This window comes from Triturus cristatus, chromosome 3_1 (assembly GCF_964204655.1).
Source record: "Triturus cristatus chromosome 3_1, aTriCri1.1, whole genome shotgun sequence".
Taxonomy (NCBI): domain Eukaryota; kingdom Metazoa; phylum Chordata; class Amphibia; order Caudata; family Salamandridae; genus Triturus; species Triturus cristatus.
Genome location: NC_140583.1, coordinates 161,539,823 through 161,684,001, shown reverse-complemented (window position 1 = coordinate 161,684,001; position 144,179 = coordinate 161,539,823).

Genomic DNA, 144,179 nt, shown 5'->3' with positions numbered 1-144,179 from the left:
AGTAAGGGCATCTGAAAAGACCATTCTATCAACGGACCCATATTTAGGGTTGTGTGAAAGGATATCAGGGATTTGCTAACTCTCTGCCTCCTGTTCCTCATTTGTAACCATAAGGCTGCTCACATCAGACCTGTCATTTTAGGGTTTGAGGCAATTCACATGGATCAGCCTTTGGGGTTTCTGCATGTGCCAAGGTCAACTAAATATTTGGCCTCCCCTTTTTTCTCAAGGATAGGGTAGGGACCAGTCCATTTATTCTGGAGGGCCCTAGGTTCCATAGGCTCCAAAACCCATACCTTCTGACCAGGTTGGAACTCCGCCATGGCAGGCTTTTGGTCATACTAGAGCTTCTAGAGCTATGGGCTGGCCTCAAGACTTTTGTTGGCTTTTTTCATGTACTGAACCATCCTGGAACGTTGGCCAAGTGCATATTCCACAATATCCTGCTTAGGTTTTCTGTGGGGGCTCACCCATCCTTCCTTAACAAGACAATGTGTTCACCTTGCAGGGTGTCCAAACAAAAGTTCAAAGAGGGGAAACCCTGCTCCCTTTTTGTGGCACTTCCCTGTAAGCAAAAAGCAGGAATGATAGTAAAACATCCCATCTCCTTCTGAGTTTTTCAGGGAGACCACCAATTACGCCTTTTATGGCCTTGTTAAAAATTTCGACAAGCCCATTTGTCTGTAGATGGTATGGTGTAGTGAACCTTTAGGTCACCGCACACTCACTCCACATATGTTTCAAGTATGCAGACATAAAGCTTGTACCTCTGGCTTATACTACCTCCTTAGGAAACCCAACCCTAGTAAAAATACCAAGGAGAGCTTTTTCCACTGCAGGGTCAGTGGTTCTCCTTAGGGGAATTGCCTCAGGATACCTAGTGGCATGATCCACTAGTAGAAATCAGTTACCTGATGCTGTTTGAGGGTCAAGGGGGGTAACAATGTCAATCCTGACTCTTTCAAAGTGCATCCCAACCACTGGAAGTGGAATTAAGGGGGCTTTTGGTGTCTGTCTGTCTTGACAAATGGCTTACAGGTGGCACAATAGCTACAAAACTACTTTGCCTCCTTGGACATTCCTGGCCAGTAGAACCGGTTAACTAACCTACTGCACGTTTTTGAGTAGCCCAGATGCCAAGCTAGGGGAGTGTCATGGGCCACTGTTAGGAGAAACTCACTAAACTGCTGACACACTACCAGTCTACTAGTAGTACCAGGTTTGGGGTCTCTGGCCTTAGTGTATTGGAGTCCCTTCTCCCAATAAGTCCTGTGGGAATCACTGACACTTCCCTTTTCCTGATCAGCAGCTTGCTGTCTCAGGCTTTTAATAGTGGGAGGGGTTATCTGCCCCTGGCACAGATCTTCTCTAAAGAGTCTCCCTAGGCCCAAAGGTTCAGCTGTGTGAGTCCCAAGCTCCTTGGCCTTAGTTACCCCTGGGGCTGACAAGTCTCCTCCTTGAGGAGAGGGTACTTGATCTGTTGTCTCAATAGAAGCTTCCTTCCCATTCTTTTTAGCCTTTCTCTTGGGAGGTTGGTCCATAATTTCAGGCTCCAACCCTTTGATTTCACCCTGGGTTCTACATGGTGATATGGTTTTCACACACACACATTCAGGTCCAAGTACTGCTGCATGGGTTTTATTTTTGACCTCAGCCCGTGCTGAGTACTCCAAATCATTGCCAGGCAGACACTGTACAGGGATAGAAGACATCACTATCCTTCTGAAACAACTAACCCCTCCCCAATCTAAGGCCACCAAGGCCATTGGATACACCTTAGACTGATTGTCAGCATTGAGGAATATATATGTCTCTCTAAGCAGATATTGAACTGAGGACTTCTATTGCTCAGTCACCATGGTAAAACTGGCATCAGTGTCTCTCGGGGCTTCCCCCCTAATCCCTTTGATATTTGGCTTTTGTCTATATCCCTGCAGGAGACTTGGCCAGATAGCCAGTGAAGCTACATCCACCCCTGCCTCTGAGACTAGAGTTGCTTCAGTAAGCACCTTGACATGCTCAGGGCTCACCTATGTGATCCTCTGTGTGATCCCATCTGGAGACTCATAACTGGATTTAATGCAGGTGTGCTAGAGGCATTTGCTTTGTTTTTACAGTTAGGGTCTCTGGTTAAGCATCCAATTGTCTTGCAATCTAAACGCAAAGCCTTCCTGGAATCACAGTTCTTACCCTGGCACCCATCTTTGGACTGTATAAAGTTTCTGGGCTCACAATCCTGAGCAGGCTTTTGGGGGCCTGAAGAAGGCTTAGTTTGTTTTTTATCTTTTTGACGAACATCTTTCCCTTCGAGGTCTTTTTTTGCCTCTATCTTTTGGGCACCCTCACCAATGATAGTTTTGGTCGCCCTTGTTTTGATCCACTGATCTGCCTTCTTTACCAAATTTAGAGGAGAAAGCTGATGTAACTTTGCATTGTAACAATTACTTAAACAATGCTCTTTCACAATCAAATTGTATAGTCCTTCATAGTCATGCACATTGTTACCTGTTAACCAACCACCTAGTATTTTCACTGAAAAGTCAATGAATTCCACCCAGGACTGACTCTGGGTTTTTCGAGCCTCCCTGAATCTTATTCTGTATTATTCAGGGGTGAGTCCAAAGCCCTCAGTCAGGGTACCTTTTATGAGGTCATAGGACTCAGCATCTTTCTAATTCAATGTCAGGAGTCTATCCCTGCATTTACCTGAGAATAGAACCCACTAAAAGAGGAGCCCAATTTTTTCCTGCCTAACTTTTAGCTAGACAGGCTCTCTCGAAACCAGTGAACCATTTGGGGATGTCATCACCCTCTGAGTATCTAGGGACAATCCCTTTAGGGCCTTTTGAGTTAAAGGAATCTTCTTTCTTTCTATTTATAAAATTGCTGCAATCAGACATAGGTCCTAGGCACCATTTTTTGTGTCTTTCTATGTCCAGGAGATGAGCTTCTAAGTTTAATCTACTTGCAAACCTTTCAATCAAGGGATCCTCACCTGAGGGTTGCTCATCTGGCTCTGAGGGGATGGACTCAGCCATGTCCTCAATGTGACATTTAGTAGTCTCATCTTTATCAGACTGTGCTACCAGTTCTACGTTATCTCTTTCAAACTCCGCTACCAGCCTTCAAAGCTTTTCTTTGTTTGCATGTGTGCCAGTGTTGATACCATAACCCTTACAGAAGTCCCTGAGCCTGGCATAGGACAGGTCCTTGTTAGGGGTCAGGTCGAGCTATTGAGCCTGGTTATTCGTATCACACATTATTTTATTAAAGTTGGGACTTTCTATGAAGTTAAAAAAACTCTAACACTAAATACTTTTTAATAACTATAGTGACAGACATTTAAATTTCTAACCACTTAGTTTCAGGGACTTCGCCAAGGCCCTAGCAGTTATTATCATTATGTTTTTAAATAGACCAATTGAAAAAAATACAATTAGACTAAAGACAACTTTTAGATTTACTCATGTGGTCACTTATTGACAAAGTGGTTCCAGCAAATACAAAGCAGCATATGTAAAAGGACTGGCGATAACTACCGCTAACGCTAGTTAGCAGCAGTTTTCTTACCACCATGTACCACTGAAAACAATTGCCTTGTTAGCAACATATTTGCAAGAAATCGCTACATGGCAAAAGCTGCAGGGATCAGGGGTGAAAACTGGCAGTAACATTAGCGTGATGGCGATAGGAATTCCGGCGTTAGCGGGCAAAAACAAAAGGCCCATTAACGGCAAAAAATCACACGTTAATCAGCCCAACGTGAGTTTTTTTTGCCTTTATAGCCAAAAATAGCTTTTCAGTTGACATCCAGTAAAAATAGGCAAAAAAAACTATGGAATGAAGAATAGAGCAGCCAGGGTCAAGTGCAGCACAGATCAACAACCCCCTCTGGCCCCCCAACATCCAGGATGACCAGCCAGAGTCCCAGGGGAAGAGGAAATGCAGGGTGACATCCATGAAAAGAGGCACATTGTGGTGCAACACCAGTGATGTATCACTTCTCATTACACACTCTTCGCAACACTATGGCATCCAAAACCTTGAAATTGCGGACATTCCCTGGGGCCCAGAGGCCTTGTTGGTCCCGCATCTGGAGCCTGGATGTCTCCCTGGTCCTGTGTCTGGAGCCTGGATGCCTTGCTGGTCCTGCGTCTGGAGACTGGATGTCTCACTGGTCCTGTGTCTGGAGCCTGGATGCCTCTCTGGTCCTGCATCTGGACCCTGGATGACTCACTGGTGCTGCTTTGGGCGCCTGGAGTGGGATGCGGAGGTGCTGTGGAGTCGATCAGCGGTGAACTTAAACATTGAAGTACGGTGATCGCCCTTACCTGGTGGTGAAGTCTGGCAGGGTGCACGGAGACACGTTGCTGACCTGTGTGAGAAGACCGCCTTGAGCCTCTTGGAGCTGTGAATGGTAGAGGCGCTCCTGCGCACCAACATAGGGAGGTCTGCATCGCATACTATGATCCACCACTACACCAGGGTGCATGGATAGGATTACCAATGGTGGGCGGTGCCTCTCTGCATCACAGGCCGGATGATGCTGCACTGGCCAGATGCTGTGGAGGGTTAGGCCCCTGAGCTGCACTGAACTTGTGTGGTGGAAGCACTCCAACTTCATGCCTAAGGGGGCCCTGCTGCATCAACTGCATCAGGAGGTTCACCAGTGGACTTGTCAGTGACTGATGTAACCAGTCTTCTGAAATCACACCTGGCTGAGGCTCCTGCTGGTTGACTCACAGTTTTGGAGACATTGCAGCGGATTGAGCCACAATGTCAATGTCCAGGTAAGGAGAAGGTGGGACGCATAGCAGAGGAGAACCATGGGTCGAGTCACCCAGGCCTAGCACCTGGTGTGACGCAGCCCCAGTGTTGGATCATCCGCAATGACAGAAGAGCATCACCCAACTGCTTTCAAGCAGACTAAGGAGAGAAGGAGAAACAATGACAAGGGACCCGGCCTCGAGGTCAGATGTCTTTCATTTAAATATTTACAACACCCGCTTAAAAACACACCCACATCCCCACCCCATCCATTGTCCTTTCTGGTGTTTTCCAACTCCCAGCTGTCCAGTCAACCGCAGCACTTCACTATGGTGGATGCTGTGCGCCCATGTGCAGCAGGCGCACGACTGGTGTGCCGAAGGTATATAACACATACCATTACATTCCATTACAATGCATTCTAATACTATGCATATTGCAACAGTAGGAAAATTGCTGGATAGAGGAGATAAAAAAATTACTATTCCAACTTCAGTGAGTGCAACCGTAAAACTAACCCTTGTACCCCAAAACACACCCTGAACCATAAATATCCTATTTGACCCCCAAAACACCCCCTAGACCATGAAATTCATCTTTAACTTTCCAAAACACACCCTAAAATTCATATTTGACCCCAAAACCCACACCAAATTTCATATTTTACCCCATTATTCACACCAAATTTCATATTTGACCCCCTTATACACCCCAAATTTGATCTCTGACATTCTAAACGCATACCCACCGTAAAACTTAAAAAAACATCATTACTAACCTCAAAATGCATTCAGAAGGGATGCAATGTAAAGGCACCTGCGTTGTTGTAGGTGCATTGTAAAGGCATCATAATGTAATGCCTGCATTATAAAGGACATCTCCCGTGCCAAAGGGAAGCCATAGGCAAACACGTCTACTTCCATCTGCCCCTGGACCACGCTCAGCACCAAGGCTCCTTCCTCTCGGACACTCCACTGCTACACCCAGCATCCTCCTCACCATCAACCCTGGACACCACATCGCCTGCCAGGACCAACCTCTGCTCTGGACCGGACATCACCATCGCCATCACTGACACATCCATTCACTCACCGACACAGCCATACACACACTCACTAACCCATACCGCCACTCACACTCACTAACCGATAGAGCCACGGACTCACCCACGCAGTCATCAATACAGACAGTTACACACCCCCTCACCCACCCACACAGACATTCAGACACCCATACACAAACTCTGACAACCAATCACTCACACACACAGAAACGTGAATACCCACTCACACAACTATACAACCACTTAGACACCTACTGACACACAGATACAATCACACAAGTCACTCACCCATACTTTCACTGAGACACTTAATTATTCACTTATACAGTTACACATGCACCCACTGAATTATCTAATCAGGCACTCATAAACCCGATGATTTACCAATACACCTTGGTATATAATTTAACACTCAAACTTTTTTAAACACTCACACTCACCAGATGATGTCATCAGTGATGTCATCAGTGATGTCATTGAGCATGTCGTGAGTGATGTAATATGTGAAGTCATAATCAGTGCATTGAAGTCGCATGAGTTATAGTTAGCTCAACTAACTATAACTGCTGAATTTCTCTGGTTTTGTACAAGGGAAACTTGAGCCTAACTATAACATCTCTGTTACCTTTGTTTTTTTCAGTGAATTTCTAAGGTTTTTTTAAATGCCAATCCCTAACTATAACAGCCCTGTAACATTTGTTTTTTATTGAATATATATATATATATATATATATATACCGCTCCTTGATTTTGCCTTGGTCCCTGCACTCGCGGGTGGGTGCTTACATGCGCGCGTCAATCTTTCAGTTGCGGGGTATAAATAATACCAGCACTCGTGGGAGCAGTTCATCCTGATTTTATTACGGTGAAGGTACCTTCACCCTAATAAAATCAGGGTGAACTGCTCCCGCGAGTGCTAGTATTATTTATGTCCCACAGCTGAAAACAAATATATATATATATATATATATTACCTACTGCCCGTCGCCAGTCGATAGTTATAGTTCGGACCTTGTTTCTATTCAAAAAGCGTTTTTTCTTTTGCCAATATCTTTGGCGTCGTTTGAAGATTCGTTGCGAAATTTTCAAAACTAATGGTTCACTCGGGTCAGCTTCTGTCTTAAAAGTTTTGGGGTGATTCGTCAAGCGGGGGCTGAGAAAAAAGGGGGTCCCAAAACATGTTTTCCCCTTGTTAATTTCCATAGGAACTTTAGACTCGGCTACAGCCCGAACTGCTGAAAGTAATTACACCAAATTTGCCAAAAGGTAGCACTTAGTTCAGAAAGCGACCTTTGTTTAAATGGTGTAAATCCGTTCAGTAGTTGCTGAGAAATTCAAAATATAAAAATGTATATATCTGAGCAGCAAGGAGGAGTTGAGACTCCTTCTGAGCACGAGCTGACTTCTGATTGGTTGCCAACAATCCAAAGCAAAATGTGTGGCAGCCATCTTGTGACTCGGTAACCGAGGCACAAGAAAAAGGGGAAAAAAGTAAAAAAGGAAGAAAAGGAGGCAGGGTAGAGACACCCTGACCCCCTAAGCCTACTCAGGGGGTCCCACAAGGACCCGCAGGGCCAAAAAAAGCATTTTTACAAATAATTTTGGATGAATTTGCGCTGGGTGTGCGAATCCAAATGAGAAAAAAGAAAAACACCCGCGTTTTGTTTTCCTTAAGCCCCTGAGTGGGCCAGCTCCCGGGGGCAATGTATAGTTATATAGCAGGGGCCTACGGTGGCCCTGCAGCCCCAGGAACCACCACCTCCCCGGAGCTTTTCATTTGAAATTTATGGGGGACCTCCTTCCTCTCCCCCACGCTGCATCGGGGACCGCCACCTCTCTGGGGCATTGTTATTTTAAGTAAGGCAGGGGGGTTTGCGGGCCCCCCCAAGTCCCGGGGACCACAACCTCCCCGGGGATTCAAGATTGAAATGCAGTGGCACGTGCCCCCCCCCCCCCCTGCAGCCCAAGGATCTGCCACCTCCCTGGTGCGACTCTTAAAATCAAAGTGCCCTGGGGCCACCATCTCCCAGGGGCTTTATACAGTTGGGAGGGGGGCTGTGTGTCCCTCCTCCTGGAGCCCTAGCTGGCCATGGGGACCACCACCCCCCGAAGGCCGGCTCTTGCAATATCCCGGGGTGTCCACCCTGGGAAATTGCTGTTTGCTTTGGCAGGGTGGGAGCACGCCTCCTGCCTTGTCATAGCAGACTCTGCCATGCTTCATTGAGGCAAAGCAGAATTGCTGTTTGGCAAGGTGAGCTACATGTCAGCAGCTTCCCTTGCCCAAAAGCAATGCTGGCTCCCGCAGGAGGTGGGGTGCCAGCTGGGACCGTGGGGGATTGGGGGTCCCACCACAGTCCACAACTTGAGGGCTGGCCCCAAGGGATGGGGTCCCTGGACCAGAAGTGGCCCAGGGGAGAGGGGCCATGCGGCCACCCTCCCGAGAAAATACTTTGTTTTTTGTATACAAAAATACATAGGAAGGCCGGTCCCAGGTGATGGGGTCCCCGGGGCCAGTAGTGGCCTTAGGAGGGGGGACCACATGGCCGCCCCCTCCATATTTTTTTGGTTTTTAAAAAAATTGGCAGGCTCCAGGGGATCGGGTCCCCGGGGAGAATACCGAATAATGGAAGTAGGGTGGGTTTTTTTCTTTCTATTTTTGAGTCGCGTCTCCGACACAGCTCTCATCGCGGCCCCCTGTGTAATCACAATGGGTTTTCAACTCCACAAAAAAATAACAAAAATATGTATGTGAAGAAAATATATATATTCACTACTAGGTAATAGGGTGGCTCTAAAAAGAGCACTTTTGTTCATTATGAGCTTGTTGTAGCTACGTGTAAATGCCGATGCAGAGCTTTAGGTTGTTGAGAAAGACTCTGTTTCCTTGATCTGTGAAGTGTAGTCCATCACTTCTGTAGATGTCATCCATATCAAAACGTATATTGTCATTGCAGATGGATCCCATTCTATGACTCCTTAGGTATGCAGAAACAGCTTTATTGACATTTTTCTTAGCTTTTTCATCTGTGGACAGAATTGATTTGACCACTTCCATTTCTGTTTTTAGCATATATTAGAGTAAACAAAGACAGTTTGAGGTAAAAGCAACATCAATTGTGCAGAGGCATCCACAGTGTACAATCATGAGGTCAGGGGGTTGGACATGCAAAAAGGTTTTAATCAAAGGCATCAATTGGTGCCACTTTAATCCTCTCTGTGCAATCCATTTAATATCCACATTTTGCAAAGCTAGGTCTTTGTCAATACCTCTGCGTTCAGCATACCTTTTTGCACCAGCAAACATAGCTGTGTCCAACAATCCACACTGTAAGCATCTTGAAGTGATGTTTGAAATGAGTGAAAAGATGTCTGAAGCTGAGGTAGTTAGTTGGTACAATGAGAGATATCTAAAATGGTGGACAAGATGCTGTTAAAAAGGAGATAATTGATTGGCTGTTTATAAACACTGTATACTGAAAACTAGGGTGCATGTTACTTTCTTTAAAAGGCATGTTTCTTATTGGTTAGTAAAAAAATATTGAAAGGTACAGTAGATAGGATAATGTCATATTTTGAAAGTGTCAACCACACCTGCTGTTTGCCTTTGTAAGCTAGTGTGCTGAACTTGAAGATATGGGGAATGTGTGACCTGACAGTTCACCTCAATATTCAAGAACTTTGCTATGGAAACTGGCATTAGGCAGAAAAGGGGAAGGGTTGAATGATATCTGAGGTTTTAAAATGTGGTATGGTAATTTATATTGAAGTTTAATGTTAATATCATTTGAACTCCCATGTGGATTCACGGTTCCACCACGTTGGTGCGCTGTGGAATCGCGACTACGAAAAAAATTCCAGAATCAGTTTGGGCACTTTTAGAAGTCAGATGGTAAGGGTTAATATGTGTAACCAAAAGAAATGTGTTTTACACTTTAAAATTATGTCAGAAGCAATGTGATGTGTTTCTTACATTTATTTGTGTGGAGAAAGAGAGGGAAAGTTTGCCATTACTGGTTTTACCTTATCGAGAGAGGGGCATTACATTGATTGTGTGCATAAGAAATGTTTTTGTTACTTTCATATATTTGATACTCTACAAATCAATTTTGAAGGTGAGTTATGTATATCTGAGGTGTATTTTGTATTAGTTTTATTTTTAAACTTTAAAAATTATTGCTGAAATGTGATGTTTGAAGTATATTATTAAATGTAGTGATGTGTATTGTAGTTTGTTTTATTGTAGTTAAATGTTGTTTGAAATAGATTTTGTATAGTAATATGTGTATATTGCAAGATGGATTAGTGATTATGGTAGTTTGTTTCAGTGTGTGGATATGTACATTTGTAGTATACCGCATAATTTTAGGTGTTGCTTTAAAATTGGAGGTGGAGTCTGTCAAGTTTTAAGGTGTGCATGGACTTCTGTATCAAGTATGTCTCTACTTGTATATGTATTTTCATATTTCTTGGACATTTGAAGGGGCATGATGTATAACAAAGAGGTGTTGTTGCTTTTTATGTGGTAGGCTCAATACTGTAAGTAGTAGTGGGATGGTAAAGATGCAGCATAATAGTGTGCTTTAAAAAATGTTGAGATTGGGTATTAGTGACTATGCTATTTTTATAAATCTCTAGAGAGGTACACTTTAAAAATGCCACATACTTCTTGGTGTTTGATTTAAATTTGAAGTTTGTTCTGTGAATTTTTGAGGTGTGCATAGTGTTGTGGTAGAGATATATGCATGCATGCTTTCAGGATGTTGCCCTTTTATAGTCATTCAGGCACTATCACAGTACTACTCCAATGTCTTAGGCAGTAGCCATGCACTTATATAATCACCCAGGCAGTTTCTGTGTACTCTTGTAATCCCCCTGATATTATCCCTTAATGTATGCAAATACATAGGAATTATGTATGTACTGCTTAATCCCCAAGACATTATGTTTGCACTCATGTAATCACCAATGCATTAGCTATACAATGATTCAATCACCCAAGCACTACCCTTGCATTCTTCCAATCACTCAGGCACTTCTGCAGTACTACTTTAATCACCCAGGCCCTACACATACAGTTATAAAATAACCTAGGCACTTCCTAGGTACTCCTGTAATCTCCCAGATATTACCCCTACATTCATGGAATCATCAGGCATTACGTATGTACTTCTTTAATCCCCAGACATAACTTCTGGATTCATGTAATCACCAATGTTTTAGCTATAGACTTGGTGATTCACCTAGGCAATACCTTTGTACTCCTCCAATTATCTTTTCACGATCTATGCACTCCTCCAATCACTTAGGCAGTGCCCATGCACTTATGAAATCACCCCGGCACTACTTTTACAGTCCTACAATCGCTGAGGCAGTACCACAATAGTACTGTAATCAGCTAGGCCGTATTGATGGATTTATAATATCACCCAGGTACTTCCTATGTATTCTTACAATGTCCTAGATATTATCCCTTAAGTCATGAATCACACATAGATTACATATACACTCCTGCAATCCCTTAGACATTATCTTTGCTCTCATGCAATCACCAGTACATTAGCTATACAGTGGTTCAATCACCCAGGCACTACTCTTACATTCCTCCAATCAGCCTCTCATAATCTATACACTCTTCCAAACATGTAGCTAATACCCACGCACTTATAAAATCACCTAGGTACTATCTTTTCACTCCTCAAATCACTCAGACATTCCCTCAGTAATCCAGCAAACACCCAAGCAGTACTCACGGACTTATAAAATTAACTACTCACCTGGCATGTATTCCAATAATCCAGTAGATATTACCCCTATAGTCATGGACTCAACCAGGCACTAGTTTTGTACAACCATGCAGTCATAGAAACATGTAGAGTCTATGTATGCACTTATGTAATAACCCAGGCACTAGCTTTGCATTTGTACAATCACCCAGGCCATACTGTTGCACTTATGTGTTCACTTTTTCATTACTCCATGAGATATCTATGCTTCAGGTGCTATTTAAACACTTATCCATGCACTCAACATGTATGTGTGCACTTATGCAATTAGCCAGTCACTATCCATCTTCTCCTGCAATTACCCAGTGACTATCCTTGCACTCATAGGATCACCCAAGCACTATCCATGGACTTGTGCAATCACTGAGGCAGATGTATTACAAGTTTCAGTTGTAGATTTCACTATATTCCAGAAATATTGGTTATATATTTCTTTTAGATATGATGATGAATTGAAATGGTAGAGGTATATGTATGATTCCTTTCAACAATATGGAAATACTTATGGTTGACTCATGTAATAGACTGCTGCTGTATACTTGGCTAGGCACAACACTCATGCAGTTATAAAAAAAAACTAAGTACTACTCAGCAGTCTTTAAATGATCCAGCCACTACATATGCACTGCTGTAATAACTTAAACCTTACTGCTGCACTCATGCAATCACTAAGGTATTACCCATGCAGTCTGTGAATCATGTAGTCACTACTCATGCACTCATATAATCAGCCAGGCAGTACTGTTGAGTCCTTCTATCCCTGACACACTACCCTTGTACTTATGTAATCACTCAGCCAGTAGTCATGCTGTTATGAAGTCACCCAAGCAATACCTTTGAACTTATCTATTCACTCAGGCAGTACTTTAGTAGTCCTGTAATCGCCCAAGAAGTGCCCATGCACTTATAAAATCACCAAGTCACTTCCTATGTAGTCATGAAAATCCCCTGACATTACCGCTGTAGTCATGCAATCACCCAGGCATTACTTGTGTACTTCTTTATTCCCTGAGATGTTAACCCTGAACTCATGTAATCACTAATGGATTAGCTATATAGTGCTTTAATCATCCTGGCAGTATCCTTCTAGTCTTTCAATTATAAACACACTACTGTTGTACATATGTAATCACTCAGCTAGCACTTATGCACTTATAAAATCACCCAGCCACTACCCATGCATATATAAAATCTTCTAGACTCTACCCTTGCGCTCCTCCAATCACCCAGGCACTACCTGTGCACTTAAGTGGTTGAAGTATACCATATGTTTTTAGATCTCTATTTGAAATAAAAAGTGTAGCTTTTTCAGTGTTAAAGTGTTAAGGTGTGTATTATCTTGGGACTGCGGTATGTTTATATTTGCAGATGTATTTTTATTGGGCCAGGGTGAACTTTGTTCCATTTGCAAAGTTTACTGCACTCCACACTCCGAGGAGCTTGCAGAGTGCAGAAAACTCTGCTTTGCGATGTGCAGCAGAGTTTTTTCCTCGTTCGGGATCGGGTTCGGGATCGCGAACGGTAAGTTCGCGATCGCGAATGGTAAGTTCACGAGCGCGAGCTGCCGCTCAGGTAGAATATTTTACCCGAGCAGCAGGAATACCAGCACAAACTGCAGTTCGCACTGCACTCTGGCACTCGTGGAAATTCGTTGAGTTATTTTGTAACTTTGAGGTGTTGCTATTTGAGTATTCTTCTATTTCTTAGGATGTTGGGTGTAGTCAAATATAAAGCAGCATCATGAAAAGATTTCTCACTCCTATCACCCAGGCAGTACCAATGCACTCATAAAATCACCCAGTCACTTTATATGTATGTCTGTAGTCCTCATATATTACCTTTGAACTGAAGCCATCAGCAATAAATTCGCTTCATATTGGTTCAATCACCCAGGCAATACCCTTGCACTCCTACAATTACCTTTTCTATATCATTGCACTGGGCCTATGACTTAGGCAGTGCCCTTGCACTTATCAAATCACCCAGTCACTACTTTTACAGTCCTCTAATCACTGAGGCACTGCCACAAAAGGTGGAGAGGTGTGGCGCAGCAGCCAAATCAGCAGACTTCGGAGCACCAGGCTCATGGTTCGATCCCCGTCTCCGGTGGCAGATCAGCTCAGCACCATGTGACTCTGGGCAATAGCTCACTTAATTTCCACAATGGCCCCCAGCGCCTTGAGACCCGTAAGGGTGAGTAGTTCGTGCTTTACAAATACAGATTTATTTCGGCAGTATCGATGAACTTATAAAATCGGCCAGGTACTTCTTATGTACTCTTATAATGTCCGCTATATTATTTCTTAACTGATGATCCACCCAGGGATTATCTATGTACTCCTGCAATCTCTTAGACATTACCTCTGCACTCATGGAATCACCAGTGCATTAGCTATACAGTGGTTCAATGACCCAGGCATTATCCTTACACTCCTCCAATCAGCTTCTCAGAATCCATGCACTCGTTCAAACATTTAACTAGTTCTCATGCCTTTATAAAATCACCCAGGCAGTACCTTTACAGTCCTCTAATCACTGAGGTAGTACCACAATAGTACTATAATCACCCAGAAAATATCAATGAACTTATGAAATCACGTAGGCACTTTCTATATTCTCATGTAGTCCATCAGATATTACCTCTGAAATCATGCAATCATCAATGTATTAGCTGTATACTGGTTCTATCAATCATGTATTATCCTTGCACTCCTCCATTCACCGTGTCAGTATATATGCACACCTTCAATCACATAACCAGTACCTATATACAAATAAAATTAGTTAAGCACTACTTATGCACTTATACAATCAAACAGGCAGTTCCTTACTACATCTGTATTCACTAAGGCATTACTCTTGTTTTCATAGAATCACAGTGGCACTATATCTGCAGTCAAACATTCAATTAGATACTACTTGTACACACATGTGTAGAAAGAGATAAAAGAGGTACAGAAAGAGAGGAGAGGGGTGCAGAAAGAGGGAACATAGGTGAACAAAGTGGGAAGAAAGATGCAGCAAGAGGTAACAAGGGTACAGAAAAAAAGCAATAGAGTTGAAGAAAGATGCAAGATAAGTTGTGAAGGAAGCAACAGAGATACACAAAGTGGAAACACTGGTGCAGAAAGAAGTAACAGAGATGCAGAAAGATGGAAGAAGGGTGCAGAAAGAGGAACAGGAATATAGAAAGAGGCAACAGGGATGCAAAAAGAAGCAAAAGATGTGCACAAAGAAGAAATAGAGGTGCACAAAGAGGCAGAAGGGGTGCAAGAAGAGGAAGAATGTTGTAGAAACATATTTAAGTAGTGCAGAAACATTCAAGAGGGGTGTAGAAACAGTGAGAAAAAGTGCACATAGATAGAACAGGGGTGAAGAAAGAGACAAGAGCGGCGTAGAAAGAAAGAATAAGGATATAGAAAGGAGTAATAGTTAGGTATTGAGTATAGATAAAAACAAAATAGCAACCCTTTAGATGTCTCTGTTATAAAATTTAAAATCTTTTTGAAACCATGCTTGTATGCGTCTGTGCTTTTTGCTAGTGTACTATATATAAATAAGCATGCACATATATGTATACTTCTGATTTATATCTAAAGCATCTTCAAATGTATAACACATGTGAGAATGCATGTGCTAGTAGAGATATACCCCAATCAGAACATTATGCAGGCCTTAAAAGTTGCCAGATTGCACTTTAGATTTGATTTGGGTAGCAGTAGAGAAATTATTTAGTTGTGCTTTGTGATTTTATTGTATAGCTTTTTATTTGTTCTAATTGTAAGAATGATGTCGTGCCTGATATAGATTTAGAATGCAATTAAAAATATTTGTTTATTTATACATAAGAATATTTGTATATCATTATTTTAATAATAGTAAATTATTTAACACAACTATTTAAACTTTTCTTTTTTGTAGATATTCTCCATAATTATTAAGAAAAAATCAGTATGACAAGAAATGTGCAAAAGAAACTACAACAAAAAAAGTACTATTTAAAGGAGAGAGAAAAGCAGAAATTAGAGGAACAACAACATGTGACATTGAAGTAAAAAACATCTGGTAAGACAGCTAAAGAATTTGTTAAAAGAATGTTTAAGAATGTAAAAAACTTTCAATATGGGGAAATAAGAAAGAAAAGTTGTAAAACCAATCAGAAGAAAATGAAAAAAGGACAAATTAATGGAAAATCAGGTTATGGAAAAACAATCTATATTGAAAGAAGGATGAAAGAATATAAAGACATTAGGAAAAGAATGTATAAAAGCAGAGTAGTAAAAAATGTATTGAAAGATTGCAAAAATATAAAAGAAGATCAGCATTTTACAAGAAGAAAGAACAGATTGAAAGTGTAGTCGAAAAGGCTTTTGAATTGTAAAGAAGATTTTTTTATATTAGTATTGAAGAGAAGGAAGACATTGAATGCAGTTTATGAAGGAGAAAAGTAAAAGAAAAAGATTGGTTAATAAAACTAAATTCTGAAAAACGATTTCGAGTGAATGGAGACACACTTCTAGTACTGAAACTTTTTTTAATGAAGAAAGCTATTTTCAACAAATTACATTAGTTCATGCAGTTGATACCAAGGATTGTTGTTATGAAGTGAAAAACAGTTGTCCAATTGAAAAAGAAAAGATGGTTCCTAGAAATGCGGAACAAGTAATAGCTGAAGAAGTTCAAGGCAGACGTACACAAGCACCAGTGATCTGGATACCAGCATCTTCCATAATTTGCTTCCCACTCTTGTTCCTACTGAGAATCCGGACAAGAGTTTCCTGCACACCCTCGGAGTGGAACTGAGCTGTGTGGCGCGGCGGGCTCTTCGACTTGCAGACTCTCGGGACTGTTGCTCCCCACCCCCGTCACTCATTACCCGCAGAGGCAGCTTCAGCAGTCCCTGGACAAACGGAGCACGCAGGCGGTCCAGATTAGCAGGATTAGTGGGATTCACGGGATGGGACTGTTTCCCCCTTACAGAGGCAGATCTAACAGCCCCCAGGCCAATGGACCAACGGGGTGCTCAGGGGCAGCGCAGACTGGATTAGACTGGCAGTGGTCCTTTAGCTGTTGCCCTGCAAGCCTGAGCCATGCCTTTGCCTGCCAACAGTCAACTGTGGAGAGCTGGGGGTGACGGGAATCTGGAGCAGTGGCTTCCCAATTTCCTAATTTCACAAATCTACCTAACCTGCGAGCTTGAGCACAAGCCCGCCTCCCTGCAGAAGCGACCGGAGGCTTCAGAAAACGGCAACCGCCACCAGCGTGTGACACGGACTGCTGTGTTGGTCCAGCCACATCATTAAAGCCGTCTAATCGGGACCTGATACAGGCGCATTGCGGCCGACTCCGTGTTTTGAAGAACAGCCCATCACCAACAAGGGAGGCATAAGGTAGGTGACAGCAAGAGCGGCCGCCATTAGCGGGTGGCCTGTAAGAGAGTGCCCTCGGCGGGAGCCGCAGAGGTGACCTGACCAGGTCAGGTACGCTTTGCAGTTCCGCATTGTGAGCCCCGCTTGCCGTGTCTTGCCTTTACTCTCGGGGGGCTGAGAGAGGTAGAGTTTCTTTTTCCTTCAAATCGACCTGCGACAACTGTCCATACTTTCTATTCCTGTCAATTCCTGCATTAACTCCAGAGAGGGGAATAGAAACCAGAACTCCCCAACACCTCCTTGAACCCCATTGGACTGAGCCTGAAAAAAGCAGCAAGGGAACAGGTGGTGGGGGTGAGAGGAGGAGTAAGGAGGAACCCACAAACCAATTTATCAACTTCTTACTTGCCCTTGGTATCAACCACCTTCCCACTCGGACTGGTAGGGTAAGAAGATCCATAGTAAGGCCCTCAACTGAACCGAACAGAAAGGAAGTCGCACGAGAAGACCACGGAAATTTTGCGGCCCTAGAAAACGACATCATTAGAGAAACCAACATCAAGGACAAGGAAAGCACCAGTAAAGGTAACTCCAAAGACATTAACACCTGTCTAACCGCTGGCTTGAAAGCTAGTAAAGATAGCAGCCCACTAGGCATAAAAGAGCTAAAAAATGTAAATCAGCCAAACACAACATCTAAAAGGGACAAAAGAGACAGAATGGATGAACTTATAAATATAGAAGGACAACTTCTAAGGAAGAACTTAAGTGCCTACCAGCTAAACAGTTACACAAAATATACCTTTCTAAAAGACCCAGGCAAAGCAATTTACTCAAACAACGAATCCATTGAGGGTTTACAAACTCCACTGCAACCTGTGGGAATAGAACACTCCTTGCCCCAAACACTAGGAATGACACTAGGAACGACAATGTACAGAGCTGCAGAAATACATACGGACAAAAGTCATACGGTGAGCACCTTAAACCGCTCGAGAAGTATATCGGGGGACGGAGTTCGAGGAGGTCAAACTGATGAAACTGCTGAAGCGATTGAGGGGGTCAGCAGCCCGACAAGCAATTCGCTAAAATTCTTAGATGACCAGGAAAAAACTCATAGGGGGCCCAAGAATGAGAATGAGAGCAAGAGGGTCACAGAATTAGAAAGAACCCCAGAACATCAGGGACCCAATGCCTCGAGGGATCAGTTAACTTCCCTTCCTCACCAGAATTTACTGAATGTACAAGATGGAGGGATTATAACATCTCAGCCAAAAAACTGTTCTCCATTCATACAATTGATTGCACAAGAAGATACTCTGATAGTCGAGAAACAGCAGGGGGAAACTGACCTAGTTAAATTCCCGCTACACTTGCTACACGAGAACTTGTGCACTACAGATAACAACATGACCTTTTTGGCATCACAAGAATGGGAGGACCTAGTGGCATCATACAATGTAAAATCCACTTTAAACAGCTCTACTGAAGAACTGATTAACCTGCACAGTGAAGGGAGTAGTGGTCTCTCTGACACCTTCTGGGTAACACTACTAAACACAATCCAGCTATCCTCAACAGCACTGCAGTATCAATCAGATAAACTAGATATGCAGATAACTGCTCTCCACACTCTAGGAGAAGCCACTTCTGGGATAGAAAGGAAACTCGCGGACCTTAAAGGCCTCATAAAAAGGCAGCAAAACTTTCTCAAATAGTAAGAACTGACTGCATCTGTGCCCCAATAATTGACAAGCTATCAACACTACCGACGATGCTAGGGAACCTCTTGGTTGAACTAAAATTAAACTCAATGTCGCATCTTACAACGGAGTCTAAGTCTGGAAGTACATGCCTCAGCGAAAAACCAACAGGAGCTGGTAACAAACAACCCACAGCTATCAAAGATGGGGACTCATCTCCCAATTCCAAACACACATCAGAAGAGTCTATTTTACACAACTCAACCAATGAAATGGTCAGTGCAGAGACATCTATGAATGCGTGAGCCCGCCGCAAACAAAAAAGAAAGGGCAGGAATAGGAAAACAATAGGAGCAAGTCATACTAATGAGAACCAATCAGTGGTAGCCCCTGGGGAAAAAGAACAAACAAGGAAAACCCTGATGTATATCGAAGACAAAAAGACACCACCCTTAGAGAACAGACCAAAAATTATAAGGAACTCAAAAACAGTGGAAACTCCAAAGTTAACAGCATTAAAGGAGATAACGAGTGAACAGACAGCGCTGAAGGATATAAGCCCAGTAACAAGTACGCAGCAATGTAAAACACTTGAATTGGAAAGTGGCCCACGGAGCAGAGGAAGGAGAATGGCAGAACACTTGCCTACGGAAAACACACAAAGCGTAATGCAGGTCATACAACAGACCCCAGAGGAGTCCAACTGTATCATCATAGAAGTTATAAACCAACCCTCAAATAGTGTTGAATACCGCAAGGTAATTATGACTCAGGAAAATCAGTCGATGGTAAACGCACAAAGTACGAACAAGCAGGCCGATAAGCAGGCGAAAGAGGATGACTATGGAGTCAGTACAGTAATCTATGAAACCATAAACAATAATCAGCTCCCATACAGGGTCAAACAATGTGAGGTAGCCACACGCCAACAATCCCCGATCACTGCATCAGACAGACATCATTCTATTCATCCCAGAATATAAATCGAGAGGAAGAGTGGACACCCTAAATAGGGGTAACATAATAGGACTTGTCCACTCAATCAAAAATCTGAAACACATTAACACAATAGACTTGCTTGCAATAGAATTTCATTCTTCATTAGACCAACAAGGCCCTGAAGTAACTAAGACAATATGGAAAACAGACGACTTAGCAGGCCAAACTTTGGAGGAAATGAACTGATTCTCTCAGTGGGGGATAAAGCTGGAACCAGGAAAAAGACCAGCTTACCCCACCTCCCTCCTAGAAGAAAGTAATAAAGAATGCCCACAAACAGTTAAATCAATTTTAAATGGAGCACGTAGTCACTCTACAGGGTCCAACACTAGTCCCTCACATACAAAAAACTCAACAACGCAGCAATCTGTTTCTAGCTGGGCAAACATACGGCGAACAATAACAACAGGGGACACAAATTGACAAAGGGCATCTGGCCAGACTTCAACAAAAGCTGACTCCACAAATATCAAAATATGCATCTGGAATATTAACGGTCTGACAAGAAAACTGGAAGATCCAGAAACATCAAATTACTTAAAATCTTTCAACCTGATATTACTCCAAGAAACCTGTGAAGAGATAGAGATATCCTTACAAGGATATACAACACAAATCCACCCAGCTACCAGAGGCTCATCATTTGGTCATTGCTCAGAAGGACTGACGACATTTGCCTCAATACTAACAATAGGAACAATGGAAGAGATCAAGGTAAAAATTGCTCTCCAAGTGCCATACAGGCAATAGTTATAACAATCAAAAACAACCTGCTGGATCAATCACTACTTATAATCAACACATACATACACCGAAGCATAGTCTTAAAAGGGCTAGAGAACTGGTCAGCGTACTGGAAAGACTTATGGAAGAAAGGCAAGTGGAGAATCTAATTCTGGTGGGTGACTTCAATCTTTACCTCTTTGGAACAACACCAGAAGATGAAATAGCACAGGAACTTAATATAGTATGGGAAATACCAAACCAAGCCCCTGCATTCCCAAACAAACAAACAAGATGCTCTACTCAATTATTGAAAGATCTGGAGCAGCTAAATCTGAGGGTACTGAATGGTCGATTTAAAGAGGCTATCCCGCCAGCATTAACATATTTCTCTTCAACCACTTCTTCTTACCTCGACTTTACCCTGGCAACTCTCCCACTGTTTGATATTATAGGTTCATTCAGGATGGGAGAAAATGGTCAAAGCGACAATCTACCACAAGAAGTGAAACTAAGAGGGAACGGCATGGAAGTAAGGGAAAGCGTCAGTACAGAGTATACCTCAAATTTTAGATGGATAAGTTGCAAGACCAACAAAATAGAAGAATTTTCAACCAACACAAAGAGAATTATCCATCGAAAAAACAGCTTGATATTGAACCCACTAGAGGCTTGGGAAGGATTTGTAAAGGACCTGGGAACAACATATGCTACAGAGCCCAAAATCTGCAAAGGGAATTTATTGGGCAACCTACTAGGAAAGGCAACCACACCCGAGATAAAAAATCTAAAACAGAAAATAAACCAAACCTTAAGACAGCTCCGTAAACGATCACACAATGAAGCCCTGCAAAAGGAGTTACGGAGCTTAAAGGCATTGCAAGGAAAGAAGACCTGGGAAAAGAAAAGGCAAATGAATGAGGAACTCTGGGCGTAAATAATGCACGACTCGAAACAGAGGAACAGCACGAGGTTCTGGAAGACAATCCAGAGCCTTCAACGGCCAGGCCATAATGGAGTAAACTCACATATCAAATCCGACTGCGCACTTTATTTATCTAATCATTTCAATGATAATAACCCAGAAGGGGACTCACCCAGAGGAAAAGCACGGATAATCAAGATGAATATGCGCGATAATAATATAGAAAAATATAACCACGTAAAATGTGAAGACCTCAACCAGGTTGAGACCCAGGGCAAACATGCTAACCAGGAGGAGGAAGGAACTATCAAACAGGAAGGTAAAAAACCATGAAGTAACAGCGGCTAGGATTAAGCTACAAATATCAAAAGGGAAATCGAAAGGAGCTCCTGGCCCCAACGGAATTCCTCCAATAATGTACAAGCATGATGCTGATTTCTGGAGTGATACATTGGTAACAGTCTTCCAGGAAATTAAGGAATTAGCGATGTGCCCATCATCCTGGAGAGGATCGATAATATGCCCAATCTATAAGCAGGGCGAAAGGAGTAATCCTAGCAATCATCGACTTATCACCCTAATTGACACAGAGGCAAAGTACTATGCGGGGCTCCTCTTGGAGGAATTAACATCTTGGGCAACCCTAAAACGCATCATCCCTGCAAACCAAACAGGGTTCTGCAGAGGACAGGGTACAACAACAAACATCATGGCACTAACCCTATTGATAGATGCAGTTAAATCAGCAAAGAGCTCACTATTTCTATGTTTCATAGATTATAGCGTAGCGTTCGATCATGTAGACCGCACCAAACATACCAGGGCCTCCCCTGAAACAGCTGTTCCTACTGCATACCAATACTTGGGTCAAGCTCAAGCTGGGATTAAGGCGAATCCACACCACCAAAGGCCTAAAACAAGGGTGCGTTCTAGCTCCCATGCTGTTTAACCTTTTTCTAGCAGACCTTCCAGGGGAACTGGATAAAACCAAATCGCATCCCCCACGGTTGGGAGACATCTCGTTATCAAATCTTTTATATGCAGATAACTGAGTCCTAATAAGCCGGTCTCCAATTGGTCTCCAACACCTTCTGGACACCACGAACACATTTTCACAAAACAATGCATTAAAGATCAACTTAAACAAATCAAAAGTAATGACAGTGAATTATAACATGACAAAGACACTTTCATGGTTCCTGGAAGGGCAGAGGTTAGACTGGGTAACTAACTACAAATATCTTGGGGTACCACTAGACAGCAGAGGTTCGTTTAAACCTCAATTAGAGGCTCTGTGTCGCAAGGGCACCACATTCTACGTCTCAATGAAACCCCTGAAGAAAGTCCTCCCTGATCGAACACTGGATCCTCTTCTACAAGTGATCAGAGCACGACTGCAGCCAATGTTCACATATGGAAGAGAACCAATTCAAGGGAAAGATGCGACAGTTCTACATAAAATAATTAGTAGAACATAAAGCGCAATCTTCCAGCTGCGGAATTACGTGTCGCCTGCCCAAATACATCTTGAATTTGGTCTTCAGAGACAAACAGTGGAGAGAAAAGGCGCTTACATTAAAAAGTTGGCGTAAAACCAGAGGCGCGGAGCAAGGATCCTTAAATGCCCATCTCTGGACCGAGCTGTCTACCTGAGAAAAATAACCAGCCAAGAAGTACCTGCTGGAATCTCTGGAATATCTCGAATTGACAAACCTCTGGGAGTCACCCACAGATAATAAAAGCTTCAAAAAGGTGGTAACCAAAGTTATTAAAATGATATCAACAATATAAGATAAAGAAATTCTGGCCAAGAGTGCTCATGGATGGGCAGTGCTGAATGATTACAAAGAACTTAAGCCACAAGAATATCTGAAAACGGGACTTACACAGAAGACAAAAGAACATTTTCTAAAATTGCGCTTCAGCATTCTACCAATCCTTCCTCACTTGGCACCTTGGAAAAAGAGAGCAGAAGAACACCCCTGCCATTTTTGTTGAACAGGAGAAGAGGACTTAATACATATAATCTGTATTTGCCCAAGCTCTATGGCCTTACTCCGAGTAATATGGAATCAAAAGGGCATAAGAAGCTGTAGGCAGGCTGTGAAGCTGTGCTTTACACCTGAGGAGAGCCAACTAAAGTGCTGACTAACAAAGTACTTCGACATAGTGGCTAGAAGGCTTAAGAGCTAGTAATAGGTGCAATAAAGAACAGCAAGCAGTTACAGTATTTTAACTAAGAACAGAGACAGCCTGTCTAGTATTATGCCTCGTTATAATTGTGTCCTTTATACTGAAGCACTAGCACTTTACCACCCTTGAAATGGACTACACAGATAAAGTAACTGAGATTGATATGACATTTATTGAGTAATATAAGGCTGAATATAATTTTAAGGTTGAAAGTGTTTATATTGTGAGTTTTATTTAACTGTACAACAAATTATTATTATTATTATTATTATTATCAGTGAATAGGTGGGATTGTAATAGTATTTGTAGTATACGAGAGGAATCTATTGATATATTATGACATTTCTTATGAGATTATAGTAAAAAAAAGTGTTAAACAAAAGATTAAAATGTTGCAAGGACTAGATCCTTGTAAAGTGAGAAAATATAGTAACTTGCAGAGTCATTCTCTGGCTTGTCTTTCTAGAAAAGTGTGTAGAAGTACTTTTCATAATTTAAGAATGTTAGCAGTACATCACTCAGAAATGCGGAAGTTAGTGAGAAGATTGTACTACGTAAAAAGTCCTGCATTATCTTTAAGTAAAATAAACACAGCTCTTTTGCATGGTTCAGTATTGGATGTGAAAAATGTTTCAGATGATATAGAGTTTTGTTTCTTAGGACTTCACGAGGAGTGTAGAGAAAGTGAGAGTTTGATAAGTGTAGGTGTTGAAGAAGAGGTGGAAGATAGTACTACTGAGAAGGTTGCCGAAGAAATTACAAATGTTAAGGTAGTTTCATGTGAGAAACCAAACTATGTTTGTATTTGTTGGTGACGTACTTACTATAGAACTCAAAGTAGAAATGTTGATGTGTATTTTAAAACTGAAAAGGAAAACAATGATAAGTGGGAGCAATTTGGTGGTTGTTTGTTGGTGGAAGGTCGTTTTGAGTTGAGTAGTGATCAACGTATTTGTAAATATTGTTACAACTAATAAGAAGAGAATAAAATGCTAGCTAGAGCTGTACATAACAACCTTGAGTTGGTAGCTATTCTTCCAGAACTGGTAGATTTAAATGCTAAGGAGTCCATTCTTGTTCAATCTGTGCTATAGTTTGAATAGAGCCTAAAACAGGTAAGTTGCCTCCAACAGATTTACAAAGAGGTTTAAAAGGGAGAGTTGTGTTTTTACCTTTAGATTTTAAGAACAATATTGAAACTGTTGGTATATAGAGAGAAAGGAAACTGAACCTGTAGTTATTCTAGTTAATGGTGTATCAACAAAGAGTCGGAAAATTTAGCAAGAGTTAGTAGATGTCACCAAACTTCAAAAGTCTTCTTTATATCTTGTACAAAATAATATTTATTATAAAAATGTATATGTGGGAGAAGAAGAATTATTTAAAGAAGATGAAAGAGAAATGTCTACTGGCCAAATAGAAAAAGTGGACATCTCAAGGAGAAAAGAAATTTATTAACATTATAGTATACATCCTCTACATTCAAAAGAAGTGATAGGAAAAACTATTGAATTATTCCAAATGAAGAAAGTGAAGGGAACTCCCATGTGTGTATGGGACCATTTTTAAGAAGCTCGTTGTTTTCCACAGCTCTTCCCCTCTGGAAAAGGTGGATGATATGATGGACAACCAGTGCAGATTCCAACTTCAGAATATCGTACTACAAGATTGTACTCTGAAGATCCAAGATTTTGACAGTGTATTCCATTTTTTTTCATCTTTTGTTTGAAAGTGACTTGTCTGGACTTTCATGTGGAGTGAAACACATATTAAAAACAGGAGTTCATCTTACACCTCTTTCTGCAAAGGAATATTTGGACAAAGTTCAACAAAGAGACGATCATTTAGAATCTCTGTTAATTCATTTGAGTGTGTCAACATGGTACTAATGAATATTGGTATCGTCGTCACAGAGAACTTAAATGTATGTTAGGGAACTTGGGAACTCCTACGTGGTTTGTTATGCTTACCTGTGCTAAATACGGATGGGACGATTTACTTGGATTTCTACGAGAAGCTAATTCAAATGTTAAAAACATTGACTTGAAGACAGCTGGAGAACTCAGTTCTTTGGATCCTGTAAATGTGTGCAGTTATTTTAATCAAAGGTTTCAAGCTATGATGTCTTTTATCTGCAATAAAAATAATGCATCTTTTGGAGAAGGTATTGATTTGTTTTGGAGAAAGGAGTACCAAGCCAGAGGTGCTCCTCATATACACATGCTTTCATGGATCAAGAATGCACCTACATTTGGAACCGATTCAGATGAAACTGTTTTGTCTTTCATTGAAGACTATATTACCTGGGACATTCCAAAAAAAAGGAGAAAACAGCTTAAGACAACAAGTTTTACGATTTCAAAGTCATCGATGTGGAAAATATTGTCGACGTAAATATACATTAAAGGGAAACTTTTACACAAAATGTCGTTTTAGATTCCCACGTCCAGTAATTTCAAAAGAAAAAGTTAACAGTTTCATGTCAGCAGCAAGATATACTGTAGCACGAAAATCTCCAAAGAACACTTACAACATAAAAAGAAGTGAAAATTCAAAGTATATTAATGACTACAATCCAGTGATTTTGTCAAGGTGGTATGTAAACATGGATATCAAATATATTGCAGATAATTCAATTGCTGTTGCTCGTTATGTTACATCATATATAACCAAATCTGAAAAGACGGATTTGAAAGAAATTCACAAGAGAAGACTCTTAGTAACAAATTGCAGAGCTTTAGTTTGAAGATGCTTTCCCATCGAGACATTGGATCCTGCAAATGTTCAGATCAGTTGACCTCTGCAAGTTTATATTCAAAGTCAAGGGGAATAATTTGGGTAAGTCTAGGTCTTGCTGCAACATGAAATTGAGTTTTGAAATCTGTACAAGAAATTGAATATTTAGCATTGAATGACCAGAGAGTACAGATATTCTTAAAAAAAATATGTTGGATATGTACTATCCCAAAACGAGTCCACATCTGGAAAACATGTGTCTGTATGAAGTACTACAATATTATAGTTTTAAGAAAAATGTTACAGAAAATATAAATGAAGAAAAATATGCAGTAATTGGATGTGATGGATGTTTGGTAAAACATGCCAAAGGAAATATTATTAACCACAGAAAACTCATTTGTGAAACTCCAGCTAAAAGGGAATTTTTCTATTTAGAACTTCTGCAACTTTTCAAGCCTTGGCGTAGTGAAATGGAATTACTTGGGGATTTTGACTGCTATGAAGATTCTTTTAACGTATGTAAATATAGTATTAAATGCAGAATTTTTCCAAATTATCTACAAATGTAAATGAAAAGATTGAGCAAGAAACTACTATTGCAGCTGAAATAGCTAGAGACAGTTCTCAAGATAGTCAAAGTTCTGGTCCACTAAGTCATGATCCCTTAGGACAACCAATTCTTGAACATTAAGCAGCAATAGCTGTGAATTAAGTAGAACAAGCAGCAACAAGCACAATAGGATATAATTGAGTTGAGAAACTTGGAAGATCAACTCAATTTTGAACAAAACAAAACAAAAAGAAATATATCAGCAAATGACACAATAGATACAGCATGGATTACTTCATGAAAAAAGAGTGCAACTGCACATAATTTAAACCTATTCAAATGTATATCAGTGGTCAAGCTGGAACAGGGAAAAGTTTCTTAATTAAAGTTTTGACCCGTTATCTACTGAAAAACACTGAATCACATTTATCTTGTGTTGTAACAGCTCCAACTGTGTTAGCAGGACACAACATTAAAGGGATTATATTACATCGTTTACTCATGCTACGAGTAAAACATAAAAATAAGTTGGAATATAATAAACTATCTGGAGAAGCTTGCTATTAAGTCTGAAGAGTACTAAAGAAAATGAAACTTCTAATCATTGCTGAGGTGAACATGGTCTCAAACTTAATGCTTGCCTTTGTACATTTAAGAATGCAACACATTTTAAAAACAGATTATGTTTTATTTGGAGGAAAACATGTAATTGTATTAAGCGATCTACTACAACTGACTTCTGTGAAAGGACAACCAGTTTTTAAAACTCTTGTCCATTAAGATACTAGGAAATATTTGGGAAGTGTTGGAAATTTAAACATTTGGTCTGATTTTGAATATAAAGAATGTATTAAGAATATGCGACAAGGAAGTGATGAACACTATGGAAACATTCTTCAAGATATAAGAATTGGAGTTTTGACACAACGTAGAAAATAAGTTTTACAAAGTAGGCTAAACACATTTGTTTCCAAATGAAAACATTGCACCTGAAATAATGCACAAAAAAGTTGGGGAAGAAAGTCTATAGTTTGTCTAAAGTCAGCACTGCAAGAGGGTTCTACATTCAATCATGACATTTTTAAATTGGAAAAACAACCAATGCTGAAAATGGAAGTTATTGATAAAATGGAACATGAAGGAGTTACTATTCTTCTTTCAGAGAAATTACAGACACAATTGGATTCTTTGGAACGTCAGTGTTTAAGACTGCTGGTTTAGAAAAGACTTTAGATGTATGTAAAACTGTCGGGTAATTTTACAACGTAATTTGGATGTAGAAAAAGGTTTAGTAAATGGAGCAATGGTAAGAGGTATTCATTTTGTTAATTATCAGAATAGAGATGGAATTGAATTTTTGAAGATTAAAATTGATCAGATTGAAGCGGTAAAACATATTGGATGTTGTGCTGTTCGTTCTATGCTTGTAAAAGACTTGTATGTTCGTAGAAAAAACGTTCCTCCTTCTTTAGCATATGCAGTAACCATTCATAAATCTCAAGGTTTAAGTGTAGACAGTGCTTTGCTAAATATTGGGAGTACAGTGTTTAAAGAAGGCATGGCATACGTTGCATTGTCCCGAGTAAGTACATTATCTGGTTTGTAGTTAATTGATTTTGATGAGAAAAAGGTTAGTGCTGATGCAAATTGTGTAAGAGAGAATAATCGGTTAAGAAGACTGTATGCTCCTAACTTAGGTGAATATCCCATATGTGAAAAGTGTCTGGTGTGTGCAAAACTGAAAATATGACAAACATTCTAGTGAGGTTGAAAAAAAGAAAACAATTGAAGAGAATGATGAAGCTAGACAGAAAATGAAAATGGACACTGTTGATGATATTATAGGATACTAGTTAGAACATAGTTTAGGTATCTACTGCCATGCTAATGTAGTTGTGAATGTTGTGTTTTATCTGGAAGATCTTCATCTTCAAATTAAGAAAAATCGAGAAAAAGATTCTGTTCTTTATTACATAATGTTTTTGAAAAGTTGGTAACTGATAGAAGTAAAAACTTCTATCATTCGGCATCTTTTGGATATATGTACTGGTTCTTCACAATTTACACTCAATATACAACAAGATTCACAAGAATTCCATATGTTTATGCTTGGTGTATTGGAAGATGAAGGAATAGAAATTAAAATATGAAATGCTCCCATTGTAAATCAGAAATATTGCCAAAGTTATATACAGAAAGATTTGGAAAATATGTAATCTTAATGCTTCAACGTGGTAGAGCAAATGGAAGAAAATTGGAAGCAAAAAATGAAAGTTTTGTAGCAAGTCAAGTGTCAATTTCAGGAAGAACCTTTAAAGCAGTGGCTATTATATTCCATAATGGACCTACTACAACATCTGGAAACAATAATGTGTATTTAAAGTGCAATAAAGGATGGACACATTGCAATGATGCTCATTTGCGATTTAAATGTAGGTTGCCTTTCAAATTACCAGATTCATATCTGATTTTTTTGATGCCAACGTTTTGAAAACATCATTTGGCCTATTGGGAAGATGTAAACACAAATAAATGAGTTTATTTTGGATATTTTCAATGGACATTGATTTGGAAACATAATTTGGCCAGTTGGGAAGATGTGAAAAATTACTGTTTGGATTATTGTTTTTTGCTAATTGTTATTGCATTTTCAAAATTGTGTTTGAAAGAAATAGTTTATATATTTCATCTTTATATTATATGTGATGTATATGAAAATGTATATTTGAGAAATGTAGTTCAGAGAAAAATATGATTTATTGTACGGGTAAAATATAATTTAGAAACTGTACATAGGTCAACAGATAATTGAACTTGTTGTAAATATTTTCAATACAGATTTATTTTATTTTTACAATCTCATTCATTGTATTTTTTTCCCCACTGTTACATGATAATCTACATTGAAATCACTGTGAATTGTGAAATTCAATAGAATCCGAGAACAGAAAAAAAGGGAAACTGAATATGTTATGTAATTCTAAAATTATTTTGTGTTCTAAAACTATGATATTATAAGCAATAACAATTTTTTCTTTCGTTTTTACAGAAAGTAATACTAAAGCTTGAAAAGGTTTTAAATTCAGTTTAGAATAAAACTATTGTAAAATAGTCTCAATAAGTTTGGTATCTACTTTAATAAAGAACTTAAGATGAAATAATGTAAGAAGCATAATAATATGAAGTACTGTTTACAGTTATTTTAATTGCAGTCATCCATGTTTTTTAAACACTACCCATGCAGTTATCTAGACCATTAGGCACTATTCCCACACTCCTGCCATCACCCATGCACTATCCGTGTATTTATTAAAACACCTAGCCTGTATTCATAAAGTTATAAGATCACCCAGACGCTACATGTACTCATGCAATCAGCTACATGTGATTAGTACACTCTTCCAATCATCCAGGTAGTAGCTATACACTACTCCAATCCCCTAAACATTATCCCTGCACTGATACAATCACCTAGACACTACCCTTGCAGTCTTCCAATCATTCAGACAGTATCTATACAATGCTCTATTCATTCAGGCATTACAGATACACATTTAAAATCACCCACCTTCTATTTATATAGACATCCAATCACCCAGTAACTACTACTGTACTCCTCTAACCACCCAATCAGAATGCTTAAAGTTTTACCATCACTCAGGCACTACCTATGTACTCCTTCAATCACCCAGGCCCTACCTCTACACTCTTGCATTCAGCAAGACATTACCCCCAAACGCAGGCAATTACCAAGGTATTAACTATGCATTGCTCTAATCCCCCAGACATTACACCTGCACTCATGCAATCACTTAGGTATAATGCCACAGACATTCCTCTGCATTCATGCAATCACTTAGGCATTACATAGGCACTCTTCCAATAACACTGATATTACCCCTGCACTGATACAATCACACCGACACTACCCATGCATTCCTTCAATCACTCAGGCAGTGTCGGTGCATTTATGAAATCATCCAGGCACTAACTATGCACTTCAGCAATCATACAGCTATTAACAATGCAGTCCTCCAATCATCCAGACAGTAGTCATGCACTTAGAAAATCACATAGACACTACTTATACACTTTTCTATCCCCCACCCACTACGAGTTCAGTCAGGCAATAACACAGACCTTACTTTTGCACTCTTGCAATCAGCCATACATTTCTCATGCACTCCTTCAATTAACTACAAATTACCCTTGGACTCATACACTCACTAAGGCATAACCAATCCACTCTGTCAATGTCACAGACATTTCCACTGCACTCATTCAATCACACAGACACTATCCATTCACTCTTACAATGGGCCAGCCACTACCCATGCAGTTATAAAATCACCAAATCGCTACCTATGCACTCGTCTAATCACTCAGACTCTACTCATGCACTCCTCCATTCACCCAGACATTACCCCTCCATTCATGCAATCACCCAGGCATTACCTATGCACTCCTTCAATCTTTTTTGAAGTGCCCATGCAGTCTTCCAATTATCCAGGCACTACCCTTGCAATTATACAATCACCCAGGCACTACCCTTGCACTCCATCAGGGGTCCAGGCACTATCTGTATGAGAGTAGGATCTGCCTCTCATGGTTAGCCCCCACTTTTTGCTGCTGTAACACTGTTTTTGGACTTTAGTCTGGCTGGGGCCCTGCTATTTAGGACCCCAGCCCAGGTGCTTCCTTACTAAATTGATTTGATGTACTTTAGGTACACCACAGATTGGATTATGGGGTGCCCTTATAAGTCCCTAGTATATGGTATACTATGTAACCCTGGGCGTAGTTTGTGTAGTAGTGCTACGCGTAGCTACGCGAAGTGCACTTCGCACTACGCAAGCTACGTGTAGCTACGCGAACTGCGTAGTGCACTGTGCAAAATGCTGTTTGCACTGATTGCACAGTGCCAGATGCTTGTCTGCACTGCGCAATCATTGCAAATGGTATCTTGCACACTGCAAGCGGTCGTTTTCTGCCGCTCGAGTAGATTTGTACTTGAGAGGCAGCTTTCTCAACACGGACTGGTAGTTTCTCATCACGAGCGGTTGCGAGCATACGCGACCACTCGCAATGAGAAACTTGACCTCCCCGCGTTGAGAATCTCGCTGGAAGGTTTATTTTCCATGCTCGTGATTGGCAACTTGATGTTGCTAATCGCGAATGAGGAAAAAGTCTCGAAGGGATGTTATTTTGCTCGCTCGCGGTCGCCAACTTGACGTTGAGCACCGCGAGCAAGCAAAAAATGCCCACTACGCATTTTTCCACTGTGCCACGTGCAATTGGCGTAGCGCGTAGTTGCGCAAACTATGCAAACTACGCGAGCGTAGCGTAGTCCTACACCCAGGGTTAATACTGTGTACCCAGGGCATAGGTACCGCAGAGGCCTACCAGGGGCTGAAGCATGTATTATGCAACCCCTGGAAAGCCCACCAAAATGACACCACAAGTCTGCTACTGCAGCCTGGGTAAGGTGGTGCATGCACCCCTTACAGAGATATAGGTTCACTATATCTCACCTATCACTTCACATAGAAACCTATCAGTCACCCCTATGGCAGGCCTTATCAATCCTGAAGGCAGGGTTCTTGGTTTTGTGTGAGAGGGTGCCCATGCATGAGCTGAGCCCCTCTGCAGCCTTCAGAATCTCTTCTCTGGGGTTGTCTGTGATGCAGCCTGACCATATACTCTTAAGTGCATTATAACCCAACAGTAAACGCTAACTTTGGACTGGCTGCACGGAAACATGTCGTGTTTGGTGTCACACACCATGGAATCCTACCCCCAAACCAGTAACTGGTGTGGGAGTATGATCCCACCCTTCTAGAGGGAGAGACATGACAGCACTGGTATACCCGGTACCAACTTAAAAGAGCCCTAGAATCACAAAATGGATGCTGCAGCCACAGACATGAGTCTGGCATCCTGCTGCTGACCACAACTCCGGCAGGGGAGGCCTGGACAATAGGTTTCCTGTCACAGGGAGGTGTCACCACCTCCCAGACAGGCTTTAGTGTTTTGGGACTGGGTGGGTGTACTCTGAAAGTGCTTTGAAGTCCTGCACTGGGGGCATATTTGGTGTCCCTGTGCATAGCTCAGTTCAAACTGGTTCAAGGGTGTAGCCCCTGCTCTGGCATGAAACTGGACAAAGGAAATTAGTGTAGCCACCCCTCTTTCCAAACCCTCCCATAGGTGGGTCCCCTGAGTTAGTCCAACCCCTTCCTTAGGTATAAAGAAGGAACATCTGTACCCAGAACTTTAGATATCCCTGTATGAAACTCTGCAACTGAATCCTGGAACTTCAACGCTCTACTCAAGACTAGAGGACTGAAGAAATCTCCCTTGGAGTCAAGGAGTGAGTACTCTGCTTGGCAGGCACCAACAAAGCATTTGCAGGTCTGCCTCTCCAAAGCTCCCGACGGACTCCGAAGTATCTGCAGCCCAGGAAGAGGATTTCCATACTTCTCAGAGGCCGACCTGAGTCCCCAGCAAACCTGAGACCGGCAGCCCTCGTGAGTGATGTGGAACCAGAACCCCTGGACACATGCACATTTGCAAGTGCATAAACTTCTCGACAACTCCTGAGGAGGTGCATTGGGTTACTTGTAGCCCACACCCCGAGCAGAGAATCCACTGAAGATTGTCAGCCTAGTCACCCCGAGTGACCAGTGGGCAGCCATTTTGTGATTCCTCTCGAGGTCCCTTCGCGATCCCTGGTCTGTCAACTGGTGGGTCCCTGTGAAGGTAACTCTGAATTTCTTTGGGCTTCCCTGGTTGCTCCAGATGTGCCCTGACACTCCACTGTGTGGTGAGTACCTCAGACCTTGCTGGTCTGCACCGAAGCATCTTACTCCTTTCTGCATGGGTTGCTGTTGCCAAGGCTTGTTGTGTCCAATCTGGACACCGATGCTGCAGCACTCGACATCATTTGTGGCGCAGCTTGAATCCAGCTCCTGGTTGTCCTCGACACCTCCTGGTCCTCGTGGCTGAAGCATCAAGCTTCACCTTGTTCACCTGAAACACCCGACATCGGCGGTCATTCGTCTATCGTGCCCCTGGTCACTGGCAAGTGACCCAGACTCTATTCCCTCTGCTTTCAGGTTCTTCACATCTTTGATCCAGGCTTGGATCTCTTCGGACACTTCGCATCTTCCCGGCAGCAGCACTTCTTCTCCAGCTTCCATTGAAAATGACGACGCGACCTGACACCATTTGACATCTATGCACGCGGCTTCCCTGGGTGAGGTAATTTAATACTCCAGTGCTCCCGGGGGTGTTGACCCTAGAACTGTCTAAGTCCAAGAGGGTTTGGTCCTAGTCTATCTCTAAGTGTCCCTAATCTTTACAAATCTAACCGCGACTTTCCCCAAAGAAGCTAATGGGAGCTCGCGGCTGTGTTCTCACACTGCACACAGCCCCCGTGGGTCCCCTATGTCACTACCTTGGGTGGTTCCTTGGGGTCCCAGCGATTCTACAGGCTCTGAGCCTTGTGTCTAGTTAAGTCGTGTTTCTTATACCACTATTTCAGTATATGGTTTGGCTCGCCCCTAGTGCCTAACGTGTATTTGTGCTATTTTACTGTAATATTTGAAGTGTAGCTTATGTGTTTTGACCTCTAGCCTCATAAAGAGACTAGCAGGGTGTGTTTAGTAATAAATACATATATTTTATATATATACCTGGTGTGGTTGCCTTTCATTTAGCCATTCAAGAAATTATAGGCTGGTAAAACAAGCTACTTTACATTCCTTCAAGACATAGCCTGAAGGCTGCTCTCCATAGCTACCACTAGGATAGCTTTCAATAAAGGTTGTCTTTAACCTATCATCAATAAGGGGGTGTTTGACTGGTGCAAGGTGCCCACTATAACTAGTTGACAGCATATACCAGGCTAACTTCTCACACTATCCATGAACTCCTCCAATCGGCCAGCCACTACCCATGCACTTATAAAATCACAAAAGCACGTGTGCACTTGTCTAATCACTGAGACTCTAGCCATGCACTCCTCCATTCACCCAGATGTTAACCGTGCCCTCATGCAATCACCTATGCATTATCCATGCACTCCTTCAATCTCTCAGACAGTGTCCATGCAGTCTTCAATCATCGACGCACTACCTATACACTCATGCAATCTCCCAAGCCATACTTATGTACTCATGCATTAACCCAAGCACTACCCATGCACTCCTCCAATTACCAAGGCACTACACATGCACTGTTTTAATCACCCAGGCATTACCCATGCACTTCTTCAATCGCTCCAGCATTACTTGTGCAGTTACAAAACCACCCATGTATTACCAATCCACACCTTTTATGACTCAGGAAGTACCCATGCACTCCTGCAAACACCCAGACATTACTTCTAAACTGATGGAATCACCCAGGTATTAGCCATACAGTTCTGCAATTACCCAGGCACTACCTATGCACTCATGCAATCACCCAGACATTACTTATGCAATCCTTCAATCACTTAGGCAGTACCCATGCACTCCTCCAGTTACCTAGACATTACCCTTGCCCTCATGCAATCGCCCAGGCACTACTCATTCACTCATGCAATCATGCAAGCACTACCCATGCACACATGCAATCACCAAGGTACTACTCATGCACTCCTCCAGTCACCCAGGTACTACTTATGGACTCATGCAATCACCCAGGCACTACCTCTGCAGTCCTCAATATATCTAAACATTACCCATGCACTCTTCCAGTCACCCAAAAACTACCCCTGCACTCCTGCAATCACCTAGGTATTATCCAGGCATTTCTTTTATCACCCAGCCACTACCCATGCACTTATAAAATCACTCATGCACTACCCTTGCACTCCTCCAATCACCAAGGTACTACCTGAGCGCTCATGCAATTACCCATGCACTACCTATGCACTCATGCAACAACCCACACACTATCCATAGAGTTTCCATGCACTCCTCCAATCACCCAGACATTACTCCTGCACTCATACAATCACTCAAGCACTACTCACATACTCATGCAATCATTCTGGCAGTACCAATGCATTTATGCATGCACTCATGCACTTCTGCTGCAGTCATGCAATCATGCAAGCACTACCCAATACTTGTGGTTCCGTAAGAACCATTTTTTTTTGTTTCGAACAATTTAAATTATTTATTTTTTATTTTTCATGTTTTGGGGTGTTTTTGACTTTTTGTAAACAAAACAAAATTGAAGATTGCAAATGACCTGTTTGAGAAAAAAACAAAAAGGAAATTTGGAAGCACATTATTAAACAAAATGTACATTTATGTGCTTTGATTGCATTTGTGATAACGTCAATGCACTGCTCCCCGATGCACAGTTTTGCTTCACATTTCTTACAAAGTGTGTCCACTTCCAACAGCTCTGAAACAATGTGAGGCCTTGGTGTTGCTGTAAGTTCTTAAGAGGATGTTGCAGGGGAATTAAGGTCTTATTGTGCTGCTTCAATTTGCTCTCTCCATGTTTCTTCTCTTGCCAGATGTAATTGATGGATAGTCTCCAAATGCTTCTGAATGCTTGATGTCCCGCATGAATATTTCTTTTCAGGGCCTCTTGACAAGACTCTTTTACAGATATTACTGGTGACTTTATGTGCGTTAACCTTCTTTTCTCCCTCTGGCAGACTAAAGAAGGCCCATACCACACTTTCCTTCCTTTTCTTGACTGGCTCCACGATGTCATTATCCTCCCGTTCCAGTGGATCAATATCTCCATGACTAGATGCCATAACTTAAAATAAAAGTAAAAAAACACACACAAATTGAAAAAATAAAGAGAGGTACAAGAAGCAGGTCTTGTCAGCAAGACAGACAAATAATGAGAAGAATATAATAAGTATGGATCCTCTCTCTTACAGAATGAAAATGATTTAAACCAATCAGAAGCTTTCTTTCTGTGGTCACTTGAAGTCGCGTAGGGTGCGCACACCCGTTGCTGACATGCAGCGTGCCCATTAAATAATTCTAAAGTATAAATAGAAGTTTATACAATATTTTTTGAAGATATTAATGAAAGGGTTTATTTAAATCTGATATTTTAACTTTGTACAGTGATATTTTAAACATTGAAAATACGCCAAAGTCATCACCCCGGCGCAACCCCGGAAGTACGTGCATTTCGTATTGTTCATAGTACACACAATAAAACTGTTTATAAATTGTTTTCTAAATTATATTAGACAAAGACTTTAACCAAAACTTATATTTATAATTTCTACAATAATATTTTATACTTTTGAAACTACGCTGAAGTTTTGACTCCAGCGCGACTCCTGAAATGCACGCCAGCAGGGTTTGCGCACTTTTAATCAGCGCACCCATTGAGTAGGTGTGTGACTCCTTCGATAAAGAAAAAAAAGAAGGCATTACAATACAATAAAACAACTCTACAGTATTAAAAGAATTATTAACATAAAATATATTAGTAAATTGTACATATGAAAAAAGTTTATGCTTCAGGTTGCTATTTTATATTTTGTATGCATAACATTCTGAGCACTCAATGAATATTAAACTTTCAAGAGAAAAGTGAGATGTAAGACGTTTTGAGAGACGTTACTGATTAGGGTACTTTGTATGAGTGTATTCCTTGGTATCAATCAATCAATCAATCAAGGAATTTATATCGCGCACTACTCACCCGGAAGGGTCTCAAGGCGCTTGGGGGAGGGGGTCTGCTACTGCTCGAACAGCCAGGTCTTGAGCTGTTTCCTGAAGGCGAGGTGGTCCTGGGTCAGCCGCAGGTGGACGGGCAGGGAGTTCCATGTCTTAGCCGCCAGGTAGGAGAAGGATCTTCCTCCGGCGGTGGCTCTCTGGATGCGAGGGACGACGGCGAGGGCGAGGTACGCGGATCGTAGCTGTCGGGTGGGCGTGTAGAAGGTCAGGCGGTCGTTGAGGTACCTTGGGCCCAGGTCGTGGAGGGATTTGTGTGCGTGGGTGAGGAGTCTGAACGTGATCCTCTTGTTGACAGGGAGCCAGTGCAGGTCTCTTAGGTGGCTCGAGATGTGGCTGCGTCGGGGGGCGTCCAGGATGAGACGGGCGGAGGCGTTCTGGATACGCTGAAGTCTTTTCTGAAGCTTGGCTGTTGTACCGGCGTAGAGGGTGTTTCCGTAGTCTAGTCTGCTGGTGACGAGGGCCTGGGTGACAGTCTTCCTGGTCTCAGTCGGGATCCATCTGAAGATCTTGCGGAGCATGCGGAGGTTGTGGAAGCAAGATGAGGAGACGGCGTTGACTTGTCTGGTCATCGATAGGGAGGAGTCCAGGATGACGCCCAAGTTGCGTGCGTGGTCCGTTGGCTTGGGTGCGGTGCCCAGGGCCGGGGGCCACCAGGAGTCGTCCCATGCAGAGGGCGATGGTCCCAGGATGAGGACTTCTGTCTTGTCCGTGTTCAACTTCAGGCGGCTGGTGTTCATCCATTCGGCGACATCTTTCATCCCTTCGTGTAGGTCGGCTTTGGCGATGTCGGGGTCTCTGGTCAGGGAGAGAATCAGCTGGGTGTCATCGGCGTAGGAGATGATGTTGAGGTTGTGTTGGCGTGCGATGGCAGCGAGGGGTTTCATGTAGATGTTGAAGAGAGTGGGGCTGAGCGATGATCCTTGCGGGACGCCGCAGATGACTTTGGTGGCCTCAGAGCGGAACGGAGGGAGGCGTACTCTCTGTGTTCTGCCGGAGAGGTATGAGATGATCCATTCCAGAGCAATCCCCTGGATGCCGGTGTCGTTGAGGCGTTGGACTAGGGTGCGGTGGCAGACAGTGTCAAATGCTGCGGAGAGGTCAAGGAGGATGAGTGCCGCTGTTTCACCTTTGTCGAGCAGGGCTCGGATGTCGTCGGTGGCTGCGATGAGGGCGGTCTCTGTGCTGTGGTTGGCTCTGAATCCGGATTGCGATGGGTCGAGGGATCCGTTCGTCTCGAGGAAGGCGGCCAGCTGCTTGTTGACGACCTTCTCGATGACTTTGGCAGGGAAAGGAAGGAGCGAGATAGGGCGGAAGTTCTTGAGGTCGGTCGGGTCCGCAGTTGGTTTCTTCAGTAGTGCGCTGAGCTCGGCGTGCTTCCAGCTCTCTGGGAAGGTGGCTGTGTCGAAGGAGGCGTTGATGATGTCTCGGAGGTGGGGTGCGATGGTAGAGGCGGCCTTGTTGAAGACATGGTGGGGGCATGGGTCGGTCGGAGATCCGGAGTGGATGGTGTTCATCATGCGTGTCGTGTCTTCGAGGGTCACTTTGGTCCATGTCTGGAGGATAGCGGCGGGGTGCGTAGGTTCGGTTGATGGGTGCGGGGGTGGAGCGCCAAAACTGTTGTGGATGTCGGCGATCTTGCGGTGGAAGTACGAGGCGAGGGAGTCACAGAGGTCCTGCGAGGGAGTGATGTCGTTGTTGCTGGTGCTGGGGTTGGAGAACTCCTTGACGATGTTGAAGAGCTCCTTGCTGTCATGGGCGTTCTTGTCCAGTCGTTCCTTCAAAGATTTCTTCTTGGTGGTGCGGATGAGCTGGTGATGTCTGCGGGTGGCGAGTTTGAGGGCGGTCATGTTGTCGGTGGTCTTGTCGAGGAGCCAGGCCTTCTCGAGGGTGCGGCAGGCCTTCTTGGAGTCCTTGAGTTCGTCGGTGAACCAGGGGGCCTTCTTGCTTCTGGGCCTGGTGAGTGGGTTCTTCAGTGGGGCGAGGTCGTTGGCACAGGAGGTCAGCCATTGTGTGAGGTCGAGGGCTGCTGTGTTAGGGTCAGTTGTCCGGACCGGTGGGTTCTGGCTGAGGGAGGTGGTGAGCTGGTCGACGGTGATCTTGCTCCAGTTTCTGTGGGGAACCTGCTTCGGGTGGTGGTGGACCGTGTTCTTCTTGAAGCTGAAGTGGACGCAGCTGTGGTCAGTCCAGTGGAGTCCGGTGCAGTGGCTGAAGGTGATGTGCTTGCTGGATGAGAAGAGGGGGTCGAGCGTGTGGCCGAAGTAGTGGGTGGGGGTGTTGACCAGTTGCTGGAGTCCGAGGTTGGTGAGGTTGTCCAGCAGGGTGGTCGTGTTGCGGTCGTTGTTGTTCTCCAGGTGGAAGTTGAGGTCTCCGAGGAGGATGTAGTCGGTGGAGGGGAGGGCGTGAGGGCTGATGAAGTCCGTGATGTCTTCGCAGAACTGTGCGCGTGGTCCCGGGGGTCTGTAGATGAGGGTGCCTCTGAGGGTAGTCTTGGGGTCGGTGTGGATCTGGAAGTGCAGGTATTCGGCGGTGTTGAATGCGTCGGTGGAGTCAGTCGAGATGCGAATGGTGCTTTTGTGAACGATGGCGATGCCCCCTCCGGTCTGGTTGTTGCGATCCCTCCTGATGATCTTGTAGCCGTCCGGGATGGCTATGGCGATGTCGGGGGCTGAGGAGTCGTTCATCCAGGTTTCCGTGAGGAAGGCGACGTCTGGAGATGCGGTGTCGAGGAGGTTCCAGAGTTCCACGGCGTGTCTGTGGATGGAGCGGGTGTTGATCAGGATGCACTTGAGGTGGTTGCTGTTGTCCGTCTTGGTGGGCGTGGTGCTTGTTCGGAGGCAGGAGAAGTTGCAGGATCGGCAGTCGAAGGGTCCATGGGTGCGTCGCGGGGACGCTCGGTGGCATCCGGGGGCTCGGGCGGGTTTGAGTGCGATGAGCGTAGCGAAGTCATAGGTCCTGCGGGGGGGCTGGCGGGCGCGGGGGCCAGGGGGTCTGGCGCTGGGCGCGGTCCAGGCGCGGACGGGCGCAGACGGGCTTACCTTTGGCGCACCTTCGGCGCTCAGTCGGCGCTCCCGCTGCGCGCGTCCGCTGCGCGGTCGCTGGGGGGGCGTCATAAGTAAGGAGCCGGGAGGGAGGGTCCGCTGGGAGGCGGGAGGCTGGGTGGCCAATGGGCAGGGAGGAGAGGCGGGACTGCGGGCTCAGCGGCGGGAAACCAGGAAGGCGAGTGACCGGGGCAGCGGCGGCGGCGAGGAGGCGAGGAGAGTGGCCAGCAGCAGCAGGAGGAGAGCGGCGTGAAGCGGAGGTCAGCGCAGGTGAGGAGGGAGCGGCGTGAGCGGGGTCGGTACCAGCAGGTAGGCGACAGGCAACAGGCAGCAGCAGGCGACAGGCAGCAGCAGTGAGAGGTGAGCGACCGTCTGTGTGGGGCACAGGGGTCACACTGACCAGCCCGCCGCGGTCACCTTAAGTAAGGAGCCGGGAGGGAGGGTCCGCTGGGAGGCGGGAGGCTGGGTGGCCAATGGGCAGGGAGGAGAGGCGGGACTGCGGGCTCAGCGGCGGGAAACCAGGAAGGCGAGTGACCGGGGCAGCGGCGGCGGCGAGGAGGCGAGGAGAGTGGCCAGCAGCAGCAGGAGGAGAGCGGCGTGAAGCGGAGGTCAGCGCAGGTGAGGAGGGAGCGGCGTGAGCGGGGTCGGTACCAGCAGGTAGGCGACAGGCAACAGGCAGCAGCAGGCGACAGGCAGCAGCAGTGAGAGGTGAGCGACCGTCTGTGTGGGGCACAGGGGTCACACTGACCAGCCCGCCGCGGTCACCTTAAGGTATAGTCAAAGTAGGCCTCTTTCTACACATCTGTTGGTTCTATCTGCACATCTGTTGCTTCTTTCTGCAGCGTTCTTTCTATTTCTGAACTTCTGTTGTCTGTTTGTGCATTTCTCTTGATTCTTTCTGTACCTTTCTTTCAGTTTCTGCACATGTCCTACCTCTGTAGGCATAGTTAGTAACTAGCATTTAAAAAACCTTTGAAATTCACTGAAAAAACATAGATTTCAGGGACATTATAGTTAGAAATTAGCAGTTAAAAAACCTTTGAAATTCACTGAAAAAAACAGGTTTCAGGGGCGTTATAGTTAATTGGACATTTCACTCATATAAAACCAGTGAAATTCGGCTGTTATAAGTAGTTCAGCTAACTATAACTCGCGCTCCTGCTATGCACTGCTGCTGACATCACATATTACATCACTCATGACATGGTCAGTGACATCACTGATTACATCACTGATGGCATCTCACATGACATCACTAGCTGAACTAACTATAACGGTCGAATTTCACTGGTTTTGTATGAGTGAAATGTTCAACTAACTATAACATCCCTAAAACCTATGGCTTGTTCAGTGAATCTCAAAGGTTTTTTAACTGCTAATTCCTAAATATAACGTCCCTGAAACCTATGATTTTTGTAGTGAATTCAAAGGTTTTTGAAATGCTATTTTATTTTCTAACTATAATGTCCCTGAAACCCATGGATTTTTCAGTGAATATATATATATATATATATTGATATATATATATATATTGATATTCAGTCCTGCTGAAATACTGACACTGAAGTAACTCTTATAAATTTGTTCTGAAATTTCATTACCCTTCACTTGTCATATTATCAGGCATCTGTTGCCATGGCTTCAATAATTTTCACGAACAACATTCAGTAGGTTCTGCAGCAGACGCCTCATTTGCTGAAGTTTTGTTATTGTCAGAGTGGAAATGTTTTTCTGACATTTCTGCTTATTCATGTGTGGTTGGTGCTAGTCACAGCACACCTGTAATATTTGTCACCAGGGATTAAAGAATCAGTGACAAACAAATTAAGGGCCAGATCTACATAGGTTTAGCTTTGTGAATACCAAATTAGAACTTCTTGTGGTTTACTATTTTGATATCACAAACACTCATGCAATAATGTGTGTTTGACATTTTATGATTCTAAGTTAGTTGCAAGTAGACCTACCACATTAATATTCATGAGGTAGGCTCGGTTTTGTGGCTCATTGGAAAAAATGTAACGTTTTCGTTTAATTTTTTAAGAGTAGGCAGTGGTCGGTGGGACCACTGCCTGCCCTCAAAAAACGTTTTTACAAACATTCACAAATGGGCATGGGTCCCTTGGGGAGCCCCTCCTGTTTGTGAATGGGTTATCACCTACTTGAAGTAGATGGTAAAAATCAAATGCCTTCCGACCGCATTTGAGTCACAAAACATTCACACATACTATGGCGATTCAGTATTAGAAAGGGATGCCCTTTACGAACCCCTCCCTAATAACGAATCGCAAACCATTTTCAGATTCAGGAATAGGTTACTAAATTGCAAAACAGGGCTTTATACATAAAAGGCTTTGTACATTTGGACCAAATTGTATTAGTGACATGGCTCAAATGGTGTGGTCAAAAGAAGGTACCAATACCTGACCATAATTCCCTGATTCTGCAGACTGATACTCAAATAATGAATATGATAGTATTGAACCATGACTGAAGGTGTTAATGTTCCATTCAAAAATATAGTTAGGATAGGTACTTAAAGTGCTTACATGGTTTACATATTCCTCCTACAGCTTTTAGTTCACATCTGTTGAAACATTGCTTACCGACAACAATATTGCTTATGCAAGGCAGTGCTAAAAATACGTATGACAATGGAGCAGACCTCAGGTCTGTGAATACCTAGAATCTGTGGCATGATGAATTCTTAGAAGGAATTTTCTACATTCTTTAGAGAAAGTCTGTTAGAATATGTGTTAAATTGCGTGCTTTAAAAAGGTGCCATCAAAAGCATTTTCTCCTTGTACTTTAATAACTATGTGCTAGCAATTGAAATCTGTGGGAGTAAAGGTGTAGAAAATTCAGAAAGGGACACAAGCAATTAAGCTTTTGTTAAATACTGTTATTATATTTATGTATCCAAAGGAACTTAGAGAAAAATGCAAATACAGAATCGTTTGAACACGTTGTTTAGAACTAAGCCCAACATGATATTTCTTATTTACACATGTATAATAGTTCAACGTAAATGTAAATCCAGTACTTGTATAGCGCACAAATCACCACCGAAGGGGTATCTCGGTGCTGGGGTCCATTGGGAAGATTAAGCGAGCTATTGCCCAGAGTCGCATGGTGCTGGGGATCGAACCATGATCCCCAGCGTCCAGCGTCAGTTGCCCTGGCCGCGGCACCACACCTCTGCCTTACTTATGTTTTTCCGAAGTTATGAATAACGCAAACTTGATCCGATACTATCGGGTATCAGAGCGCTTTACACGGGCACCAGTTGCATTAGATAAGGACACATTTGTTTTTGTTAGGCACAGTGAGACTAATTTATTTCCCCAGAATCACAGGATGTTGTGCATCGTTGCCGAGACTCGAACCCTGTTCCTCATATTTGAGGTTGACCACATTAGCAATTAGGCCTCATCTTTTCCTCTCTCCCTACTTTAGCATATAAACTAGACTTTTTGTTTTACAATCCCCCTAAACACTATGTACTAACCCTTATAATAGGGACATTACTTACTACAAACTATTATCTCGAACTTTTTCTATAAAATATCCTCAAAAGCAGGTAGCGTAAGCACTCAGAAAGTAGTCATTAAGCTTTCCATTACATGATCATGCCTTTCATATTGCTGTATGATCATGGCATATAGTACGTTTGAACCACATAGTCGATACACAAACATGCTAGCATAAAGAAGGAACAGGTAAAACAAAAATTAATTTGTAATACTGCCATTTTCATAAAATCCCAGTAATGCTGTGCAGAATACATAATGTTTTATGATTCTTTAAATAATTGATTTGTTTCGTAGTTACACTAAACTGTTCATTTGTGTTTCCACGTCCAAGATATTGGTCATCCATTGGTCAGACCATTGTGATGGTTTTTTTCAGCACATCTGGGTCAGCAAATTACTGGCATTCAGTTTAATCTACTATAATGTTATGAGGGCCAGATGTACGACCATTGAATTTGCGACTCGCAAATTGTGACAAATTGCTAGTCGCAATTGGCGAGTCGGAAAATCCAATGTACAACAGTGTCTCAGACACTGTTTTAGATTCCAAATGGGGTTGCAAATTGCATGCCTCATGAATATTAATATTATGTAATTTGCGACCCCATTGGGAATGGCTAGCACTCCCAGGGATGGTGGCCAGCTGGGGTCAGCAGGCCACCATGTGTGGGACTGCTTTGTCAATAAAGCAGTTTTTTTAAAATGTTAAATGCAGCTTGTTTACCTTAAAGTAAAATGAAATGCATTTAAAAATGAAAAATGAAACTTTTAAGTTTCATTTTTTAAGGGCAGGTAGTGGTCCCTGGAACCACTGCCTGCTCTTGAAAAATATTTGTGCAGCCATTCACAAAGCGGAAGGGGTCCCCTGGGGACCCCTTCCCATTTGCAAATGGTTTACCACCTAGGTGGTAAACTTCGAGTTCTTTGCAACAGCAAATGCAGTCGCAAAGCACTCCTACATGGCATCTGCACTTGCCATTAGGAAGGGATGCCCTTGGCATGCCCCTTCCCAAATAGCGAGTCGCTAACCCTATTTTGCAAGTCACTAATACATTAGCGACTCACAAAATAAGGTTACTACATTGTACATCTGTGTTTTGCAGTTGCAAACAGGCCAAATGCCCCTGTGCGACTGCAAGAAAACAATTGTACATCTGGCACTAACTGTTTTAACTAGTATTCCCATGTGGAACACTGACTTTGCCATCTGCAACAAAGCCCTGGAATTGATCAGTTCCTTCCTCAATGCCTGAAAACAGAGTCAGACTACCCCCGTTCCTCAACAAACCCACAGAGATCAGCTGCGGTGTTCCTTAGGACTCCTCCCAGAGGCCCACTCTCTTCAACATCTACTTGGGGTCCATTTCTGCCATCGTCATTGACCACGGACTCAACATTGTCTAAAATGCTGATGACACCCAGCTGATTCCGTCCCTCACCAACGAAGCCACAGTCGTCAAGACCAACTGCCGTGATGGGACGAAGGCTGTCACCACCTGGATGAAGAGCAGCTGTCTCAAGCTAAACTCAGAGAAGACCAAAGTCCTCATCATGGGCTTCACCCCCTCCACCTGGGATGATTCCTGGTGGCCCGCACCACTTGGAACCCCACACACCCACATACCACACATGAAACCTAGGCACCATCCTGGACTGCTCGCTTACCATGTACCACCAGATCAACGCTGTCTCATCAACCTGCTTCCACATGCTACACCTGCTCCAAAAGATCTTCAAGTGAATCCCCAGAGAGTCCAGAAAGATGGTCACCCATGCATTTATTAGCAGCAGAATCGACTACGGCTATGTAATATTCTATGCCGGCATCACCCAGAAACTCCTCAAGAAACTGCAGAACACTCAGAACGCCTCTGCCAGACTCATACTCAACATACCCTGCTGCATCCACATCACTGGCCACCTGAGAGACCTCCACTGGCTCCCAGTCAACAAAAGGATCACCTTTAGGCTCCTCATGCATGCCTACAAAGCTCTATCGGGACCTGCATACCTTAACCACCCCCTCGGAGTCCACATACCCACCAGAGACATCTGCTCTGCCCAACTGGACCTGGCTATCATCCATCATATCTGCAAGACCGCAGCCAGAGGAGGGTCCTTCTCCTACCTTACAGCAAAGACCTGGAACACCCTGCCTCTCCACCTCAGCCAATCATTGTCACTTTCTCAATTCAGGAAGGGCCTTAAGACCTGGCTCTTCGTCTGACTCACCACTTCTCCTGCAGCCCAGCTGGGCCCAATCCCTTTGAGACCCTTATGGGTGAGTAGTCGTGCTTTAAAAGTAACCCAATTGATTGGTTGATTGAACACCACCCTCAGTAGATGTTCCTGGAGCAAGGGACTGGAATGTCATGTGAAGAGCAATTCTGATCCTACAACACAGGCCGGACACCTTCTAGATTCTCTCATAAAACAAAAGCCACAGAGGGCCATATTTGCGAAGGATTTGTGGCATGCTAATTCATGCAAATGCATGCAATGTGGCACAAAATCTTGCAAGGGTATTGCCAGAGCAGGTTTTGCGTCCTTTTCATTTAGGGCCACATTAAAGCATCAACGGCGTTTCTAAACAAAATTGAACTTAGAAGGTCATCATCAGGACAAAACAATAAACATAAGAGTGTCCAGGGAGTTTTCGATAAAACATCTAAAAAGGAATATGTACAAGTGTATCAGAAATATTAAAAACATCATAGCATGAAAGAACTTCTAGGAAAGAATTGTGCAAGAAATGTTTTATTAATGAGCAAAAGAGAAGGAAAATCAAAAAAGAATGAGTTGGAAAAAAGATACTCACCAAAGAAGCAAAAAATCAGTGCAGAAACTAAATGTGCAAAAAAAACTAGACCACGTGAAAAAAGATTCAATATATAGACAGAGATTGTAGTATGTCCAGAAAGAAGGAGGACAAGTCCATCACCTGAATCAGGAATCTCCAACAGAGGCAATGTACCACAAGTGTCCTAATCAGAACAGAGCACTGGTATTTACATAAATTGAGGTGCTCCCTATTGATTTCTTTGTAGGTACTGTGAAAATTATTTTCAGTCATTCTTTTTATGTGATTATCTTTGTACATTCAGTAATGTTGGTATTTTTTGACACATAATGCAAACAATTTGTGATATTATTGGATTTTCGCTTTATGTAATTGCTAAGGAATTATTGGTCTCTGTATTCATGAATTGTATACAGTGAATGATTGATTTTATATTAATTTAGCTATTTTCTTAATTTTTTCCTCTTTTATTCAACTTCTCTTGAGGGTGCACCTAAAATACTTTTTCATAATCTTTTGATTTTGCTTCTTTGCATTCCTTACATTTCTATGACTCTATTTGGCTGTTGTAAACTGTACATCCTTTACTATTTTCAGCTTCACCGTTTTTGGTAGTTTTAAAGTTCAGGTCTGATATTGCATTTAAAGTGTAAAAGTGATTAATGGACTTTTAAATCCAGTGGTATTGTTACATGATGTTAAACAATCCACACGGATATATCGTAGACTGATGAGTGAGACATTTTCAAATCATCAATAAAATGTTCTCATCACGGTGTAGTTTTCCCTGTTGCCAGTGGACACCATGAACTTCATAAATCACAGAAACATCGTGTCATTTTTATGTTAGCATTTCCAGACAGTGCAGCCCAGAGAGACTCCCTCATGACGTGGTTGAGTGATCATTAATTGGAAGACGATTGGGTTGCAAGTAAAATATGGTCAGGTCCTGTAAAGCAAAATAGTTTCCAACGCTGTAAAGATCCCTGAACTGGCTTAAAAATATTCCCATTAAAGTTGTGCTAATTAAACCAACACAAGCATACTAACTGGGGCGGATACTACTACTAAACATACAGTAAATTATAGATATTAGCATTTTCTTATTAGCTGAAATGTGAAGGTCTATGGGGCATATCAACAAGGGCTTTATCTCTACTTTTTTGGCTTTAAAAGCTAAAAAAGCAGAGATAAAACTAGCGCCCTACCAACAACAGGGTGCTCACACGCAAATTTGCATGTTAGCACCCTTTTACTCTACGCTTCCCCTTGCATCTCTAATGAGATGCAAAGGGGGCGTTCCAGAGTAAAATAATAGGAGAAATGTCGCTAAGCAACATTTCTCCTCTTATCAAGAATGTCGCTAACCCTGTTAGAGACAAAAAAAGTAGCGCTAACCGCGGTTAACGCTGCTTTTTTACGTCTGCTAATTTTCAGACTTAGCCATGATATCCTATGGAAGGAGGATATCATGGCTAAGTTTGCCTGTCCCTATCAACAAGGTAACGTGTGATTATCGCTGGGTTTCCAGCAATAATCTCACGTTAGCCTGTTAGCGTGTAGATTTTTATCGCTATTGAGATAAGCGTTGCTAATAGCACGCTATCTCAGCGATAAAAATTCACGCTAGCCGGCGATAATTATCCTCACGCTAAGAGCGCTGAGCGATAATTATCGCCGGTTGTTGTTGATATGCCCCATAGTTATTATTATTGATTTTCCTGCACTTTTGTAACCGAAGTCCTAGGAATTATATTTTCACACTGATTCACTGTGTGGTCGTAGTGCTAGAAGTAGGAAATTGGTGAGCCACCTTCATTGTCATGCGGTTAAATCAATGACCTTTTTGCAGTTCTTAATGTACTCTTTTTTGTCAAAGGCTGCAAATACAATACACATCATCTGATTTATTTTATTTATTTATTTATGGAATTTTTAATGCGCAACTAATACCCTAGGGTGTCTAGGCGCAATGAGATTCTCTAGGATACACAAAATTGAGGACAGGAACTTATTGATTAAATAGCCAAGTTTTCAGAGCCTTACGGAAGGCAATGAGTGTTGGTGCTGTTTTAATATACAAGGGGAGTGTGTTCCACAGTATGGGGGTCGCTACCAGGAAGCGTCTATCTCCCCATGTGGCCGTTCTTGTTCGGGGAACATGCAATAGGTGGCTTGCTGCTGATCTTAGATTCTTTCCAGGTATGTACACCTGAAAAGCTTCCTTTAAGAACTTTGGTCCAGTCTGATGAATGGCCTTGTAGGCGATGCAGAGAGCCTTGAATTTAATTCTGCTCTCCACTCTTAGCCAATGTAGATGGCGTATGGCTGCTGAAGTAGAGTGTCGCCAAGGAATATTAAGCAGAATTCGTGCTGCCACATTTTGCACGGACTGCAATTTGTTCAGGATGTATTTGTGAGTGCTAAGGAAGAGGGCGTTTCCATAGTCCAGCTTCGAAAACACTAAGGTGGTAATCAGTGTTTTCTCTGCCGAAGCGGGTAGGTATGGCATGAGTTTTTTTATTTTCTTCAGCACGAAGAATGCAGCAGAGACCACCTTGTTGACATGATAACCAAAAGATAGCCTGTTATCAAAAATCACTCCCAAATTCCTAACCTTGACCGCTGGAATCGGGGGGGAGCCCATCTGACTGGGCCACCAAGTTGGAGACCATTCGGGGGAGATCTTACCGAAAGTCATAACTTCGGTTTTCTCTGCATTAAGTTTCAGGCAGTTACTGTGCATCCATGATTGTACATCCAGTAACCCCTCCTGAAACTTAGCTGCTACCACTGGACCGTTCTTATGCACCGCCAGCACAAGCTGGGTGTCATCCGCGTAGGTAGTTAATCGCATCCCATGTGATTTAATAACCCTCGCCAAGTCCGCAACATAGATATTAAAAAGCGTGGGACTTAGCGAGGATCCTTGAGGGACTCCACAGGGCAGTTCAGAAGTGGGCGAGTAGTAGTTGCCCAGATTGACTGCCTGTTTGCGATTAACAAGGAAGGAGGCTATAAGGTCTTTAGCCAGATGACTAATTCCAAGGGCTGCGACACGGTCGACCAAGATGACGTGGTCGACCGTGTCAAAAGCAGCTGACAGGTCCAATAAGATGAGCACTGCAGCACCTCCCGAATCCATGATCTCTCGAATTTCATCCGAGGCCTTTATCAATGCTGTCTCAGTTCCGTGTCCCTTCCGGAACCCGAACTGAGTGTCATCTAAGAGCTTATGTTGTTCAATAAACTCAGAGAGCTGTTTATTCATTATTGCCTCCACTATTTTGGCAGGAAATGGAAGGCAGGCAATTGGCCTGTAGTTGGAAGTGATGGTAGGGTCTAAAGATGGCTTCTTAATCAGGGGTTTAACAATAGCCTTCTTCCAGGTCTGTGGATAGACACCTGTCCTAAAGATGGAGTTGCATATGTTGGTCAGCGGCTGGGTAACCACATTGTGTAGTTGGTTCATTATGGTCGGAGGACATGGGTCCAACGGAGAGCCTGATTTAATTTTGCCAACAAGTGCGTTGACCTGTTCTTCGGTAGCTGACTGAAACTGGGTAAAGGAAGGGTGCTTCAGTGCTGGTTGAATAGTTAAATCAGTGGTTCTTCCTACCGGCTCTTTAGAAAAAGTGGAGTAAATATCCATTACTTTAGTAGTAAAAAATGTGGCTAGGGCGGTACAGAATTCCTGCGAGTTCTCTATTGTGGAGCCAGCTGGAGGACTAGACAGAGAGTTCACCACCTGAAATAACATCCTAGCTGAGTTCTGGGCGTGCTCAATACGACCAGTGAAGAAAAGATTCTTTTGTGTGGTGATAGCTTTCTTATATATAGCCAGAGCACTTTTGTATTCTTGCTTAGCCAATGGACTATAGTGCTTTCTCCAGCGCCTTTCTAAATTTCTACAGAACTGACGCTGAAGTCGCAGCTCTTCTGTATACCACTGGGCAGATGGAGTGGTTCTATTGGGGCGATAAGTTTTTTCAGGAGCAACTTCGTTCGCTGCTTTTAAGATCCATTCCTGAAATTTAATGGACATAGTTTCAATATTGTCTCCGCTTTCTGGAGCAGATGACAGCAAGAGATTTGAGAGATGTGGTATGTCTGCGTTTTTCCACATCCGCGCCCCCACTGGTGCCCTATCTTTGGTCTGAGGGGGTTTGAGTGGTAGCATCCGGATCCTAAAAATAATGGCTTGGTGGTCAGACCAGATCAAAGGTAGTGTTGCTACCAACTCAATGCCATGGTCATTCGTAAACAGGCCATCCAGCGTGTGTCCGGCTTCATGCGTGGGGCCCTTCACCAGCTGCTGCAGTCCTATTGCCTGCATATCAGTAATAAGTTGGAGTGTATCTTTGTTTTCCAAGTTTTCCAAAGGAAAATTAAAATCCCCAAGAATTGTATAAGTCGGGGATTCTATTGCTGATTCCATAATTTCAATGAGTGCAGCTAGAAATTTGGTTCGAGCTCCAGGTGGCCTGTACACCAGGGTTCCTTTAAACGCCTGTTTGTGTGTAAGATTAATAGTAAATGCGAGAGCTTCGCAATTGGTACTTAGAATGGGCTCAAATTTAGCGCGATAAGTGTCCCTATGAATAATGGCTAAGCCTCCGCCTCGCCCCGAGGCTCTATCTTGTCTAGCTACACTGTAACCTTCAGGAGTAGCTTGAACAAAGTCAGGGCCAGATGCATCATCTCCCCATGATTCTGTGATAAATAAGATGTCCAGTTCATGATTAATAATGCTCTCCCTAATGTCCAGACTATGTTTGGGGAGAGAGCGTGAATTAATGAGTGCAGCTCTAGTATACTGTGTCGCTAAGCGAGGAGCGCTGGCAGTTATAAAGGGGTGGTCTATAGTATTTGTCACAGACAGGGGAGGTGGCAGAGTATAAGAGCAACCTGCACATGATATGGGTGTGGATAATGAGTGTTTTAATAACGGAGGTACTTGACAAGACATACCCAGTCCTGTGTTCCATTCCTGCAGCTGTGTGGAAGTATAGCGTAGGGTGGAAGCTGTATGTAGGATACCAGCAGGACCAGGGGGAGTGGCCCTGGGCCCGGATCTGGCTCGGACGGGCGCAGACGGGCTTGTCTTAGGCGCGTCTTCGGCGCGCGCCCGCTGCGCTCGTCCGCTGCGCATCCTAGTCGAGCGAGGACTAAATAGCTCTCTCCCGGAAGTGGAGAAGAGCTAGACCGCGTCCCGACCCTGCCCCAAGATGGCGGCTGGTGCTCGTGGTCAAGTGCCCTATTCCCTTCGCTCTGGCAGGTCAGGTAGGCACCAAAATACTGTGCAAATCACGCTAGGGTTAGTGCAATATTAAAAGCATTGTTATCACAATTAAAAAGACGTTTTTTTTAAAATTTGTTCGTTTTTCCAGAATTCATTCAGCTTCTCTCTAAAGTTCGTTTCTAACACCCTACAGGGTAACTGTGCAATTTCTAGTCTAAAATAACAGCGCTAGTGGGAGTAATCCGTTCCAGTTTCAAGAAATGTGTAAATGAGAATCAACAGAGCAGAGGGCTCGCTCGCTCTAAATAGCTCTCTCCCGGAAGTGGAGAAGAGCTAGACCGCGTCCCGACCCTGCCCCAAGATGGCGGCTGGTGCTCGTGGTCAAGTGCCCTATTCCCTTCGCTCTGGCAGGTCAGGTAGGCACCAAAATACTGTGCAAATCACGCTAGGGTTAGTGCAATATTAAAAGCATTGTTATCACAATTAAAAAGACGTTTTTTTTAAAATTTGTTCGTTTTTCCAGAATTCATTCAGCTTCTCTCTAAAGTTCGTTTCTAACACCCTACAGGGTAACTGTGCAATTTCTAGTCTAAAATAACAGCGCTAGTGGGAGTAATCCGTTCCAGTTTCAAGAAATGTGTAAATGAGAATCAACAGAGCAGAGGGCTCGCTCGCTCTAAATAGCTCTCTCCCGGAAGTGGAGAAGAGCTAGACCGCGTCCCGACCCTGCCCCAAGATGGCGGCTGGTGCTCGTGGTCAAGTGCCCTATTCCCTTCGCTCTGGCAGGTCAGGTAGGCACCAGGAAATCTGCCCGGCAACAATAGTGATAAGCTAGCAAGAGTGATGCACAACGTTGCTGCATGTAGCAAAGGCGTGCTCATGAACTGCAGAGTTGCAGTTTGACATTTAATCTACCAAAGAGTTTTTTTGAAGATTCATATTGTATAAAACAGGATACGCATGTTCAGAGGTTCAGCTTTAGCATCTGGCCATATTTCAACAGATTTTCCAAAGTATCTTAGGGTCACGCTTTATGTTTTCAATTGAGTTCCTACTTTGGACAAAATTTCTGTTTTTCTGGTTGTTGTTACATTAACGAGATAAGCTGAACTGGCGACAAACTGATGCACAGGGACAATTTCGTGGTGTGTCCGTGTCCATTGGCACCAGGAGAAACTACTGAAGGCGTTGGCCAAGCTCAATAACTCTTGGTTGTTGGGAAAGCGATCCTATAAATGAAAGCAATAGGCATTATTTAGGAGAGTGATAGCTTGTATGTCACATATGGAGCATCTTGCAAATGTTGGCCGGCTTCCAATGTACCCCCTTGTCATTGGATCAAGTGTGCTATGTATTCTGTATACTGTTTGACTCAGGTTAATTTGTATTTGTAATAATTGAGGATTGTTTTCGACAGGTGAGTCCAAGGGTTTGGGGTCTGATTTGGATCTTGTTTCTACCAGGCGTGTGGTCCCTCTGCTCCCTGGTATCTTTCTTTGGGTCTAGAGTCCGCCATGTTGTTACTGGTCAATTTTGGTTCAGGGGTGTGGATATCAGAGCGCGGGATTATTAGGATAACGCGTGGTACACTAATAGGCGAGTTGCGACTGGAAGAGGGTAAATATGATGGGCAGAATACACATTAACATTCTCAGTGGATCATCAGTTTTTAGTGCCAACTCAGTCCTTCTGGGTAAATAAGGAATAGGCTGGGTCTTTTGACGGTTCATCAGGCCGCGTAGGTAAAAGAATCCAGAGACCCCAAAAAACCCTTGTGCACAATGGTTACATCTGATTTCATATCACTGCACAATGGGTGGAAGGAAAAGGGTGAGCAGCTCAGTCCTCCTACAGCCAGTTGTGCATGCGAGTGGTTACGCAGTGAGACAGGTCCCTAAGTGTGTGGCCACTATGAATATATTCCTGCTGATTTAAGATTTAATATTGGGAGCCTACCGTAGGATCTTGCAACATCAGCACTCCACGTTTGATACAGGCAATATCCAATTAACAGTCCAATACTGGCGCTTCCAATGGGTGTCGCCATCTTACAACAGCTTTCTGAAAGTTTCGGATCTGAGAGCATCTTTTGGAGGTCAGAAAATGCATTCAGATTTGTAAGCCCAAAGCAAAGAGTAGATGATTCCTGGCGGTAATAAGGCAGGCGATTCGTAGGCGATGTGACTTTGAGCCTCTTATGGTGCGCTGGCACACAGCGGCAGATCAGCGGGCCTGTTGGGAGGTATGAGTGCGCAGAGTTGGATTCTAAAATTGGGTGGTATTCACAGTTAAGTGTAGGCAATACTGGATCAGCAACCCGACATCTGGTGGGTCCGATGAGTGGCAGTGGGTGAATCCATCTTGTTTCTTGTCTCAGAGAGTGGTGGCAGGTAGTTTCAATCCAGAAACCATCTTGCGGAGGTCCAAAAATCCCTTTGGTGTTTCTTAAGGTATACTGTAGTGGGTTTAGGCAGGAACAGCATGATTGGTCAAAGGTACCATGCTGTAAAACGGATTATCTCTCAGCAAGGTGACGGAGCTGTTAAACAATGGGGCAGATTTATGTTCCCTGGCGCATCCCTGCAAATCAGCATGGATGCGCCAGGGAAGATGCGTCACGCAAGTTTGCCCTTGCGCCACCATCGATGCGCCGCATTTACAATGCGGTGCATCGTGGCACAAGGACAAGCAGATGCGTGACGCATCTGCCGGCATAAGGTTGGCGCAGTGCTGAAGTTGTGTCGCAAGCGCGACGCAACTTCAGAACTCTTCCAACCTATCCTATCCCTAACATGGTGCGTCACGCCTTACGCCTGCTTGAAGCAGGTGTAAGAATTTGACGCACCAGCATCGGAAAAGTGACTCAGTGAAATCTCGTAGATTTCACTGCGTCACTTTTCCAAGGCTTTTTCCGACATAACGCCCACCCTGCATACATTAAACCTGACGCAGGTTCAATGTGGCTCAGGGCTTTACAACGTGACGCATCTCCCTAGATGCGTCACGTTGTAAATCTGCCGCAGCATGGCGCTGGCTTTGCGCCACCGCTGCGTCACAAAAGTGACGCAACGGCGGCGCAAAAGTGACGCACAGAGCTTATAAATCTGCCCCTAAGGGACAGATTTATGTTAACTGGCGCATCCCTGCATATCAGCAGGGATGCGCCAATTATTATGCGCCACAGCTGCGCGACCATGGATGCGCCGCATTTATAATGCGGCGCACCATGGGCATCTGTGCCGTAAAAGTGGCGCACTGCTGGAGTTGCGTCGCAAGCGCGACGCAGCTCAAGCAATGTTCTGGGGGTCCCTAGCTGTACAATGCTGCGTCAATCCTTACGCCTGCTTCAAGCAGGCGCAGGGTTTTGACGTAGTATGGGCCTAAAAGTGACTGAGTGAAATCTTGTAGATTTCACTCAGCCACTTTTAGGAGGCGTTCCTGCGCCGGAACGCCCCCACCTGCCCTGGAACGCCTACATGTGGCGCAGGGCTTTACAACGTGACGCATCTCCCAGATGCGTCACGTTGTAAATACCCCGCACCATGGCGCAGGATTTGCGCCACTGCTGCGTCACAAAAGTGACACAACGGCGACGCAAAAGTGGCGCAAGTGCAACATAAATCAGCCCCTAAGTGTCCATCTTTCCTGGGCTTAGACCACGTGACTAGAAAAAAATCCCCCCTTCGCTCATCCAATGATCAGAGAGAATAATGTATGTCTATTCTACCATAGTGTTGAAAAAGCTGAATCTCTTGTCTCTCCACAATAGCCATGGCCCTAGACACAGAATAGGCCTATGATAAGGTCTCCCGGTCTTTTTTACACACTGTCATGCATAAATTCAATCTCAGTGACACCTTTATTCAACAAGTCCTTTCTCTAAACTCACAACCATCTGCGTGCATTAGAGCAAATGGATTCTCTCAGATAAAATTAACTTAACACAAAAAACGAGAAATGGCTGTCCCTTTTCCACCCTACTTTACTTCTAGTAATCCATCCACTCTTATCTGCCATCAGTGCCAACACAACCATTGTAGGTATCCGTATTGATAATGTCACATATAAAGTGACCCTAATGCTGATGGTGTACTCATTTTCTCACAATTCCTACTCTAAAGTTTGAGGTTACTCACGAAACCTAGATAAAACAGAAGTCTTTCTCTTAATAACCTATAATTCCCATCTTTTGTGCAAAAAACTAAATTACATTTGCAAGCCTAAAAAATTAAATACTTAGGTGTGTCATTTAAAAGCAATCTACAAGACACAAAGAAAATAACTGAACAAAATGTATTCCGAAAAGTCAAAGACTTGCTTTCAGGCTGGTCACTGAAGTTCATGACATAGTGGGGCCACATAGGGAGCATCCAAATAATTATTGTTTCATAAATAAAATCGATCATGTCCATGTTACCTCTGCAACTCTCCAACAACTTCTTCAATGCTATTTACAACATAGGTGCCGATTCCGATCCGTTAAAAATATTCCCCGTATGAATCGTATCCGGATTTTTTTACGTACGAAACGTACACGTTCTGTACAAACTGGCAAGTACGATTCGTATGTTAAAAAATCCATACGAATCGCATTGGGAAAATTCCCTGACACGTCCTCGGGTCGGAAAAAGTGTCCGACACGACCCCGGACAGTTTTACGTACGAATCGGGAAACTGAAGTCCGATCCGTCCCGTCCGTCTGAATGCACAGCCGTATGGAAAAAACACCGTACGGAGCGAACTCCCATAGCAACCATGGAGACATCCAAACATGTGCCCACATACGTGCCGAACACCCCCCAAGTACACGCCGTACCCTCAGCCCCCCATGCACATGCCGTACCCCCACCCCACCCCCGTAGGCACGGAGCATACCCCCACCGCGTAGGTACGAAGCGTACCCCCACCCCGTGTAGGTACGGAGCGTACCCCCACCCCACCACCGTAGGTACGGAGCGTACCCCCACCCCACTCCGTAGGCACGGAGCATACCCCCACCCCGTAGGTATGGAGCGTAACCCCACCCCCGTAGGTATGGAGTGTACCCCCATCCCACCCCGTAGCGCTGGGGGTCCGCACCGTACCTATGTGGGTGGGGGTACGCTCCATACCTATGGGGTGGGAGTATGCACCGTCCATATGGGGGGCTGGGGGAACGGCGCGTACATACGGGGGGGGCTGGGGGTACGCTCCGTACCTACGGGGGTGAGGGTCCACACCGTACCTACGGGGGTAGTGGTAGGCTCCATACCTACGGGGTGGAGTACGCACCGTCCATACGGGGGGCTGGGGGAACGGCGCGTACATACGGGGGGGCTGGGGGTATGCTCCGTACCTACAGGGGTGAGGGTCCGCACCGTACCTACGGGGGTGGGGGTACGCTCCATACCTACGGGGTGGGAGTACGCACCGTCCATACGGGGGGGCTGGGGATACAGCACGTACATTCGGGGGGGCTGGGGGTCCGCACCGTACCTATGGGGGTGGGGGTACGCTCCATACATACGGGGTGGGGGTACACACAGTCCATACGGGGGGCTGGGGGTACGGCGCGTACATACGGGGGGCTGGGGGTATGGCGCGTACATACGGGGGGCTGGGGGTACTGCGCGTACATATGGGGGGCTGGGGGTATGTGCTGGGGGACGGTGCTTACATATGGGGGCTGGGGGTACGCACCGTCCATACGGAGGTGGGGGTACACACCGTCCATATGGGGGTGGGCGTACACGCCGTGCCCCCAGCCCCCGTATGTTCGCGCTGTACCCTCAGTTCCCGTATGTACGGCATGTACCCCCAGGCCCCTACACCCTGCCCGTGCCTGTCCGCACCCTACCCCAGGCCCCTACACCAGCACCCTCACCCAGCATTGCGCATGTACGAGTCGTACCAAGCCATAGCAAATGTGAGCACTGTACAACAACATGGCCGATGTACGCACCGTACAGACGCAAAAAACACATGTACTGAATCAGGACACTGCAAAACACCACAAGGAGAGTCAATTCGAATCGCACAACACCACAAAACACGTCCAACAAGCCCAAATACATCCAAAAAACTGACCTGCAACAGCCAAACAGGTAATCAGAGGCCCATAACACAACCACTCCTTATAACACACCCACCCAAAGTTCAAACACAGCCACACCCACAAATGGACCAATAAAAAGGGCCCACACACACAAACCATGAGCCTTTGCAACAGACCCACTGCTGTCAGACCCCACAGACAACCCACAGCACCATACTTGAACCTTGACTACACCTTACACTTGCACACCTTCACACAACCACCTTCACAAACACCCCCTCATCACATTCACACACACACCTTCACATCCACACACCCCCACAACCATCCACACCCACACCCCACACCATGCCCACAGACAAGAACCCAAAGTTCACAACAGCGGAGCTGGATATCCTTGTCAACAAAATCATCAGAGTCGAGCCACAGCTCTTTGGAACATTGGTCAGACAGACCAGCGTAGCGTTCATCAGAAGGACTGTTGCGTTCATCAGAAGGACCAGGCATGAATGCCAAGCCAGGTGGTACGATCTGCGGAGGACGGTCCGCCGCAAAATGACTGACGAATATAACTAGGGGAACATCACTGGAGGTGGCCCGCCCCGCAGACCGGTACACTACAATCCCTGGGAGGAGAAGGTGATGCGCACGCTGCCGCCGGTGGGAGTACACGGAGTAGAAGGAGTCGCCGAGCCTGGTGAGTACACAAACAACTCACCTCACATGGGGGGAACCGCATCAACAACCCAACTCCCAATAATGCACGCAACTACCCCAAAGCCATCACCGGACACAACCACACTCCAAAAACACGCACATGCCACTAGTGGCTACATGCCCCATGCACCAAGCAAGGCCATGCCAAGTCACAGGCCACACAAAACACCAACACAAGACAGGATGTCCGTGTTGCCGGGAGGGTGGGCCTCCAAAAATACTTTGTGCAACTCAGAAGCAGACACCAATGCCCTCAGCCCATATGGCCTAGGGCAGAGCTATACAAACAGTGTGTCCCGACACTGTACTGTGTCGCCTGCAAATGGTGGCCGCGTCGCAGGATGACATGGGTATGAAGGCCCAATTTGCACATAACAGCAGCTAATGAAGAGGCATCACTGTGAAAGAGTGTCAGCACACACCGCCGCAGCAGCGCAGACTCAGAGACACTCTGCCCAATGGGGACCGGGAGATTCTAAACAAAGCCACATGAACAAGCCAATGGCCTTTGAAAGACCTGCAATGTGTGTGTGCCCAGGAAGCTGGGCTGAAGTGACAGAGGGTGACAGACAGACGGAGGGAGAGGGAGAGAGAGAGGGAGGGAGACAGAGGGCGACAGAGTGTGACAGAGGGAGACAGACAGAGGGAGGAGGGTGACAGAGGGAGGGGGAGAGGGAGACAGAGGGAGACAAAATCAGCCTTGGATGGTGTGGGCATGTCCACTCGTCAGCAGGTGGACTGTGTGCATGTTGACAAGGTCTGGCAGTGTGTGAAACACCCCGTTTTCGTTTGGAAATCGCTGGGCCATGTGTCAAACTGTGCACGAGTAGATCCTTGCTGCAGGCACAAACCTAACCTTACACCCAGTATACCCACTCACTGTGTTTGTTAGAACCCAGTCACAAATGCATAAGTTACCTACCTGCATTCTCCAATAGATATGAAAAAGCACCATTTGCCCACGTACAGTGCAACACGTAAGCCGATTCTGCATCGCTCGCTACGCATGCTCGCTACACTGCTCACTGCGTTAAAAAATGATGCAACAACAAAGAGTGTGTCACACTTAGGAAACGTGTTGAAAGCTGTGGCCAAGGGACATACCCATGCACCATGCACAATGCACAGGGACTTGCCAAGTACAGACAAGGTAGATGACACTTGGCCCTGCTGTAGACAGCACTAGGCAATCCTGTGACCACTGTACACTCAAACACCAACTCCACATGCCACCTACCTACCACAGGATCTCACATTCACTGTCATGCCAGCATGCACCATGAGGGGATAGACACATCACCTGGTAGACCCAATGACAAATCACACCACACCCAACAGCATGCCCGGTCACACATAAACCCCCCTTACACAAACACACACCCCCGGGGCAGCCAACGCAAATTGGCACTCCCACAATCGATATGTGACACAACAAGACCAATCCATAGCCAAATAAGCATCCCAACACTCATTAGACAGGCCAAATAACCAGGAGTACATATCAATCTGTCCCCCGCAACATACCCATCCACAAGTGCACTGTGAGAGGAATGCTAGACATATCCAACTACCCAGAGGAACTGTGCCAACTTGAGTATGTATGAAACATGGATGTCGCATGAAACACCATTAACATTGTCTCTCTCTCACACACAGGGCAACGTCGTCGATCTCCCCCCAACACTGGGGGGGAAGAATCACAGGACCAGGCTCGGCGTGACGATGATCCCACCGGCAGCGACGACTCTCACCACACCGTGGATGACCCCGACCAACCTGGCCCTTCTGGTGCCCAAGCACCTGCAGCACCGGCGTCAGGTACAACTGTGCCAACCACCACCCCCTTTTCCTGCCACATCCCAGGATACACACAGGAGCCCTGCTCGCACACAACAACGCAGCCAGTCTGACCAGGAGGGACAAGGTACTCCGGGCACCCAGGAGGAGGCCCAGAGACCCGATGTGCCCACAACGGCAGGCCAGGCTCAAGTGGGCAGGGGTGGTGGGAGTGGAGGACGGCGGAGTTGCGAACCTGACCAGACAGCTGAGGAACCCGTTATGTCACACGTCCGCAACATCCTGGACACATACCGGCGTGACACCAGGGGCATCAGCCAGGCCGTGGAGACCCTCAATGAGATTAAGAACCTGCAGGTCGAGCAATATGCCAGTCAACAGCAACACCAAGGACGGATGGAGGCAAGACTGGCTGAGCTCGTGGCGGTGCAAACGGACATGACCCGTGCACTCCGTCAGATTGCCGAAAACATGGGCAACCCTCCCTGTGCCACCAGGCGAAGATCACCACCAGCCACAGGGAGGGATCAGGAGGAGGAGGATTCATCCGACGGAGCTTCACAGACATTGTCACGGCCTGCTTCTGAGGGTCCCCGGAGGAAGGTGGGTCGTCCACGCAAAAGACCGTGAGAGTCAGCGGACCATCACCATCTCCCAGGTCACCTGGCCTGGCACCTGGCCCTCTGGCGCAACAGCAGCACCTCATCCAATGACATTCTCTGCCACATGGACTTGCTGGTCACTGTCTGACCAATGTTGAGACTGTGGCATGGACTCTGATGACTTCCAATGGCAAGGATCCCAACTCCCCCTGTGAACTTTGGATTACAGACACCCGGCGAGCACCTCTTTACATCCCCCCAAACACGTACCCCACCACTAATAAAAATCATAGAAATCACGAGATGATGCCGTCATTTTTCATTTTTCCATAACATGTGTGTGTTGGAAAGTCAAACCATGCCTGAGTTTTGAAGTAACTCACCATGCATACCCTGGGGTCTGAGTCTGGCACAAGACACACATGGGTCACAATGTATCATCCAATACAGACATAGAGCACCATACTCACCCGTGATGGGCCCAACCAGCTGAGGGGGTGCCTGCACAACTGTGCGGACAGACCTATTTCGAAGAGCAACAGTCATGCGCAGAGGTCAGGGATCATGTGGAGTGTCCTGGGGTGGGAGTCCCAGGTATGTGTAGCCAGGTGGGAGAACTATGTCCTGCATGCTGGAGTCAGGTGGATGTGGAGAATGGTGGCCAGGCCAAGGTTGGATGCATGGAGTTGGCACAATGGGGTCTTGGATGACAGTGCCACAAGGTTGTGTTGGGATTGTGGTCGTGGGCTGCATCCTGAGTGTGGGCGTGGATTGTGAAGGTCATCCTGCAGCTGACAGTGATCCATTGCAGCTATCTCTGTTGGACGGTGATGTGGCTGGGTCGCCGGATGTTGAAGCAGAGCTGTGCAGATGCACCCTGGATGTGGACAAGTATCATGGGAGTTGTAACGTACTTCTCTGTAGAGTGCAGGGTAGGATTAGACACGGATGTTGTAGTTGACCTGGGGGATGGTCTGTCTTGCCTTGAGGTGGATCGAACTGTGGATCTTGTGCATAATGCAGAGTGTGCTGAAGCCTGAGGTACAGCATAGCACATGTGAGCAAGCAATCCATGATGCACACCAGCTCGTGTGCGTGGACACTGTGTGCCTGTGCAGGGCCCTTGCGGGTGGGACACAAGCAGTTGACCCAGCTGTAAGGGGACAATCCGCAGATGAACACCTCAGTCGTGTACAAGTCCAGCATCAGGTGGCCGACGTTCAGCCATCTGCCAATGGATACCATGCATTATTCAATATGAGAACTGGCAAGGACTGCGTCTTTGGGGAGGGTGAGGAGCACCTGGCTGTCAATGGGACACCAGATGATGATGAGATGCAGTGCGCATGTCATGGTGTAGAGGGGGATCCTGGACACATTGTAGACTGACACGCTGAGACATGATACCTGTGCCATGTGTCCCACAACGACACCATACTACATGCAGAGGCCTGGAGTACCACTCCCATGGCCTTGTTGGGGTACAGAGCCGGTGGGGAGTAGGAGGGACATGACCTGGTTGGTGTGACAGGGCCTGGAAGGCGTGCCAGTGCTGTGTAGGCAGTTGGAGTTGCACACTCATTATGCAAAGGTGTTGTATGGGCAATGAGTGCATGCCTGAGTGCATGCAACAGATGTATTGGATGGACATTGCTTGGTGGGTGGCCTCAACATCATGGTGTAGTGTGATGTGGCACATGCAAGCACATGAGGCACGTGCAATGTGCACGTAGCATGTGCAGACGGTCCAGCCTTTGCCACCGCAACTGTGTCACGCACAAGCAGATTACACCAAAATGAATGGGTGGAGGGAGGAAGGGGGGTGCGTCTTAGAGGCGTGTGTGTGAGGCCAAATATAGAAACTCTGTGTGCCCTTGCTGCAGGGCCTGCAGCAGCAGGCGCCATGTCCTGAAAACCATGCCACAAGTTGCACACAAACTCAAGCATGTCAGAAAGGACTACTGCAAAAGGTGTATGATAAGGAAGGAGTGTCTGCTTCAACATGGCACACACACAGACAATGGATGCACATGCAGCAAAGTGGCCGTTGTGGGGACTGAGATGCCAAAATACCTACACAGCCATGTACATCATGCACAATACATATCATAATCCCTGACAAACAGCTTGCATCTTGCTACTCTACACATAGACTCATATGCACAATCTGTGATAACTATGCCAGACATGCAGCATGCACAGTGGCAAGAGACCGGTATTGACAGAGATGAGGCACCTTGGAGGCTGAGGGACACCTTTATTAGTCATGTTTGCCGGAAAGCAAATGCATCTATATTAACAGATGCACATGTCAGGTGGATGAACATGTAGGACCTACACTGGCACCCCCCTTTGCACCACAGATGCAGGAAATCCATAGAACTGGCACACAAGTGACGGGTTTGAGGCAAACACCCCATGCTGCTCACGGAGAGGCTGCTATTCACCATTGAGCCTCTAATGGGGATGTCCCACACTATGTCAACCCGGTGCATCCCGTATGTTTCCGAGGGCAGTGTTACACACATTGATGGCTTCATCACAATCCACAATCACATTACAGATGACTGTCACTAAGTGTGACTATCAATTCAGGTGAATCCAGCTCCATGTCATGCGCCCTATGGTGATTCTACATGTATGCAAAGTAACCAAACATGAACAGGAGCAGTGCACACACATACCAAACAAATAGCACACCCAAAAAGCCGTGCTGCATCCCTTACCCTAAGGCGATTTTTCGACATGTCCGTGCATGTTACGCTGATTCAGCACACATTGCTGTATTCATGAGGAATAGCAGGAGCACAACAATGCCACCAGCAGACAGCATGCGCAAATACCTGGGGATGAGAGACACACAAGAAGTGAGCCAAAAGAAGCACATCTGCATGCATGGGCATGTACTCGACACGTATAAGGTTGTCAACATGCTAGGTGAAAATAGTGTCTCAGGAAAGACATTCTTTTATTACACCATCACTCGAGTGACACATCCAAACACACCTCTGACTCACTTGCCATACATGCAGATGGACCCAAACATTGCAACACATGCCACACAAGGCTCAATGCGTGCACACTCAGACACTGTAACTCACCACTAAGCAAAGAAGTTGCGTATGAGCCAACTCCAGATGTCCTCTTCCTCCTCCTCCTCAACATCACTTGCCTCATCACCAATCACCAAGCCTCTCATCCTCCACGGCACAGCTTTCTCCACTGCCATGTTGTGCAGCATGCAGCACACGAGGAAGATTTTGCAGAATGAGGAAGTGGATCTTTTCCTACCTCGCCCAGGTACGCTTACAACAAGGAAGACCAGCAGTCGGAGGTAACTGAAATATAAAAAGATTTATTGCGCTCAAGCGGGTACACCACCTCACAGCTCCATGTGGCTATGAGAGAAGTGGACAACTTACACAGTCACAGGAGGCCTTATATATGGTAGTGCTGGAACAAGAGTAGATGGGAGTAGGTAGGAAAGATTAGTTACTGCCAAGGATGATTAATGATCTCCAGACGATATGATGAACTGGTCGGGACCAGTTCCTCTGCAGATGTGTATATGTGGCATACAGAACACTGATATAAGATTGCTCACTGAATTCCATCAATCATCAGTAATTCCGTGGTCAACAGAAATAAAGCAGAACTGGGTATAACTTGTGCCAGAAATAAAACATAGACACGCCTGTGGTTACAAAGTCAGGCGCTCACTTCATTAATCATCTAATAGGAACAAAAGGTCGCATTTCTTGTGTCAACAATAATTTGTTACCATCAGCAGTCTTTTGTTAGCTATAATACATGTGATCTCAATCAGTAGGAAAGTTACACAAATGAGTCATTGACCTGATGTCAATGCCCTGCTCTACTTGCACGCTATCATTGAACAAACATGTGCTATGGGGTCATTTAATATACCAGCATTTCTTTGTGCAGACGGTGCAGATTTATATGTGCTGAGGTGGCAGGCTGAAAAAGACTAACACAAAATGGTGACTGAGAAACACAAAATGGAGGAGCTTTCGTCCATCAAAAACTGAATTTCCACAATCGACCCTTTGGACGTAAGGTCCAACATTTTTGGTGCGATGTTAACGCACATGCTCATAAATAGGCCGACTGTTACTATAGTGGGCCGCATTGCGCTCATTCACATAATCAACTGTATTGGTGCTTGATGGGGCGTTATCCGAGATGTCAATATCCATCAATTCCTGTGCTACCACATCCCTCATGATGAGAGCATTAGTTACTGTCACAGGGGGCATTGGGGGTGGTTTCAACAGGCGCCCCAAACACTGACAACACATGGGCAGGCAATTAATGAAAATACAGCACCCAACCACTATAAGGAAGATAGCTACTAGGAACATACCTATTTTCCAGCCCCAGGCAGATAAAGTGGTCCAAAAGGAACCTGCAGGATCCCATGAGCCAACATCACTATGGACCTGGGTTCTTATGTCATACAGTCTCTTAACAGCTTCCCTAACTGACGTGGAAGAGTCAGGTATATACGTGCAGCAGGAGGCTCCGATCACCCTACAGACTCCACCCCGTTCTGCCAACATCATGTCTAGAACCATCCTGTTCTGAAGCGAGACTAATGGTACGGCTTTGAGTTCCACTGTGATGTTCTCAATAATCCCTGCGGTCTCCTCTATTGTGGCTTCCAAGAGACGGGACAATCTGCGAATGTTCCTGGAATTTATGGCAGGGCCATACCATGGAACAAACGCTGCCAGCACATCACCAGCTATCTCAGACACCGTATCCCCTTGATCAACACTCCGTCTACCCCTTATAGTCTTAGAGGCTCTATTTACTTCTCGTGTACTTTTGACAGACACAGCCGGTGTAACCAGTCCTAGATGACAACAACCACCCCAATTCACTGGTAGCCAAGTATAGGCCTTAGTACCACAAATGAAATAAACGGAGTCACCGACATAAAGTGGAACAGACATTTCCTGAGAAGTCACCTCAAAAGTCATATTGCAATTTGTACTATTCCCCATATTGGCAGTACCGTTGCTTCGAATGCATATACTCCCAAGCACACCACGCTGTCTGATTTTCAAAAAGGGTATGCTCATGGTGTCTCTATCAAGTGGAGGTATACTAGCATTGTTTACCAAAAACAATGGGGTAAATATATCAGAAAAGGGGAACGTTGCATTTCCCAAAATAACTTCAGTGCAGTTCCCTGGCTGGAGGATGTCTTTTTCATAACGGTTGTACAGGGAGGTCGTTGTCGTTCTAGTTGAAGAACGGGCTGTGACCAGTTTGCTGAGGACTCCTATTAGCTCTATTTTCAGCACTACAATGTGTAATGCATAGCAGGATGCTTCAAATGGCAGGGGTACTTGTAGAAGGGGTATTCCTTCATCTACATAGGCGGGAAATTGCATGCATATCCAGCAATTATTTTTATCTATTATTTGATGGGTCTGATGAAGTAGGGTAAGAAAGGAGTTATGACGCATTTATTCCCTGTGATCCATATCTTCAGGTGCTACTGTAACTGAGGGGACAATGTCAGATGGAAGCTCAGAGGGAAGTGGGGCTGTTTGTGCTATAGGATGATAAAGCTCCAAAAGATATAGTAAGCCAATGACCAAAGACATTATACAGAATAACAGACATAATATTCCTAATCTGGTGTACCAATGGCCTTTCTTCAATTTAAGGGTGGAATATGTATCCTCCATGTCTAGCAAAGGAACGTGTCTTGTTGGTCTTCCAAATAACAATACCATTAGTAATATACAATCAGTTCAACAGTGTTCGTTATAGGCCTCACTGTTACAGGCTCTACAGGTGGTATTAGTTTTGACAAAAATTCAACCTCGCACCCTCTCCTCCTATGGGTCTTTGGGCTTGGGAGGTGTTCCTTTTTTCTTTTGTCAAATCCTTATCAGCAGTGTCCTTATTTTACTAACCTCACTGCACAAGTTAGTCCTTTAAAGATGGCACTGTTCAGTGCACGGCAGTTGGTGCTTGCTCCGTCCTAAGCACTCTTCAATTTCCTTGGGCGTAGATTGTATCCTGATACAGTTCCTTTATTGTCAATCTTTGCAGGAGTGCAGTCACCAGTCCTTCGGTCAGAATGTTCCTCTTCTGGGGACAATTGTGGCCAGAACGGTGGTGCTCTCATCACATTTGACAGATGAATCCAGTTTTTGTGTCCATCACATCGAACTGCTGTTTGTGTGACCAACAAAACTTGGGAAGGCTCCTTCCATCTGGGCTGTAGGCTGTTCTTTCTCACAAAGTTCTTGGTCAGGACCCAGTCCCCTGGCTTGATTTCATGTACTTCACCTTCCAGCGGCGGGGACCAAGTGTCTCTGACCTGTTGGCGAATGGTAGACAGGGCAGAAGTTAATTCTTTACAATTATCCAATAAGGCAGAATGTGTCAATTCCTGCAACTTCGGTGGAGAGGCAAACCCATATACATTTGCAGGTTTCCCCATAACAAGCTCATATGGAGAGAGCCTATTTTTGGACGTAACAGTTGTCCTCATAGAGAACAATGCTAAGGGTAAAGCATCCACCCAACTGAGAGTGCTTGATGCACATATTTTTTGCAGTTTATTTTTTAATGTAGCGTTGCAGCGTTCTACAAGTCCTGCCGCTTTTGGATGATAAACTGAATGAAATTTTTGTTTAAGACCTAGTCCTTGGCAGACCAGGTCCATTATTTTATTGGAAAAATGTACCCCGTTATCACTCCACAGACTTCTGGGTAAACCATAGCGGGGGAAGTACTCTTTTAACAACATCTTGGCTGTGCTTAATGCAGTGTTATCTTTCAAAGGGAAGGCCTCCACCCAATTACTAAAACTGCATATAATAACCAAAACATATCTTTTGCCATTAGAAGGGGGCATTTCAATGTAATCCATCTGAAGGCATTCAAAGGGGTATTCTGGTAATCTGAAATGACCAGGTGGTACTTGTATCCCTTTCCCCACATTATGAAGAGCACAGGTCATACAATTCTTAGAAAGTTTCACAGCTGTCTTTCTTATATTTTTGTTTTCCCATATCTTTTCAATTGTATTTGTCATTCCATCAGCCCCCAGGTGTGCCGGACCATGAACCATCTGAAGCATTGGTAGGAGGAAACTATCGGGCAAAATCCATTTTGTTCCAAGTGTATTCATCCATCCCCCAAGGTGTGTGTTAAAGTAATATCCTTCCTTTACCCATTGCTTTCTTTCATCTTCACTTGCCAACCCCTGAATCTCCTTTATCTCTTTGTAAGGATCAATTTCATTTTTCTCCTCATCTACACTGGACACTACATAGGTTAAGGTGTACTCATTTAACGCAGTATGTCTGGCTGTTTCGTCGGCAAAGGCATTTCCCTGACCTACATGGTCTGTGATTTTCTTGTGTGCACTACACTTCATAATGGCTAACTTAGTTGGCAAGGCAAGAGAATTTAGTAGTCTTGTAATCAAGGTGCCATGCTGTATTTTAGCACCGCCAGATGTAATGAACCCTCTCTCAGCCCATAATCTTCCGAAGTTGTGAGCCACCCCCCAGGCGTACTGGCTGTCGGTGTAGATGTTTACTACTAACTTTTCCGAAAGCTCACATGCTCTAGTTAGAGCAATTAGCTCGGCTGCCTGAGCAGACATCTGTTGTATTTTACATGTCTCAACCACTGTCTTGTTGGTTGTAATTGCATATGCTGCAGAGGTTGTTCCATCTGGTCTCTTTAGACAAGAGCCATCCACAAATAATGTACCATCAACTGTAGACATAGGTACATCTACCAAATCTACTCGACCTTTCGTTTCAGTTTCAGTAACAATCACGCAATCATGTTGTACTTCATCCTGCTCCGAAGGAAGAGGCATCAGAGTAGCTGGGTTTAGTGTGTTACAGCGTTGTAAGGTCACATTGGTGGCCATTAATATCAGCTCATAATGAGTTAACCTAGCATTAGTTAAATGCTGAGTTTTGGTTTTGTTTAATAATATGTCCACTGAATGAGGTACGTAAACCATAACTGGATGTCCAAGGACAATAGAATCTGCCTGTTTTACTGCAGCAGCCGCAGCAGCAATATTTTTAAGGCAGTTCGGTAGGCCTCTTGCTACCGGATCCAATGTTGAGGAAAAATAGGCACATGGTCTATTCTTCTCTCCATTTTTCTGAGTTAGTACCGCCATTGCGCACCCTTCCCTTTCATATACGAACAATGCAAAGTCTTTAGTGTAGTCTGGTGTGCCCAAAGCAGGTGCATTGCATAAAGCAGTTTTTAAAGCCATAAAGCTATCGTGATGCTCTTTCTCCCACGGGACGGGATCTTTCACATCTTTGTGAGTTACGGACAGTAATGGTTTGGCCAGATAAGAGAAGTTTGGTACACATTGCCTACAAAAGGAGACCATTCCCAGAAATGCACGCACATCTCTTTGAGTTAGAGGTCTGGGAATGTTCTGCACTGTTTGTATTCTGTCAACTGATAATCTTCTCCCTCCTTTCGACAGGAGATGACCTAAATACGTCACTTCCTGTCGACAATACTGTAGTTTAGCTGGCGAAACCTTATGTCCATGCAAAGCAAGAAATGTTAGAACAGTATGCGTAGCCTGCTTACAGATGTCCTCCGTCTCAGCTGTTAAGAGCAAGTCGTCCACATATTGTAACAATACTGTACCTGGTGGCATAACACAATGATCTAGTTGTCTTTTTAATGCTTGGCTATAGATGCTAGGACTTTCTGTATAGCCTTGGGGAGCGCGACAAAATTGGTACGATCTTCCTTGGAAACTGAAACTGAATAAATATTGGCTATCTGGATGTATTGGAATACTAAAGAAGGCATTTTTGAGGTCAATTACAGTGAACCACTGGGCCGAAGGTGGTACAGATGAAAACATTGCAGTAATGTCTGGTACAACAGGGTATTGGGGTTCCACTATTTTGTTAATGGCTCGTAAATCAACCACCATCCTATATTTGATCTCTCCTGTACCATCATTTCGTTTAATCACAGGTAAAATGGGGCTATTACATGGGCTTCTTGTGACTTCTTTTATTATTTGTCGTTGTAGCAAGTCTGATATGACAATTTTCAATCCCTCCTCACCTTCTTTTGATGTTTTATATTGGGGAATACGAGACAATCTAACATTTTCTTTTACTTTAATACGTACTGGGTCGATATCCATTTTCCTTACATCGTTCGGTCCATGTGCCCATAAATTTGAATCTATATTATGAAGTTCAGGTGGAATGTTATTTTTGTCTGTAACCACGTATTGTCGGGATAGGCATTGTTGTGTAGGGAGTGGTATTTTCTTGCAAGTGAGGTAGACACCATCCGGTGTACAGTATATAGTGGCATGCATCATTTTCAAAGCCTTCAAACCTAGTAAGTTAAGTGAACATATTTCTGTTAATACAAATGGCATACTCCCTGTTATGGGACCAATTGTGAAGTCCAGTGGTCGTGAAATGGGGCTTGTGACAACGGCATTAGAAAATCCCACCGACTTATCTAACTTTCCCGAGAGAGGAGCATGGGGGAGCAGGCGGTGGGAAATGGATGTATTAGTGGCACCAGTATCTAGAAGAAATACCCTCTCTTCACCTTCAACTACCATTTTTACATATGGTCCTGAGGGATCCACTGGTATCTGCACTCGCTCCCTGTCCTCACCTGGGCACCCCTATTGTGTCCAATCCTGGCCGTCATCATCCTGTGCGTAATCCTGTGTGAAATACGCATTATTTCGTTGATCAAAATAATTTGCCTGGTCGGCGTTGTTATAATTTCTCTGTTGTCCCCTACCTCTCCCTCTGTCAGCATGGGGTGTTGTATTCCCTCTGTAATTATTTGCATTATTTCTCATATTCTGACCCTGGCCCTGTAACAACGGGCACTCGTTCCTCCAATGACCCTCCTGATAGCAATTGGCACATGTATTGTACCCTAACCCTGCTCTCTGCTGCGCCGGAGCTGAAGCAGCTCGACCAGTCCCTCTACTACGTCCACCTCCCCTCTGAAAATTTGTACGTCCTCTTGACCTTCCTCTGTCAGGAAAAGCTTGCTGCATTAATGCCTTTGTTTTTAATTCCTTCATTTGCTTATCCTTTTTCCCCTTCTCTGCATTTCTCTTATTCTCATAATAGCAGGCCATTGTTAATAATTCAGCTGGATCTTTAGCAGTCCAGGTACTTTCGTAAGTCTTTATACTGTCTGACAGGTCATATAAGAGATTATGCACGAACTGGTTAGCAAAAATGTGCTTTCCTTGTACAGTCTGTATATCCTGTCCACTATGTCCTTTAAAAACCTCTTCTATTCTGCTAAAAAAATCAGTCACTTCTTCACCCTCCTTCTGTCGACATGCAGTTAATTTATCCCAATCCACCTTTTCCCTGGGCAATATTTCCTGCATTCGTGTTATAATAAGCCCTGGTAAGTTCCTTACTGTTGGTGGCACAGCCCCTCCCGCTGGTCTACCAGCGTCATCATTTATTATGTTTTGCCAGTTAATGGTCGCGCAATTGTGGTCCCTTACTTGACGCCATACGTCTTGAGGTACCAAAAAATCAAACAAAAAATCAATGTCTTTTAATATCATAGGTGTTAAATTAATGGCAGACTCAAGTTGTTCGTAAAAGACCTTGGGATTCTTTCTAGGATCAGGCAACTCTTTTTTCATGGCTATCAAATCAGCCCTAGTCCAGGGAGTATGAACATACTGGGGAATAGCTGGGAGATTTGCACCTCTAGGATTTGGAATTGGATGTATTTCTCTCATAGGGTAAGCTGAGCTATCATAATCATCTTCTGGGCCATAATGTTGGTGAATATTTTTGTCCGTGGCTTGCAAAACCAGGATGTTCAGCTCTTTTTGGAGATGATAACATTCATCAAAGGCATTTCTACATTGTGCAAGTGTCAATATTGAATTGTCGCTATCCTTCCATAATTTAGTCAATCTACCTGGTATGTTGAAACGAATGTTACTGTCCCCTAGTAAAATATTACAGTGTTCATACAGTCGTTCCGCCATACTATTGATGACAAAGTTTTTAGCTCGTAATTGTTGCATTCCTTTGAACGTATCCCAGGCTTCTCTTTTAGTTATTTCTCCTAGGTCCATCCATTTTTTTGTCATTCGTATTATGGTATTTTTTTCTGTGGGGCCTAGTCGGGATTGCCTGACATACTCATTTGGTGGCGAACTATCCCTAGTTGGCGACCAAGAGTGAAGGGAATCCATCCAGTCATCCTTCCTTCTGATGTTTACTACTGGGGAAGCACTTTGCGTGACACATGGTGTCATTGTACTTAAAGACACCGGTGTTGGATAACCCGCCACTCCAGAGGCACCCTGTCCATGGGACAGCGTGGTAAATGGGGTCATGAGCGAAAAAGGGGTTGTGCTGGAGGATGCTGGAGCGGATGGTAGGGCTGGGGTATTTCCTACTAAACCATGTGTACCCTCAAAATTATTAACGGGGGGAACTGTCTGTTGAGTTTGTGCACCAGGAGTGGTCTGTTGTGCCGGTACAACGGGGGGGGTTTATCTGTTGAGCTGGCTGAGCATCAACATTAACTTGTTGACCCGCAGGCCCTGGAGCAGGTATTTGAACGATATTATAAGGGGGTGGTTTGTCTAACAAATCCTCCAATACTTCATCAACCGGGGGAAATTCTCTTTTCTCTTTCGCAACAAAGCATTTTTCTGTTTTCATTCTAAATTCTCTGTCATGCTGTTCGATATTTTCATTTATCTTCATATTATTATATTCTGCTACCTTGGCCATAGGTGTTTTATTCTGCTCTCTTTCCCTATCTTTTTTCTGTTTCATATTTCGTGTTCTGGCAGATTTTTCCCATGTTTGAAATACTTCAAACATAGCAGGTCGGACCTTTCGTTCCATCATACATTGTTGTAAATACTGTAATTTAGCTAAATCAAAGGTACCATCAATAGGAAACTGTAATTCCTTGTCCTTTTTCGTGTACTCATGCCATATTTTGTTGTATAAGTTCACATTCACTCCTTTCTTTATCATCAATATCCAACCAGGACTATCTTCAACAGGAGTGGGGACGCTTTCGTCTAAACGATAACCTGAACGTATACAACAGAACGTTTTAGAAATGCATTTCTTCATTGTTCCTATTATTTTAGTTATAACTATTCCTTTACCACAGTCCTCAATGGACTTATTTAATCCTTAACTTTTAACAGAAAAACATGCAACAGAACAATCTCACCAATCTGTGGTGTTCCTTGCGGTCCTTGGATCGTCCGACTGTTGGTCTTCGGACAACACGTCTGTTTCAGAAAGGATCAGCTCGTGGACCTCTGCCGGGGAAATCCTGTGTCAAAAGGCCTGTCGGGACTTCAGATGGCAGCTGCTGCGGAGAAACGCTGTCTCCTTCGTGCAGGGGCCCCCACGATCATTCGGTCCTCGGTCGCACCTTCCAACCACGGACTCAACTAGCCGTTGGATGTCCCACGGAGAGGTCCCACCAGAGTCGCCAATTTGAGGAAGTGGATCTTTTCCTACCTCGCCCAGGTACGCTTACAACAAGGAAGACCAGCAGTCGGAGGTAACTGAAATATAAAAAGATTTATTGCGCTCAAGCGGGTACACCACCTCACAGCTCCATGTGGCTATGAGAGAAGTGGACAACTTACACAGTCACAGGAGGCCTTATATATGGTAGTGCTGGAACAAGAGTAGGTGGGAGTAGGTAGGAAAGATTAGTAACTGCCAAGGATGATTAATGATCTCCAGACGATATGATGAACTGGTCGGGACCAGTTCCTCTGCAGATGTGTATATGTGGCATACAGAACACTGATATAAGATTGCTCACTAAATTCCATCAATCATCAGTAATTCCGTGGTCAACAGAAATAAAGCAGAACTGGGTATAACTTGTGCCAGAAATAAAACATAGACACGCCTGTGGTTACAAAGTCAGGCGCTCACTTCATTAATCATCTAATAGGAACAAAAGGTCGCATTTCTTGTGTCAACAATAATTTGTTACCATCAGCAGTCTTTTGTTAGCTATAATACATGTGATCTCAATCAGTAGGAAAGTTACACAAATGAGTCATTGACCTGATGTCAATGCCCTGCTCTACTTGCACGCTATCATTGAACAAACATGTGCTATGGGGTCATTTAATATACCAGCATTTCTTTGTGCAGACGGTGCAGATTTATATGTGCTGAGGTGGCAGGCTGAAAAAGACTAACACAAAATGGTGACTGAGAAACACAAAATGGAGGAGCTTTCCACCATCAAAAACTGAATTTCCACAAGACCTTCACCGGTGCATATGGGGGTGCGCCGCCGGTCTTGTGGAGGCTCCGCAATCGGCTCTTCAGGAGGCCAAAGGTCCTCTCTATCACTCGCCTGGTCTGCCCACGGGCGTTGTTGTACCGGCGATCGGCAGCCGTTCTGGGGTTGCGGAGAGGCGTGATCAGCCATGGCATGTTGGGATAGCCAGAGTCCCCTACATGGAAACATCATGAACAGAAGTGGGTCAGGAGAAGCAGTAAGACAGAAAGAAGACGCTAAATACAGGACTAACAGAGTATACCCACCAACAAGACATGCTTGTTCGTTGCGCAGCTGCAGCATCATTTCAGGCACCCTGCTACGCCTCATGATGTAGGCATCGTGTGCTGATCCTGGAAAACGAGCACAGACATGGGAAATCACCATGTTAGCAAGACACACCACAAGGGCATTAATGGAGTGGTAATGTTTGCGATTACGAAAGGCTACCTCCTGTGCCTGTGGTGGTACCAACGCCACATGTGTTCCATCAATAGACCCAATGACATGGGGCATCCCTCCCAGGGCATAGAAGTCACGACACCTGTCAACTGCTCAGGAGTTGGGAAATGAATAAACTCATCCAGGTGAACCAACATGGCCTCTAAAAAATCATGCAGGACCCGGCTGAGCATGGTCTGGGACATGCCACCAACATGAGCTATGGTATATTGAAACGTACCCGTGGCAAAGAAATGTAGGGCTGCCAGTCAGTGCAGTAGGATACCTGTGTAGCGGTTGGAGGTGTGGTGCCAGCCTTGCAGTCAAGTTCGCAATCAACCGTTGGGTGAAGCCGTAGCAGCGTATACAGTCACGTTCCCTCAGGGCAGCCAAGTCTGGCATTGATCGGTGAGAGGCGGAGCCCTGCAGTAATTTGGAAGGGACAACGAAGAGTGAGTACAGTACAACAACGATGTCAATGTACTGAGCACATGTTAAACAGCCAATACACATATGCTACATACAGAGTCAGGTCTGTGCAATATATCCTGGACACGTATGCCAGGCAGGTGACACTCCTACCAAGAGCCAGCTACAAACGTGGATTCTCAAGCTCAACATGACATGGCATGAAACTAGCTGTGGGCAAGTGTAAGTGAACAGGCAGACACATTACAGGAGTGACAGACATCCACATATGTGCAGAAGAAGGATGTTTATCATACAGACAGGTTGCGGAACACTAGAGGCACAGGTCACATGTCCCTGAAAAAAGGACAGACCACACACCTTGCCATGAAGGGGTACATGTCAAGACTGATCACACATACATTGATACTACGCAGATATTTCCTTGTCTCGCAAGTCCATGTTCGATGCATACATACACATGATAAGTCTGATTCCACATGTGTCCTAGTGTGCACAATAGTGTGCCATGCCCATCTACACACAGGCACATGTTGGATGCAGCAACTGCAGATGCATTTGACGGAACACCAACAGCAAGCTTATGGGAACACATGACAGACACATGACATACTCACATCGTGCAATGCCGGTAGTCACATGTCAGGTGTAATTATCCGTGTACCTGGCATCAGGGGACAGTTGCGGGTGTTGGTGACTGTGCATGCCAGTGACGCATTGCTCAACAAGTCTGTACTATATGCACACATGTCAAAGGTGTGAAGGGGATGTGTGGCACATAGTGCACCATCACACATGACATGTGTACACAGCTCATCACACATCAATTGGGTTCAAACATGAGGAGATATGTGCCACATCACAGCCTGACACACCTAGGCCCGAGACATGTAGGACTGCACTGACAATGACTTGATGTCCAGCCTTGGCCAAGTATGACAGCTCAATTCCTTTCTGTGTGCCGCCTGTCACCAGTGTAAGGTGTGAAACGCACCGTACACATGCTCTGAGAGTGTGTGTATGGCCCGTATCACTATGGTTGTGTTGCAGTAGGCGTACGCCATAGGGATACGGTCCATACACGCGTGTGTAGGGTCCGTATCACTATGGTAGTGTAGCCGTACGCGTACGCCATGGTGATATGGCCCCTACACACGCGTGTACGAACCGGATCCCTATGGCGTACACGTACGGCAACACTACCATAGTGATACGGCCCTACACACGCGTGTACGGACCGGATCCCTATGGCGTACGCGTACAGCAACACTACCATAGTGATACGGCCCTACACACGCGTGTATGGACCAGATCCCTATGGCGTACGCCTACGGCAACACTACCATAGTGATACGGCCCCTACACACGCGTGTACGGACCGGATCCCTATGGCGTACGCCTACAGCAACACTGCCATAGTGATACGGACCCTACACAAGTGTGTACGGACCGTATCACTGGAGTAGTGGTGCCCTAGGGGCGTGGAACGCACCGTACCTGTGTGTGTATAGTGAAATTACATAGGGGACACATGAGGGACAAGTATAAGGGCCTAAATGCATTCTGGTTGTCATGGAGACTGAGTTTACAGTTCAAATTATTCATCAGGTGGGCAGCAAAAGTTGGTTGGAGACAATATACAATGTTGCCAAGTGGTTGTTGACTTGACATCATGCTCATTTTTTTTAACCATGCAAAGCCCCTCACTGGGGAAGGTTTAAAGGGATTGGAGGAAACGTAGGATGCAAATGAGAATGACCAATCACTCTGTACTCCTGTAAATGAAACAGGCCAGCAAGGCCAATATAAGGCAGCCAGGTCCCATGAGAGAGCACTTGCCTGCACAACCTTTCATTCCACACCACTGCTGCTGCTTGTGATTCCTCTGGCACCATGTCCCGGTCCGTGGAGAGGGCCCAGCCATTCACCCTGGAGGAGAATGTGGCATTGCTGGATGTCATCCTCCCACAGTACCCCAGGGGCCAGGGGAGCAGGTGAGTGCTGACTCCACTAGCTTAGACTGTGCCCCTTTTTTGTGACTGTCACTTCTGGCATTGTGTCCAGGTGCGACAGACATGCAATGTTCTTTAGAGTGGGTCCCAGGGGGGCGGAATGGCTCATGTCTCCCATGCAGAGCATGCTGTAGTGCATGTCTGCACTCCTCACTTGCATAGTGCTTACTGTGACAATCCCTGCATGGTGCATGCCACATTCAGCCTGGCTAATCCTCTTGGGAATGTTGTTTCTACAGTCCTGATGTGATTCTGTGTTCTCCCCAGTGTGACAGGTGACTGTACCCACAGATGTGTGTGAGTTGAGTGTACCTGTGGTGAGAGTGTCCAAATGATGTGTTCGTCCCCTGGACATTGGTGAGTGTGTAAGTCCCCTGTCATGTGGGTGAGTGTCTATGTGGAGTGTTGCAGCCCAGATGCATGAGGGATGCATATACCCTACCCATCTGATCTGAGCAGGGAGCAGTGCTGTGTGTCTGACGTGCTGGGCTAGCCCAACACCTGTGACACCCCCAGTCAAGTGGCACATGTGCAGAGTGAGGTTTGTACCCGGAGTTGCCAATGGCAGGTGATTGTCCTGTGCCTGTGTGTGTCTGTGTACTCTGCTGAGGTTGCGTCAGTGGCCTGGGGCATGTGACTGCTTTGAGGTGCTGCACATAATCCTGGTGTAGCTTGTGATGCACAGTGTGAGCCAGGATCATTGATTGTGTGGCACCCCTCATTCCACCTGTGTACTTTCAATGCCACGTAGTGCATTTGGCCTTCCCCAGAGGATAATGTCCCTATGACAAAGGTGCAATGAGTTGGCTGCATACTATGCCCTGTTCACACCAGCCAAATTGTTCAAATGTGTGTCTCTGTGACATGTAGCAGGTGTATTGATGTTGTCTCACTTTGTCTTCCTCACAGGTAGGAGCCTATGCCAAGGGGGAGATCTGGAAGGAGGCCGTCAGGGCCGTGAGGTCGGTGGAGGGACGAAAGCTGCGCCTGGCCCAGGTGAGGAAACGCTGGCAGGATATCCGGTGCTGGACCAGGAGGATGGCCCGGGTCCCGCTGGGGGACTCACCAGAAGGTCATAAGAACCGTGGGCGCCGCCGCCTCACCCACATAATGAAGCGTGTCATGGTGGTGGTCTTCCCAGAGATGGATAGGCGCTTACGGGAGAAGCAGCAGCAGGAAGGGGGTAGGTACATGTGTGTTTGTTGTGTGTCACCAGCTTTTGGAAGTGCCCAGTCGCATGGATACACAGCCAGGGTTTATATGTGCAGTGCATATCCTATTACCCCAAGTCAACCCGTGCTGTTCTTCCTCCCTTCCCCTCCTTGACATGTGTACCCTGGTCTGTGTGTAGTCACTCTTGCACAAGGTTATCTAGGCTGCCAGTTAATCCAAGTGCCCAATGCTTGCAGCATCATGTGTGGGGGTGGTGTGTGACATGTGTTGGGACCTTACCTGTGCCCTGGCCAGTTCAGTCATTGTGGGGTCCATGTTAGTTGCCACTGATGCTGAGTGCCGACATAGGAGTGTGTCTTACAAGTGTACTGCCTTACAGCATGCATGACCAATGTTGTGCCGTCAGACATGATGTGCATGAGTGGGAGATGTGCATAGTGCAGGGACGGTCACTTCTGTTGCTGTCATATCCATACAGGACCATGGAGGAGTGTGGCCACTAAAGACCCTGGGGCAACTTTTCCTAGGTATCATGTGTGTCATCCAACAATGTGGACATTCTCTGTGTCTTCAGCATAGGTTGGGCTCTGTGGCATTGTATCCTGGCCTAATTTGTATTTAGGTAAAGTGTGCTACATGTGTCCACTGTACAGGGTGACCCAATTTGACTTGTGCATACTCACAGTGGCCAGTGCCTGTGTGTCTTGGTACAACTATCTGATGATGGTTGTTTGTCAATTATATGTGTGGACAGGCTCCCGAGGGGTACTTTGTGTACACTCAGGATTTATTGAAGGGCATGTTTTTAATCCCCGAGAAGGAGGTGTAAGTACTTCCTCTGTCTCAAACACATTGTCTCAGGTAGGGGGCGGGGTTTGTGCAGGAAAGGCCTACATGTCCAAACCTTATGTCTCCTTGCCAGGTCTGGCCTGTGTGTGATGATTGTCTGAACATACACTCAACATGCAGTGACCCAGTCATGTTGTGCATGGTTTAATGTATTTGCTAAGCAGCATGTGCCTAAAGTTAGGAGACATGGTTCCTGCTCATCCCTTTTTTGGCAACGGTGTGTGGTCCAGATGCTGTGCTCGACTGTCCCCAGAGACTGGCTCCTCTGTCTAATTTGATATCAAGTTATTTGCTGTTGTGTCATGCTCTCCATTGTTTCCCAGTGGCATGGTGGGTCAACCAACTGTGTGGTGCAGGGCCTACATATGTGCATAGTATTGTAGATGTTACTCTTGTTGTTTTTCATGCTATGCACTGTGACCTATGTAGTTTTGAATCATGTGTCATATGTATACAGGTGTCTGATTTTTCCTGTCTCTTCACCTTGCCCACAGCATCGTCGGGGGAAACCGAGGGATACACTGGCACGGACCTCGAGGAGGGATCCAGCACTGGTGCCACCGGTGCTGGGGAGTCTGGCGCAGCGAGTGGCACGGAGGCCGAGGGGAGTGAGGCGGAGGACCTGTCCAGTCCCACCACCGACTATGACGCTGACGGGTCCGAGGCTGAGCTCCCAGAGGGGCTGGAGGCTGCTCCCAGAGCTGAAAGCAGCACTCCATCTCTCCCCGCCCCCTCCATTCTCATCACCGGCCACCCACTTGCTCGGGTCCCTTCCCTCCGTGCTAGGCGACAACATGTCTCCTTCGTGCCAAGCACCGCACCCCCTGCCCCTGTCTCCCCTGCTGCCGTCAATGCCGAGTCTGTGGACATTCTGCGGCAGTTGCAGGTTGGTCAGACATCACTGCTTAATGTCCTCCATGGCCACACCAGACTGCTGACACAGATGGTGTTGTACATGGAGGGCATGTCAGCAGCGATGTCTGACCAACAGATGTTGCTGAAGTCCATAGACTCGTCACTGACTGCAGCAGTGGATCTCCAGCAGCGCTCCGTCCCCCCCCACCCCTGCACCATCCACACTTCCCACTCCCATGCCTGTCCCACGCACACCCAGACGTCCCCATGCACACACCCCACCAGACACAGGCAGCACACCACCAGGGAAGGCCAAGCGCACACCTCCTGTCACGCACACACAGGGGGAAGTAGGCACACCCACTGGGTCGGGGGGCAAACTGCAGCCACGCAGCCACAGTGGGAGTCTGCATTCCTCACGACCCACTTCCTCCAAAACCACTCCCCTTATCTCTCCTGGCCAACTGTCAGATAAAGAGTCCTTCGTGGCCAGTGTGTCCCTCAGCCCCAGTGTGGCACCACCCCGCAAGCGGTGGAGGCAGTGCCCGGCCAGGGTAGCTGAGTCCCCCCCCTGTCCACACCCTCCCCCAGTAGCACTGCGACGCATCCCTCCGACCCCCCCCTCCTTGGGGCCTGTGGTCCATTCGGGTGCAGGGAAGAGCTTGCAACCGTGTGCAGCGCCCTGCTAACCACCACCTTTGGCACTGCCCCACCCCCTGTGGTGGAGTCATCCGTCCCTGCACCCACAACACCTACCCTTGCCCCTCCTGTCCCTGCGGTGCCTGGTCCTTTCCCCCCACATGATGCCCCCCTTCTGTGGATGATATGGAAGAATGAACTGTGCAGGCAAGCTAGGAGAGACGCGTCCCAAAGTGTCCCCCACCAGGACTTCGCACATGGCCTGGCCTATGGGCCCTGTATATAGTGGACATTTATTTTGCTATAATTTTTTATGCTGAATAAAGCATTTTGGTTTTCATTTGCACACAAATGCTTTTCGGCTCATGCTGTTGGTCGTGCTGCTCCACGATTTGGGGTGGTGATAATGTGTTAGGTGTCTGGGAAATGTTGTAGTGTGCTGCTCATGGGGTGGACCCTGATATCTGTGTGCCATCACAAGGTATCTGCAAATAATCTTTGGTCATGTAAGCTCTTACTGTATGGTGACATTGTCCCAAGGTGTGTTCCTTCCTCTGTGGACCCTGACATCTTCCCTGCAGGGTGTTTCCCAATTGTTATGCTGAGCTCTGTCTACATTTCCTGGGTGTGTGATGGATCCTTTCAACTTTGGCCATGCATGCTCAGCTATGTCTCCACCTGCATCATTTGTGGCATCCTTGGTGGTCACTGTACTTGTGAATGGAGTATATTGACATGACTTCATGTGGACATGTTCCCTTTAACGCACTATGCATGTGTGTACTCCCAGCCTCGCACACATGTGTTACGTGTTCTGCAGGGTCTTTGGGCACCTGTCTGACAATTGTGGGCATTGCATCTGTGGGTACTCCACCCTTTTCCTTCCATGGGAGGCAACAACTTGTTGGCTGCCCCAGCACTTGTACATTCCTATCAGTCCTGGAATGTGTGTGACAGTGTGTGTTCCCTTTGGGTCTCTTAGTTTAGTAGGGTGGCACATGACTATACAGTCTTGTTGCATGCTCTCAGTGTGTGTATTGTGCTGCCAGCGCCAGGGGTGGGTAAGCATGTGTCATTTGTCATCACACCCACATGTGGTGTGTCATGCAGTGGCGGATGGACATCCACCCTCATGGGAGTAGGACACTGCTGTCAGTGATGTGTTGGCATGCCACTCTCAATATAGTCGCACTTTGTGTATGCCTTCATGCACCCATGGAGTTTTGTTAATTGTAGGATGGTGTACACACCACCATGTCTCTGTCCACTGGTGGGAGGACTCTGCACCCACCCCTCCTGTGTCTGGGCACCGCTGGGAGGACTCTGCACCCACCCCTCCTGTGTCTGGGCACTGCTGGGAGTGATGGGCACCCACCCCTCCTGTGTCTGGGCACTGCTGGGAGGATTCTGCACCCACCCCTCCTGTGTCTGGGCACTGCTGGGAGTGTTAGGCACCCACCCCTCCTATGTATGGGCACTGCTGAGAGTGATAGGCACCCACCCCTCCTGTGTCTGGGCACTGCTGGGAGGACTCTGCACCCACCCCTCCTGTGTCTGGGCACTGCTGGGAGGACTCTGCACCCACCCCTCCTGTGTCTGGGCACTGCTGGGAGGACTCTGCACCCACCCCTCCTGTGTCTGGACACTGCTGGGAGGACTCTGAACCCACCCCTCCTATGTCTGGGCACTGCTGGGAGGACTCTGCACCCACCCCTCCTGTGTCTGGGCACTGCTGGGAGGACTCTGCACCCACCCCTCCTGTGTCTGGGCACTGCTGGGAAGACTCTGCACCCACCACTCCTGTGTCTGGGCACTGCTGGGAGGATTCTGCACCCACCCCTCCTATATCTGGGCACTGCTGGGAGGACTCTGCACCCGCCCCTCCTGTGTCTGGGCACTGCTGGGAGGACTCTGCACCCACCCCTCCTGTGTCTGGGCACTGCTGGGAGGACTCTGCACCCACACCTCCTGTGTCTGGACACTGCTGGGAGGACTCTGAACCCACCCCTCCTATGTCTGGGCACTGCTGGGAGGACTCTGCACCCACCCCTCATGTGTCTGGGCACTGCTGGGAGGACTCTGCACCCACCCCTCCTATGTCTGGGCACTGCTGGGAGGACTCTGCACCCACCCCTCCTGTGTCTGGGCACTGCTGGGAGGACTCCGCACCCACCCCTCCTGTGTCTGGGCACTGCTGGGAGGACTCTGCACCCACCCCTCCTATATCTGGGCACTGCTGGGAGGACTCTGCACCCACCCCTCCTGTGTCTGGGCATTGCTGGGAGGACTCTGCACCCACCCCTCCTGTGTCTGGGCACTGCTGGGAGGACTCTGCACCCACCCCTCCTGTGTCTCGGCACTGCTGGGAGGACTCTGCACCCACCCCTCCTGTGTCTGGGCACTGCTGGGAGGACTCTGCACCCACTCCTCCTGTGTCTGTGCACTGCTGGGAGTGTTAGGTACCCACCCCTCCTATGTCTGGGCACTGCTGGGAGTAATAGGCACCCACCCCTCCTGTGTCTGGGCACTGCTGGGAGGACTCTGCACCCACCCCTCCTGTGTCTGGGCACTGCTGGGAGGACTCTGCACCCACCCCTCCTGTGTCTGGGCACTGCTGGGAGGACTCTGCACCCACCCCTCCTATGTCTGGGCACTGCTGGGAGTGTTAGGCACCCACCCCTCCTATGTCTGGGCACTGCTGGGAGTGATAGGCACCCATCCCCTCCTGTGTCTGGGCACTGCTGGGAGGACTCTGCACCCACCCCTCCTATGTCTGGGCACTGCTGGGAGTGTTAGGCACCCACCCCTCCTGTGTCTGGGCTCTGCTGTAAGTGATAGGCACCCACCCCTCCTATGTCTGGGCACTGCTGGGAGGACTCTGCACCCACCCCTCCTATGTCTGGGCACTGCTGGGAGGACTCTGCACCCACCCCTCATATGTCTGGGCACTGCTGGAGCTGATGGCCACACACCCCTATGTGTCTGTCCACTGGCGTGGTACGACCCGTACCCACGCTCTTAATGCGTGGGTACGGGCCGTACCCCTACGGCACCCCAACAATGGCGGTACGGCCCGTACCCACGTCTCAAAGGCATGGGTACGAGCCGTACCGCCATTGTTGGGGTGATGTAGGGGTGGGCGTGGTACGATCCGTACCCATGCCTTTGGTACGTGGGTACGGGCCGTACCGCCATTGTTGGGGTGACGTAGGGGTGGGCGTGGTACGACCTGTACCCATGCCTTTGGGACGTGGGTACGGTCCGTACCGCCATTGTTGGGGTGCCGTAGGGGCACGGCCCGTACCCACGCCAACCTCACCCCAACAATGGCGGTACGGCCCGTACCCATGCCTTTGGGATGTGGGTACGGTCCGTACCGCCATTGTTGGGGTGACGTAGGGGTGGGCGTGGTATGACCCGTACCCACGCTCTTAAGGCGTGGGTACGGGCCGTACCCTTACGGCACCCCAACAATGGCGGTACGGCCCGTACCCACGTCCAAAAGGTATGGGTACGGGTCATACCACGCCCACCCCTACGTCACCCCAACAATGGCGGTACGGCCCGTACCCACGTCCCAAAGGCATGGGTACGGGCTCCGTCTGCGCGATGTCCTGATTTCCCGGCAGTTTTTGGCTGCCGTAAAATATTATCCGTGCGGAGTGACATGGGCACGGATCGTACTTGCTGGTTCGTGAAACGCTGCCTGACTCCGTCCGGACGTCACGTCCGCGGTGTCCCGGATCGGAATTGTGGGTGTGTGTTTTGTCGGTCGGTGGTTTTTGCGATTCGTACGGAAATGGTGTTTCCGTACGAATCGTACTTGCATGTTTGTAAGGTTTTTTTCCCGGGTACGAGTCAGACGGAGAAAACGCTCCGTCCGACGATTCGTACCCGTTTTTTCCAGGATCGGAATCGGCCCCATAATGTCTGAATTCCTCCGGGAAAAAATAAAAAGGCAGAATTTCCCTTAAAAAACAAAAACAAAATAACCTCAACAATTTCTATAAATATCAACTTGATTCCCTAAGCAAACAGGTCAGCGGTGGATCGATCCTCAACCACAGGACGCTCCATTATGGCTATGTATCAAAAAATCTTTAGCCAAACTATACTCACTAATATATCGCGGTATTTAGACAAAATATTGAGTTAGTAGTGTCAACTTACTAAAATATTGAGTATTAAATATCGTGACACAGAAATATCGACACCAAGAATTTGTGGTTAAGAATATCGATTTTAGGTAAGTCATTATTATAGTTTGTAAAAATATAGTTCTTTAAAAAATGTACTTCTTAATTAGCGTTATGTATATATATTTTAAATGTATGTGATGTATTTTTTTGTATAAGTATTGTTTATGTTTTTTAATATATGTGTTACATTTTTAGTAGTTTATAGTAGTTATAAATTTTATTTTAAATACATTTTGCATTTTTTAGTTCCTTAGCGGGTTGTGGGTTTATAGGGGAAAATGGTGGGAAGTAATTTGATTATAATAAATTAATTATTGTTTGTCATTTATTAATATTTATTTAATTAAGATTTTAAAGTGTTAATTGTGGGAAGTAATTCATTATTAAGTGGTTGTTAATTAATATTAATTTAGTAAATGTTAATTAACTATAGTAATTGTGTAATATTTTTAGGTGTGGGTTGTGGGATTTATAGGGGTAAACGGTGGGAAGTAATTTATTTTTCATTAGTCAATAATTAGTTGTTGATTAATATTGATGAATTAATTCATTGAAAATTAAATATGGAAATTGTGTAATCCATTTTAAGTGTGGGTTGTGGGGTTAATAGGGGTAAAGGGTGGGAAGTAATTCATTTTTAATCAATTAATAATTCATTGTTAATTAGTATTAAATAATTAATTGAAAATTAGATATAGAAATTGTGTAATTCATTTTAGGCGCAGGTTGTGGGGCTTATAGGGGTAAAGGGTGGGAAGTAACTTATGTTTAATTAATTAATAATTAGTTGTTAATTATCATTTAATAAAGTAGATAAAACACCCACAAAAAATAGAAATGTGATTCTACAGCGAAACCAGCAGTGTCGTTTTTTAAAGGAATACTTCAAGTGACTTCGCCTACTCGCAGTCAGGCTTATGCTAGGAAATCTCAATCATGGATTCAGTTATGTCATAATTTATTGATTACACTTTGGTTATATAAGTGTGGTTAGGATTAATCGTTATTCGGCCACATGTTCTGTTTTATTCCATATAAGTACTCCAATATAGGCTCAGGTAACATCGTAACCTATCACCTATACTCTCTCCTACATTACACACATAACGGTTCCTGGGAACTGACCTTTTACCTAGAATCGACACCGCACACAGAACCTAGGATTTTTCTTGGTAAAAGCCTCATACATTATGCATGAGGATTCTTGGAAACTCAGCAGGACTACCCTCTCCTGTATAATAACTATGTATAAAGTTCATTCGCGACGTCATCCTAAGTCCGACAAGTGGCACAGCAAGGTATAACCCCCGGGGAGACCTTTGGGTATAAAAATACCACATCTTGCTGGGACAAGAAGAGGAGATCAGGATTTCCCTGCCAACACACACTGACGTGAGACGCTGAGGTTCCTGCATGCAGATACTCCAGCTCGCAGTGGTCTAACAACCCTTGCAGTGTGTCCAACTCGAGACCAAGACAGGGTCCCACAGTCACCCACTTCAGGTAATGGGGTTGACTTTATCCTAGAGGGATTCTTGGCTTCACACCTACATACATGCTAGGTACACTTAAGTACATCTTGTTAGGGTAGCATTTGTATTGTCATGAATTGTATATACTTGCCTGTATTCATGGTTATAGCAAGATGGTAGAAATATACCATCCTTTGACTTTCCAAGTGCTTCTAATCATTTATATCTGTTACTGTCTAATGGTTGTTTCAGCACACCTATTTTACATTAGAATAACGACTGTTCAATAAATACTTATTGAAAAACGTCCATACCATTTATTCTGTGTATCTCTGTGAGACTAAGAGAGCACGAGTGTCTGAGCGAAAAGTAGTACATTGTTTCCATGGTCCTGAGGCATCAGGGTTGTCACGTTAAATAGTTGCCAAGAAATATTCTCCCGCTGATAAGAGGAGTTTCTAGTGGCACTGTGAGCTAGCTGGTACACAGGCCAACATACCCAGTGGGGGTGTTTAGAATAAGTCTGACACCAATCCTACAGTGTATGTTTTCTAAATGCGCAGATCCTATATAGGTTTTATAAGAACTACATGACAGTTGATAACAGATTAATGTATTAACACATTGATTAATAGATAATTAGTAATTTCATGAAGCAGTAAAAATAATGCTGCTCTACAGGCAACAATAAAAATGTTAAGATGCGATTAATGTTCCTCCTAGAGAGATAACAGTGTTTTGCTTAGTGTCACTTTTGACTCATCCTAAAGTGGTGTGGAACGTTAATATGCCTGATGCAAAGAACATGTGCTATGCGGATCACAGAACTGAATGGTATGAGGCTAGCTCAGTGGGTTACTTCTTTTGTCACAAATTTCTTTTGGTTGCTCGCAGTTCAATAGTTGCATTCCTAATATAGCACAGTGGCTTATAAACTGTCATCAAAGAGTTGTCTGCAAACTACATGTGTTAGACCTGAAAGCCTTAAGGTGGACTTCTCCCCAACATTTTGCCTTCGTCCTCCACTTTTTCTGACCTTGTGTTTACGGGCATTGGGACTCTGAGCAGTTTACCACTGCCAACCAGTGCTAAATCACATGTACTCTCTCCACAAAACATGGTAACATTGACTCATCCACAATTGGCGTATTTAATGTGTGCATAAGTGTCTAGTTGAGTGCACTATATGTGCCCAGTAAATGCTACTGGTGGGTGTGCAGCACTTATTGTGCCACCCACTTAAGCAGCCCTCTAACCATGGCTCAGGCCTGCCATTGCAGAGTCTGTGTCTGAAGCTTAAACTGTCATTTCGACCAGCAAAACAAACTTTTTGCCAGGTCCATACCTTCCCTTTTTATACATATACGAAGGGCTGGGCAGAACGCGTAGAGTTTTACTCTGCAGAATTCCACTAAGCTACATAAAAACTCAGCAAGATTCCATGGAGTTCCACCCGCTCATAAAAATTTTGTGTGCTTGCTACAATCTAATGATGCCCCAAGGATACAACAAATTGCATTGCTCTGGAGCTCCCTGGAGCATGACTCTTTTATGTGTGGCTCCCATGAAGGTGCAGTTTATTGTAAGCACATTATATCCATGCAGCATATTTCACAATGGACTGAAGCAAACGCTCATCTCCTCAGAAGTGTGCGGGACAATGCCCCGTCAGAAGGTCCCCTCATCTGCAACACGTTGCACATGCCCAGCAGGTCCTTACTGATGATACAACATCTTTTGCATCAGTCCCGTTCTTTCATTTAAGAAAGAGCATAATTTATTTCCAATCCAAAATCTGGTTATCCTAGGAGACAGACACCCTTGACAATAACTTCCTGCTCAGGTGGAGCCCTTCCTTGACCAGCATTAAGAACATTCCTCCCCACCCTATGTACTTACCGCTCGCACCGCTCATCCTCTGGCTCCTGCAACATCCACTGTACCAAACGTAGTACAGCAACGCAAGCAAGGGGGAAGACACAGTTCACTGAAACTGGGACTAGCACTGTGGACTGCATTAGCTGTCAGAGCAAAATCCGAAACTATTAGCAGCAGCGGGTTTCAGGATGGATAAAATTCTCTGTGGCACATGGACCAGTAACACAGCCTTGGAAGCGCAGGGATCGCAATGACAGAGCACATGTCCAGGCCACGGTTTCTAGAATCTGAATTTATCTTCAAAAAACAAAGACATGAGGTGTTTGGCAAACAGGAACAGTTGATTTAATTAAACACTACAGCTGGGTGTACAGCACACAGAAACGGATCTGAGGACTGACTCAAAGTATAATCATTTGGAGTGCCTTTAAATGCATTTGTTGGAACATCATAAAACAATTCATAGATCCTGTTTAGGGTGAGGAATGTGGGCCTAGTCATGGAACCATAAGTTGTTTTCACCAACAAATGCAGGCGGCTCTTGTCCTAGCATGAGCAGAATGGAGGTCAGTAGGTAACAAGTCCATATGTCACATGGGCAGCGTGTGATCACTGCATGCGCTGTGTGTGCTATGTCCTGATTGGCTTAGTGATCCTAACTACATGTGGCATCTTGTGGGTTGTGGGAATGCATGTCTCTCCAGCCGTGTATGCTGCATTGGGGACATTCTCCCCAAACAATTGTGGTGGTGTTGCCTATCTTTGGGACAAATCTGGGTTTTTCCTGTTTGAATGTTTGTTCTGCTGGTTATTTGTCAATCAGTTGCCTCAGGCCTAAGTTGCAGGGCCTGCCTTACCACATATTTCTCACTCGGGGTTGATGGAGAGGTCATATCAGGTGATTTCAACAGTGATTCGAATGCCTTGTCATGCACATGTGTATCATTTAGTACATTAACATAAATATTAACATTCCTCAGTTGAATTTTCAACTACATCATTTACCCCATACGCTGTGATAGTCACATTATTAGGGATTTTTTGTATTTCCGTTTGAACTATTGCTACTTCCCCAGTTAATTGCAATCTACCCAAATTGAGGACTGTGTTCTTACAGCAGGAAACCCCCACTTGTAAGAAAGCTCACAAAACCAGTACAAAAATGAAAATAGTGTGGTAAATAAAAATTCCTTTACCGGGACTGAATTTGATACAGAAACATTATAAAATAGCTCAGTAAAATGAGAGGCAGAATCCGTGATATTAGAGTTTCGGAATGGGCTTTATTCCAATAATCGATTATAATCGGATGCTTCAAGTTCCATCACCACGGGGGTTCAGGAAGTGAAGTACATACTTTATTGACAAGAAAGTAACTTTTATAGTACATACATTATAATGAAGTGAATACAGTAGGCGTAACAATTGATAAGGACATTGACGTTTGGTCTGCGTAACCGAAAATGGGTGTAATAATGAGTAAAAAGGAACATGATTGGTTATGATGTAATACATAGGTGGATCTATAAGATAATACTTGGCATAGATGCGCGCGCAGCAGTATGACGTGTAATTGACGTGTAACTAGGGGGTGACGGGGACTTGACATTTAGCTCTATATGTGGAGACGAGAAGTCTGGGGGGTCAAGTCAACATAATCCCAAATCATATCTAACATCCTATGTTTAAAGAACTATGTTATCCATAAAAGAGGGACTCTCGGACAGAATCTATTCTATACTGACTGTGCGTGCGTGTACAAGCGTCTAAGTGTCTACACTGAATGCGAGGGGGTAGGAATATTCCATGGTAACAGGGCTATGAATTACTTGCATGAGGACAGAGAAGATGGGCCTTTTTGCTTGGTAACTGGAAGAATGTTTACTTAAACTACTAGGCAGGAATGCATCGGCTGAGGGGGAGGCAGATAATTCGAAGGTGAAATACAGTTCTTGGCAGAGAATAGGCTGATGTCAGGCTTCGTGAGCCGCGCAGAGAATGAGACAAAGTTCATGGTCACAGATGCAGGCTCGGACTGGAGCTTTCAGAGGCAGAAGGCAAGAGGAGTTTTGATGACAGAATCAGGGCCTACTTGCCTGGACTGTAAAGTGGCATAAGTGAACCATATAAAGCCGATGGCCTTTCATATTTAGGAATGGGATATCCGGCCTATACATGGCGGATCTGTCAAAGGACATGTTGACGGTGGACGCACATGTATTTGCGTCTTCATAACTGGAACTGGAGGGAACATACATGTACTTGTGACATGCACATGGAACCGTTGGGGTCCAAGATAGGGGACATAACTGACCAGAAAAATCCATATTTCCACATTCCCTCCTTGTCCCCTACTTGCCCTTCAAGAGATATCAATCTTCATCAATCCATTGATCTGTTCATATAGCATCATTTGTTCTTCTTTCTTCTTCCGGGATCTTGAATGAAAATCTTGATGTGGAATGCACGATGTGGCACACAGACCACAAATTGCTGGTCCACATTGTAGACATAGACAGCAACTGAATAGTATGAGAAGGCCAATACCTAGGAAGGATAAAACTCTCCATCCCCAGGCTGATACCGCATTCCAAAACCAACTGGACCAAGTCCAAGTGCCTGGGTTCTGGTGTATCTGGCTTACAATCTTATGAAGGCGAGTGATGGCTTTATATACAGATGGCGAATTTTCTGGTATGAATACGCAGCAGCTTGATCCGATGACCCTACAAGCTCCGCCCCTATCAGCCAGGATGACGTCAAGGACAAGACGATTTTGAAGCACAACAATCCGCATAGCAGACTGCTCTTCCGTTAAATTGCCTAAGGCGGAAATAGTCTCATTCACTACTGCTTCAAGGGTTCTAGTTAATCTACGTATCAGCTTACTATTAGTAACAGTACCTATATAGGGAAAGATGCCTTTATTAAAATCTACATACTTGTCCCATGCCGTCTCAGTGTAATCGACAATGGGGAGATCTCTCCGTTCTCTGTTGTGTACTAAATGAATATTTCTGTAATAATCAGGAGGAGCTAGGAAAACAGGTGGCAAAAGGAATGCAATGTAGCAGGTACCATCCCAATCTAGAGGTAGACGCATATATGCAGTCTGACCACATATAAAGTAGGAGTGGCGAGAAGCTCTAAATGAGGATTTTCCTTGATCACTGAATTCTACTATAATAGTGCATTTACTATGGCCCATATGTATGGAACCAACCTTTCTTACACATAATTCACCCCTCGCTGGGAATACTGACATGGTGGGTAAGACTAGTTCAATTTCAGATACGACATTTAGAATCATGAGATTAGGTGTAAAATTACCTAATCCATATACTTCATTTTCTAGATCAGTTCCTGTTCTTTTGGGGCGACCCTCCTTGTCAGGGTAACAGACCTTGAGTAAAGCTAGGTTCAGATTTCCCCATACCCAATGATCTTGGTAAACTGCTGTGTCTGAGTCTATGGAATTAATTAAGCTAAACCATGCTCCACAGGAGCCATTATGTGTAAATGGATGTGGAAAGAAAGGCAGGACTCCTTCATAATTCTGATAGGGAGGGAGTCGGCCACACACCCAACAATTGGTGGCATTACTAGTCTGATGGGAATGATGTAACATACTAATGAAAGTGTTATTGCGCAGCGCAAGTCTATAAGACAATTCATGCGGAGGTAAGTCACTAAAAGAATGTTCAGCAGCAACATTATAAACATGTCTAGAAATAGGGTAATATATGTGCAACAACATACTTGTAATAATTATTAAAAGACTCAATAAAAACAAAATTAATAATGTCACTATGCAGTGGCTACGCAGTGATTTACAATACGCCTGTCGTTTCAACATTTTTCGGGTATTTTCTCTACTCAGGTCCAAGGGATACATGTCAGAGACAATTCAACCGCTTCACCTTGGAGAGGACTTAAACAATCAAATTGCTCGACTGGTTGGGCCTAAGCTTTAGTTTGTAATTTTCAGATTTGTTAGGTTCAACAAAAGGGAGTTTTGTATCAGTCTGTGAGGGAGTGCAGGGCACAATGTCTATATCCGAAGATAGTCCATGAAATTTCTTGATGTGGCTTGAATGAATCCAGCCCTTGCGGCCCTCGATCTTCACGGCTGTTCTTGTGGTCAACAGGACCAACTTCGGTGCTTTCCACCTGGGCTCCAGCTGAGTCTTTCGGTCGAAATTCCTCACAAAGACAAGATTACCCGGAACAACGTCATGGGGTTTCACCTCAGTGTTGTCGGGAAAGGCTGCAGCTACCTGTGAACGAGAAGATTGTAGTGCAGACATCAAGGAAGCCAAGTAATCTGTCAGCATATTACAGTCAATATCAGTTATTTTGCGTGGTATAGGCGTCCCCCACATATTCGGTGGTCTACCGAAGATCACCTCATACGGGGATAGCCCTGTTCGAGAGTGTGCTACCATTCTCATGTAAAAGAGTGCAACTGGTAACGCTACTACCCAGTCAACACCTTTCTCTCTGCATATTTTGGACATTCTAATTTTCAGTATCTGGTTATGTCTTTCTACGAGACCTGCTGCCTCGGGATGTCGGACACAGTGGAATTTCCACTGATATCCTAACAGAAGTGAAATGTGTTTTATTAATTCGGATGAGAACGGCTGGCCGTTATCTGAGTAAACAGCACGTGGTAAACCGTATCGTGGGAAGAATTCTCGAACCAACTGTTTGGCAGTAGTCGGGGCAGTGTAATCTGAAACCGGGTATGCCTCCGTCCAACGGGACAGAGCGCAAACAACTACGAGAACATATTTGAATCCTCTGCATCGTTCCATCTGGATATAATCCATCTGGAGTACTTCAAAAGGATGATTAGGGGTATGAAATCCACCCTGTTCTACGGGAACGCTTTTTCCTGGGTTGAACTGACAACAGATCATACAGGTACGGACCTTTTGTTTTGCTGCTGCTCGTAAATGTTTATTGAACCAAATGTGTTGAATGCTGTCTAGCATAGCTTTTTCTCCTAAATGTGCTGGACTATGTATAGTGTTAATTATGACTTGGACCATTGAATCAGGAAGGAACCATACAGACCTTTCCTTCATCATCCATCCTTGGTCCGTTTGGATCCCTCCTAATTCAGTCCATTTCTTTATTTCGTCTGGTGTAGCATGTGTCTGTATGTCAATTACGTCAAGAGTAGGATCTTTAACTGTCATACAATGTGTCGGTGTCGGGACTATTGTCTTTGTCATATCGGGGGTTTGAGTTTGAGCAATCAGTTTAGCTGTTCTGTCGGCTAGATCATTGCCTTGGGAAATGATATCAGTAACCTTTGTATGGGCCTTACATTTCATAATTGATATTTCAGTGGGTAGATGTATTGCATCTAATAATGCATGAATGAGGGGTCCGTGCTGAATGTGGGCACCGTGGGAAGTTAAATAACCTCTCTCTCGCCACAGCACGCCGAAGTCATGTACAACTCCGAATGCATATCGTGAGTCAGTGTATATGTTGACTTTTTTATTCATGGCTTGAATACAGGCTTGTGTCAGAGCGATAAGTTCTGCGGCTTGAGCTGACAAAGTAGTTATACGATTAGTTTCAATGACCTCAGTATCTGTTGTGACTGCGTAGGCGGCTACTAACTCTCCTGTACTTGTTCTCATGCATGAACCATCTACATACAAGGTCAGGTCTGGATCTGACAATGGGACATCGGTTAAGTCTTGTCTGGGTTTTGTTGTTATTGTAATAACTTCAATACAGTCATGGGCTAGTGGGTCTGTTCCGACTACTGGTAAAAGTGTGGCAGGATTCAATGTGTTACAGCGTCTGATTTCTATATGTGGCTGAAACAATGTAAGCTCGTATCCTGTAAGTCGCGCTACAGTCAAGTGTTGTGTTTGCGTTCTATTTACAAGAACCTCTACTGCATGTGGTACTTGAACTGTCAATGGATGTCCTAACACTATGGCATCGCTTTGTCTGATTGCTAAAGCTGTTGCTGCTACTGATTTTAGGCATGCAGGCAAAGCCTGAGCTACGGGATCTAATGTACTAGAAAAATAAGCACATGGTTTGTGTGCTCCTGCTTGTTCCTGTGTGAGTACTGACAAGGCCGTACCTTCGCGTTCTGTAACAAAGAGTGTAAACTGTTTTCTGTAACATGGCGTTGCTAAAACGGGTGCTTGACATAAAGCTTTCTTTAAGCTTTCAAAAGCTTGTGTGTGTTCCTGAGTCCAAGGGAGAACAGTCGGTGTGGCTGCCTCCTGTGTTGTCAATTGAATGAGTGGTTTTGCTAGAAATGCATACTGAGGGATCCACTGTCTACAATATGAAGTGAGGCCTATGAAAGCCCGCACCTCCTTTTGTGTCTTGGGTATTGACATGTTAGCAATTAACTGAATGCGGTCGGGTGTAAGCTGCCTTCCCTCCTTGGACAGCGAGTGACCAAGATAAACAACTCGCTGGACACAGAATTGCAGCTTAGAAGGGGACACCTTGTGCCCCTTTTCGGCTAGAAATTGTAAAACTGTCAGTGATGCTTTCTCACATTCGGGTTCGCTTCTAGCGGTGATCAGCAGATCATCGACATATTGAAGCAGGGCAGTGTTAACCGGCATGTGGATACTGTCAAGTTCTCGTTTCAGTGCTTGGCTATAGATGCTGGGGCTTTCTGTAAATCCTTGAGGTGCGCGGGTGAATTTAAAGCTACGCCCATTTAAACTAAATCCGAACAAATATTGGCTTTCCGGATCTATTGGGACGCTGAAAAAAGCATTTTTGAGATCAATTACAGTAAAGAATGTTGCTTCGGAATCAATAGCTGTCAATAATGACGAGATATCTGGGACCACAGGAAATTGTGGCACAATACATTTGTTTAACTCGCGCAGATCAATAACCAATCGATATACTGGCGGAGCTGTAGGATCTGTTCGTTTAAGAATCGGAATTATCGGTGAATTACATACATTGGAGTCTGTTTCTACAACTACTCCTTGGGCAATAAGCTCGTCAATGATTTGTAGTAAAGCCGTTACAGCATCTGGTGGTAACTTGTATTGTCGCATTCGTGGTAGCACCACTCCTGCCTTTAGTGTGACTCGATATGGTGTAATATTCATGCAACCAACATCAGTAGGGCCTTGTGCCCATAGATGTGTAGGTAAAGTCTGCAGTCGGGGATCCATGTCTCTAGATACATAGTGACCTTTAAAATCACGTAAAAACAACCTTACTCCTTCCGGAGAACAACATATTATGGCTCCTAGGGCTTTCAACGTTTTTATTCCTAGTAAGTTTTCTGGACATGATTTAGTAAGCAATAAATCTGTAGTTCGGGTCAGAGGTCCTATCGTAAGTGGAAGAGGCTGTGACACTTCATTAACAATAGGTTTTCCTGAAAAACCAAGGGAAATATTCTGTGAGCCTGAGAGGGGTGCCCCTGGGACTTCACTTCGTTTTATAGTTGTTCGACTTGCCCCTGTATCGAGTAAAATTTTTCTATCTTGACCTAATAATTCACTATGTACATAAGGTCCTTCTTGATCTACAGGAATCTCGATAAGGGTTAAGTCAACTTCCCTCTCTAGGCTAGTTCATGCGTAACGTTGATACTCCGGATATTCATACTGTGCAGTCTGATACATTTGTCGTGTTGTTGTCTGTGTGGCAGCAACAGGCAACGGTGGTGCAGCTGGCACAAACTGTATTGGCTGTTGTGCGGCTGGCATGGCCTGGGCATGCTGCGTAGCTCCTTGTTCATTCTGATCTTGTCTTAGTGGCCGTGATCTTTCTTGTGTTTTACCTATGGCGATATTATGTTTTAGCACTGGACAATCGTGTACGTAATGACCTGGCTTTTTACAATAATTGCATGTCCCTTTTACAGGTCCTGCTGAATCGGAATGTGTCATACCCTTTTTATGTCCTTCAGCTGGAACTGTCTGGGAAACTAGCATTTTCATTTTCGTGTCTTTCATGCGTCTGTGTTCATGTTCTTGTTCCTCTTTAATTCTATTGTGGTGGTACTGTAACATTTGTAACATTTGTGTTGGAGTGTTACCTTGCCAGGTACTCTCGAATTTTAATACTCTATTCTTTACTGGGGGCAGGGCATTTTCCACTAATTTTGTTACAAACAGATGCGGGTATGATTCGCTACTTGCTTTTATGCCACTATTTATACCAAAACATTTCTCGAATCGGGCATAGTAATCACTAGTGTCTTCATCTTGCTTCTGTTTACAGGCTGAAATTGTACCCCAATCTTCCTTTTTCGTAGTTAATAAACGTGGCAGTACCTGTACTAGTAGACCTGGTAGTGCTTTAGTTTTGTCCCCAAGCCCCGAACCTGGACCTCGGGCCCTTTCTTCTGCTTCTAATGCTGACCATTCTATCTTTTGATCACCTACCTCCCACTCTTTTTCCTTGAGTTTCTCATAAATGCCAGCAGGCATCAACACCTTTAATATTGTCATAATGTCGGGGTAGGTATACTCTCCCATGAGTAACATGTCTTTAATTTCTCGGTGAAAACCCGCTGGGTCCTTGTCATGACTGGGTAGTACTTTCTTCATTTCTAACAATTCTATTTTCGATATAGGCGTATATACAAATACACGTTTAAACTGATTGTCCTCGCCTTTTATTGGGTGTACTTCTCGTAAGGGATTCTGTCTATCCAGGTGATACGTCGTTCTTTCCTTGACAGGCAATGAGACATGCTCTGAGCATACAAAAAGAATATACTGCTTTCTAGATACTAGAATTTCTTTAATTAATTTGGTACCTGGACCTCTCCATTTATTCATAAGCAATTCAGTCAATATGTCAGGTAAGGGACCAGGGTCCGAATGCTGACTCTGATATAGTATAATGAGTTGTTGAATCATATAAATCCCAGCTAACCTCTGCTCATCTGGGGTGAGATTCAAAAATGTGCGTACTACTGTCTCATCACTATATTTTCCGGGACTGTCCACCCAATGAACAGCTGCCCTTGCTAAATCTTGTTCATCCATAGAATCGAGAAAATGATAACCCCTTCGTTCTCGGAGTAGTTTGTCGGCGGTTTGGAACGAATGCTCGTTAGACCTTATGTTAATTATAGGTATTTGGAAATTCCTGTCATTATCTGGACATATTGGACGTATTGGGTCAGTATGACATCTAGTCTGATTCCTATTACAAGATCTTCCTCTACCTACATAGGCTATGGTGTCTGACTGTCCGGCGGGCAGTCCTGACCCTTCTTCCTCGCTTTGCTCGAACTCGTCTGTCTCTAATCTCTCTTCGTGTAGGCGTTCTATTTCTTTACGGATCTTTCGGCACATGGCTATTATACAATTTTGCTTATCGTGTCTCCCTTCTGATATATTCTGGCTCCATTTTGTAAGAATTTTCATTGCTTCCGGATCTACCCCCGGTCGGTCTTGATTTCTGATCACACAGTTTATGAGAAAACGCAACAGTTCCCCCTGTATCTCTACTTTCTGGTATTCCATAGCTCCGTTAATACATTCTGGATCTCGCCCTGTTTGAACATAATGATATATTTTATCTAGATGCGCAGTCATTCCTGGTAGCTTCGCTAAATACCCTGCGGCTCGTCTGATACGTAATGATGCCAGGATCATTTCGTCCTCTTTACCGAGCACCGGGTCATATCTACAATCTATAAGAAGTTCCTTAAGCGTACGATCACTTACGAATTTGGGTGTACGTGAATGCGCTGACTCTTGGAAAATAAGTTTATTTATTCTAGGTGGCGTAGAAAAAATATTGGTAGCACCTCCCGTGGCCCCGTCTGGGGCGTCGGGTGTGAAAGGATTCGTCGAACGTGACACAGCAACTATAGGTGTGGACTCAGCTATAGAAGTACCTGTAGGAACAGATGCAGAAACAGATGTGCTTGCCGGAACTTGTGACTCGATTTGTTGCTGCAGGGATACGGGTGCTGGATCTTGGCGTTGGACCTCCCTGGTATGCGGTCTACGTGGGGCGGAATTAGCATACTCGGGAGCTGCGTCATCTAAATATGAGGAAAGAAAAACATCTTCTGCGGTTCTAGGATGCCCCTTAGGATGTACCTTGATTGGGAATAATGGGGGTGGCAAGTCTTTCGGTATCTCTGGAGTAGCCTTAGGTAATCCTTCGGCCAGAAGGGGATACATACCATTCATAAGGGCATTTCTTTGTCTGTCTACTTGTTCTGATTTCACTCGGATACCTTCCTCAATTAATAGATTCTCTCGAACTTTATTGGAATTCTCTTTACTCTTCTCTTCCTGTCTACGTGCTTTTTCTGTTCGTCTATGTGATTCTTTACGCCATAATTCAACGGCGTCTTTCTGTGACTGTCTGACTTTTCTTTTCCATAACTCTTCCTCGACTTTCATGATGCACTCTGCATCCCAGGTCCCCGCTGTGGGCCACCTCTGACTTTCTGGTAATCCCTTGGTATAGTCTACCCATAAATCAAGAAATAATATAGCGTCTAAGCCATGTTTGTGATACATAAAGTGCCCTGGAGTGTCCCTAGGAGGAATAGGGACGGCTTCTTCGAGAACCCCTTTTCTGGTAGTGATCTGTCTTAATTTCGAAAAGAGCGGCATATTGAGAACTGACCTTATACTTGATTTTGACCTGATACTTGAATTTGAACAGACTTAATACAATAAACACGATAATGAACAGTCATTCATACCACGATATACAGAACATACTTAAACACTTTAAACATTTAACATTAAACCTTTAACTGAAACAACAATGATGATCGTCTGCATAACTAATCACCAAGCTTAATTCTCGACACTAACTAGACAATAACTAGATACTTCGGAATACTTCGGAATACTTGATATACTGCTAAACAGTACAGATACACTGCTAAAACAGTGCAGACCGGATTTGTGTACCCAAACCCGTCTTGACCGGCACAACCTATGTGCACGTCAGAAATGCCTCCCCAGCAATGGTACTCACCGGGTAGCTTCGGAAACGGAAGGCCTCAGTAACTTGAACTTGAACCGGACTGGACTCGACTCGACTCGACTCGTCGGACACTGGGCTTGACTTCGGACTGGTGGGTCTCTGTATACCTCGGATCTTGCTCTCTCAGCTAGGCTCTGGTCGGGATACTTCGCACTTCTCACCGCCTCGTCTGGGTGTTGTTCGCAGTCTCAGTCGCCCCCGCTTGACCGGAGGGAGATACAGGAAATCCTGCTGGTACGCGTTATTGTCCGTCCAGCTGTGGCAGGAGACCGGGCCTGCAACGCACCGCCGGCGCGTGAGATGAGAAAGTGTCCCTGTTCGGGCGCCATCATGTGGTAAATAAAAATTCCTTTACCGGGACTGAATTTGATACAGAAACATTATAAAATAGCTCAGTAAAATGAGAGGCAGAATCCGTGATATTAGAGTTTCGGAATGGGCTTTATTCCAATAATCGATTATAATCGGATGCTTCAAGTTCCATCACCACGGGGGTTCAGGAAGTGAAGTACATACTTTATTGACAAGAAAGTAACTTTTATAGTACATACATTATAATGAAGTGAATACAGTAGGCGTAACAATTGATAAGGACATTGACGTTTGGTCTGCGTAACCGAAAATGGGTGTAATAATGAGTAAAAAGGAACATGATTGGTTATGATGTAATACATAGGTGGATCTATAAGATAATACTTGGCATAGATGCGCGCGCAGCAGTATGACGTGTAATTGACGTGTAACTAGGGGGTGACGGGGACTTGACATTTAGCTCTACATGTGGAGACGAGAAGTCTGGGGGGTCAAGTCAACCTAATCCCAAATCATATCTAACATCCTATGTTTAAAGAACTATGTTATCCATAAAAGAGGGACTCTCGGACAGAATCTATTCTATACTGACTGTGCGTGCGTGTACAAGCGTCTAAGTGTCTACACTGAATGCGAGGGGGTAGGAATATTCCATGGTAACAGGGCTATGAATTACTTGCATGAGGACAGAGAAGATGGGCCTTTTTGCTTGGTAACTGGAAGAATGTTTACTTAAACTACTAGGCAGGAATGCATCGGCTGAGGGGGAGGCAGATAATTCGAAGGTGAAATACAGTTCTTGGCAGAGAATAGGCTGATGTCAGGCTTCGTGAGCCGCGCAGAGAATGAGACAAAGTTCATGGTCACAGATGCAGGCTCGGACTGGAGCTTTCAGAGGCAGAAGGCAAGAGGAGTTTTGATGACAGAATCAGGGCCTACTTGCCTGGACTGTAAAGTGGCATAAGTGAACCATATAAAGCCGATGGCCTTTCATATTTAGGAATGGGATATCCGGCCTATACATGGCGGATCTGTCAAAGGACATGTTGACGGTGGACGCACATGTATTTGCGTCTTCATAACTGGAACTGGAGGGAACATACATGTACTTGTGACATGCACATGGAACCGTTGGGGTCCAAGATAGGGGACATAACTGACCAGAAAAATCCATATTTCCACAATAGGCAGCAATGATACACACAGTCCTTTCACCAATTGGGGGGCCAGATATACCAACTGATGTACCAGTACTTATGCATGTCACTTTGTAAACAATGCAGTGCTTGGATGTCAAGATCCAATGTTCATATTATTGCCAGGGATAAATGTGCACAGGGCGAATCGATCTTGGCACATTGCCATAAACCCATTATGGTCATCAGGTCCAACACATACCAATGATGCATCACCATGCGGTGGATGGCTCTTAGTTCTTCCTTGATTGCATTAAGGCTGAGCTCAGTACACATTGCAGTGTGTCAGAAAACAGTCTGAATTCTTCCAGAATGTCATTCAACCGAGCCCAGCCAAAATAATCAGCAGTTCTTTTGTCTCTAACCTGATGCAACAGAGTTGTTGGTACAACTCTGGCAGAATTTCTCCAGGAATAGACCTACTCTATGGGGTTCTACTCTGTTGGGTTGTATCTTGGCCCTAATCCTACATTGGTACATGTGGAGAAGGCATGACACTATTTTGGGAGATATCTCTTGGGACAAGTAAAGCCTGTATGTGCTTACTGCATGTGGTATCAGTAAGCAGATATAACATGACCTGGCTGATATCTGGGCACCCACATGGTCATGTGCTAATTCCACGTGTTCTGTAAGAGTGTGCTGTGTAGTGTGTGTGGAATGCTAGTGTTAGGGTCAGTTAATTATAACTAACATGGGAGAGGCTCCTATGCAAGCGCCGTGCAAATGTAGCAGTAAACTCCATTTGACTAGGAAGATCTTTGGCAACATATGGATATGGCCACATCCACAGTAAACAGAAGGTATGAAATTGTACAATAATACACAAATTGTTGAACATTTTAGGTCATGGGGATGGATCCAGGAAAAATGTCTGTTGTCAACCGATGATTTGGGGATTTCTCTACTTTGGAAAAGAATTTGATGAGAAAGTTTGTGATAAAAGTTTGAGGTATTTGACTTGGGTCTTGTTAGGATTATTGGCATGGTCCCTAAAGAGGTGGTGGGCCACAATAAGGGTGGTGCACTTTGGTGGCTTGATTGCAGACCTGTTGGATATGAGCTGTTTTATAATGGTTAAGTACAGAAAACATTTGCATCCTCACTTATCATCATCAATCATTCTTGGGGATTCCTGTGCCTGTCTTTCTTAGGGTTGTGCTGTTATATTCATACGTGTTATTTTTAGTGGGGCACCAAAAGGTGTCCCCCAATTTAGCCATCTACTTTTTTAAGACAGTAGGTGTTTATTCAAGGGTCACCTTAGTTCTTGCTTACGAGTCCACGATTTTCTCCCCTCACCATGAGAGAAAAGAATGTATCTTGTTATTGGAGGGGTATTGTGTGCCTGTGGATGGTCTTGTTATTTTTGAACTAATGATTTATGGGTGTTGCTAGGCTTCTAATATCCTACTTTCCCTAGTGAGGGAGTGTAGATATGTCTTTTGACCTACATGTGCATGGGGTGATGTGGAAAGAGGGGGCATGCCAAAATTTGGTGCAGTTGGTGATCAGAGAATGTTCTGGTGCCAGGTGTTCTGTGGCCTCTAGTCTCAGCAAGTGGTGTGCAGTTGCACTCTCCCAAACAGCACCAGGTGTCTTCACCATGCCCTTTGTCTCTAAGGTTTTTCATGAGCTAACATTGGGTTTCTTTTGCTGGGCTCTTTTCCTATATCCTCATGGGATTTGGTTATTTCAATTATTGTGTACCAGAGGAGGTCAGAGAGCTTTCCTGCGGCCCGTTTTTTTCTGATGTGGTGGAGTCCAAGATTGGACTGATTTGCTCCCCTAGACAGTATGTGTAAGGCCTTGTGCATGTCAGCTTGATCGCTAGGCCAGTTACGGTGGTGAGCCTTTTTCTGAACACCTCGCATAGAACTGTGATGCGGACTCTCTCCTACTCAGCAACCCCTCTCCCTTTGGCTACATTGTACCCAGGATCTTCGGGCCTGCTGTCCTGGCTGTGGCCAGGGACTTCCAAGCTGTGACAAGCTACCTTTGTTGTTTTGCAGGGACATGACCGGGCGATCAGACTTTGTGTGTTTGAAAAACTTTGAGGGAAAAGAAGAGGCTTAATATTTGCAACGGAGAGTCCGTTGCAATATCAGACCTCATCAAATTTCATCCGATGCGGTTAGTGGACTGGGACGACCACATGGTCTGGTAAACATTCCTTCTGACTTGGTGCCATGCAGAGCTTTTGTAATCGGTCATTTATTTCCGCAAGCGCTATGGATGTTATAGGGTCTTTATCATCCAAACTATGCAGGAAACCTGGCATCCGACAATGGACTATTGTTCGATTTGGAACTGAGAAGGGGCCTCCATTGGCCTGTAGGCTGGTGGTTGTGGTTGGGACCACATGCCATGAAGGAATTTTGGTCCCGGGACTGAGGCCGTAAGTCGGGGTCTATTTGATCTGGTCATGGGAAACAACCTTTACAACGCAGTCACTACATCGCACTACCTTTACAACGCAGTCATTGCAATGGAACATCCTTTACATCGCATGCCATTACAATGCAGCCATTACATCACATGTCACTACAACGCATGTCATTACAATGCATGTCACTACAACGCATGTCATTACAACACAATATAAGGTAAGTAATGGGGAATAGTAATTTTTACCCCTACACTATCCAACTCTTACCCTACTGTTGCCCTAAAAGTAATATACTTTGTAATGGTAAGCGTTGTAATGGTATGCATTATATTGGAATGCATTGTAAATGTAGTTTCTAAAAATGCGCTGTGATGGCTTGCGGTGTAAAATCATGCGTTGTAATGGATGTTGCAATGTAAAAACTGCGTTGTAAAGGCATGCGTTGTAAACTTTTGTGTTGTATCGTCATACATTCTTGGTCATAGATACCCATACGAACTGGACTTGGGGGCAGAGACCTGGGTTCTTGCTTTATGCACCAGATGGGGAGTCACCATGCTCCACTCGTCAGATTGCCTTCCCCCTGGGCATGGTCAGTCAACCCTGTCCAGGGGAATCAGCAGCAGAGTGCGTACTAGACCCCTGCAGGCACCTGAACGGAAGGCTTCAGTGAAGATTCCCGATCGACACAACGTACAGCAGCACTTTGTTTTTGAAAGCAGGTAAAGACTTGGGATTCAGTTATGTTAGTCTGGTTGTCCAGGGTCATGGGTATTTTTACTGGTGCTCAGCACTGAATGCTAGCTGTCAAACATTCTCTTTGTTGTGCCCCTTTTTATCACAAAAGCTGGTGCTCCTAGAGCATCCTCAATAATTATATGTCATCGGTCTTAAATAAAAGCATTTGCAATTGAGCTACAACTCAGAGGAAATTATGTGTCATGCCAAAATCCACGTGTGCAGAGAAAGGTACCCCTCCCCTTTTCTGAGAATGAATCTTGGTTCCGGCTGATATGTCAACACTGATGATTCCTCTAAATTGGGGAGTCATCACTGCGGGCAGAAGCACGGAGCGACCCTACCTGTAGGTCTTGTGTTGGGGTAATCAGCTGCTGTTGGTCTGATCAACGAGGCAGACGTTTTCCTTCCCGCTGCTGCTGCTGGAGGTGCTTGCAGCGGGCGTCAGGCGGTGGGAGGAACTACGCTTCCCAGGATTCCCGGCACTAGGACCGCCCCCAACCACCACCACTTCCTCGCCTGGAGGCGCCAAATACGAACGGCTCCCTCGGTGGAGCGGGAGTCATCACTGCGGGCAGAAGCACGGAGCGACCCTACCTGTGTGTCTTGTGTTGGGGAAATCAGCTGCTGTTGGTCTGATCACCGAGGCGGACGCTTTCCTTCCCGCTGCTGCTGCTGGAGGTGCTTGCAGCGCGCGTCAGGCGGTGGGAGGAACTACGCTACCCAGGATTCCCGGCACTAGTACCGCCCCCAACCACCACCACTTCCGCGCCTGGAGGCGCCAAATACGAACGGCTCCCTCGGTGGAGCGGGAGTCATCACTGCGGGCAGAAGCACGGAGCGACCCTACCTGTGGGTCTTGTGTTGGAGTAATCAGCTGCTGTTGGTCTGATCACCGAGGCGGACGCTTTCCTTCCCGCTGCTGCTGCTGGAGGTGCTTGCAGTGGGCGTCAGGCGGTGGGAGGAACTACGCTTCCCAGGATTCCTGGCACTAGTACCGCCCCCAACCACCACCATTTCCGCACCTGGAGGCGCCAAATACGAATGGCTCCCTCGGTGGAGCGGGAGTCATCACTGCGGGCAGAAGCACGGAGCGACCCTACCTGTGGGTCTTGTGTTGGAGTAATCAGCTGCTGTTGGTCTGATCACCGAGGCGGACGCTTTCCTTCCCGCTGCTGCTGCTGGAGGTGCTTGCAGCGGGCGTCAGGCGGTGGGAGGAACTACGCTTCCCAGGATTCCTGGCACTAGTACCGCCCCCAACCACCACCACTTCCGCACCTGGAGGCGCCAAATACGAACGGCTCCCTCGGTGGAGCGGGAGTCATCACTGCGGGCAGAAGCACGGAGCGACCCTACCTGTGGGTCTTGTGTTGGGGAAATCAGCTGCTGTTGGTCTGATCACCGAGGCGGACGCTTTCCTTCCCGCTGCTGCTGCTGGAGGTGCTTGCAGCGGGCGTCAGGCGGTGGGAGGAACTAAGCTACCCAGGATTCCCGGCACTAGTACCGCCCCCAACCACCACCACTTCCGCGCCTGGAGGCGTCAAATACGAACGGCTCCCTCGGTGGAGCGGGAGTCATCACTGCGGGCAGAAGCACGGAGCGACCCTACCTGTGGGTCTTGTGTTGGGGTAATCAGCTGCTGTTGGTCTGATCACCGAGGCGGACGCTTTCCTTCCCGCTGCTGCTGCTGGAGGTGCTTGCAGTGGGCGTCAGGCGGTGGGAGGAACTACGCTTCCCTGGATTCCCGGCACTAGTACCGCCCCCAACCATCACCACTTCTGCGCCTGGAGGCGCCAAATACGAACGGCTCCCTCCGCGTCGTGGGACGCGCGCGGGTGGCACCGGGCTAAGCCCGGGCAAAGGGCGGGCCGTCTGTGGCCGTCAGGGGCCAGAGGGGGTCAGGCCGGGCCACCCCTCTTGGTTACTACATCTGGAGACATGACAGTGAATTATGACTGTTTGACTCAGGGATTGTAAAATCATATACATATCTCTCTGTCGCGAGACTCTGCCACTTGCTACAGCATCTTGCCTGTATTGTATTGCGCGCACGCTGTGATAGGGGAGGAGGGGATAAAACTGTAGCTATTCCAGGCTGCGTGTAGTGAAGGTTAGGACTAGCGTGGGGTGAATAAGTACCATTACGATACCTTCAAGGGGAGTGATTATTTGTTGTTGGGAGCATGGCAGGCAAAACGGTTACACGCTCGACAAGAGCAAAGCTCAACACTCCCCCTGTTCCCCAGGCGCATAAAGCTGACACTAGTTCACCTTTCCCTGTAATTAAGCAGCCAACAGCTATTGACCGTATGCTTAAAAGAGCGCTAGGGGCTGTGTCCAGCGAAATCGAGCGCACAGAGCGACGTTTGTCCCTAACCCCAGTATTTGACCCACTTGTCGCTATCCAAGGTCAGGACCAGGAGGTTGTGTTAATCTCACCGCCCAGCCCTTCAGAGTTCAGCGAGCAGGATATCTCGTGTGCCCAACAGACCACCACAAGGAAAAGGGAGGATTTAGTTGCAGCCAAAAGCGTCACAATGCAAAGAAAGAAGAAAGGCTGCCTAAAGAAGCGAAGGCCCAAAAATAGCATAGTGAGCTCCTCCCACCCTGCGAGCAGGAACAATACTGGGGTAGAGCGAGCAGTACAGACATCTCATCAGGTAGATCCACCAATATGGTTGACTCAAATTATGTCAGATTTACAAGCTCACTTAGAAACATTTATTGTTAATCAGATGAAGCCGCTAGTAAGCAGGCTGGACAAAATCCTGAGTGAATTAAAAAATAGGGAAAAAAAGGCAGTCCAGTAGGGGAATGTAGTAACTCTACAAACACCCCAGACACTTTAGTGTCCCTAAGTGACAAGAACATTAGTAATACAGGGGACGCACACTCAATAACTGTACAGACTCACAAAGTCCCGGCTCCCCAGCTACATGCGGATAAGCTCACTAACCCAAATGATAGAGGATTACACACAATTAATGGTCCAGGTGTGCAACAATCGGACAACCGATCCCAACTATCTGCTGATTCCAATGCAAGAACAGAACACAATGTAGAGAGGGCTACCACAATAAACCCCACTAAGGCTCTACCTACTGTCAATTTACCATCTGAGTCATGCCCGTTGGTGGTAGTTTCTGCTGGGGTCCCGGAATTAAAACATGAGCAGAGAGAAACACACCAGGAGTTAAAAAATAAACTCATTCATTGGTTGACTCAAAATAGACCATTAGCAGATAACCAAGATGGGGAAATCCTTTTGGATAGAAGAGTGAACTGGATAGGAACCAGACCCAAAAACATCGTAGGCAATTGTATTATTGCTAACTTTAGGGATAGGGGGGTTGTCGAGCATATCCTCAGACAGGGGTCACTTAATCGTGTGAGCGGTATAAGGCCCCTGTCACTTAGTTATTTTTACCTAAGGCAGCACGAAATACAGGAGGGACCGTACAACACTTGGAGAAGTTGGGAGGGACCAAATTTGCACTCAAACAGGACCCCAGATTGCACACGAGGAACGGCAGGGATATGGGCAGGGGGACACCTATGCTGGGTAAACAGGTTAAGCCCACTAAGGCCCCTAGAGGAGACTGATTGACTAATCGCCCCACATACCCCGGAGAAGCAGGCCGAAATAGAATATAAGAATCTTGACTTGGACGCATTGATTGGGGGAGGCTCGAAAAACCGAGGGGGGACACCACCCACACACTTCTTGGTCAAAGAGGATAGACAGTCAACATTAGGGGAGCACAGGTGTAGGAGCCTAGTAAAGACTTCGGAAGCCTCTAACTCCATCGCTAAGGGACAACCGAAAGTAATCTCACGGTCAGGAGCTATAGCCCCAGCTTCAACATTGCAGGGTATGGAATCTCTGAGGCCACATGCTAGGAACCAAGATGGGCTGGTTAATATCTCTCAAGGTATAACTGGGCCAGGGAAAGATAAATTTGCGGAAGAGGGACTGAGAACTATCTCTTGGAACATAGCAGGTCTTGCAAGTAAATTTGACAATGAGGACTGGCGGCAGTACATGGCCCATTTCCACATAATTTGCTTGCAAGAAACCTGGGTAACAGACAACACCCACTTCCACATGGCTGGGTATAAATGTTTTTTTATCCCAGCACAGAAAACCACCTCAGGTAGAGCTAAGGGAGGATTGTCCATGTATGTAGATCTAAAAATACAAGGCAAATGGACCAGTGCGGACTGGTTCTCATGGAACATCCAGGCTCTGAGGTTTAGGAGTAAAGGGTTAAGGCTCCTGTTGGTTAATGTGTATAACACAGGTCTCTCCGGAGTTGATATTCCCATTCTGGGGGAATTAGATTCCAGACTGAGCCATGAGCTTGCCCCTGTTAACGGGGCTTTGGCCTCATTGATATTAGTAATGGGTGATTTGAACTGCCACTTATGCCCCCTGTTGTTTCCGATTGATGTGAATTGGTCACAATGCCCAGTGAAAAAAGGTCCTCATTTTATTCACTGTTCGAGGGGTATAGACCTGGGTAAGCTCCTTCAATCTTATGACCTGGAGCACACGGTTGACATGATGCCACTGGGGCCAGATGGCACTCTCCCCCCTGCCTTTAAAGGGAGAGGGTGCTCTTCCTACATAGATTATATTCTTGCTTCCAGGTGCCTAACGAATCGGATCACTGAAGTAGGAATTGAGTGGAGCCCCTTCAGTGACCACAATCGCTTGGTAATCGAGTTTCTGTACCTGGCGAAACAAAAGTCCAATCCAGTAGGGGGCATCATCGAGAGAGTGACGGACCAAGGTAGAAGACTTAGGTGGGCGAAATTAGACGGGGAAAGATTTTACCGGTCCTTAATGGATAAAGGTAAATCACTCTCTGTGGTAGGGGATCGATTAACAAATGCATTTGGCCAAATAACTAGCCTGGTGGAGGGGCTATTGTGGACCAAGGACCCAAAGAATTCCAACTCGAATACCCCGAGATGGTTCGATGGGGACTGTACACGAGCCTTGAGGGAGCTAAAAAAAGCCCTTAGCAGTAAACCTAGGGATACTGTGAAAGTCACAACGTGTAGACTAAAATATAGGAAGGAGCTGAAGAGAAGGAAAGTAGCACTGCAGGGGGAAGCGTGGGCGGCCTTGAGGGAGGCCTCCGAAAAAAGGGATATCACGGAATTTTGGAGACTAATAAACACCCCTTGTTTTCAAGACAACAACGCCCCCGAGATTGGCACAAACATCTTGCCGGAGCAGTGGACAGCCCACTTTGAGGGGCTGTACAACCATGGGGAGAATGACTGGACAGAGGAGATGGGGCTGGTTACCCAGGGACAGGTACTGGAGTTTACCTTAGAAGAAATCGTTATGGGCATTGAGGGTCTCACTAAAAACAAAGCCCCGGGCTCAGATGGGTCCCCACCGGACTTGTTTCTGAGTAACGTGGAGTTATGGGTCCCCATTTTAACCAGAGTTATAAATGCGGCCATTAGGGTTGGTCTGCACCGTTCCTGGTCGTTGTCTATTATAGTACCCATTTTTAAAAAGGGCAACAGAGATAACCCCCAATGTTATCGTCCAATTTCCCTGATAGATGTTACAGCTAAAATCCTAGGAAGAGCAATACTGAATCGCCTGACTGAATGGGCCGAGGATAATAACATCATCTCGGACGTCCAGTACGGTTTTAGGACAGGAAGGTCTACCAGCGACCAATGGAACCAAGCAACAACAGAATAAACTCGACCCCTATAATTGAGAGATGTACAGTGTATCATACATTTAAATACACAGAGAATGACACTCAAATTGGATTAATGTAACAGTAAATATAACGAATATATTTTCCCTTTTTTTTAAATATATATATTTTTTATTTCATTTGTTAATATCACTTTTTATAATACATAGATAGAATTTGTTAGGTTATTTTACCAAAATAATCACAATAAATAAATCATGTAATGCATTAATGCAAAAATGAAAATATTAAACACACACAATAAATGCCAGAAATTTGTACAAAAAGAAATATACCACAAAATGAAGAAAAAAACAGGTTCCCAATCAGGGGAGAAAAGAGAGGGAATGTTTTTGATCAAAACTACATACACTCAAATTCAAACAGCTCACATTCATACAGCATTACATAATTCATCCACTCAAAAGAATGGAATGGATGATCCCAAGGTATTCTGATGGTTATTCAGGATAAATGTCAAGACACTTATCTAGGGTACATAATCAATGGGAATGGAGAGGGCCTAATCAACTGTTGATTAGGCCCTCTCCATTCCCATTGATTATGTACCCTAGATAAGTGTCTCGACATTTATCCTGAATAACCATCAGAATACCTTGGGATCATCCATTCCATTCTTTTGAGTTGGGCCCACGAGTCTCTTTGGTCTTTTGTTGAATGAATTATGTAATGCTGTATGAATGTGAGCTGTTTGAATTTGAGTGTATGTAGTTTTGATCAAAAACATTCCCTCTCTTTTCTCCCCTGATTGGGAACCAGTTTTTTCCTTCATTTTGTGGTATATTTCTTTTTGTACAAATTTCTGGCATTTACTGTGTGTGTTTAATATTTTCATTTTTGCATTAATGCATTACATGATTTATTTATTGTGATTATTTTGGTAAAAGAACCTAACAAATTCTATCTATGTATTATAAAAAGTGATATTAACAAATGAAATAAAAAATATATATATTTAAAAAAAAGGGAAAATATATTTGTTATATTTACTGTTCTTTGTTTTTTTATTTTTTTATTCTTTTCTATGGTGACTTCATGTGTTTGTATGACACATTACCTTAATCCAATTTGAGTGTCATTCTCTGTGTATTTAAATGTATGATACACTGTACATCTCTCAATTATAGGGGTAGAGTTTATTCTGTTGTTGCTTGGTTCCATTGTTCCCCTGCTTCTCTACCCATATTACGCTACTAGGGGTTGCCCTTTGTTCTTTGGCTACCAGCGACCAATGCCTGAACCTCTATATGTTGGCCGCAAAGTATATTAAAACCAGCAACGAAGCCATCTATTTGGGGTTTATGGACTTGGCTGCTGCATTCGACCATGTCAATAGGAATAAGCTCTAGGCTATGATGAATCATTTGGGAATTGATCCAGGTCTAATCTGTACTCTGAGGGAACTGCAAAGAGAGACCTCCGCCAGAGTATGCTACAATAAGGAAGGGGGGTTGACTGATTCTTTTAGATGCACAAGTGGCGTGAGGCAGGGCTGCATACTTGCCCCTTTCTTATTTTCGTTATACATTAACAACTTAGAACAGTCCCTGACCAATTTAAAAACAGATTGCCCTAGGGTGGGGACATGCAACATCCCGGTGCTGCGGTACGCAGATGATGCGGTTCTCTTGGCGCGTACCCCCAAAAGCTTGCAGATTCTAATTGATGGGTTTGTCAAATTCATGGATGTGCTAGATCTGTCTGTCAATCTAAAAAAATCTTATGTAATGACGGCAGGTCACAATCCACGGACCAGCTTCCCATATAGAATTGGAAATCACACACTAGAAAGGGTGCAATCGTTCTCGTACTTAGGCTTGCTCTTTGATGAGTCACTGAAATTTGCCCCTTTGGTACAGGAAAGGTGTGGCAAATTGGTGGCCTCAACTGGTGCTATAGCGGGTTACGGGAGGAGAGTTGGCCGTTGATGTCCGGAACAAACAATGAACCTTTATGGCTCAATGTGTTGTTCCAAAGCCATGTACGGCTCAGAAGTGTGGGGTTTCATAAATCTTGATTCACTGCAAAGGGAGGAAAACAAATTTTTACGTTCAAAACTGAAAGTTCCTAATAGCACTCCAGTGGTCATAGTACACAGAGAATTAGGAAGACCTTATATTGAGGATATGATAAAGTTCAGACCAATTCTGGCCTGGCTCAAAATCTGGACAATCCCCGAAGCTGCGTTGAGTAGGCAGATCCTAAAAGATTGCCTTGGAAGAGATAAAAGCCTGAATATCCCATGGCTTAACTATGTCAAAACTAGCCTGGAAAATATGGGCTGCAAGGAGTTCTACTCAAACTCCTTAGTGATCACATCACAGGATAAGCTTAAACTCAAGAGAATTTTTCTGGATCAAAGATCGTCTGTTAGAACCTCAGTGGAAGGGGTCAAACGATCAGTGAGTGCTTATAGCAGGCTTGAAACCACTGAAGGGATGGAACCGTATCTTTGTGTTATGTATAATGCCCAAGAAAGGTTTTTAATGTCACGTTTTAGGCTCAATCTTTTATCATATTTGTTAGCTGACCCAGCTGGTTTTAGTCATTCAATTGAGCAGAAGGGTGCCTGCGGCTGCGACAATAGGTCTCCGCAAGACACCCTTCATTTTGTACTCCTATGTCCTTTTTATGCTACCCCAAGATGCAGATTTTTAAAGGAAATTTTAAAAAACGCCAAGTTTACCCGAGCCAAAGAGGCATTGACCTTCCTACAAAGGGCCAGTGACTCGTTAACACTGTGTTCTGTCATAAGTTTCTTGAAATTTGCACTAAGATTAAGGGTGACCAGAGGTTAGAACCATTGGTGAACCTGGCAGGATTCCTCACCCGCTATTTCTATTAAGCTACCAAGGTGGACTCACTCTGAATAATGAATAATTTTTATATACATAGATTCAGTCAATGTTTTCGTATGATGATTTAATACTATTTTAACTGTATATAATGTGTACTCTTTTATGATGGTTTTTAACCACCGAATAAAGAATTTACTGAACATTGAATGTTGAATGTGTTTTCAGTCAGCACATAGTGATTTGTTTTCCTCTTTTGTCATTATTGATTTTCCCCTCTATAGCCCTCCTCCACTCTTATTTTTATGGTTTTGCACCACTGAAACCATTGCTACACAAGACAGAATGGATGATTTACTTTTAGTGCTGATTAATTCTGCCGGCGGAGCAGAGTGTCGGAATTTCTTAGTAATTTTGTGTTACAAGAGTAACTCTGAATTAGGAAATTAGGAAATTCTTCCAATTCCGCTGGTGGAATTAAACGTTTCACCTACCCCTACATATAAGCCACACCTAAGGTAGATCCTAGACAACTCAGAGGGCAGGGTGAAATGTATTTCATAGGCAGGCCAAGTATGTTTAGGTTTACATGTGCTGGTAGTGAAAATTCTCTTAAATTATTTTTCACTACTTTAAGGCCTATCCTTCCTATAGGTAACATTGAGACAACATTATGGTGCCGATTCCGATCCTGGAAAAACCGCGTACGAACCGTCGGTCGGAGCGTTTTCTCCGTCCGACTCGTACCCGGGAAAAAAACATTACAAACATGCAAGTACGATTCGCACGGAAACCCCATTTCCGTACGAATGGTAAAAAAGACACACACCGACGAAAAAATACATACCAATGTGATCCGGGACATCGCCGACGTGACGTCGGGACGCATTCAGCGTACCCCCACCCATGTATGTACGGAGCGTACCCCCACCCGTGTATGTACGGTGCGGACCCCCAGTACGATTCGAACCGACAGCAGTCCGGACGGCAATATTTTTACGGCACCCAAAAAGTGCCGGAAAAGCGAAGTACGCCACGATGCGAGCGGAATTGGGGGCCCGGTACACACCGTACCCCCACCCAGCCCCCTGTATGTACGCGCCATCCCCCCCAGCCCCCCGTATGTACACACCGAACACCCCCCAGCCCCCCGTATGTACACGCCGTCCCCCCAGCCCCCGTATGTACGCGCCGTCCCCCCCCAGCTCCCCGTATGTATTCGCTGAACACCCCCCCAGGCCGCGGATGGACGCGCTGTACCCCCAGCCCCCCGGTGCATAACCCCACCCGTGTATGTACCGAGCGTACCCCCACCCGTGTATGTACGGAGCGTACCCCCACCTGTGTATGTACGGTGCGGACCCCAGGGGTACGCTCCGTACATACACGGGTGGGGGTACACTCCGTACATACACGGGTGGGGGTATGCTCCGCAAATACAGGGGTGGGGGTACGCTCCGTACATACACGGGTGGGGGTACGCTCAGTACATACACGGGGGGGCTGGGGGTACAGCGCGTCTATCCGCGGGGGGGCTGGGGGTACGGCGCGTCCATCTGTGGCCTGGGGGGTGTTCGGTGCGTACATACGGGGGGCTGGGGGGGGACGGCATGTACATACAGGGGGCTGGGGGGGACGGCGCGTACATACAGGGGGCTTGGGGGGGACGGCGCATACATACGGGGGGCTGTGGGGGGACGGCGCATATGCGGGCACATGTCTCCATGGTTGCTATTGAAGTTCGCTCCGTGCGGTGTTTTTTCCATACGGTTGTACAATCGGACGGACGGGACGGATCGGACTTCAGTTTTCCGATTCGTACGTAAAATCGTCCGGGGACGTTTCGGACACTTTTTCTGACCCGAGGACGTGTGGGGGATTTTCCCAATGCGATTCGTATGTATTTTTTCCCATGCGAATCGTACTTGCCAGTTTGTACGGTACTTGTACGATTCGTACGGAAAAAAATCCGGATACGATTCGTAAGGGGAAAATTTTTCCAGGATCGGAATCGGCCCCTATGTGTAATATAAGTATAATTCCCAATTGTGAAGAGATAGACTTTTCAAGTTTGGTGTCTCTGGAATCACAATTTAAAATCCAAACTTATGGTGAAATCGGATTTTGAATTGCAATTCTGACAATCCCACATTTACAAATTTGTCATTTTTCTTACTTTGACCATTTGATGCCTACTGCCTGTTTCTGATCACAGTTGGGCTTTGTGTACTTCCCCTAGACAGCCACACACAATGGGGCTTAGGTGTGACTTAATGGGCCATTTGTGCGCTATATCAAATTAAAATAACATAGCATAACATCCTGGCAGGATGTGAGAGAGGAGCTGGATCCAGCTTCCCTTATATCTGAATAGGGTGTCTCCTGTCTCACCACAAAGGGCTGTTATCATCATATAGAGAGTCTGAAGCCAGGGAAGGAGGGTAGTAGCTCTGTGCACTTCAAAGATATGTCTTTGAAGTCTACCCCACTTCAATGGCACAGCTGGGTATAACTACTGGGCATCTGACACCACCACTTCAGTACACGTCTGGACCTGTGAAGACTCTGCCAGGAAGAAGGACTGCTGTGCTGCTGAAAGGATTGCCACTCTGCTGGACTGCTGTTTTGCTGTACTTCTTTCTAACTGCTGGCCTCCTGATATTAAGTCCCATGGACATAAACGACTTCCAACCAACCTGCTTCTGCACCTAAGACTCTGCTATCCATCAGTCTACCCTGCCAAGTGGTGCACTCCAGTCCTGGACCCTTGGAAGTGGGTCTAAGGTGCTTCTATAGTGGAGCCGATGCATCCTCTACTGAGCGACCCATCCCAAAGTAAATCCAATGCTTCTCCTTGGCTGAGCGGCTGCACTTCCAGCAGAACTGGTGCATCGCCAGCATTAGGTTGATTTTACCCATCACAAAAGACTTTCATTGCTGCGGCCTCCCATATTTTGGATAGATGCATCACCTTCCGAACTGCCGATGAGCGATGCTTTACCTCGCACAAACTTCATGCATCCCTCGTCATCTGCAACATTGATGTTGAGGTCAGATCTGCACACCGCAGCTTCACCACTCATCGGAACCAAAGCATCACCCCTGCTGCACCTCTCATCCTCGACACCGGACTTCTCATGGCAAGACTCGTTGACAGGATCCTTGATATTGATGCATCAGGACCTCGCACTGCAACCTTGATGCACTTCCAGACCAACACATCTTCGATGCAGATCATTGCCAGTGCGCTGTAACTAGGATTAGGGTACTTTTGTTCAGCTGGCTTACTGGGTCCCTGTAGCTGGCCCGTACTACATTGCAGTCAGCCTTAACTTTTGACTTTGTCAAGTCAGGTGCAACTAGACCTCCAAATAGTGGTTTTTGCTTCTAAGTGCTAAAGTTTACAATGAACTTTAAAATTCAGTATCTCAAGTTCTACGTTTTGTTTTTTGTTGTTTTGGTCTTGTTTAATTTATAAAATCAAGCTCTATTTTTCATCTTGTATACTCTTTTTGTGTCATGGTTTCACTGTTTAAATGTTTGAATTGTTGCACAAATGCTTCACAAATTGCTTCTAAAGTTAAGCCTGACTGCTCTGTGACACTCTTCCAGAGGATGAGCACAAGTTAATTTAGAGTGTGCTCGTGCCTTACCCTAACTAGGATTGTGTTTACTTCTTGACCAGGGCTTATACCCCAGTCAACTAGAAACTCAATTTCTAACAGCATGGTATAGATTACAACATTTGTTTGCATTCTTCCATTACCCTAATGATGCTAAAAAGGGCTTTCTTGAGTAGAAATGCATTCTTATTGGTAAAGCCAACACCAACCATTGTGGTGTGTTTTAAATCCTGTGTTTCTGCTTCTCCAGACCAAACACCCTTAAAATACACTGCCTTCTAGTAGGGACGATATCATTTATTGTCTCTGTATAATGTGTGTGATGTAAAGAATTCTGACACTCTGCACTGGTATAATTAGCTAAAAAACGAATGAAATGCCTCTGAGAGAGGGGCTATCAAAATACGAGCGGCACAGTTGGAGGGTGATAGTGATGGAATACCAGAGACGTAGGTCATGAGGGGTACACCAAAAAAGATTATCACACTGAGGGCCACCAGCGCAAAAGCCAGCCCTGTATCTTCTTGAATTATTCTGTGAATTCCTCCATCTCTATTGTGTTGTATTGCCTACTCATTAAGGGCTTGGTTCAAGGACATTGGACATGAGGATTAAAATGATTAAAGGAGTTAATAATGAGAGGAATGCCCATATCTTTTCTTTCCTAGTGTATGGCTTCTAGAACGCACTGGTGTGTTGACAAGCACCCTGGTAATCAGGGTATCTATGATTTTAATAAGGTCCAAAGAATATGTGTAGTCAAGCTGTTCAATCACAAGGTAAAATCGCCTATTCCTGGATTTTCTGGGCTATTATTTGGAGCTCTAAACCCAGATAGTTTGATTAAGTTTGATTACCCAAATACGTAATAAAGAGACTTCAGACTGTGTAAAATGCGGCAGCAAGGCTTCTTCTAAAGGTTCCTGAGTATGTCTCCGCAAGAGAACCCCTCAAACAGCTGCATTGGCTCCCAATTGAGGCAAGGATTACATTTAAATCCCTCTGTATTGCTCATAGGGCCATAAGTAACAAGGGCCCGGTAAAGCTCAGAGAGTTGGTAACCATTTATGTTCCAACTAGACACCTGAGATTCTCGCATCTTCATTTCCTCAGTACAACAGGGTAAAAAGGATGAGATGGGGAGGAAGATCATTTGCACACGTAGTACCGAAGATGTAGAACGATCTTCCACCCAGTCTCAGTGTAAGAAATACTTCCAATCTTCCAGTGGATTTTCATGTAGTTTATTATAAGCAGCAAAGCAACCAGTAATCCAGTGGTCAGTACAGCAGGCCAGATGCAACTGCCCATCAAACCTTGATCACATCTTCCAGATTCCACATGGAACCAGAATGTTATTCATAAGATGCTCTGGTGCACAAGCTTAACATGGACTAAATAAACAAGCCTTACAAATGCAAATACAACACTCAGATCACTGGAAAATGAACTTTCCTTCAGGAAGAAACTTAAGACATGGCTGTTTCCCCGCTAATGTACCAGAGACCCTACTCTCAGAACAGTACTCACCAGCGCTGTGAAGCTTTGGGGTAGCCATGTGCTTTACCAAACATAAACATAAAAATACACATAAACATTAAGGATTTCATCCAAGAAAGTGAACCCATGCCGTGGAGGGCAGTTTATCATTGCGTTGCAAAAGGTGCTGAAGTGATCAGCATTGGAGTGCACTAGCCCTGCCTCACCCTCTCTCCTGGAGACCTGTTCTGTGTGTATCATTTTGAAGCAAAGTTTAGAAAAAGTTATCAAAGATTGTAATTTAGAGATGATTAAGGCACATCTCCTCATATATGAATATGCCCCATAAGTGTCATTAATGTTACTCTGTAGCTTAATTAAATACGTTGCATAAATCACTTAGGAACACTTGCATCACTCTCCAGAGCTTTTAGTGGCTTGGGCAACCAGCGGATACATTTTTAAGGTCTATTCATTAGAGAATAGAACATGCTGACCTACTGCACAGGTACCTTCGGAGGATCAAGGGAGACAATGGATTGAAAACTGATACAGAAACCTAGGTTGCAGGTAGCAGCTCGGAGCACCAGGACCTGGACCCAAAAAGGCTCATATGGGCTGGATATAAAGTCCTGCTGGAGTATGTAGGAATGCCTTTCAGGAAGGCGTGAACTAAGGCCACATTTTCACTAGACTGTGGAGCAGTTTATCAGACATCAACAAAGGCATGACAGGTTCACAGGATCATAATAATGTAAGGGTTTTTACTAGATTTCAAACCAAACTGTTCCTGTTTCCCGCAGGTGTGATATTACCAGAAGGTGTGAAGCAACACCACAGCAACATCAAAGAAAAAACATAGAGAGAAACATTCACTGTCACAGGAACTAGAGAGTAGGTGCAGAAACAGGAACACTAGGGAGATGGAGTGAAACTGGCCAGCAGATGACCCTTCAGTGAAGCAATATGAAGGGGCTGTTTGCATAAATACCTTGTGCAGAAATGTTGTCTGCTTTAAATATACATGCTAAAATAAAGTATATGGGGCTAGAAACAAACAAGTTGTCGGAAACCGAATGCTTCAAATGATGGCTACAGCCACTTGTTGATAGCAGGACACTTAGGTTAAATTTAGCTTTTGAAATGTAAGCCCATGAACAGTTTATTTTTCAGAGCGACGACGACAAATTGTGGAGGTGAAGTTTGGCTTTTTTCCATGACTCATCAGCCATTGGCTGAGCTCTCAGGGTTCGATAATGTATGAGGACTCTTACATACCTGCTTGGATGTGGAGGAATGCAAAAAGAACAATTGATGGACAGAATGCAGAACAATGGCATTCATTCACCCCAGTGCAGAGATCTGGGCCAAAATCCATTGTTTTTTTGCTCAGCATGCCATTCCAGTTTGGACCCAGCCATATGCAAATCAGTCTAGACCCTGAGATCTGGAGGAAGGAGCTTCCTATCTACTGATCTAACATTTCCCCCATCCTGCACTCACTGTCTTCCTTACTGCTTTCTTTTCTCTGCATTGTTTTTGAGTCCCTGTCATAATATATCAGAATAATATAGATATACAGAGTTCTGTTCCTGCAGAAATTATGATTAAAATATATATGGAAAGTGTAGCACTGGCTTGATATAAAATTAGTCACACTAAGACTGGGTCTTTATTGTATGTGCTGATCAAAGTAATACTTCATAGAGAATTAAGAGCCTTTATTAACAACACTCCCCAATGGTTCTGGAGCATGTGGATAACTACAGACATTCATGTGCAGAAACAAGATGTGCCGCATATTACTGCAAGACTGGTGGGCGCCTTCAGACCCTGCGGTGCAGGTGTACCCCCAAGTCTGTAGGGGTCCCATAATCCAATTCAGCTAAGTCCACTAAATAACTGAGAGATATGGGAAACTCTGGCCCCTCTTCACATTTTGCAGGGAGGGCCCCATCATTTTGTATTACGCCACTGATGGCTGGTTGTCTTTGCCTGCAGATTTATATCAATAAAATTAAGTTTTTTCCACAAATTCTATGTACACTTTGGGGCAGATTTACAAGCCCCTTGCGCCTCATTTATGCTGCCGTTGTGTCACTTTTGTGACGCAGCGGCGGCGCAAATCCTGCGCCGGTGTACTTACAACGTGACGCATCTGGGAGATGCGTTACGTTGTATAGCCCTGCGCCACATGTAGGCGCCCCTGCGCAGGGAGGGGGGCGTTCTGGCGCAGGAACGCCTCCTAAAAGTGGCTGAGTGAAATCTACAAGATTTCACTCAGTCACTTTTATGCCCATGCTGCGTCAAAACCCTGCGCCTGCCTGAAGCAGGCGTAAGGATTGATGCAGCATTAACTAGATAGGGCCCCCACAGAGCATTGCTAGAGCTGCGTCGCAACTCCAACAATGCGCCACTTTTACGGCACAGATGCGTCACGCATCTGTGCCGTTTTTGCCCCATGGTGCGCTGCATTGTAAATGCGGCGCATCCATGGTGGCGGAGTTGTGGCGCAGAATAACTGCCGCATCCCTGCTGATATGCAGGGATGCACCAGTTATTGTAAATATGCCCCTGAGTTTGTAATATTATAAGTATGTTGGAATAGGTCTTGGTATATTATTGACCTCGGGGTGTTATTTTTCAGAATTTTATTTTCCCGGCCCTAGGAATTATTATTATTAGCAGAGGGTCCTTGTTTTTGACATTAGATATATACAATGGCTGCCAGAGTTTAAGCCAGAGAACAGTGTTTGACTCAGCAAGACTATGGGCCTCATTATAAATGTCTGTCAGAAGGGGTCCAAATGGCATTCAAATTTTCCTAACACGTGTTGGAACCCATGTTTACGGCCGACTCATAAACATTTCCGACCAACCGATTACAATAGAAGGAAACCATTCGGTCAGTCTGACTCGGTTCTGACCTGTATTTGGGGACTCTGAGTCAGTTGGAGACGATTTGTACAGCTCAATGGCCAGCATTTCCGACCGACCAATTATGATGTCAGATTCAGACAGCCTTTCCAATACGGACTGTCCGACAAAAAAAGGCTGTCGGAAAATGTCTTTGGGGGCCCTTAAAAGGACCTCCTTCACCCAGAGGCCTCCATTCGAGGCCCGTGGGGGTACCCATCAGACCCCTCTTTCAAACCATGCACAGTGTGGCAGGCACCTTGATGTGTCTGCCACAGGGTGCAGGGATTTCTGCAACCACCCCTTTTTACAAAGGGAGCCTGCATTGTCGGCCGCAACACAGGCTACCATTGAAGTCAATGTGAGTCCGACCGAATGGTGTCCGGGACCATCATATTCAGTTGGTCGGATTCCCCGAACCTGAGTGGGACGGAAACCATTCCGTCGGAGTTGGTCAGAATGCTTTACGACTGACATCCTAATGAGGCCCTATGTTGTAGTAAGTGAGTAGGAATCTCTATTCCATATTACTGATCCAAAGCATTGCACTCACAATTAATGTTTCCAAGAGGCAGCCACACAACACATGCTCTTGATTGAAGACATACCGAATATTCACATTTAGCTACATTGCTCTGCACATTTGCAATTTTCCATCCTTTCCCTTTTTCTCTGTAGCTATAGTAACACTAATGGGTTCAATAAATGTCAAAGATATATTTACCTGCCTATCTGTAACGCCATGTATCTGTTAATTTTGATGCATTGCTGGGTATACTTATCCTCAATGTAACATTCTTATTTTATTTACTTAAGGCATTGATTAAAAATATGAGTACAGCTTAAACAAAGATCTACCTGCCTGTCACGGCTTTCTGTCTCAGCAACCCCCATTACCACTCATCAAAGAATAGCTCCAGCAAACCAACTGCCTGAAAATCAACTTGATAAGACAGAAGTGTTGATTTTCAGGATCAAAAACTCTCCCTGGTACTCCACCTGGTAGACCTCAAACTTGGTCCAACACCTATACCCAGGAAGATGCAGGAAACCTGGGAATCCTCTTAGGCGACAATTTCAACTTGGCCTCACAGGTGAACGCAGTTGGCTCCTCTTACTTCCACATACTATGCATCCTCAGAAAAATCTTCAAATGGATCCCCATGCATACTAGGCGCTCCATCACTCAAGCCTTCGTCACTAGCAGACTAGACTAAGGCAATGCACTTTATGCCAGAATCTCCAGTCACCTCCTCCACCAACTTCAGACCTTCCAGAAATCTACAACTAGACTAATCATGGGCCTAGGTTGTCACACACACATCACGCCACATCTCATAGAACTCCACTGGCTGCTGATACACAAATGATGCATGCATACATGGCACTTCACAACATGCTGCCAGCATACTTCAATTGATGCCTTCACTTCCACTAGCCCACCATAATCCTATGCTCAGTCTCACTCTCCCTCTCACTTGCACACACACCCTATATCTGCAAAACCTAAATGGGTAGCCTAGCCTTCTCCAACATTGCACCCAAAACATAGCACAACCTCCCTACACACATTTTGGCCTCCCCCTCGCTTCTTGAATTCCACGAGCGTATGAAGACCTGGCTCTTGAACGAACCCCCAGCAGATGAACTATATAACACAACACAACGTAACATAACATAACAAAGGTCGCGCCGCCAGACACAACCCTTCTGGTATAAGAGACCTGGGAACTACAAAAGCTGTAAACTGGACTCCTGTTTTGTGGTCCAAAAGACTGGAAGAATGAGTCATCATTTGGAAGTAAGAGGCAGAGGTGATTGGAGTGGGAGGTCAGCTTTGATCATAAAGGGTTCAGAGGAGGTTGGCTTTGAACAGTAGTGTGGGTGAAGGAGAATTTTACAACACCTAACTTAACAATACAGAATGTGTTTTTAGAGAATTCTTCTTGCAATTAGTAATTTTGTTTGCTTTTTTTAAACATTGTGTTGGATAATAGGCACTTAGATATGTTTAACAGAGTGGTGTTGAGAGGTAACATTTTACTAAATGTAACAGGGCTTAGTGTCTGTCGGAAATAGCCCTTTCTGCAGGGTCATCCCCAAACTTTATGCCTTCCTCCTCCCCTTTTTGCTGAATTATTTTATTTTGCCTTTAGGACTTGGTACACTTTGCCAATGCTACAGTGCTGTGCTCTCTCCTTAACACATGGTAGAATTGGCTTAAACCCAATTGGCATATTTAATTAACTTATAAGTACCTAGTAAAGTGCACTATGTGTCCAGGGCCTGAAGATTAAATGCCACCAGTGCGCCTGCAGCACTGATTGTGCCACACACTTGCGTAGCCCTTTACACATGTCTCAGGCCTGCCTTTGCAGAGGCTGTGTGTGCAATTTAAACTGCCATTTCGACCAGGTAAAATAAACATTTTGACAGGCCCAAACCTCCCTTTTTAATTCATATGTCACCCATAGGAGAGGCTCTGTACAGCTCAAAGGACAGGGTGCAATGTATTTAAAAAGCAGGACATCTACATTTACGTTTTCCATGTACTGGTGGAAATCTCCTAAATGTGTTTTTCATTACTGCAAGGCCTATAGCAGCTCCCATAGGAGAACATTGGGATTACCATATTACAATGTGTATGCGTAATTTCCAAATTAGAATATATAACTGGTTCATGTGGGCTCTATAAAGAACAGAGAAATCAGTTTTTAAAGCCCCGTTTGAGAAATTTAAATATCAGGAAGTGCAAAGAGGCTTTAGGGTATCTGCAATTCTGTCTGCCAGAACAAGAGTTTAATATGGTATATATATTTCTTGTTCATGCTATTAAATATAGGAAATTAATGAGAAATAATTCTAAGTTTTATTAGTGCTTTCGTTTACATTTTTTGTATGGAATGTTTCATCATTCTGATCACTGTTTTAGTCTTGTATTGAAGCACTTTACCCAGACATGTATTTTATGATGAATTTTTCTGTATATATTCCAGTGTAATTATTGGATGTTTATAATGTTTTATTTGTATGTTTTTATGTTTTTTTTAAAGTATTATTGATGATGATGATGTATTGGTTCATGTTTGGTGTCCTAATTTAAAATTGTAACTTATGGTGAAGATGGTTTTTAAATTACAATTCTGAAAATGTTCAGCAAAAACAATAAACTAACCGTCACTTTTGGATTGCGGTTGACAATTTAAACAGACTGGGACCAATTAAATAAATGTTATGGTCTTAAATATTTATTTACTTGTCGCTTTCATCTTTTGAAATGAAGATAATTTACTTTATTAGTCAGACCTAGGGATAAACCTCATATTTTCCATGAATCAACATACAATAAAATGTACATGTCAAACAGAAAACAACACTGTTGTACACTAAAGAACATGAATAGCAAACATTATTAAGTCAGTCTCTGTTTCTTAAATGGGCAGCGACCTGCAGAATGTTTTAAATTATGTGTCAAATGTTCGTTGCTGCTTAACCCTTTCGGTGCTCATGACAAGCTGGTCTCGTCATAGCACACAGTTGACGTGTGCTCATGACGAGTCCAGCTCGTCATGACACTCACCCACGGGGGAAGCGCTGGCACTCCCCCCGTGGCAGTCGATCTGGGTATCGTAACCGGGGAAGACCTTCCCCTGCCTCCCCCCGCCCTCCCCTCCGCATCATCAATGCAAGGCGCGCTGAAATCATTGGAGGTTTCCCTTTGATCACCGACGCGCATGAAGCCATTTGCTTCCTGCGCGTCAGTGAACAAAGAGGTACGTTTTGGGGCTGGGGAGGGGAGGATTTTCTCAAAAGAAAGGGTGTTCCTTTCCCTCAATGCCTCTTTTGTGCATTCCTGCTGCACGATTGTGCGATCGGGCAGCAGGAATGCCCACTAGATGACAGGGATTTTTTTTTTTTTTTAAAGGGACAAGTGTTTACTGTTTGGGGGGAGCGGCCCCTTAGGCAAGGGTCGCTCCCCCCTTTGGAGGCAATATATTCTGGCTTTGTCTGCCCCCCTGGGGGGGTGCAGATTTATTATTATTTTTTAAAATTGGCCCACTGGCCATAAAGAGATGTAGTGGGGATTGGCCCCTTGGGCAAGGGTCACTCCCCTTAGGGGGCTTATGATTTTTGGCTGTCTGCCCCCATGGGGGGCAGATTTCACCATTTTTAGGTCGAGCATTCGAGACCTCTTGTATATACTTTAGTATATACTTATTTGTTTATATGGTTTGTGGGCTCTGGAGATTATCTAGGACTTGTCTGCTTCTGCTTAGGGACTTTTTTTTCTGATCAACTGACTCTGTTAAACTGTCAAGAGAAAATGACCAGCAGAGGTCAGCATAATCCCAGAATGGTTTTCTGCTGATGGACTTACATTTTTTAAATTTTTCTGGCAACTGCCTCTATTTAGCTTTCTTGATAGAAAACGACCAGTAGAGCTCAGTAAAATACCAGAATCACTTCAGCATTCTCTAGTTTTCAGTCCATAGAAATTGTCTTCCACGAGCACCCATAGACAATAATATCTTTTTTTAAATCTTGTATTTTCAGTGATATGACCACCGAAGGCCCAGATTTTATATTAAAAACAAAGCTTTGTACTATACCATTTCCCGCTGAGAGGCAATATTTCTCCCTGTGTGTTCCAATACTTGGCGTATCACGCAGTTTGGTGCTTACTTTCCCTTCATGTCAAAGAACAGCAGATGTTTCAGGGCGCAGGCTAATGTGCTGCATAGCTAAGTACATATAAGGTCCCAAAGGCGAGACCGATTGCATTGCAAATGCTTGTTTAATGTAGGGCCCACTAGGCCACCAGGGAGTTATTTGTGGAGAGTGACCCCTTGGGCAAGGGTCAGTCTCCTTTGGGGTCAATATTTGTGGCTGTGTCTGCCCCACAGGGGGCCAGATCGCCATGTTTTTTTTAAAGTTGGTCCCACTAGAACACCAGGGATTTTTTTGTGGGGCGTGGCCCCTTGGGCAAGGGTTGCTCCCATTTGGTGAGCATTCATTTGGCCGTTTCTGCCACCCTGAGGGGCAGATCGGCTGATTTGTTTTTTTGTAGGGCCACCCGGGTTATTTTTTTTTTATGTTGGGGAGCGGCCCCTTGGACAAGGGTCACTCCCCTTTATGGGAGGATGATTGTGGTCATTTCTGCCCTTTTTGGGTGGCAGAAAAGCACTATGTTTTTAGGCCCATCTGCCGTCAAGGGGGGCAGAGGCCACTAGACACCTGTTTTTTTGTGTTTGGGAGTGGCCTCAAGGGCAAGGGTTGCTCCCCTTTTACGGGGGTGAATATTTTATTTATACTCTTAGGCCCACCTACCCCTTAGCTTGGCTGGTGGATTGTGTGTGGACTAGTGCATTATTTGCATATGTGATTGTAATGTTTTTTTCTCCTTTTTATTCTAGTGTAAAGTTTTTGATTCCTGTTTGCGATTTCGATAGTGGTGTTCTGCAGTTTTGCGTAGTTGCATTTTTTTGGTAAGAAAAACATTTTTGTTGTATTTTCTCTGAATGAGTATTTTTGTCATGTATAAATGATTTTTTTTGTAAGTGGTGTCATAATGGCAGCTTATTTAGTTAGTGTTTTGTGCATGGAATTCTTTGTGATGTGTTTTGCATTGTCTTGTGTGTATTTTTCTTTTCTCTTTCTTTTTTAGTGGGATATTGTTGATCCATACTCTGTCTGTGCAGAGTAGGTGGTGGTGAATTTAGCTGCTTCTGGCAAGTGAGTGGTTTCATTTTGGAGTCTATAGGTATTTCTGATAAAGGTGCATTTTGTTTACTAATTATTTTACAAAGTGTTTTTCGTTGTTGACTTGTTTGACAAGTTACTTTTATTAGTACGCAGTATGGCTAGCCGTAGAATGACTGCTCAGCAGGTGGTTGGTATGCTTCTTGAATCTTCCTCTGAGCAGGATTATGAGACTGACAGTGTGTCTGAGGGAGAGGAGGGAGGGGAAGATTCAGGCAGTGAGTTTTCTCTCCACATGGAATCATCGGATGATGAAGGTACTCTCAGTGCAGATGAAGCTACACTCAGTGCGGATGAAGTGCCTATTTTAGAGGAGGATACTGCTGTGCCGATGGTGCAAGAGGCATCTGGATTGCAGCCTGAGGCTGCTAGGCTTCCTACTAGAATTGCTGGACTCTGGGTTGATTCAAACATGGTGCCGCCGGTGTTGCCTGCCTTTAGTGGTGATGGAGAGTGGATTGTGAATTTTTTTTGCCTATACAGTTTTTTAAGTTGTTTATGGATGATGTATTTTTGGGTGAGATGGTTGAGCAGACTAATTTGTATGCTGAACAGTTTTTGAGGGACAACAGTGACAAACTTAGGCCCCACTCTAGAGCTACCTGGTGGACTCACAAAAATTTGGAAGACATGAAGGAATTTTTGGGTTTGACTTTATTGATGGGTTTGATAAGGAAGCCGTCCATGGCTTCATATTGGACTACTAGTCCCTTGATGGCAACGGACATATTTCCTGCAGTTATGACTCGTGATCGGAATTTACTTTTGCTACCGATGCTGCATTTTGTTGATAATTCTTTGGCATTGCCACGAGATCACCCTGACTGTGACCGTCTTTTTAAGATTCGGGCTGTTCTTGATCAATTTGTAGATCGATTTTCAGAGATCTATACTCCAGGGAAAGAAATATCTATTGATGAGTCTTTGGTCTTGTTCAAGGGCTGTTTGATTTTTAGGCAGTATATCCCTAGCAAGAGGGCACGCTATGGAATTAAGCTGTATATGTTGTCTGAGAGTAGGACAGGATATGTTTTTAATTTCCCTGTGTACACTGGTAGGGATTCCACTATTGAGCCCCGTGATTGTCCGTCCACTTTTGGAGTTTCAAAGAAAACTGTGTGGGTTCTTGCTAGAGGACTGTTTAACAGAGGCCACCATTTGTACCTTGATAACTTCTACACTGCTGTGCAATTGTTTAAGGAATTGTTCAAAGTGGACACTTTTGCTTGTGGCACAATCCACACTAACCGTAAAGGTTATACAAAAGAACTTGTTTGCAGAAAACTTCAGAGGGGACAGTGCAGTTCCTTGTGTAGTGATGAACTACTTGCTGTGAAATTTGTGGACAGGAGGGATGTGTACATGCTGACTACCATCCATGATGAGAGTACTTCACCTGTGGCTGTTTGGGGTCAGATTTCTGAAGTGCGCAAACCTGTGTGCATTTTAGACTACAATAAGCACATGGGTGGTGTTGATAGAGTAGATCAGAGGTTGGAACCGTACACTGCTATTCGTAAGGCTTACGTTTGGTATAAGAAGTTGGCCATCCATCTCTTCAATTCAGCAACTTTCAATGCTTTTGTTGTGTTCAAGGAGTGTTCTCCTGCATCAAAGATGACTTTTGTTCAGCAATCTGTAATCGGCAGCCTTGTTGTTGTGGAACAGGCAAGTGTTCCTAGAGTTGGAGTGGTGGAGGATGTGGCTAGATTGAAAGATCCCCACTTTCCGGATTACATCCCTCCCACATCCTCAAAAGACTTTCCCACTAGGAGATGTAGAGTCTGTTGGCGAAGAGATACTCGGAAGGAGACTCGTATGTACTGCCCCGAGTGTCCTTCTAACCCTGGGAGCATCCTTGAGTGGTAAAGTGAACTGTCTGGTCTGTATTCTTTAAAACATTTGATTCTGTTTCAAGGTTGGCATTAGTGCAATGTATTTAGTTTCAGATTTTGTGTTAGTAGATTTGTATCTATTTGCAATTTGTTTGTGTTTTTACTTTTGTCTAAAAAAATCCTAAATGTGATTGTGGTGTGTGTAGGCTGGCGCTTGGCTGGTGGTGTGCCTGGACTGGCGCTTGGCTGGCGGTGTGTGTGGACTGGCACTTGGCTGGCGGTGTGCGTGGACTGGCTCTTGGCTGGAGGTGTGCGTGGACTGGTGCTTGGCTGGCGGTGTGCGTGGACTGGTGCTTGGCTGGCGGTGTGCATGGATTGGCGATTGGCTGGCAGTGTGCCTGAAAACTAGACACCCGGGGGCTTCCAGGGAGGTATGGCTTGCGTGGATCCCCCAACGTTTCCTTCCCAGAATCCCCTGCAAACCTCAATTTTAGCTGAGGTTTGGTTGGTTTCCCTAGTTGGCCGGCGAGTACGGGGCCAAAAACCCAGGTGATCCCCTTGCAAAACCAGGTGGTTTTGAGATAGGCAATTTTGATTTTGCCTCACTACGTTTTGGGCCCTTGCATGTCGCAGTTACTTGGGCCTCCCACACAAGTGAGGCACCATTTTTATCAGGAGACCTGGGGAAACGCTGGGTGGAGGAAAATTTGTTTGAGCATGGTGATGCAACAACTTTCCCACACAATAATGTGTGAAAAAAGTGATTTTTTCAACTAAAACTCAGGTTTGCAGGGGATTCTGGGTAAGGAAACATTGGGGGATCCACGCAAGCCATACCTACCAGGAAGCCACAGGGTGTCTAGTTTTCAGAAATGTGTGGGTTTGGTAGGTTTACCTAGGTGCCGGCAGAGCTAGGGTTCACAAACTACAGCTAGTCACTTTGCCAAAAAAGGGTAATTTTTCACAGCAAAATTCACGTGTGACCACGTTGCGTTATGTGCCGTTTCCTGTCGCGGGCTGTAGGCCGACCCACACAAGTGAGGTACCATTTTTCTCGTAAGACTTTGGGAAACGCGGGGTGGGTAGAAATTTGTGGATCCATGCAGATTCCAGAACTTTCCACCATAGAAATGTGGGGAAAATGGGTTTTTTTGAACAATTTTTTAGATTTGCAAGGGATTCTGGGTAACAGAACTTGGTGGAAGGCAGCTAAGTCACCCCATCCTGGATTCCCCTTGGTGTCTATTTTTCGAAAATGTATAGGTTTGCTAGGTTTGCCTAGGTGCCGGCAGACCTATGGTTCAAAAACTACAGCTAGGCACTTTGCCAAAATTGGGTCATTTTTCACTGCAAAATTGAGGTGTGACCACGTTGCGTTTTGCGCCGTTTCCTGTCGCGGACACTAGGCCTACCCACACAAGTGAGTTGCCATTTTTCTCGGAAGACTTTGGGGAACGCGGTGTGGGTGGAAACTTGTGGATCCATACAGATTCCAGAACTTTCCACCACAGAAACGTGGGGAAAATTAGTTTTTTTGACAATTTTTAAGTTTGCAAGGGATTCTGGGTAACAGAACCTGGTGGGAGGCAGTCAAGTCACCCGATCCTGGATTTCCCCGGGTGTCTAGTTTTCGAAAATGTATAGGTGTGCTAGGTTTGCCTAGGTGCCGGCAGAGGTAGGGTTAAAAAACGACAGCTAGGCACTTTGCCAAAAAAGGGTCATTTTTCACTGCAAAATTGAGGTGTGACCACGTTGCGTTTTGCGCTGCTTCCTGTCGAGGGCACTAGGCTGAACCGCAAAAGTGAGGTACCATTTTTCTTGTAAGACTTTGGGGAACGCTGGGTGGGTGGAAATTTGTGGATCCACGCAGATTCTAGAACTTTCTACCACAGAAATGTGGAGAAAATGTGTTTTTTTTTACAATGTTTGCAAGGGATTCTGGGTAACAGAACCTGGTGGGAGGCAGTCAAGTCACCACATCCTGGATTCCCCTGGGTGTCTAGTTTTCAAAAATGTGTAGGTTTGGTAGGTTTCCCTAAGTGCCGGCAGAGCTAGGGTTCAAAAACAAGAGCTAAGCACATTGCCAAAAAAGGGTCATTTTTCATTGCGAAATTGAGGTGTGTCCACGTTGCGTTTTGCGCCATTTCCTGTCGCTCAATTTGAGCGTATACTCACCATAGCATTTTCGGCATTTCAGAAGGAGTGACTTGGAACTGATTTTGTGCCCATATGAAAGAAAGAGTACACAGAATCAGGTACCAGAACTAAAGTTGTATATATGTAAATAGTCTTGTTGCAGGAGCAGAAGCCGATTTTTGAACATTCCCCTATTTTACTTTATAGATTGTCGCCAGTCTAAGCACTGAGGAGAATCCCTACAACCACAATGGGACTCAAGACGCGACGGCATCACAGACCAAGGTAAACATGCATTTAATTCAATATGTCCTCTGTAGGAAACAGTACAAGTGTATACCCCTTCTAGCTTTAGCTAATTATCTCACCCTCTGGTTAACCCCTTCGCTGCTAGGCCTCCCCCCCCCCCCCCCTGCTAAGCCTTTTTTGGGCTATTTAGGGTAGTGCGCGCTTAGGCCCCTGTAACTTTTTGACCACATAAGGTATCCACTCCAAATTTGCGTCCTTTTCTTCCAACATCATGGGGATTCTAACGGTACCCAGGGTTTGTGGATTCCCCAGGAGGGGTCCCAGAAATTAGCCAAAATACACCAACATTTTGTTTTTTGGGGGAAAAGTGGGAAAAACAGGCTGCAAATGAAAGTGTCTGGGTTTTTCTCTGCAAATGGTATCAAAAAAGGGTTTATGGGGCTGAAATCACAATTTTCCCAGCTTTTAGGGAATGACAGACTTTTGTCAGAAAACCAACATTTTTTACACAGTTTTGGCATTTTTCTGGGGCATAGCCTATTTTTGCTATTTTTTGTGCTTTCAACCACCTTCCAGTTAATGGTAGAAATGGGTGTGAAAGCAATAATGGATCCTGGAAAGCTATACATTTTAGAATATTAGATACAGTTCTGAATTCAGCAAGAGGGCATTTGTGTAGATCCATCAGGGTTTCTTTATAGAAACTAACAGTTAAATATAGGAAAAATTGAAAATTAGTTGAAAAAAACAGCCTTTTGTGTCAACGTTTTCACCTGTAACTTCTTCTAATTATGACAGAACTTTGAAAGCAATATACCGTTACATCCACTGGACCTTCCTGGTTGTGGGGATATATAGAACTTGTAGGTTCACCAAGAACCTGACGAACCCAGAGTCAAAAAGCATTTTCGGCATTTTAGACGGAGTGACTTGGAACCTGGTTGAATTTACTGATTTTGTGCCCATATGAAAGAAAGAGTACACAGAATCAGCTACCAAAACTAAAGTTGTATATATATAAATAGTCTTGTTGCGGCAGCAGGAATTGGTTTTTTAACACTCCCCTATTTTTTCATTGCAGATTGTCACCAGTCCACAATGGCACTCAAAATGTGTCTGCATCACACACAAAGGGGAACATGCATTTAATTAAATGTGTCCTATGTAGGAAACAGTACAAGTGTCTACCAGTACTAGGTTTAGCATTTTCCCCCCTCTGGTTAAGCAACAACAAACATTTGACACATCATTTGTTTATTTAAAACATTATCCAGGTTTTTGCCCACTTTAGAAACAAAGACTGGCTTAATAATAATATTTTGTGTCCAACACTGTTGTTTTTTGTTTCACATGTAAATTTCATTGTATGTTGATTCATGGGAAATATGAGGTTTATCCCTATTTCTGACTAAAAAAGTAAATGATCTTCATTTCAAAAGATGAAAGTGACAAGCAAATAAATACTTAAAACCATCACATTAATTTAATGGTCCCAGCCTGTTAAAATTGTCAACAGAAATCCAAAAGTGATGGTTAGTTTATTGTTTTTGCTGAATCTTGTGAGGCCCTTTCTAACGGTCTTGGGCCTAACCTCTGTTGTAACATTTAGAAAGTTGGCATTTTCTTCCCTTAGACACTAGGGGCCTCATGTAGGTAGCCAAATACCGGCCGGTTACGGCCGATTTTCGGTAATTATACCGTTACCGACCGGTATTTTGGCTTTTGAGATGTAGGGGGCTCATTTCTGTATTCGGTAATTTACCGAATCGGTAAAATTACCGAATCGGTAAAATTACCGATTCGGTAATTTTACCGATTCGGTAAATTACCGAATACAGAAATGAGATGTAGGGGGAGTGTGTGGGTGTTGTTTGGAGTCGGTATTTACCACCAACTAATAGTTGGTGGTAAATAATGAATGGATGTGTAATAGGATTTCATAGCGCTTAGAGGTGTGCAATGTGGCAGACATACATGCCCTTAGGGCATGTATGTGTGCCACATGTGCACACATGGCCGAATCAGGGGTGCAACAGGGTGTCAATGTGACACCCTGCCACCCTTGCATGTGTTCCCCCCATTACCGAATCGGTATTTACCGATTTGGTAATGAGGCATACCTTCCCATCAATGGGAAGGTATGCCTCATTACCAAATCGGTAAATACCGATTCGGTAATTACCGAATTTTACCGAATCGGTAATATTTACCGACTCATTACCTACATAGCATTTACCACTTCATAAATACCGAATCGGTATGATTCGGTATTTATGAAGTGGTAAATGCAAGCCCACCTACAGAAGGCCCTTGATGCCTACAACCAGTATCTGATCAAAGGACTGGTTGTAGTTGGTGGTTGGGTTTTGTGTATTCCATCTAGAGAGCCACATAACAGTGGGATCTTAGTTGTGACTGAGTGGGCTACCCCTGACAGGATGGAAAGGAGGAACTGGACCCAGCCTCACTTACACTTGAATAGTGTGTGTCCTATAACTATACAGGTGGGGGTATTGGGAATAGAGTTAGAGTAAACAATAGCTTTTGGGGTAAGGATATCCTGATGGGAAACATCACAGACTAAACACAATGGGTCTGGGCTCAATACCTACTTCAGACAGTCTACAATTCAGGTGCCGAAAGACTCAGTTTGATTGTAATGACTACCTTTTGATAGATCCAGTGAACAGGTGGGTTGAATATCAACCTGGTCATTGGTGCTTCAACCAGACGGTGTCGTAACTCCATGTTCACTAGGCCTTCAACTAAAGATCTCGATTTCAGCTTGAGCCTGATGTTATCATAAGTCCCTGATAGGTCTGAAGAATCGTCAAGTCTTTTCGCGTCCAAAATATAAGATCTAATAACTGAATAACACTGATGTAAGGACTGTATCTGGAAGATACACTTATTTATAAGTGACTCTGTATATTCATGGGAACCCTCTGATAAGGTAGGAATCTTAGTCATATAAACCAAGGCTGTTGATGTATTCCTTGGTAAAGCCAGCCTCCCAGCCCAAGGGGGGCCCAGGTACTGCCCCCCTCTGGGACAGGCACAGCAAGGTGGAGCCTCCCAATCTGGTTCATATGTTCACTTTCCAGATTTTTACAGTTATTCCTCATGGTCATAGTTTGTGGTGAGCGGGCTGGACATAGTACAGGTTTGGCAGCCAAAGATGTAACTCTAGATAAGTGAGTATTTGCCACAGATAGGGGGCTGGCCAAGACTATATGATTTCTTGCACTATTTCTCTCCTTAATCAGGGTTGTGCAGGCCGGGTGGATACCAGATTGGGAATTTTTTGTTTTCTCCACCATTGATATTAACTCTATCAATTGGGAATTTAGGGATGTTAATTGGGACAATAAATGAAGGAGGACCTCAGCCTGCAAGTTTTGCACCAGCTTCAAAGCTTGACTGTCCTCACTGCTGGTATAGGTAGTAGGATTGAGGGGTACTAAGTCTAGGGAAGGAACCTTGTGAGAGAGCAATAACAAAGGGACCCCATCGTCTAGTGCAGTCATTGATGGTTCCAAATCAGAAGCAAGCTAGGCTAATGGTAGGAACCTCTTCATGCATATTATTGTTGTTGATAATGGTAACAGCATTTTACTGGCGATAGGGGATTTAGATAAAGAAGGTGGATAATTGCTAATATCAATTGGGGCAGAACCCTCTAAGCTAGTAGCAGAGTTTAGACCTTTTGAGTGAAACTGATATTTTGCTCTTAACTTTCTGCTTCTTGTTGAAGATGGAGGGGACTCTCTTTGCACTTGCAGAAGAATATATACCAGACCCCTTGCTTTCCCCAGAAGTATTTCAGCTTCTAAAATAAGTGTGCCAATGTCCTTTGAAGTAGCAATATTTGCTGGATCATTCATAGAAGTCGAAGTGGTTGATTTGCGGCTCTTTACCCTCTTTCCTTGAGGGGAATCTATTGCTTTCCGCTTCCCCATATTCCGTCTACAATTAAGCTGGAGAGCATCTTTTTCCAAAGTGAACAGTGAGTTTCTAAAAGTACTTCAGCTATTTAAGTGTTCCACTTAGTTCCACACAACTGGGACTGTTTCCTTGGCCCAAGTACAGAGGCAACCAATCTCAAAAGGAAATGGACATGGAAGTCATAGGAGAGCCACAATCCGCCAAAAATAAAAAAAACAATAGAAATGAAAAACCCTTAGTTCATACAAAGGGCACAGACCTTACTTAAACAGCAGGTTGTAAAGGGAGAGTGAAAGGGGAGTGGCTCTGACGGGCCCTCAAATAGGGCTAATGCTGGTCAGGTGATGGCACGCAGCGGTTTGAGGGACATGGAGTACCCAGCAGCTGTGGAACGATTGCAGCGGCTCCCCCCTTCTGTTCCAGGTATGCATGACTCAGCAACAGTGGAGGTTGAAGCAGTAACAGCAGCCTCGAATCAATCTAGCAGTCCCCAGATCAGCAGCTATTTTTCTAATCTCGACAGCACCAAAAACGGTAATTATCCAACATCTACTGTGCACAAATTAAACAAGTGGCAATGGCAACAAGCATTTGCAATGCAATAGGTCTCGCATTTATAGGAGTTTGAGCTATTGGCATTGTAAATGACAATGCTTTTTATTTAAGTTTTTTTTTTTAAACATAAATAAAAGGCACTGTCATTTATAATGCCAATAGCTCAAACTCGTATAACTGCGAGACCTATTGCATTGCAAATGCTTGTTTTATTAAAGCCTTCAATCTGCCCACTGTATCCTGTGTTATAAGCAGAACAGGACACGGCTTAGCACCTACAAATCGTAAGGATGTGTGGCATTGTTTTATCCTGGGGCCCACGTTGTCTCTAATTGTAACACTGGCGAATGGGCCATTAACCAAGGCAGAAGGCTCTGTCTGGTTTCGATCTTAGGGGCGCCTGTTGTCTGTTGAGTGATAGAACTTTTCCGTGCTGTAAGGGAGGGTTAGCAGCGTGTGAGAGAGAGGGGGGAGGAAACACTGCCATGCGATGCCAGCTTTCAAACCCTAAACCAAACCTTCCAAGTTTGCGCTTCAATTGCCTTCTGTCGTTAAATGTATAAGTACTGACTGGTAAAAAAGTGACGTTAAAAGTATAGCTACTGTTTTCTAACAATGTGTGTGTGGCATTTCGTCTTTATTGTAAGCATATACTTTGTTTTCAATGTAGGCAAAAAAAAATCAAAGATGGCTTATATGGAATTGCCTTGAGGGCGAGTGCGGGTGACCATTTTGTCTTTCGTGTGTGTGATAGAGTCGAGGCCTGCAGGGTGGGAGGGGTGCACGGGGGATCTTTGGCGCAGCCTGGCTAAGGCTTTTAAAATGATAAAGGGGAGAAAGTGTATGTTAAGCAATGAAAGAGTGCTTATAATTTGCGCAAAGATGCATTTGTACTGAATGGCCAAAATGTGTGTGTGGCATGTTGTCCTTATTGTTCGCATATAGTTTTTCCTAGATTTTGCGAAATAGATGAAGATGCCTCATATGTAAGTGCCTTGAGACCGAGCGCCGGTGCCCTCCTTCTCTTTCGGGGGTGTGAGTGAGTCTAGGGCTGGAGGGGTGCACGGGGTCTATTTGGCACAGCGTGGCTAAGGGTTTACAAATGAAAAAGTGAGAAAGTGCATGCCAAGCAATGACAGAGTGCTTCTAAGTCGCGTAAAGAGACATTTCTGCAAAATGTCAAAAATGTGTGTGTGGCACTTAGTCTTTATTGTTAGCATATACTTTGTGCGTAATATAGTGAAATTAAAACTGATGGCTAACATGAAAGTCCCTTGACAGCGAGCGCATGTGGCCCACTTCTCTTTCGGGGGTGTGATTGAGTTGAGGCCTGCAGGGTGGGAGGGGTGCACTGGGGATCTTTGGCGCATGCTGTCTAAGGGTTCCACAAGGGTAAGGCCAGTGCATGACAATCAATATTAAAAATGTGCTTATAAATCGGGCAAATAAGAAGTGCGACAGAATGTCAAAAATATGTGTGTGGCACTTTGTCCTCGTGGTTCCCAACCACTTCTACATTAATTTTGCAAAATATAAAAGATGCGTCACATCAAAGTTCCTTGACGGCGAGCGCCGGTGCCACCCTTCTCTTTCGTGTGTGTGAGTGAGTTGAGGACAGTAGGGCGAGCGTGGTGCACATGTTTTTTTTGGCGCATCCTGTGTAAAGGTATCAAATGGATAATGGGAGAAAGAGTGCATGACAATTAATGAAAGAGTACTTATAATGCGCCCAAAATGGATTTTCTGTTGAATTGCCTACAACCAACTTTTCTTTAGTAATGAGCTTGTCAGTAGCATAAACTCAACCTGCCACGTAGGGGGTAAAACAAGCTCTACTGAAGACCTATCGGCCCATGGCCTTCACCTCTGGAAGACACGGCTCTGCTTTTATATTTGTCTCATGCACACAGCTCTCAGAAGCCAGATGTGGGCACCGGAGTGCTATACCGAGCCTCTGCAGTCCATAGAATGTAGCCGCACTGCGCCTAGAAGGCCATGCGTACTGTTTGGTCTGTCAAGACGAGCCCAATTGTTGTGACTGAGTCCGCAGCTCTTTCTGTAATGCATGCCCCCAACCCCGCTTTCGTCACCAGCAGTGGTGACATGCGTGCACGTTCACCCTGGCTAAGCGCCGCGACCTGGGGGTGGAAAAAAGCCCTAGAACCTGAGAGACACCCACATTAGGAGCGCGCTCGTTGTTTTAATGTAAATGTGCTCGAAAGTCTATTTCACTCTGAGAATTGGCCAGTGGGTTCATGCACACGAAGCGGAGGTTTCAAGTTCTAAGCCAGAAAAAAGTAGCTGAACACTCCCTGCTTCTAGGTACTCACAGGCTGCTTGCTGTGTTTTAGCTGATTGAGCCCAACAGCGTTTTAAGGGTCATTTTTAATGAGACTGAAAAGCTAAAACCCATTCCCAAAATATAGGGCCAGGGGGACGCAGAGCGAATGTCTACAGGAGGGAGGAAGGAGGAGGGGGGGGGAACAAAAAACAGTACTGTGCCCAAATCATGAGATGGCGACCCCTAAAAATGAACGGAAGTGGGATGACCCCCAGGGCGCGAGGTGGATTCAGGACTGCACAGTCTTCGTGGTCGGCGCCCCAACGTTTAGCAGCGCTGGCCGCAGGCTTTGGGCAGCGGCAGTCATTGTTCAGAGGCGGCCTAACGCCCTCACCTCGAAGATGCGTTTATACTTTATACCATAGCGCAAAGCTCTCAGTTTGATGTCTAGCCTAGAGTTTGTTCTGGAAAGAGCAAATGAAAATGGACAGTCATACCTTAAAACGTTCACACGCTGTATGTGTTCTAGACAGTGCAGTGTAGCCTGCATGCATAATTTAAAATGTTGGAAAATTAAATAGTTTCTCAATGTTAACACCTCCTCGAAGTTGTGTTATTTTTGGCACCAAGTGCTGTCTAAAAATATTACATTAGTAGACTCTAGGCGTGGGTGAACGTGTGTGGAAACATCCATGCACCATCCACGGAGCACCGCCTTGACACAAAGTAACACAAGACTGCACGTTGCACAGTTTTGTGTTACTTTGGGTTACAATCCAACACAAAGATTGTAAATCCCACCGCAACACTTTGCCTCGGGTTTGCGTTAAAAAAAGGCATACAATCCCAATGCGAAGTCTTCGCAGGTCTGGGCGCCTTTCGCTGTGTAGATGACGTACACATTTTATATACCTCGGCTGTTTGGTAGACGTGCTTGGATGATGCAGGGTTTCTGTCTTTTGTTTGTTTTACTAGAAATCAACGCCCCCTGCTGACACAGCTGCCCACTCAAAGCTGCATCTAACTGTCTGAAAAAACTCCCTGAATTAAATTAGAGATTGCCCCGTCCTGGTGGGACATCTGGCTCAGGTAGGTTAAGTTTCCAAGTTATCTTTGTATTTTATTTAAGCCGAAAAAATAAAATAAAATGCCATTAGCTAAAAACAGAAACGGAGATAAACGTGCAGAATAAAAAAAGAAGAAAGTGGTGTGTAAAAAGAGAAAATGAACGGAATGAGCGAATTACCAGATTTATATTTGTTTAGAGCTCAAAGAACCACACTGCGGCTTCAGAGCGCTTTGAGAATGGCGAGGGGCATCATTAAGTATGATTAAAAAAAGTGCGACTGAAAGACTCCAGAGAAGGGTCTGGCTTCAGAAGTGGAACTAAGATACCTTTATAAGAGGCGTGGCCGATATGATTCACTAAGGGTGCGGCCTAACACACTGCATCGTTGTCGGCTTAGTACATTTTGGAAAAGATACTTATTTCTCCGACACGAGAACACAAAAGAACAGATTTCTAGGGGTCATATATAACGTTTTATTGAACATGGCTGTCGAAAGTCACGCAACAGATTTTAAAACCAGACATTACGAATATTGCAGTTATCAGCCGTCATTCCAGTGTTCGCACATGAAACTATCTGGCGACCTTTCCAGCTCGTGAAGAGACAGAGGGGGGGGGGAGGTGGAGACATTCAGGCTGGCAAATGGTGTTCGCGGCCGCTTTGATGTCCTCAGTGGCCGTGCGGCTCCAAAAATTGTGTGAGAGCGGGTGGGAAAGAGGGCGAGGAAAGGCTGCCATGGGAGAGAGAGGGAGGAGCGAATGAGAGAGGGAGAGGAAAGGCTGCCAGGCTTGCAGCTGTGCGCGCGTGCACAACCGTCGGAAACGCAAGCTGGAGGCCTGAAAAGGCACTGTTTACACTTCCAAAACTCGCTTACTAAAAGTCTCGCCAGGGCAGCGCTAAAGCGCTGGCTCAGGCGAGACCTAAAAAGGGGACCCATTCACAGGGGAGAGAGCAAAGGTTTACTAACTCTGATGGCTGTTATAAAGTCCCTGGGCCATTTCACAGCAGCCACACCACTCTTGTGGCTGCTCCTTTTAGCTGTGACACAAGACTTCCTCTCGTTCACTGGGGCAGGGCCCTGGATTGGGCTATGGGAGCGGAGACGTGTCTCCGACCTTCCGCTCCCCATTCAGGCAAGAACGAATGTGGCACCCCGTCTGGCCTTTGGTGCAGGGGTCTTTAGGTGGTGCTGATGCCAAGTACATGGCTGCCATCACTCACAGCTGTAGAGAAAACAATGGTGCCTCAGTCCTCCTCCCCAGCGACTTCAAATTCTCTCTGCGGCTCCCGGCCTAATCTTATAATGGACATTTTTTATTCAATTCATGGGTTCTATTGTAAGCCTTCTAACTTGTTCAAATGGGGCTGTCTGAGGGGCCGCTGCAGAATGTAGTGTGTTAATTATTCCATTGCTGATTGTGAGGAGGGGCAATGGCACACAAGATCCGAAGCCTGAGGTGGTTTATGATGCCCCTCCCCTCGCTCAACAATGATAATAACGTATTGCAGTATGCACATCTAAATATGCAGTTTATGGTGTGTATTTATGTACATATGCATTTGTTTAAAGAAAATATTGTTTAAGCAAAACCATGACACAGTTTTATGTTTATGCAGTGAGGTAAATTCACATTCAAGAGGCCGCGTGACTATTACCAGAGTTGTTTTCTTGTGCAAAATGAAGCAGTAAAAGTTGTTTTACTCGTGTCAATTTCACTGTAGCTTGGTGATAACATACAATTAGACTTTGGTACAGTAGCACTAAATCTCTAAACTGTTATTCATTATTACAGTCACTAAGTAACATTAATATATTTATGTTCACTGTCTGGTTTGGTAATTTTTGGCTGTGAGTGATAATGGTTAGGGCTCCTCTATGCTACTATGGATCTTGGATTTACTGGATATCAACTTTAAAGTGGTTGTTTGTATTTATTATTTTTAATAACTGGAATTATGTTTTGTGTATTTCCCAGTTTAAAGACACCAAACGCATAATTGGAATTTCTTTATTCATGTTATTATTACAATATCCATACTGTTTGTGAGAAAGTCATCCTTTTTACCCGCATATTTTGCATGGCACTGGTGGTAACTGATTCTGACTGCGCCCTGGGATCTGTTTATCAGGCACATGGCCAGTGTTCTGATTAGAAGGATATGCAAATTAGGTGTAAATATAATTAGCACTGACAGCCTAGTTGTAAGTCCCTAGTATATAATAGGACATATAGGTTTAAGGGCCCAGTAGGTTTAATGCACTTAAGTGTTCTCTACTGTGGTGCTTGCTGTCATTTTAAAGGCAGCGCTGCCTTTCAGGCTGCCTTCACCTTATATTCATATGTGAATCCAACTGTTGATTTAAATGTACTTTCAAAGTCTCAAACTACCTTAATTTTACAAATAAGTTACCCCTAATTACTCCCCTAGGTCTCCCAGTGGTAGGGGGCTTTGTAACTATAAGGAGGGGCATTATAAAATATGTTTTATAAACCCTGGTGAGGGAAAACTGCCAATTCTATGTTTCCCCATTGTACTGATTGGCTCAATAGGCTAACATTGAGGTATTTTATTTCGGTATAAATATTGACAGGAATCACCTCAAAATTTACTTAAAGGTATCTAATTAATAGCTTACATAAATCCAACAACTTGCCATTGTTAGAGTTATAATAACTATGTCAGAAAATAAGTTATTAAACTTTCTTTTCAGTGAGCCAAAATTCAGCTGCTCTCTCCTAACTTTGGCCAACACCTGCCCAGGGTGGCCTGACTGTTCTGATGAGGTCTGAAAAGCCCTGCTAGAGAGGCAATGGTTTTCCTGTGGGCGGAGACGTACATACTGAAGAGCAGATGGCAGGAAGAGGGTGAGGGGTAGCCAAACTGGTCTTCAAATGGAAGGGAGAATGACACTTTAGGGAAGCAGAGGCTGACCTCCACATCCTGCCACCCTAGCCACACAGGAGCCCCTGTAATTAGATTAGGGAGCACACTGGAAGGGGAGTGTCTAGGAAATTTAGCCACACCAATAGGTTGGGTGAGCCTGATCCAGCTCCTCAGGAAAGACTTTCTCCATTTAGGATTTTGAGGGAATAGTGCTTTCTGGGACAGGAATATGCCCTACTTTGGAGCAAGGAGTCATACACATGGGTGGCATCCTGCATCCCATTGGTCAGGGGTGTCCCCCTGCTTGACGCCCAGGAACACTAGATAAATATGGACAGGCTTCAGAGCTCCTCAGATCTGCTGCCTAAAAATACCATGAGAAGAAGGACTACCCTGCCGGAATCTGGATCTGCACCCAAAGGACTGCACTTGGAAATTCTGCATCTGCTGCACAATCTGGTACTACAGCCCTATGGACTTAGCCTTGTTTCAAGAAGGATTGTGGAGTGGACTCCCTGCAAGCTACAGGTTAACAGAGCCCACCTGCATCTTCTCCACCAAGAGTCCCTATCCTGAAGTGCATCCAGGGTACTTTTGAGGATTCTGCCAGGTGCATTGTGGGAATTGTAGTCTAGCCATCCCAAGGACCATCCGGGAGATTACAGAACCCTGGATTTGAGTTTTGGACACTTTGAACTCTCAAGAGAAACTTTAGGAAGAAGTTCCAGAAGTTTAGAGAAGTTTGGAGCAACTTATGGAAAAAAATTCCAATTGGTAACAGACTCGACGCCGAGAGTGAAGCCGGTTACCTTCAACCGCGACCCGGTCTGGATTTCAGGTTCACCCCACTGAAAGTGCCAATCTTCCCGGATTTGACCGGGGCCTCGTGAAAAAGCTTTCAACAATGTTGCATTAAAATCAGCCTGCTGTAGGGGACCACTCGATGTCGATAGTAAATCCTCTGGAAAAGTTTTGACATAGGACTCCCGCTCAGTGTATGCAACCAGAACACAATCACAGTCTGCCTCAAAACTTGACTTTGTACTGGTCAAGCACAACCAGATGTCCCAAAGTGTAGCTATATGTTTTTAAGCACTAGAGAGTGTTTATTCTTTAAAAATTCATATCTCCTCTGGTTCCCTACATTGGATTTTTTTCACTTTGGTGTCTATTTGTTCATAAAAATATTATCTATTTTTATAAATTGGAGTTTGATTTTTATTGTGTGTTGTGCTTTAGTTGCCTGTTGCCTAAGTTACTCCTAACAGCTCGTTGCCAGCTACCAAGGGTTGAACAAGGGAATCATTTCATAAACCTTGTCAGAAACTTTTATTATGTTTGTGGCCTCATTACAAGTGGTATCCAACACTGATTGATTCAAAATATATGAATCTTGTAATTGTCTTCTGTTTTTCATCAGCTTGGAATGACAACATCAGCTTTCCTTATATTATCTGGCTGACTGCATATCTGATCTTGGAGATTTGGAGGAGTAACTCACAAAGAGCTAGGCCAATGCCTGACTGGTTTTAATCAGATGTGCTCAGTGTTCAAACCGCTATGGACTCATTTTCAGTTTGAGTAATAATACTGAAGGCTTTCACCTATTTTCTAGCCTGCATGTAAAATGAAGAGTTCAAGAATGTAGCTAGATGCACCAATACGACAATGATGCTTAAAATTGAAGAATCAACTTGTTTAATCTATATATCGCCAGAAGCAATGCCCATAAAAGGAGCCTATGTGTCTTTGAGGGCATGTGCATTTTCAAGTCACTGCAGCCTGAGCTAATTCTCACTCTCACCACTGATAGTCCATGCTGGTGAAAGTGCAATGCAGTCAGTCATATTGGTCATTTCTTGCCTGAAAAATTATGAGTAGGCCATTTTATTAAACAACTGATAATAATCGTAACTTGTTTTTTTTTAATATGTCTTTATTGAATTACTAAAATTTACATCACATGGCTGTCATACAGTAGAAAAGGATATTGCAGAAATTGTCAAACAGCCCCCATATGGGAAACAGGTAAACACAAAACACCCCCCTCCCAGCCCCATAAGCCTGTACCATCTTAATAAGTATACTTTATAACAATTCCAAGCCTCAGTCTAGTGGAATATGTCACCCAGGACACTTAGGGAACGTCCAAGAAACAAGTAACAGGCCCAACATTAGTTCTGCACATAGAGTCCAATAACCACATTTCCCAATATTGTCACCCAAACATCTCCCCGTGAGCCTGCCTCCCATATTACTTCCTCTCCTCCACCCCCCCAGGGATAATGAGAATAGGGTGCTGCACCCCTCAGACTGTAGTCAGGCATCCCCCTCATCTTGGTTAGTCTCCACAGCAGCTGCCTGTGAAAGGAGATATGCAGTTAGGGGGCCCCAGATGTCTTTTGGCCGTGACTTGAGTGGAAGCATAACAGAGTGATTGTTCCTGCCAAGTAGTCAGGTCCTGTATCCATTCCTTAAATTTAGGGGCACGTCCCCGTTCCCACCTACAAGCCACTCTGCACTTGGCAATTAGGAATACCAGCGCAAGAAACTTTCTGTGTACAGTTTTTATTTCCTGTGTGCAACCCAGCAGCGCTATCAGTGGGGTCAGCTATAGCTGAACCTCTAGCATATGTGCCATGCCCTCAAACACCTGTTGCCAGAAGTCATAGATCCACTGACACTGCCATGC